The 124,108-nt window shown below is 37.6% G+C and overlaps 11 protein-coding genes and 1 long non-coding RNA gene across 20 annotated transcripts; 6 read left to right on the forward strand and 6 right to left on the reverse strand.

The window, feature by feature from the left end:
- The first annotated feature begins 2,468 nt into the window (after nucleotides 1-2,468).
- On the forward strand, nucleotides 2,469-3,074 carry LOC106087590 (uncharacterized). The gene is made up of 2 exons (XM_013252683.2): nucleotides 2,469-2,659; nucleotides 2,724-3,074. Exons 1-2 carry the CDS (start codon nucleotides 2,584-2,586, stop codon nucleotides 3,023-3,025), a joined length of 378 nt encoding a protein of 125 aa, XP_013108137.1. The 5' UTR covers nucleotides 2,469-2,583; the 3' UTR covers nucleotides 3,026-3,074.
- A 1,291-nt stretch (nucleotides 3,075-4,365) lies between these two features.
- LOC131998165 (uncharacterized) lies at nucleotides 4,366-5,149 on the forward strand. 2 transcript variants are annotated; one of them, XR_009398622.1, is made up of 3 exons: nucleotides 4,366-4,597; nucleotides 4,665-4,907; nucleotides 4,996-5,149. It is a non-coding gene; the product is annotated as an uncharacterized LOC131998165 (long non-coding RNA). The 2 variants fall into 2 exon arrangements; XR_009398623.1 differs by having other exon boundaries at nucleotides 4,366-4,593.
- Nucleotides 5,150-6,431: 1,282 nt separating this feature from the next.
- LOC106087605 (dolichyl-diphosphooligosaccharide--protein glycosyltransferase subunit 2) lies at nucleotides 6,432-9,202 on the forward strand. The gene is made up of 5 exons (XM_013252715.2): nucleotides 6,432-6,595; nucleotides 6,756-7,003; nucleotides 7,074-8,114; nucleotides 8,170-8,422; nucleotides 8,485-9,202. Exons 1-5 carry the CDS (start codon nucleotides 6,580-6,582, stop codon nucleotides 8,877-8,879), a joined length of 1,953 nt encoding a protein of 650 aa, XP_013108169.1. The 5' UTR covers nucleotides 6,432-6,579; the 3' UTR covers nucleotides 8,880-9,202.
- A 754-nt stretch (nucleotides 9,203-9,956) lies between these two features.
- On the reverse strand, nucleotides 9,957-11,223 carry LOC106087606 (prenylated Rab acceptor protein 1). The gene is made up of 3 exons (XM_013252716.2): nucleotides 10,668-11,223; nucleotides 10,406-10,599; nucleotides 9,957-10,344 (listed from the first exon to the last, which is right to left on the reverse strand). The coding sequence occupies exons 1-3, from the start codon at nucleotides 10,952-10,954 to the stop codon at nucleotides 10,247-10,249; spliced, it is 579 nt and encodes a 192-aa protein (XP_013108170.1). The 5' UTR covers nucleotides 10,955-11,223; the 3' UTR covers nucleotides 9,957-10,246.
- Nucleotides 11,224-14,670: 3,447 nt separating this feature from the next.
- Nucleotides 14,671-44,062, reverse strand: LOC106087604 (cyclin-dependent kinase 11B). Of its 4 annotated transcripts, XR_001221294.2 has the most exons (9): nucleotides 43,581-44,062; nucleotides 32,061-32,295; nucleotides 26,623-26,844; nucleotides 24,468-25,407; nucleotides 24,235-24,410; nucleotides 20,203-20,648; nucleotides 15,613-15,711; nucleotides 15,072-15,553; nucleotides 14,671-15,014 (listed from the first exon to the last, which is right to left on the reverse strand). XR_001221294.2 is itself a non-coding variant. In XM_013252713.2 (8 exons), the coding sequence occupies exons 2-8, from the start codon at nucleotides 32,263-32,265 to the stop codon at nucleotides 15,353-15,355; spliced, it is 2,289 nt and encodes a 762-aa protein (XP_013108167.2). In that variant the 5' UTR covers nucleotides 32,266-32,295; nucleotides 43,581-44,062; the 3' UTR covers nucleotides 14,671-15,352. The 4 variants fall into 4 exon arrangements, 3 of the variants coding, with proteins under 3 accessions (XP_013108167.2, XP_059226035.1, XP_013108168.2); XM_013252713.2 differs by having other exon boundaries at nucleotides 14,671-15,553; XM_059370052.1 differs by lacking the exon at nucleotides 43,581-44,062 and adding an exon at nucleotides 42,584-42,589 and having other exon boundaries at nucleotides 14,671-15,553.
- A 5,169-nt stretch (nucleotides 44,063-49,231) lies between these two features.
- LOC106087609 (protein eiger) lies at nucleotides 49,232-73,729 on the reverse strand. 2 transcript variants are annotated; one of them, XM_059370170.1, is made up of 7 exons: nucleotides 72,740-73,729; nucleotides 66,131-66,262; nucleotides 54,951-55,234; nucleotides 54,668-54,769; nucleotides 54,488-54,597; nucleotides 51,783-51,914; nucleotides 49,232-50,151 (listed from the first exon to the last, which is right to left on the reverse strand). In XM_059370170.1, the coding sequence occupies exons 1-7, from the start codon at nucleotides 72,920-72,922 to the stop codon at nucleotides 49,778-49,780; spliced, it is 1,317 nt and encodes a 438-aa protein (XP_059226153.1). In that variant the 5' UTR covers nucleotides 72,923-73,729; the 3' UTR covers nucleotides 49,232-49,777. The 2 variants fall into 2 exon arrangements, with proteins under 2 accessions (XP_059226153.1, XP_059226154.1); XM_059370171.1 differs by having other exon boundaries at nucleotides 51,783-51,896; nucleotides 72,740-73,726.
- A 23,752-nt stretch (nucleotides 73,730-97,481) lies between these two features.
- LOC106087593 (BOS complex subunit NOMO1) lies at nucleotides 97,482-101,686 on the forward strand. Its single transcript, XM_013252688.2, has 7 exons — nucleotides 97,482-97,701; nucleotides 97,857-98,403; nucleotides 98,460-98,714; nucleotides 98,777-99,416; nucleotides 99,474-99,652; nucleotides 99,713-100,656; nucleotides 100,736-101,686. The coding sequence occupies exons 1-7, from the start codon at nucleotides 97,550-97,552 to the stop codon at nucleotides 101,625-101,627; spliced, it is 3,609 nt and encodes a 1,202-aa protein (XP_013108142.2). The 5' UTR covers nucleotides 97,482-97,549; the 3' UTR covers nucleotides 101,628-101,686.
- A 176-nt stretch (nucleotides 101,687-101,862) lies between these two features.
- On the reverse strand, nucleotides 101,863-103,335 carry LOC106087598 (uncharacterized). The gene is made up of 3 exons (XM_013252695.2): nucleotides 103,074-103,335; nucleotides 102,047-102,200; nucleotides 101,863-101,977 (listed from the first exon to the last, which is right to left on the reverse strand). The coding sequence occupies exons 1-3, from the start codon at nucleotides 103,201-103,203 to the stop codon at nucleotides 101,881-101,883; spliced, it is 381 nt and encodes a 126-aa protein (XP_013108149.2). The 5' UTR covers nucleotides 103,204-103,335; the 3' UTR covers nucleotides 101,863-101,880.
- Nucleotides 103,336-103,610: 275 nt separating this feature from the next.
- Nucleotides 103,611-105,763, reverse strand: LOC106087594 (putative methyltransferase C9orf114). Its single transcript, XM_013252689.2, has 3 exons — nucleotides 105,621-105,763; nucleotides 104,623-105,554; nucleotides 103,611-104,566 (listed from the first exon to the last, which is right to left on the reverse strand). The coding sequence occupies exons 2-3, from the start codon at nucleotides 105,344-105,346 to the stop codon at nucleotides 103,755-103,757; spliced, it is 1,536 nt and encodes a 511-aa protein (XP_013108143.1). The 5' UTR covers nucleotides 105,347-105,554; nucleotides 105,621-105,763; the 3' UTR covers nucleotides 103,611-103,754.
- LOC106087595 (activating signal cointegrator 1 complex subunit 1) lies at nucleotides 105,503-107,659 on the forward strand. Of its 2 annotated transcripts, none has more exons than XM_013252692.2 (5): nucleotides 105,503-105,575; nucleotides 106,008-106,159; nucleotides 106,456-106,558; nucleotides 106,622-107,041; nucleotides 107,231-107,659. In XM_013252692.2, the coding sequence occupies exons 2-5, from the start codon at nucleotides 106,012-106,014 to the stop codon at nucleotides 107,634-107,636; spliced, it is 1,077 nt and encodes a 358-aa protein (XP_013108146.1). In that variant the 5' UTR covers nucleotides 105,503-105,575; nucleotides 106,008-106,011; the 3' UTR covers nucleotides 107,637-107,659. The 2 variants fall into 2 exon arrangements, with proteins under 2 accessions (XP_013108146.1, XP_013108145.1); XM_013252691.2 differs by lacking the exon at nucleotides 105,503-105,575 and adding an exon at nucleotides 105,874-105,950.
- A 2,532-nt stretch (nucleotides 107,660-110,191) lies between these two features.
- Nucleotides 110,192-114,003, forward strand: LOC106087597 (uncharacterized). Its single transcript, XM_013252693.2, has 3 exons — nucleotides 110,192-110,483; nucleotides 110,608-111,422; nucleotides 112,922-114,003. Exons 1-3 carry the CDS (start codon nucleotides 110,402-110,404, stop codon nucleotides 113,072-113,074), a joined length of 1,050 nt encoding a protein of 349 aa, XP_013108147.1. The 5' UTR covers nucleotides 110,192-110,401; the 3' UTR covers nucleotides 113,075-114,003.
- A 5,321-nt stretch (nucleotides 114,004-119,324) lies between these two features.
- LOC131998082 (E3 SUMO-protein ligase ZBED1-like) lies at nucleotides 119,325-121,860 on the reverse strand. Of its 3 annotated transcripts, XM_059370178.1 has the most exons (3): nucleotides 121,515-121,860; nucleotides 120,533-121,453; nucleotides 119,326-120,460 (listed from the first exon to the last, which is right to left on the reverse strand). In XM_059370178.1, the coding sequence occupies exons 2-3, from the start codon at nucleotides 121,451-121,453 to the stop codon at nucleotides 119,576-119,578; spliced, it is 1,806 nt and encodes a 601-aa protein (XP_059226161.1). In that variant the 5' UTR covers nucleotides 121,515-121,860; the 3' UTR covers nucleotides 119,326-119,575. The 3 variants fall into 3 exon arrangements, with proteins under 3 accessions (XP_059226160.1, XP_059226161.1, XP_059226159.1); XM_059370177.1 differs by having other exon boundaries at nucleotides 119,325-121,456; XM_059370176.1 differs by having other exon boundaries at nucleotides 119,326-121,453.
- Nucleotides 121,861-124,108: the final 2,248 nt, after the last annotated feature.

Below are 124,108 nucleotides of genomic sequence, written 5' to 3' on the forward strand. Positions count from 1 at the left end.
GTGCCGTGTGAAAACGGTTCGAAATATCACTTTAAAATTCGGAATGTGGTTAGAGCTGAGGTGTTAGCGAGATCGTGTGCAAAGGCCTTAGGTTTGTCCGGGCGTCTTTTGGCGGGTCCCTAAAGATGGTCACCTTGGTATTTCGAAAATTTGTTGGGGATGTCAAATCTTCGTTTGTGGTCCTATTTACATGGGTTTAAGGGAGTAAAAAAACTTGTGGAGTTTTTTTAATTTTTTAAAAGGATATGTATCCGAACCAACTATGCAGAAGGGCCGAAAGGTTCTTGTAGATGGCACACGACTGAGTTAGGGATTTCAATGTTAAACCAGAGAATATTTAAATCGGCCTGTTCACGAGGAAGACGAAGGTGGGCCACTTTGACGCACCACGTTTCCTCAATAGAACAATTTCGATATCTGACATGGTCAAATACTTAGGTGTGATCTTGGTCAAATACTTAGCGTATCGAGAAGCCCACAAACTTTGGGCACTATGTAGGCTCCAAATGGGGCCTGAATCCGAGGATAGTCCACTAGCTCTACAGGAGCGTGATTAGACGAATACTTATTTACGCCTTTGTAGTTTGGTGGACTGCGATGGAGAAAAAGTGCAACGTAAGGGTAATACAACAGGTTTAGAGAACATGTTGTCTTATCATAAGCGGAGCTATGAGAACCACGCCCACTAGGGCACCGGAGACCATTCTAGATATCCGACCCATGGATAACAGATTAAGTGTGAGGCAGCCACTGCGGCCATGAGACTTAAGACTATGCGAGAATGGATTGAGGATAGGAGCAGCTCATACCATCGCGGTATAATCGAGGTGACGATAGAAAACCTGGAAGGAATGGACGAGGTTTCCGATCGGATACCTGAGACGACACTTGAGGTCGAGTTCGAGGCAACAAGGGTAATAACAACCAGCACGTTAAGATCACGAAAAGTCCTGAAATGTAAGAAGGAGATAAGGCCTTCTGAGGATGGCACGATCCGCACCGTTTGGGTGCCGGTCCATAACGGACTAATAAGGGGAAATGAAAACGCAGACGATTTGCTGTGAAGGCCAAAGCCTTTCGGGTCTACGCGGTCGGAGTTAAGGTCGGGGGACGAATGCGCATGTAACCCGGTGAAACAGCGAAGCGGTCGGTAGAACGGCGAAAATCCTATGGGGAGATCCAAATCGTGGGGGCCACCGTAGCGCAGAGGTTAGCATGTCCGCCTATGACGCTAAACGCCTGGGTTCGAATCCTGGCGAGACCATCAGAAACATTTTCAGCGGTGGGTTTCCTCTTCTAATGCAGGCAACATTTGTGAGGTACTATGCCATGTAAAACTTCTCTCCAAAGAAGTGACGAACTGCGGCACACCGTTCGAACTCGGCCCTTATCATTGAGCTAAAAACTTGAATCGGACTGCACTCATTGATATGTGAGAAGTTTGCCCATGTTCCTTAGTGGAATGTTCATGGGCAAAATTTGTTGTTGTTTGTTTGATCCAGATTGTGAGAAAACGAGACTATTACTGAACGGAGGTAAGAAGGAGGTCAGTATAGCTTTCGGTATCATAACGGGACACATAGGACTACGTGCTCACATATGTAAAATCGGTGCGAAAAGTTATAGCATGTTTATGCGGGGAATTAGAAGACATTGGAGCATTTCCTATGTCATTGCCCGGCTTTCGCGTCTAACAGATACCGGCATTTAGGTGGGTACACAATACCATACATGAACCAACTTAGGGGCATGGCATGGAAAACAATTAAGGATTTTGTAAGTAGCACGGAATTCCTAACTTAGATTTTCTTTTTCGAAGTTACTTTTTTAGTATTTAGAGCCCACAACAAGCTGATTTCTAGCTTAGGTCCATAGTGCCACTTAGGTCCATAGTGGCATGGGGTGGATTAATATCCGCACCCTCTTTTCCACCTTACCCAACCTAACCTAAACTTACGAAACATGGAAAATACTGCAAAAAAAATCTTGGACGTTTCTAAGTCCATTCATTTGTTTTAAAGCTATAGCGGTTCGAAACTTATGAATTACGCGAAACCTACCTCTTTTAGCTTTTCCTAACGTCAATCGATAGACGCTTATCATCCAAAAAAAATCAAATGATTCTGATTTTTCAGCCACGGCTGATGGGTATGTGTACATGTGACAAATGCACCCTTATTTTCACCAATACTATATAACAATGACCACGCATAATGATGTGCCATGTAAAGTCCCCATAAATGATATGAAATTGTCCAAAAAAATAAGAGCGTTTTTAGTGCATTTTTTTTCCAGGCCACATTTTCCCTTACAATCTTCATTGATTTCGAAATCAATAGTTATACACCTATTATTCTTTTGAACCACAGATGAATAAAACAATTCTCCATCTTCAGTAGCTTTTGGACACTGAATTCCTTGTTTATCACTATGGTTATAAAATGTACAAACATCTCCAGGTGAAAATATTGACATGGTAACATTGAACAACGAAGTCAACAGTCGTTAAACTTCTATTTTGAAAATTTTGTTTAGTTTGTTTGCAACAACTTTCTGAAATCTCAAATTTGTCCGAATTCCGCAATGTGCGAACGCCGAACGGTCATGATTAGTGAGGCAAAAGACAATTATGGATTTCCAAAATTGAAAAGAGCCGCTAGTAAGTTGAAAATTGTTGAACTCAACAAGGAAATAGCAGTCCAACTGAATTTTCCTCTTTTTAGCCACCCGTAGTAAACGCTTCGAACAGTTCCTTTGGCAAGAGCTCTACGATGAATATATACGTCATAATCAACGTCAAACCAATATTGCTGACGACAAAGCCGCTTCAGAGTATTTTGATGAATTCTGCAAAAACACTCCGCCCCAAGATGTCGAAGCCAAAGAGGCATTTATGAATCGTTATCCACTCTATTGCACCACAGCCATAACTTTGTGGAATCAATATGGTGATGTAACTAAGGACTTCAAGAAACGTTATTCCATCACCAGACCGGTGGAAGAAAATACCGAACAGTTTGGTTAATTTGACTGCATTTTTTCCTTTACACAATAAAAACCCGTTTTTGAACAAATATCTCACTTGTCGAATAGGTGTTAGTTTGGTAAAAGTTATTGGGGTAAGCCTCCTGTCGTTATGCTAAGCTAAAATAAATCTTACCAATAAACAGTTCTTTGGGCTATGGAGGATATTACAAAGTTCTGGGGTTCATTGAATTGAATTAAGTTTCTATTTCTTCTTTAATATAACGTGTACATTTGTGCAAAGAGCGGAACAGTGCGTCAGAGTGATTTTTTCAAGCAGAAATTCGCAACATCGAAGATCTGTTAAATTCAAATAAATAGCAAAATAGAGTAAATCAAGCTTTTATTGCATCGAACATATGTGAAGACAAATACATGGCTATAAAAAAAGTACAATGCATATGAGAATACATGGTACAATTAAGAGGTAGTGTCATTAGCGTAATAACATAAAGAAACAACCAACCAAACTATTGGGTTGCCCAAAAAGTAATTGCGGATTTTTTATCAAATATACTTTTTTTACACTTTTTTTCTAAAGCAAGCTAAAAGTAACACCTGATAACTGACAGAAGAAAGAATGCAATTACAGAGTCACAAGCTGTGAAAAAATTTGTCAACGCAGACTATATGAAAAATCCGCAATTACTTTTTGGGCAACCCAATACCTTGATTGGCAAATACCATACCATACCATGCCATAGAAATAAACGTTTATCTTCTTCAAATGAGATTTAAATTTGTATTTTAATCATTATAACATTGATTTTTTGTATATATGTGGAATATCGAATCAAACAAAACATCAATTTGAGCGCGCTCTATTCGTTTTTGACGTACAAAAGACAAGTGTTATGAATACAGAAAGTGAGAGCTCATATGACATGTCTGATCGTGTTATAGCAGCTTTACTAATTGTATATTTTTTCGCCACAAAGAGTGAAGAAAAATGTCATTATAGCCCTTTACAAAAAATTGGTTTCTAAGTACAACGATTTCTAAAGTTTTCTTTAGTTTCTTTTTTAACAGAAAATGGTATGTGGGAACACGGAAAAAAATACAAGTATATTTATAAAGAGAAGCCAACAAAAAGGCTAAAAATGTTTTGTAAAAATAACTAAAAGTGTAAAGCCTAGTACTGACTTCGATCGTGCGAAAAATGTTGTTAAACATCAGTTAAATTTTGTGAAATCTCACAATGTTCCCAACAGTGATAATAATTTATTTAATTGTTATAAAACTTTTATTTGGCGTGTAAAGCGTTGTTTTGGTGTCAACCAAGCTAAAAACAAATTTTTCTACAAACTCGTAGTATTAAGTACATAGCCATCCATGTAGAAATCTATGCAACTTTTATTAGTTCCAATAGATTCCAGCAGGAATAGAATGGAGTACTTTTTATCAATAAGCGGCTCAGGCATTATGTCTGGAAAATCGGGCTTTCCAGACACAATAATGTATTGTTAATGGCTATATTCCAAAGTAGAGGAAACAGTACACCTCCTTAAGGTGTTCCTGACCCATGTTTATAGATCCACAGATCCCAAGCCTACCGTAATGCATCTTTTAGTAAGTAAGTTATTAATAAACGTGGTCCGCAGATTGTTAAATGCCCCCTCGATGATAATGCATACCGCCAGGGTGTACTTTTTGGCATCGAAGGATTCTTCTATTTTATCCACCGACCTTCCCTTGACATAGGCATGCAGTTTGTATTTGAGCAGTTCGCTGGATGTCCTACTCTTTATCATGGTGTCCACAATGCGTTCCATGGTTTTGAGTAGAAAGGACGTAAGCCTTATAGGCCTTTGGTGTCGCATAGCTTGCCTTGCAGGGCTTGGGTATAAATACCATCCTTGCCTCCTGCCAAGATTTCGGAGTATGTAAGTCCCTGAATCAGTGAATCCCGATTTCAATTAATACAACTTTTTTTCTATTCGCATTCTATAACTTACACTTTGCACTAGATAGACAGCTACAATGACCTTTATTGTGAAGCCGAATACATGGAAGGATCTATGACACTACATGTTCTTGTCTTATGACATGCCACTTTTTATGTATCTTTAGTTTTTTTATTATGTGCATCAAACTTGCCATTTTACATACGATTAATCATTTTTACTCTCACACTAGCAAATTTATTTTGTATGACATAACCTAAAAATGCGAGTAAAAGCCTATTTTTATGGCTACAAATTGTTAAAGTTGTAAAAAAAAACTCTTTAAATTGGTGTTGTTTTCATTCAATTTACAACAAAAACCGCAGATTTCAGAGCACCGCTCTAATCGAAAAAATAACAGTGCTTTTAAAAAGTGATTTTCAGGTGTTACTTTTATTCGTATCACACTATGTGTGCAACTTTAGCAATAGCAAAACTTGACATGTCACAAGACAACAATATGTAGTGTGATGGCACCTTAAGCATGTGGTATTTTTGGAATTGTACAAATATTCTTTACAAAGGGATAACTACAACAGATTTTTGGTCATTTTAACATGTTGTCAGTGTTTACCAATTTAAGGATAGTAAACACTACAAGAATCTCAATGATAAAATAATACTTTTATGATTTTTTTTAAAGTAATGACGAAAATATCCTCCTGAATGAGATCAGCCAGTTTTTTTGTTCCAAAATCTATTATCCCAAAAAGTGATTATGAAAAATTTCGGTAAAAGTGCCAGCCCATACATAACAATAAAACAGACCTAATAAATAGTTGTTGATGTAAAATGCTGTACGCAACGCTGTGTTTTTAATGTGAGAGCGTTACGTCACGTCGTTACGATAAATTACACCGAATGTTGTTTGCTATTAATTCATAAACAAACTGAACATATCTCCTAGAGTCACCACTACGTGTGGGGATAATACCAACAACCAAGTAGAATAAAAGTTTAGCAAAATTAATGAATTTTCTACAGTTTCCTGTAAAAATGGATATAATAATGTAGACTGTGTCTTATAAACAGTCGATTTGACAGTTTGATTTGTTCAGATAGTTTTTAAATAAAATAATTTTTTAAATAAAACATCTTAGAAAAAATCACAGCTGTATTATAAGCATTTTTGAGCATTTGACATTGAGTGCCTCCTATACTGAAGGTGTCAAATTAGGATGTTTCCAGTTATGGCTGGTACTATGTTCGTTTTTCACCGCTGAAACACATGTTTTTAATGGTTACTTTTTCGAAACACTAAAAAATCCCAATGGTAACATAACACTTTTATGAAATTTTTTCGTAAATAATGAGGGAATGTCCTACTGATTGAAATCAACAAGTTATTTTGCTTCAAAATCTATTATCTAAACACAGTTATAATGAAAAAATGTCGCTAAAAGTGAACATAGTACTACCCTTTAATCAGTGAAAGTCGACTTCGACTTTAGTCGATTAATCGAAAGTCGACTTTGGGATTGTCGGTAATTCTCGCTGACGTGTTTGCTGGCAAAGTTTGGCTGTGAAAAATCTAATTTTTCTCATATTTTATAACTTGGTGGTCGATAATTGGAGTGGAAAGCATATTTCTGAATTTTATTGTTAGCAGTTAATGATGAGTAAATTAGGTAAGCTATGAAAAGTTATTTATAGTGGGGTTGGTTGGTAGTGGTAGGTATACAGCCGGTTAATAGATTCAGACAAATGCCGGTTTTCGGCTTCTCAACGAGAGTTTGTCACGCCTCTCTAAAATGCATTGTACAAATTGGTTCTTCAATCTCGTTTTAGCATTGTCACTTGTGGTGACGACCATTGCATTATGCTTCGCATCCACATCCTGGGCAGCTCGCACTGTTGACAATCACTTGTCGGCTGCGGATTTACAGCGTTTTCAGGCAGTATTTTCCTCGGCCTTCTCATCAAATGACTTGCAATCGATCTACTATGCAACTTTGAACATAGAACCCACAAAGTCAGAGGAGAAAAAGGAGTTGTGTCAAAAACTTAGTAAATTCCATCAAGAATCAAAATTGAATGTAAGTTTGTTAATAGTGATAGTGGCAGATAAGATAAAAATGTCAAATATTGATTGACCTCTATTTGTAGGAATTTGAAAAAGACTTCTATTTGGTGGGTATATCGAAAAACCTGAAATGTACAGAAAAGTTGCCAGAACAACAGCTATCAAAGATCTATGCCGCCTTCAAAAGCCCAGCAGCCTCTGCCCAAGAGATTTTTTATCGCGTTGCTACCCACAAATATTTGGGAGTAGAAATTGATGAAGCCACAAAAACAAAGATTGTGAAAAACTTGCAGGATATTTTGAAGAAAGATGACACTTTAACCAATTTGGGTTATGCATTCAATGTTGCCTCGGAGCTTGGACCTGCGGCATCGTTCATTGCCGACAGAATAGAGGATGCAATTGTGCAAGCAGATGAAGTTGACGGCAAACTTTTGCAATTTGAAGGTGGTCTGACAATTACCTCGCTCATCATAAATGGCGCCTTTAGGACCACAAAGACCTTTGGAAGTGCCTTGCCTATTGATGGAGTGCAGGCGGTGAAGTTTGCGAATTACTTCCTCTCCCGCCGTTCTGTTCAAACCGCCAAGGGGGCACATGTTTTGATAGAAGCTTTGAAAACATTATCGTCTGCGTCTAGCAAAATCGCACCTATCTGCATTCAACTTATTGGTAACGGACAGGTGGTTTCCGAATCACCATTACTTACTGTTGCTGTTGTCGATCTCTTGGGCAAGCCGTTGACACCCACTCCCCAGAGTATTGTGGGAAAAATAGTTGTGAAGAAAGACAACACGGTTTTGGCAGAGAAGGTTTCATTTACATCCAAATCATCGGACAAGACTACCTATGTGGCTGACCTTGCCTCATACAAACCCTCTCGCGCGTTGTACGTTGTTGAAATAACAGCTGACGGCACTTACACACAGAAAATGAACTTTAAGGTATTGGGAAAAGTTAAAGTTCAGCAATTGGAAGTAGGTGTTGGTGAATTAGATGCTAGTTCAGCTATAAAGAAACAGCCGGTGGCTTACCCACAAAAGTTAAAGGGACAATTATCAGCTGACAGCACCCAGAAGGTTCTTCTAAAGACAGTGTTGGTGGATGAGAGTCAAGCTACCAAGGTGAGTTTGTAGTTTGTTTAAATAAAAATGTAAAATAACGACAATTCTCTTGTAGCCCATTTCCGTTCATCAAGCATTTGTTCGCTTCTACAACGAAGAGGAAGATAAGGAAATTATTTACATTGCCGAGCAAGACAGCTCCAAAGCCTACAAATTCGATATGGACATTGGTGCTAGGGCCGGCGATTTTAGCCATGTTTCTGGAGTTTATCACATGTATCTGATTGTCGGAGATGCCTCAATTTCCAATTCATTCCAATGGCTGGTAGCTGATATAGAATTAAAATTCCCAACAGCTCCCAAAGCAGGTAATTGGGAAAATTGACAACTGTGTTTTGTAGCATGCGCTAACGTTGTGTATATTTTTTAGAAGAAAAAAAGGAAGTCGTACGATCACCTCTGCCAGAAATCGAACATCAATTCCGTACCCCTGACAAGCGTCCATCCCGCATCGTTTCCGATATATTCACGGGCTTGTGCCTGACGCCTTTGGTGTTGCTTTTGATCTTCTGGTGGAAATTGGGAATTAACATTGACAACTTCTCATTCCATCCCAGTAACATTGGTTTCCATCTTGGCTTTGGTGGAATTTTGGTGTTATTCGTGGTATTCTGGTTGAACATGGATATGTTCCAAACACTGCGCTATCTTATACCGATCGCAATATTCACATTCCTGTGCGGTAACCGTCTCCTGCGACGTATCTATGCGCAACGTATAGCCAAGAATCCTGCATCGTCATCTACATCTTCAATGTCATCTTAAAGCATTTCACATTCTAATATCTCGTGACTAATTTTTAGTGAACTAATGAATTTTTAATTGTTTATTGTGAACTACTACTCCCCCGCCAGCCCGCTGTTGCACTGATATATTACACAGTGATATGGCGTTTCAAATCGAAATGCACATATATTTATAAAATTTTCTTGTACTATTCCCCAAGATGTTGTATGTGTTCCAGTTTTGTAAGCAAGCAAACAAACAAAATGTTTTTCACAAAATGTACATTTCAGCGATTTATTATCGCCACAGAGGAAGGAGTATTGCTATGAATAATAAAACAAAATATAAAATTTTTAAAATTACATACATGTGAAATTAATTCATAGAAAATAGCTTTAGGCAGCCTCTCAGTGAAAACCTCGATACAGCTGATTGTCCACTACTGCAATTGCAGTTAAGCAATGTTTCCGCGGAGTGTTCGACCATCCGCAAAGTTTGGACGCGCCCAGTAGCTCTCAGCTAAGCTTCTCGCGCTTACGATGAGCACCTCAAAGAATGGAGCTCAAAGTTCCAAACTGTGTTTCCTTGGTTTCTGTTTTTGTTGTACCGGTGTGTTGTACGCCGAGGCGGCAGCCCTTGCCGATAAAGGATTCCATCGGGTCAATCCGGTACATACAACGGCTGCCATGGATTGTCCTTAGATGCTGTTCAACTTTTACGCTACCCAATGTTGTTGTTGTTGTTGCTGCAACAATGTGGTGTGCCGTCATCATCTAGTCTCTAGCGAAGATCCAAAAATGTGGACAGTGTCTAGAAATTCTACAAATAGGGTGCGGTGCATCCAAGGAAACCTGATTGCAAGTGGACTAGGATTGTCTGAACGGAATAACTGATAAGTAAGACCCAATCGCACGAAGTTGTTAATTCCAGTCGAGAAGAAATTACGATGGCTGCATCTGGTTTGCCGGTATGGTGTAATCATTAAGAGCGATCTTACAATGTCAACCCAATCATATGATAATGGGGTCTTCAAGTGGCTCAAGAATTCAAATAGTAAAATCGGTAATATTTCACACTTACAACCCATTAGGACCACAGGACCCAATCAAAGTTCAATTTTGCTCAAGTAAACAGCGTTATAAAATATATTTTTAGATTATATCTGTAAAATAAGTTTTGCAACTAAAAAGTATAGTTTTGAATAAGGCCTCTTGTTTAAATACAGTTTTAAGTATACATATAAGTATAAACTAAAATACATTCCACCATTTTTGAAAACTGTTGTAATCCAAAAGCCCACTGGCACGAGCGCCCGTTTTGAATGACCAGATTCTATATAATTTAATATGCCACCTGGGAGTCTCTGTTTTGAGTTGCTACAATTTCCATAAATTGGTGTTTGGAGATTAGACCACTTCAGAGAGGAAGCCCTCCGTTTCCTCCGTTACAATGCCATCAATGTTATAGAAAATCGCATGCAAGGCGATGACAAAGCATGAGGCACCTATTGGAGGCAATGAAATCATTAATTTGAAATTTTCATCAAATCAAACTTGTATATCTACCTAAAGTCCAGAACAAAGCCGCTCCAGCTCCGACTAAAAAGAGAATGGGCACAGATGCGATATTGAGAGCCATGATTTGATGGGCCGTCGACAATTGGTGACCAAATACACTCACAGGAGCCTGGGCTTTTTTGACCTTGTGGCTAGCAAAAGCCACACCGGCTAGTACTATTAAGATCAAAGGCGAAGTGATGCTAAATTATAAAAATAAATAAAAATTTATCATATATGCTCATCTGGGGCTGAAGCTGCCTTTACTCACAGACAGTATATCATCAAGACAATGAATACAAAGATGTAATTGCTTTTGAAGTAATCCAAGTTTCGTACGAAACGACTGGTTAAACGTGGCATACTCGCTGCCGATTTGAAGTTATCGGTCTTCAAGAATTCAGACCACGGTCGTATGTATTGGCGGGTAAGTTGTATCAATTCCAAGGGAGTAGGTATCTTTTGGAATTGTGTAAAGCTGCTAAAGTCGAATTGAGATTTGGTTGGTGTTTTCGGGACATTCATGTCGCCTGACATATCAATTTTAGTTTCATCCATTGTGCGCCTATTACTTGGATGCTGATTTATGATATACTATGAAAATTGTGATTCAGATTGCTCGTTGATGATGTGTGACGTCACAGTTGGCGAAAGGAAGACACGTAAACCTTTGTGAATTTATATATCGTTTGGTTTCGATGAAACAATGCACAACGCAATTTTTCGAATCTTGAAATCTTGGTATTAGTTTTACTTCTAATACCCTAATGCCAATTTCTCGAAATATTTGTTTTTTAATCGTTTTGTTCTTTGGGATTCACTCAAAAAATTTAGCATGATGGTCATCGTTTGGCACTTAATGAAAAACATTAAATTAGTGGAAGTTTAACTGTATCACGTTACGTTTCAAATATCCTCAATGTGCTTGAAGGTTGGTACAAGGCTGTAAAGGCTGGTACTACGTTTGCTTTTCATGGGATTTTTTCTGATTTCTTTCAGCAGAATATGCCCTTTATATTAAAGCAGAGTATTCTGTTCAGTTTTAGGAATTGTTGCGAAAAACTTAAACAAAGTATCTTAATTTTTTAAACATAATTACATGAAAATATCTGCACTAAGACCAGGTTTAAACTAGAGTCCATATCCACTTGATTTGAGATAAACTTCAAAACCCGTTTACACTACGATTCAAATGATTTGCATTTGCCAACAGATATATTTTTGACAGCGTTTTTATCGTGATCTGAATTTTATTGTGTTCAGCATATAACATGACATAATTACCAGCTAGTGTAGCGTAAACAGCTAAGTTCAATTTTTTTCTCGCGATGTGCACTGTCTCTCAACGAGTTTTGGTAGTGTGTGTATTATAGTTAAAAACCATAACACCACAAACAACGAAAAAAGGCGCGAAATAGTTACATACACAAAATCGGAGTTGCATTAATCACTGATTTTGACAGATAGTGCACACAATATTTTGTTATTGGAAAACTGCTACTAAATGTAAATGAATATATATTGTAGTCAGCTATTAAATATGAATATGAGTCTCTAGCGAAATTTTCGGTTGAGCAGTGAAAACGTGCCTGAATTATTTTAAAGGTTGTCTCATTTGTACAACAACGTAAAAACCATATGGTGAAATCACCATCTCACCATCAAGCTGATCGACATTTTGCTTACGCAAACAAAGAAAGAGATGTGTGTGTACGTGTGCACAATGAACAGAAAATTCGTGAGAAAGAAGATAACAACAGAGAGAATGCAAATAAAAATCTGACATCTTAGTACCGTCCAATCTGGCCGGCTGTTCGAATAAGACCACCTTTTTAAATGCACCTTGGGTTGCAGTTAAGACTTTCAAATCCCGTTTACACTGGTCATTAAATCCGGATTTAAGGCTCCCTTCAGCTGATTTTATGAAGGGAAACCCGATGATCGATTGGACGGTACTAAGATGTCCGATTTTTATTTGCATTTTCTCTGTTGTTATGTCGCCACTGCAAAATAGTTGTATAGAATACAAGATGGCGACAAACATCGATTTATAATTTTCATTCGTAGTTGAAAGAAAAAATTCACCAATTTCTGCTGGGAAACCCCTTTAGTACAAAGTTGCAAGCTCTCAATTACCAAACTCTCAAAATTTTGCTCGCTTTTAGACACTCTCCCGCTCTTTTCTGCTGGCAAATAAAGTATGCGAACGACTTCCATTAACAATTTGTGCAAATTTGCACAAATTTTTGAGTACACGAACACATTTATTGTCTACACTATCTGTCAAAATTATTTATTATTGCAACTCAATTGCACCATATGATTTGAGGTTGTTGTATAAATGAGACCACCTTTAATTGTTTCGCCATGATTGCAACTCTAATTTTGTGTTTATTACTAGTTCGTGCCATTTTTTGTTGTTTGTTTGTGTGGTGGTTCTTAGCTATAATGCACACACGCGCAACCAAAACACTTTGACCGATAGTGCACTTGCCGAGAAAAAATTCTACTTAGCTGTTTGCTGTATTCTACCTGGTCATTCAAGGTGGATAAAGGTGATTTCACGCGAACAACTGGTCAATTTGACGGTATTAAGATGTCAGTTCTGTGTTTACATTCGCAGTAAACCACCTCATATTTGTGCACGTTCTCTTTGTTTGTGTTTCTCTTGCGTTGAATTTACCTGCACACATACAAACACAAGTGCAAGTTTCTTTGGTTGTGTTGAGAGCAATGTCATCTTGATGACGAGATAGCGGATTGCATTATATGATATCTGGTTGTTGTACAACTGATACCACCTTTAATTGCTTAACATTTTTTAACCTTTGCGCGTTGCTTTTGTGGGATTTCTTTGCAGAGCTGCAATTTTCATGTGTTTTTGATGCACGCGTATAGTATGTAACTCCACCTTATAAGTGCATCCTGTGGCTGATATTACCAACATATATATGTAACAGCCATGTGTGCCAACAAAACAGCACATCTAACATACGTAACTCAAGAAATTTGGAAATAACGGTTACTTTTTATCAGATCGTACACTGAAAGAAAAATCAATATCAAATGTGTTATTATCACTACTATACGGTAATGAATGTGTGTAAATCACGTTCTTTATAAAAAACTATACGGAATAATATAGATGACATAAAGCATTTAAGTTGATATCCCACGATATGTATTGTCATATGTGTTTTCAAGGTTAGCAATTCTGAAAAATGTTCACACTGTGTGATACATAAAATAAATTTAATATGAAAAATGGATTTTCTATGCAACTCTTTCAATTAAAGCGAGCTCTTATTGCATCGAGCAAACATGTAGACACATGTTTATTAAAAAATACAATACATATGAGAATACATGCCAATTGGAGCGCGTTCTATTCGTATTTGACGTACATAAGGACATTCTTATGAATACAGCACATATGTTAGGCACATATCGTTTGATAGCAACTTAAAACGAAAGTTTATTTCAATGACATTATTCCCCAGGCAAGTGTTAAGTATGACCTCAAATATGATAAAAATTATGCAACGCCATCTAGTACGATTTGCAAGATATCCAAAATATTTTCCCATGTCTGTGAGATTGAAGTTAATAATGAAGGCCCCTTTAGGCAGCCTCTGAACGTCTTGCCTGCTAACTGATACCTCTTTGAAAAAAGGACCATACAAGAGTCGCCAGCTTTTGTAAGCGGTCATGTTAGGTCAGGCAGTTAAAATCACTCAAATATTTAATGGCAACAGGACCATGGACAAATTTGCAATAGGTTCGTAGATCGATATTTCGTTGTGTGGTTGTGGAAAATAAAAACTAAATTTTGTTAGTAATGTATCTGCTAATGGCGAAATAATTAAAGGTGGTCCCATTTGTACAACAACCACAAATCACATGATGCAATCCGCCATCTTGTCATCAAGCTGATCGACGTTTTGCCAACACACACAAAGCAATTTGTGTGTGTTGGTGTGTATATGTGTTCATACACGATCAGAGAATATGCGAACAAGAAGATAACAACAAAGAGAATGCAAACAAAAATCTGACATCTTAAAACCGTCAAACCTGGCCGGATGTTAACAGCTGTTCGCGTGAGACCACCTTTTTAAATCCCCCTTGGTATCTGCTTTTAAAAGCGACATCTATTCCTGTTGGCAATGAATTCCATTTCCAGTATAGTCGTCAAGGAAGAGTTCATGCAAGTTTTTTTATGAGTATTTAGCTGCCGTTTATTTTTTGTAACAATATCTATGGAACAATTTGAATAAATTTTTGTATGTGTGTGATTTTTTTTTAAATTTCATTTATTATTGTATATAATACTCACATCTAATAAATACATTTAAATATAGGTATTGGATTTATTTACTCTTGCGTCTGTTGTCTGTATCTTCTCTGTGTGTATGTGTAAGTGTAGTGTGGGTGATGTGTTTTTATTCTTTGTGACTAGAATTTGGGAGTAGTTTTCTCAAAATGTTGATGATATTGATGTCTTCCTTCTCAGTTAGTATGCGGTATCGTGGGTAATATTATCTATCTGTTGTACATGATATTTCTCATTCACATTCACGCCTTTCTTTTGGGGGAAATTTGAATTGGATGTTGTAACCTAAATAACGTACATTTAAATTTAATTTAATTTGTTTTTTTTTCTGGTAAATTATACATTCTTATTCTTTTGTTGATTTGGGTCGATAGGTTATTTAGTGAAGAACTCATTGTATTGTTGCAATTTTTAAATTAAACTTTTCCTTTTTACTGTAACATTAGTTTTGATTTTCATTTGTTTCGTTTTGATCGCTAATGTCGTTGGTTGATGATTGTTGCATCCTCCAAACTTAGAAACTAAATACACTGAGATTTTTTGAAAACGCTTCCTGTAGTGGACAAATATTGGGAACGAAAATCTCAACAACCTTTCAAGGGTTCGCTCCTCAATGGGTACATTTAAAGTCCTATCTCACGCATCGCACTAAACAAACAGGAATTCTTGACACATTCACGCGGTCCCAACTGCGGTCCAGGTGTACCCCGCAAAATCATTAATACAGAGCGGGCAGTTGCCTGACAGTCGTTATTATTGCTGGTTCCACAAACAGCATCAGCCTCAGCCAAGTATTGGTAGTCACAGGCAATTTGTGAGGTTCCCTGTAAAGAGCAGGTATATTCTCAATAGCAAATCACACTGGCATAGTTGCTTTCCTTACGCATAAATAACATAGCTGATGAACGCCGCAAAGCGGTAAAAGTTCCTGGTTTATGTCACCGCTTAATAAATCCACACCTCGACATCGTTGGGCCATAGACTGAAAGCACAAGAAAAAATTATGGTTTAATAGCTCTCCACATTTACAGATAAATCTTCTTCAAGCAGCAACAGAGGTAGTTGGTTGTGACTTATTCCTCTAAAAGCCAATTTCCAAAAAATTATTTTCAAAAGACGAAATTACAATAAAATAAAAGCGATAACTATCACAAAATATGTTTAGAAATTAACCATTGGTAAGAAAGCGGTTATTTCAAAAACCCTATTAGTGTAATTTGCCCAAAAAATCGAAAAACCGGGTTTCCAAAACCGAACTTATCACCCTAGAATTATTTTTTTGCGTGTAGATGCCAGAATTTATCTGGTGTGTTCTATGATTCACCTTCACTTAACCCCTTGAAACTAGTTGTTGTTATCACGTGAATGAAGTAAAAAATTTCATAAATTTTCATCTTAAGATTAGTTAAATAAATGCAAAAAGTTTTTCACCAGAAGGAATTCTTTATTGACCTTTTTTTCTTTCGTTCTCCACCCGCCCCTGCCGACCGAGGGGGCGCCTCCCCATACGTGGAGAGCGCGTACACGCCAAATTCCGGAATGTTATGGTTTAGTCGTGGTTCTAAAATCAGCTGCTAATGTGAATAATACACACATACATTCATAATAACAAATAATATATAAACAATGACTTCCAAAGGCAACACATACAACGAAGTAAACATAATCACAACCCAGCAAACCAATCGTAACGAAATCTGTACGAACTTCGGATGATTCTTCCGCTTTCGGATCCGAAATCGTAACGAAAGTTGTATGGAGTGGTTGACATGATTTCGGAAGTAATGTCGTAATGAAATCGGATGTTCCTTCCGAAACTTCGTAATGAATTCTGAACGATTTCTGAAGTAATTTCATATTGAAACCGAATGTGCCTTTCGAAACCTCATTAAGAATTCAGAACAGTTTCGGACGCAATTTCATATTAAAATCGGATGTTTCGTCCGAAACTTCGCATAGAATTCTGACAATTTCTGAAGTAATTTCATATTGAAATCGGATATTCCTTCCGAAACTTCATAAAGAATTCTGAACGAAGTTTCGAACATAAAATAACGTTGTATGCAATTATGTTTTCCCCCTCATTTTGTACCAATTCTACGGATTTTCAATTATTCGAGAATTAAAATGAAAAAAACAAAAACATTTTGAGTTTAAAACAAAATGTAAAAGAGAGAGAGATTGGTTTGTAGGTGAGCTGTATCAGGCTATAAACCGATTCAGACCACATTTGACAAATACATTGAAGGTCTTAAGAGAAGCCATTGTACAAAATTTCAGCAAAATCGAATAATAATTGTGCCCCCTAGAGGCTCAATAAGTCAAGATCGCAGAATGGTTTATATGACAGCTATATCAGGTTCAGGACCAATTTGAACCGTATTTAAAACAGTTGAAGGAAATAACATCAAAACACATCATGCTAAATTTCAGCCAAATCGGATAAGAAATGGCATCTATATCGGTTTGGAAGTCAAATCGGTTTATATGGCAGCTATATAAAGTTATGAACCGATTTAAACCTTACTTGGCCCAGTTATTGGAAGTCATGACGAAACACGTCGGGAAAAATTTCAGACATATCGAATAGGAATTTCGCTCTCTAGGGGCTCAAGAAGTCAAGAACCCAGATCGGTTTATATGACAGCTATATCAGGTTATAGACCGATTTGAACCGTACTTAGCGCGGTTGTTTTAAGTGGTACTAAGACATCACATGCACATCAATTTCAGCTAAATCGGATAAGAATTGCGCCCTATAGAGGCTTAAGAAGTCAAGACCCAAGGACTAATATGGCCCATTTACAATCCCAACCGACCTAAACTAATAAAAAGCATTTGTGCAAAATTTCAAGCAGCTAGCTTTACTGCTTCGAATGTTAGCGTGCTTCGACGGACGGACGGACATGGCTAGATCGACTTAAAATGTTGTGGGGTGTAAGGAGTTACATACAGAATGACGAAATTTGTATACCCCCATTCTATAGTGGAGGGTATAAAAAAGTTTTTATTGGAAATATTATAACATTCTACCTATGAGGTTTATAAAAATTCCTACCGACAAACAGTGCAGATATCGTTCAGAATTCGTTCCGAACTGTCGGAAGAAAAATAAAAAAAAAACCATACGAAAAGGCTGTCAGAACCCATACGAAAAGGCTGTTCTTTCAGAACTGTCGAAACAAAAATTCCCTCAGAATGTCGAACAGAATTCGGTAAAATCTTGTCGGAAGACTACAGAATTTGTTCAGATTTGTCTGACATCAGACATTTGGTTTGCTGGGAAGATAGCCATTTATTTGCGATGTTCAAATGGTCCGCAGAGGGAGTTGTAGACTAGGTGCCAGATGAGCAATCAGCCCATATAATAGGCAAAGCTCTACTGGTCAGGTCCAGTGGCGAATGTGGAGCGTAATATCTTTAGCCCTGCTAAAACCTCCTGTTACGACTAGGCAATGTGAGGAAAATGATTCAATTCCCTAAACTTAATATCATAATGGCCGTCAAAGGTTTTCTGGGTATACGAGGATTGGAAAAAGTTGGCAAACAAATTTGCAATTTCAGAGACCTCCGATGACTTTTTGCTCCCAAGATTCATACAGCCGGCAAACTTTTGTGCCCTCCTTTTAATGTTCACAAACTTGAAAAAGCTCTTGGGATCATGTAAAAGGTTCTGTCCCATACGGACTAAATGTTGAGAATAACATCTGGAGTTCTCACTATAAATCTTACTTCTCGCCAATGAATACTTCGAAAAATTCTCCGGAGTATTCGATTTCTTAAAATGCTTGAACAATCTTCTTCTAATATTGCATAAACGCATAAGTGTAAGTTTTAACCCAGCAGGACCCTGATCAGCAATCTGGTTCACGATAGGGCAGAGTCAGTCAAAGTATAATTTAGTTGTTTGTAAAATCCTAAGACTCAGGTATCGATGTCACCACAGAAAAACCGCAGAGAACGGCACAAAAGAAATCGTATTTGAGTCAAGTCAGTTTTCGCATAGTTACTTCTACCAATTGAAGTCCTAGCGGAACAAGTTTTGGGCGAGGTATTACCCAATTCAAGATTTATCAGGAGTGCAGGATAAGGAAATATCCTCTGGGTCTATGAACGGATGGCATCCATAAAGCAAAATAACCAACGAAGATGAAAAGACTAAATCCAACAATCTGTCTTTGGCATTCAGTATATAATTTATCTGCTACAGACAAAGTTCAAAAATCTTATCCCAAGAGGCATCGAATACGACTGGATAAGTCAAGGGAACATAATCCAACCCATTGTCCCCGGAGATTCATAAAGTGCCAGGAAGGTTAACGTCACCCATGCAAATTAATGAAGAACTATCCATAGGTAGGTGAGACACTTTAGCAATAAGATCAGCATGGCATAAATAAATCCCAAATTCAGAACTAGGTGCAATATAAGAACCGTTTAGACAAATAGTGTTACAAAGGAACACCAGTTTCACACAAACAAATTAAATATTCGAGTCAGCAATCTCTGAAGGAATGAAATAATGAACTGCTGTTAAAACTCCACCCCCTTTCTTATGCAATCTATCCTTTCTAAAGACGATTATCAGGTCTTTAGAAATCATATCGGTATCCAAAACACCAGGTTTCAGCCAAGTTTCAATAAAGACAATAATTTTATAATCACTGTAAAAAGTTCTTGAGGAACACAGTCCCCAGTTTTCTGGTATACATATGTACAATTTCCTTTGACAGAAAAGTGAATCCCAGAACACACCCATATAAAGGGTGATTTTTTTGAGGTTAGGATTTTCATGCATTAGTATTTGACAGATCACGTGGGATTTCAGACATGGTGTCAAAGAGAAAGATGCTCAGTATGCTTTGACATTTCATCATGAATAGACTTACTAACGAGCAACGCTTGCAAATCATTGAATTTTATTACCAAAATCAGTGTTCGGTTCGAAATGTGTTCAAATTTTGACAAATTTTGTTCAGCGATGAGGCTCATTTCTGGTTGAATGGCTACGTAAATAAGCAAAATTGCCGCATTTGGAGTGAAGAGCAACCAGAAGCCGTTCAAGAACTGCCCATGCATCCCGAAAAATGCACTGTTTGGTGTGGTTTGTACGCTGGTGGAATCATTGGACCGTATTTTTTCAAAGATGCTGTTGGACGCAACGTTACGGTGAATGAACACATTTCGAACCGAACACTGATTTTGGTAATAAAATTCAATGATTTGCAAGCGTTGCTCGTTAGTAAGTCTATTCATGATGAAATGTCAAAGCATACTGAGCATCTTTCTCTTTGACACCATGTCTGAAATCCCACGTGATCTGTCAAATACTAATGCATGAAAATCCTAACCTCAAAAAAATCACCCTTTATAAACAATATTTAGGTGTGAAACGCCCACATTGGCTTAAGAATTGTTTCACATTTTCCCACAAATGAGTGGAATATTCTAACACATGGAGACGCAATCTTACCTCGAGAATTGGACACTGGTTAGTGCCCAATATATAGTTTTTGTTGCCCAAGTATGCATCATTTAGAGTCTCATATCGATTTGGATTTTGGAGAGTTTCCTCAAAATCACCAAATTCGTTGGGAACTTCGGGATAGCGCATGAATCCATTGCTTTTCTTCATTTTTCGTCTCATATCCTCATTAGGTTTGTCCTCGCCCATCGTTTGTTGTTGGGATTTCATGAGCTGATTATTTTTGCTACGCTTAGCTGCAGCTTCTAATGAAGTATTTTCTGACGAGTCCGATGTATCGGGTTCGATGACATTATGCATAATGTGGTTTTCGTTTTCTACCGATTGCCTTAGTTTCTCCAGGGCTCGTCGCATTTTCTCCAAACTGTAAGCAGTAGCCAAACGAGAAAGAACTCGATCCTTAAGGCGTTGAATTTCTTCTGGATCTCCGATGCCTGTAAGAAAATGAATTAAAATTGTATATGTTACAAAAATCGAAGATAGCAGTAATTTATGTTTAGTTAATTTTCATTCTTCAAGGACCTAGTTTTATCGTCTGACAAACGGACGTTCCTTAATGTCTTCCTATATTGTCCACTATTTTAAGGCCGTTGAATTTCAAGTTATCGAGAGTTTTGGGAGAGAAGGATCCTTTTATTTACCGACCTCTATGGACCTGTTATCGGTTTATTTTACGATAAGCATGTCGAAATTTACTACCACATACCTCGTAATTTCCAAATTGCATAAATGTAAGCGTCTAAAATTTCAAAGGGCCAACAGGTATAATGAGTACTTATTTTTAAGCGTCTATTAAATCCCATATTATTCGCATCAGTACTTGTATTTAGTGTAGAAGTTGTCTTTACTCCAAATTTTTGCTTAGATTTATGCTCCATTGTCAAATATCTTTTATCAGAGTCTACTATCGCTTCAACCGATTTTCAGATTCGTACCCTACTCTTAAATATTCTTCTGTTGAAACCCGATTGCCGTGTACTTCCAAATACCCTTTGTTTTAGTTTCCTATTATCTTGTTCGGTCTATATTTCTGCTGGGAGGGTTTTCGGGGATGGCACATCCCCCCGTCTGTAAGCCACGAATTCGGATGACCTATTCGTACTCTAACTCTCAAAATTTGAGTACCGATCGGTGTACAGTTTTGCGTAGGCTTTTTTTAGTTGGGCGGCTAAGTACACGTTTGCGAATCCGAACGGCACGCAGCTGAGCTACAACGCTTAGTAGAGAAGGTTTGCATTGGGTATGCAGGCTAAGTCGCCGAAATTAAAATTTGCTTAAATTTGAAATGAAGAATTTTGATCAAAATACTTACATAGTCTGGTAGACATAGATGAAATCGTGTTGCAAAATTTTGAGAGGATCGGTTGATAATTCGCTACACATATGTATGTGGAAGTTCAATTTAAATATGAATCAATTTATTATACCCTCCACCATAGGATGGGGGTATACTAATTTCGTCATTCTGTTTCTAACACATCGAAATATGCATCTGAGACCCCATAAAGTATATATTGATTGAAATTTTGCACGTGGTGTATTGATATCACTTTCAACAACTGCGCTAAGTATGGTTCAAATCGGTCAATGTTTTGATATAGCTGCCATATAAATCGATCTTGGGTCTTGACTTCTTGAGCCTCTAGAGGGCGATTGACTATACCTTTGCATGTAGTGTATCACTTCCAACAACTGTGCCAAGTATGATTCAAATCGGTTCATAATCTGGTATAGCTGTCATATAAACTGATCTTGGATCTTGACTTCTTGAGCCAATAAGGCGCGCAATTCTTATCCGATTTGGCTGAAATTTTGCATGAGGTGTTATGTTATGACTTCCAATAACTGGGCTAAGTATGGCACAAATCGGTACATAAATTGATATAGCTGTCATATAAACCGATCTGGGATCTTGACTTCTTGAGCCTCTAGAGGGCGCAAATCTCATCCGATTTGGCAGAAATTTTGTACAATGGCTTCTCTCATGACATACGTGTCTAATATGGTCTCAATCGATCAATAGCTAGATACAGCTCCCAAATCACGCTACAGTCTTTAAAAATAGTGATATTGAGCTGAAACTTTACACAGATTCGTTTCTTATCCATAAGTAGTTTAAGTTCAAAGATGGGCTATATCGGACTATATCTTGATATAGCCGCCATATAGACCGACCCGCCGATTTAATGTCGTAGGCCCATAAAAATCACATTTATTATCCGATTTTGCTGAAATTTGGGATAGTGAGTTGTGTTAGGCCAGTCGACATAATTTTTCATTTTAGCTCAGATCGGTCCAGATTTAGATATAGCTGTCATATAGACCGATCCGCCGATTTAGTGTCGTAGGCCCATAAAAGCCATATTTATTATCCGATTTTGCTGAAATTTGGGATAGTGAGTTGTGTTAGGCCAGTCGACATAATTTTTCAATTTGGCCCAGATCGGTCTAGATTTGGATAAAGCTGTAATATAGAGCTGTAATCTTAGACCAATAAAAGGCGCATTTATTTGGGACAGTGAGTTGTGTTAGGCTCTTTGACAACTGTCTGCATTTTGGCCCAGATCGGTCCGGATTTGGATATAGATGCCATATAAACCGATCCCTCGATATAAGGTTTTGGCCCCATAAAAAGCACATTTATTGTCCGATTTTGCCAAAATTTGGTAGTTGTGTTAGGCTCTTCGACAGCCCTCTTCTATTTGGCCCAGATCGTTTCAGATTTGGATATAGCTGCCATATAGACCGATCTCTCGAACTTCTCGGTCTTGGTCCCATAAATAGCACATTCATAATCCGATTTCGCTGAAATTTGACACAATGACTTATCTTAGGCTTTTCGACATCCGTGTCGTATATGATTCAGATCGGTCTATATTTGGATATGGCTACCAAAAAGACCAATATTTTGTTCTGCGAAATTGAACAATGACTTTTACATATTAGACCACTCAATATCCAAGTCGAATTTGGACCAAATCGGACCATATTTCGATAAATCTGCTATGGTAAGGTATACATTTTTCACCGGATTATGACGAAAGGTGGTTTACATATATACTCGAGGTGATGGGTATGCATCGGCCCGGCCGAACTTAACGCCTTTTTTCTTGTAAGTGTTAAAAACATAATTATGTGTGTTTTAATGTCCGCAAACTTTTTTGGTATGAATTTCCGAAATTTTTTAGGTTTTTCGCTATATTTGTACCTTCTTATTATTTAATCGTTGTGCAAACCGGCTTCATGCAAAAAGAAAATAAATATCTATATACTAATGTTGGAGGCCACCGTAGCGCAGAGGTTAGCATGTCCGCCTATAACGCTGAACGCCTGGGTTCGAATCCTGGCAAGACCATCAGAAAAAATTTTCAGCAGTGGTTTTCCCCTCATAAAGCTGACAACATTTGTGAGGTCAATTGCCATGTAAGACTTCTCTCCAAAGAGGTGTCGCACTGCGGCACGCCGTTCGGAATCGGTTAATAGGAGGCTCCTTATCATTGAGCTTAAACTTGAATCGGACTGCACTCATTGATATGTGAGAAGTTGGCCCATGTTCCTTAGTGGAATGTTCATGGGAAAAATTTTGCATTTTGCAATTTTAGGAATATAGCCATTTTATTTCCAAGACAGATGTGTACGTAAACTTTAATGAGCGACTGTATATGAGAGCTATACGCAATTTGAACGATTTTTTTTAAGTTTCAATAGGTTTCGTCTCTCGATCAAAAACGACGGGTCTTTCTTCCTTCTTTCAAAATGTTACAAACAAATGCTCTATATTATTATTTTGTGTAACAATGGTGGTGTAGTGAATAAATACAACTTCAAAACTCATGTCCTTGGTAACCATCCGATTACTGGTAGTCTGAGCACTCTAGCGACTCAGCTCTGGGACGCTTTAACAATGTTAGCCCCCAATAAGCTGTTCCTAAATTTTATGCAAACTTACTTTGGTGTTAAGTTAATTATGCACTAAGCCACTAATTCCATTAATCCATTTTGTATTACAAACGCACTAACCTTCATGGGCTCCTGTGTATTTAATAGTTTCGTTGATTATAAAATCCTCAATGGCTTGCAATTTTTTATTCATATTTTCCAATTTGGTGGGATCAATATTGCGCTTCTTCTTATCTGAATCCTCGGCTACAGAGGGTGGGACGCCTTCCTCAGCATCTCGTTTCTTCATATCGGTTCTATAATAAAAGCCGACTAGAATTAGAGAGGAGATTTCTAACATCACAAGTACATACGTTTTACTAGAATCCCCAATGCTCATTGCTTTCTTCTTGCGATCAAGACCAAAGTAATTGGACCAATCAATTGATTTCTTGCTGCGCATTGTTAAATCTTCCATGGTTCGTCTCAAAGGGACTGCGTCACGTTTGCGTTTCGTAGAAGTGGCATCTCGTTTCTTTTTGCGTTTGGCCTCTTCGTCCTCTTCTTCGTGTTCGTGTTCGTCCTCCTCTTCACTTTCGTGCTCCTCTTCAGAATCTTCTTCTTCCTCTTCTGCGGCATCCTCCTCGTGACTTTCATGGGAGCCTTGATGGTTGCTACGCTTGCCATGTTTATGCTCAGCCATTGTATGTCCGGCATGCTGATGATGATCTGTACCTATCATCGAACTCGAGGATGGCGACTTCTTCTCCTCAGCGTGAGTGGCATTTTTATTCGACTCTAAACGCATGTCTGTTAGCGAGGTTGCCGTGGCTTCGGGTACAGGCGTTGCAACACCCTGCTCATGTTTATCATCTATGGAACGTTTCTTTTTCTCGTCGCTGCCACTGCCAAACAATTCACTCAATTCCCGCTCCACATTTTCATCGGTTTTACCTAAACTACTTATGGGACCTTCATTGGCCAAGTGATTTGTGGATCGCTTGGAAACGGGGAATCGTTTCTTACGTTCCACCGGCAACCATGGCAGGACTGGATATGAACGCTTCTTCTGCATTAACATATAATAGGGAGGCATGCGCATTCGTTTCTTTTGTTCTTCGTAGACATCCCCATCGATCTCATTCTCCTGTTGTTGGTATTTCTCCCAAAGACTACGCAGAGCTTCCTTATATCTGTCCTGGTGGCCATGTTCCTGGGAACGTTCGATTTCACGCAAAAATTGATCGGTCAACTCGGAGCGGTCTAAGGTTTCGGGAACATCGCGTTCTCGGAAAATTGAGGCGGGACCATCGTCTGTGAAATAAATAACAGTTTGTTTTAAAAGGCTTTATTAGCTGGAAATTTTTGTTAGAAAATATATGTCATCATATCACCATATTTCCATAAAGCTGCTATGGGGGCATAAATTATGCATTTTTCACCGGATTATGACAAAAGGTGGTTTACATATATACCCGAGGTGGTGGGTATCCAAAGTTCGACCCGGCCGAACTTAACGCCTTTTTACTTGTTACATTTTTTTCTTTTTTCTTATTTTTATCGTTTGAATTTAGAAAGTGTCGAGAAATTTGACAGCCTAGTGGGAATAAGCGCCACCATTTCCACAGGGTTGTATAGTTGATTTCGTTGTTGTTGGGCTAATGACTTTACCTTGTATAAATTTGCCTAGCTTTGCGGTTTACTGCAAACGAAGAACAAGCAATCCGTACATCTTAGGCGTGTGGGACTTTGGACACTACCTTTAATTTAATTCTACCATGATACAACTTGAAATGCATGTATTGGAAATTATTAGGTCTGTTCGCTTAATTTCCAGCAATAGTTGCCAGTAAAAATTTGCAGGAGAATAAGAACAGCCTTTACTCTCTTTTGCTATTTATTTGAATTGAAACAGTTGGTCTTCATAAAGCAGTTCTTAGATGCTGCAAATTTCTGCAAAAAATCGCCAATAAAAATTTGCAAGCTCTCAATTACCAAACTCTTAAAATTTTGCTCCCTCTCCTTTTCCGATAAATAAGCGATGCGAACGACTTTCAGAAAAATGTGCACAAATTTTTAAGTACACGAACACACTTATTGTATTCAAATGCCGTTCAGTTTTTGTTGAAATCAATATAAGTATTTGAGTTCGAAATTGTTTTTGATGTTTGATACAGCTACTTTCATATCAGGATTCACTGAAAAAGGTTACGCCAAGCAATCAGCCGACATAATTTTTTTTTAATTTTTGACAGTACTTGTCATTGTGGATGTCAACTTGTTCTCTTTTTACATTGATCATTTGTTTACGTTTTCTCCTATTTGATGAAATTTTCAATCGTCAGATTTGACATATTTAATAATGTTCATGGGGCCTATCCACTTTATGCTTTCGCAAGTTGCCTAACATTCTATTAGTGAATCCTGCCTTCATATATAATGATATTCAAAGTATTGCCTTTTCAAAATATACCGGGACATTATTTTACTTTATTCCCTAGTGTTGTAGGTGGGTTCCTTTTCACTTACCATACACATTACTTCGTTCCCTAAAGACTGACGAACGTTTGCGTTCCTCAGAGTATGGAGGCAATGACAGCCTATTGCTATCCGCATCAAATTCATAACCACCAAAAGGTCCGAGAGACAAGCCGCCATGGTCGGCCTCATAATTTTCACGTTCCAAGTATTTTGCTAGCTGTTTGTTTATGCGATTTCGTTGTTTCTTTGTGTTGAATGTGTAAGCGGCGTCTGTAAATGGGCAAAAAGGAAAGAAGTAGGAATCATAGGATAGGGGTATTATTGTTCAGTCATTGCTTTGCACTGAGAGCCGATAGACATGCAAAAGCTGGGACATTGATAGCATTCACAATGTTTTGTTTTACAGCAGTTGGTTGTAAGTAGCAGTTTTGGGTGGAAGGAAAATAAGGTTGAAGTGGGTATCGGAAAATGTAGCATACAAAGGACATGCAAATAATGATAACAGTAAATGTTGTAATTATGTTTTTAATTTGTATGTGTTTGTGTAATTTACAGGAATGTCGTTCACCCTATGTTTCACAAACGTGCATTTTCGTTCAACAAACTTAAGCTGAATTAACAAAATGTTTACAGCTTTTTTAATATACGTACCTCTAGGGGTTATTCTTATAAAAATCAAGTCAAAATCATTTTTAATTGATGAAAGTTTTTCAAAAAAACGGCGTATCTGAAAATGGCCCAACCTATATCAAAATTTGGACCGATATAAAAATTTTACGGCTGTTACGATCATACGCACTACTTTGCACTAACTACAGGGTGTTTTAAAAGAACCAGATTGGAAAAACGAAGTGTCAAAATAGCAGTATAATCCTGGCAAAAACGGTACATATTGCACCCTAAAGCCTAGTACCCGGTTCATTCGCATGAAAATTGTTTACAATGTTATTGTGAAATATGCTGCGATATAACATAAACGACACACAACAGAAGCAACTATTGGGTTGCCAAAAAGTTATTGCGGATTTTTCTTATAGTCGGCGTTGACAAATTTTTTTACAGCTTGTGACTCTGTAATTGCATTCTTTCTTCCGTCAGTTATCAGCTGTTACTTTTAGCTTGCTTTAGAAAAAAAGTGTAAAAAAAGTATATCTGATTAAAGATCATTCTAAGTTTTATAAAAATTGCATTTACTTTCTTTTAAAAAATCCGCAATTACTTTTTGGGCAACCCAATACATTGAAACAGATTTGTTTGTGATCTAGTTCGTGAGAAAATAATTACATTTGCAATTAATTGAAGCGAAATTTATATTGACGCAGCTACAAGTCGCTGCTGTTTTGCTTATATAACTCAGCATTAGACATGTGCCCGTAAATGATATTCTACTCACACTCACGAGAAAAAAATGTTACTCACGCAAGTCTTTTTCATGTCGACTCACGTTCACGCACACTCACGAGAAAACAATTTTAATCACGTATGACTCACAAGAAAATCACGAAACACTCATGATTAATGATACAATCACAAGACACTCACGACACGAAGGTGTTTTAACTTAAATCGAGAGATCGGTCTACATTGCAGCTATATCCAAATCTGGACCGATCTGAGCCAACTTGAAGAAGAATGTTGAAGGGGCCAACACAACTCACTGTCCCAAATTTGGGCCACATCGGACAACAAATGCGCCGTTTGTGGGCACAAAGCCTTAAATCGAGGGATCGTTCTATATGGCAGATATATCCAAATCTTAACCGATATGGACCAAATTGAAAAATGATGTCGAAGGGGCGAACACAACTCATTGTCCCAAATTTTGGCAAAATCGGATAATAAATGTGGCTTTTATGGGCCTAAGACCCTAAGTCGGATCGGTCTATATGACAGCTATATCCAAATCTGGACCGATCTGAACCATATACGACACAGATGTCGAAAAGCCTAACATAAATCACTGTGTCAAATTTCACCGCAATCGGATTATAAATGCGCCTTTTATGGGGCGAAGACTTTAAATCGATAGATCGGTCTATAAGGCAGCTATATCTAAATCTGAACCGATCTGGGCCAAATTGAAGAGGGAAGTCGAAGGGCCTAACACAACTCACTGTCCCAAATCGGACAATAAATGCGCCTTTTATAGGCCCAAAACCCTAAATCGAGTGATCGGTCTGTATGGCAGGTATATCCAAATCTGTAGCGATCTGTGACAAATTGAAGAAGGATGCTGAAGGGCCTAACACAAGTCACTGTCCCAAATTTCAGCAAAATCGGATAGTAAATGTGGCTTTTATGCGCCTAAGACCCTAAATCGGTGGATCGGTCTATATGGGGGTTAAATCAAGATATAGTCCGATATAGCGCATCTTCGAACTTAACCTTCGGACGGATATGGCTAGATCGTCTTAGATTTTTACCCTGAGCAAAAAAAAATATATGTATAAGGTCGGAAATTGTTATTTCGATGTGTTGCAAACGGAATATACCCCCATCCTTCGGTGGTGGGTATACAAATAGTTTCAGATTTGAATATAGCTCCCATATATATGTTCGTCCGATTTGGACTAATATTACAATACCGTGATTATTTGTTTACCGATTGTATAGACATTTGGCAGAAAGGATTTTCTCTTTACTATCGACATTACTGGTGAATCTCATAGAAATCGCTTCAGATTTAGATATAGCTGCCATATATGTATATCGCCCGATTTTCACTTCTAGAGACACAGCAAGCGCATTTATTGACCAATCTTGCTAAAATTTTGCACAATGCTTTTCTTGACAACTAATTACCACAATAACTAAGAAGTTTGGTGATACTGATTTTTTAATAACCCATCTGAAAACCTACGGCGAAGTCCGTCAAAATTGGTTCAGAATAAGAGATAACTCCCGCTATGTACTTATAGGGTAGGCACCGCCCCACTTAAGCCTTTCCTTACTGGCTTGTTATTTTTTTAACCGTTAGTCGTGATTTTCTCGTGAGTTGTGAATGTCTTGTGAGCATTGATTTTCCTGTGAGTCGTGATTTTTCTCGTGAGTCGTGAGCAGGATTTAACTGAATTTATTTAAAGACTTCAAACACCACATCGTGATTTGTTGATACATGAATGGCGTATTTCGTAGTGGACTTGACAAACGTTTTTCCAACCAAAGAAGTCGGTTTATCTTATTTAAATAAACTTGGTACAAAAAATGTATCTTTGTCCAAGAATAGTACTGCTAGACCCATTGAAAAGTATACCGATCGGCTAAGAATCACTTCCTGATTCGATTTAGCTATGTCCGTCTGTCCGCCGGTCTTGTGATTAAGTTGGAGGTCGCATTTATTGTCCGATTGTCATGAAATTTTGCACAAGCTCGGCCCAAGGACGAGCGCATTTGACTTTGAACGAAATCGGTTCAGATTTAGATATAGCTTTCATATATATCTTTCATCCGATATGGCCTATTAAGGCTGTACCAGCCACAATTTTGGTCCGATCTTTACAAAATTTGGCATGGGGTGTTTTCGCCAAAATCGGTCCGGATTAAGATAGCTCCCATATATAACTTTCATCCGATATGGAATTTTATGGCTATAGGAGCCACAATTTTGGTCGGATATTTACAAAATTTTGCACAAAGTGTTTTCTTTAAAGTCGTATTGAAACGACTGCAAAATTTCATAAAAATCGGTTCAGATATAGATATACCTCCCATATATATCTTTCATCCAATTTGGACTTTAAAGGCTGTAGAGTACAAATTTGACCCGATTTTTCTGCAATTTTTCGCGTAGTGTTTTGGTATCACTTTCAACAGCAGTGTTAAGTATGATTCAAATTGGTTCATAATCTGGTATAGCTGTCGAATAAACTGATCTTGGATCTTGACTTCTTGAGCGCGCAATTCTCATCCGATTTGGCTGAAATTTTGCACGACGGGTTATGTTAAGACTTCCCATACATGTGCTATCTATGGCGCAAATCGGTACATAACGTGATATAGCTGACATATAAACCGATCTGGGATCTTGACTTCTTGAGCCTATAGAGGGCGCAATTCTCATCGGATTTGGCAGAAACTTTGTACAACGGCTTCTCTCATGACATTCAACATACGTGTCTAATATGGTCTGAATCAATAAATAGTTTGATACAGCTCCCATATAAACCTATCTCCCGATTTTGCTTTTTGAGCCCCTACCAGGCACAATTCTTATCCGAATGAACTGAAATATTACACAATGACTTCTACAAAGTTCAGCATTCATTTATGGTCCGAATCGGACTATAACTTGATATAGCTCCAATAGCATAACAGTTCCTATTAAATTTTTGTTTGCCTAAAAAGAGATACCGCGCATAGAACTCGACAAATGCGATCCATGGTGGATTTAGCCCGGCCGAACTTATCACGCTCTTACTTGTTTATTCTCATTTTCGTTTAAAATAAAGGTAACGGGATATAAACGGTAGTATCGATGTTTATTATTATAAATATAGAAATTATGCCAATTCTAATTGATTAGTACGCATTTCGTGAACATTTAATTATATTTGGAATTAGTTGAAGCGAATTTTATTGTCAGCACCACTTCAACGGAATGTGTTCGCAGTTTCTTCGTCACCATTTCTTTATTAAGTCTAGTACTGACTTCATTCGCAGCGAAAATGCTAAATTATTTCGAAATTCAACGGACTCTACTCTTCGCCAGATCACAAACAACAACACACATCCAATTTTCGTGAACATTTAACTGCATTGTCAATTAAATGAAACAAAATCTGCATTGGCGCAGCGACATGTCGCTACGAAAAGTCGAAGTCAGTACTATGCTTAAAGCGTTTTGAAAGTTTTCGGTCGAAAAGTCGAAGTCAGTATTCGGCTTAAACACGTTAAATTTTTGAGCCCCAAGAGGTTGCAGTTTGTTTTAATTATGTTTAAATAAATTCCATTTATCCTTTTAATTTGTCTTAACAAATTAAAACTATTGTGGAATAATTAAATTTCCTTTGGGATCATATTTTATTTTTATAACGTCCTCTCTAAATGCAAAAAATAGTTTAAAGTTTCACGTTTGTCTTTTTGTACACTTATTAGTGGCTGGGAGTTACATTGATAATGTTTTTATTTTAATAGTTGGTCTATGTCTATGTCTCTAGCTTTCCCTTTCTCTGTTGTCTTTATAAACAGTGTCCTTTGGTATATGTATTTGAATTTATTCACAATTACATTTTGTGCTTGAATCTACTGGAAGGCAAGTGAAATGAGAATAGAATAGTCAATACACACAAACACACACATACACACATACATATGAAAATATATTAAAAGCGTTAAAGGTGGACAGCTGACACGCAAAAGATAACACGCTAACTAGAAATTGCAAAAGCATATGCAAAAATTCCCACATATAACCCCATATACAGAAGCGAGAAGCCTTTAAAACTAAGAAAAGGACAATAAATTATATTCTTGTTTAAGTGTCATACCTTCATCCCAATAATCCTGATCGGCAGCGGAACCAAAGGCACCGGCCATATAACGTGGTTGCTGGCCGGGTGGGGCATTCAAAGGATATTCTTGGCGGTGTAATTCATCGACTGCTGCCTGTAAGGAAAACGGCGAACGCTGAGCCCATCCACTCGATGTGGAAGCCATCCATAAAATGAATAAAATCATGCTGTTACCCCTCATCTCAGTGGCCTTTGTGCAACAGGTTAAGATCTGAAAAGGTACAAAACAAAACATGAAGAACAACAACAAATAGAAACAATTGGCAAACAAACATTCGAATAAGATATGCATGTAGGCAACTGGTCGTCCGCTACTTGGCGTTTGAAGTGAGCCAAGGAAAACAATGTAACACAAATTTAATATTCATGAAAGACCGAGTGTTGTTTTGCAGCCATAAGCTCGATTCCTTGTCCTTGTAGGTTGAAATCAAATGAAAAATCCGGAAGGGCTTCCTTTTCATTTGCATAATAAAAATCGTGCCTTTAGTGTTTAATGAAGTTGAACAAGTGTTGAAGATGACTCTTCAACAAGGTTGCTGTATTTACCCTTTAAATGTTATCGACTTGTTTACCCATACACCAAATATCGTTGGGTAGTCATTGTGTGCTCATCTGACAGAGGTATTGGCAGCATGTAAAAAAAGGATCAAGACGTGTTGCTATTTGTGAAATATTGGATACGGGCCCTTGTTGTGGATGCTGTGCCATAGTTAATAAATTCATAGGATGTTTTAGCATTATTACACAGAAAATGAATTGCATTTTAATGTGTTTTTCCTCACATAAACCATAATATTTGTATTAGTAGTTTTAAGAAGAATTATTCGAAAGACAATGTCCTTGATGTCAAATTTGGCGCCAACTAATCTACTTTGTTTTTATACCCTCCACCATAGGGTGGGGGGTATACTAAACTAGTCATTCCGTTTGTAACACCTCGAAATATTCGTCTAAGACCCCATAAAGTATATATATATTCTTGATCGTCTTGAAGTTCTGAGTCGATCTAGCTATGCCCGTCCGTCCGCCAGTATGTCTAAATCACGGTAGTCGTCGAAGCTAGCCGCTTGAAATTTTTACAGATATTTAATATTTATGTAGATCCTTGGGGATTGCAATTGGGCAATATCGGTTCAGATCAGATCTTTTGTCGGATATGGCTGAAATTTTGCACGTAGTATTGTGTTATGACTTCCAATAACTGTGCCAAGCACGGTTCAAATCGGTCTATAACCTGCTGTAGCTCCCATATAAACCGATCTCCCGATTTGACTTGTTGAGCCCTTACAAGCCGCAATTTTTGTCCGATTTATGACAGCCAACAACTGAGCCAAATACGGTCTAAATCGGTCTATAACCCGATATAGCTCCCATGCAAACCGATCTCCCGATTTGATTTCTTGAGCCCTTACAAGCCGCAATTTTTATCCGCTTTGGATGAAATTTTGCATGTAATGTTCTGTTAAGACTTGCAATAACTGTGCTAAGTACGATCCGAATCGGTCCATAACCTGATATAGCTCCCATATTAACCGATCTCCCGATTAGACTTCTTGGGCCCTTACAAACCGCAACAACTGTGTCAAATACGGTCTAAATGGGTCGAAAACCTGATATAGCTCCCATATAAACCGATCTCCCGATTTGACTTCTTGGGCCCTTATAAGCCGCAATTTGGCTGAAATTTTGCATACGGTGTTCTATTACGACTTCCAACAACTGTGCCAAATGCGGTCCAAATTAGTTTATAATCTGATATAGCTCCCATGTAAACCGGTCTCTTGATCATCCTTGTTCGGTTCCTAGAAGTTTAATTTTTGCTTGTTTGACAAAAGTTTGGTATGGCGCTGGGTTCCCAAGATTAGGGCCAGCCGAACTTGTTGCTCATGCACTACTGTACTAGTAGGGCTGGCAAACTATCGATAATCGCAACATTCGAATTTTTCGATAGTTGTAATAATAAATATCGATAGTATCGATACTATCATTAATTTCCCATCACCTATATTTCAAACGAAAGCGAGAAGTAGAAATCACGTGATCGATTTATATAGAAGCTATATCAATGCACAGACCAAATAAAACCAAGGATAATAAGTCAGTTGGAAGTCATAACAGAAATCATTGTTCAAAATGTTGGCCCAATCGGATGAAAATTGCGCCCTCTATAGGCGCAATGTATCTTAAAAGATACATTCAGTGTCGGATTGCTTATTTTTGTTTAGTTTTGCAAAAATTTAACTTTTGCGGTAGAATCCATCAGACAAATATCATCGATATTCTGTCAAAAAATTAAATATCGTTAGTATCGATAGCGCCATCGATATTTTGCCAGCTCTTACTGGAGGCGAAGCCTTACGGCAGTATCAGAACACAAGAGAACGGTTTTATTTTCTTTTCCTCTGCGGTCTTTCCAGAGAAATATTTCTTTAACGGTGAGCACACGGCAACAAGACTTTTTTGATCAATAAATTTAGCAAATGTTTATAAAAAATTTTTGTTTAACATAATATTTTCGAAATTGAAAAATATAAAAAAAAATCTTTTGGAATAGTTAATGATGTTAATATAGCTCCCAAATAAGTATTTTATCCAAAACAAATTTCTAAACTTTGGTAGCCACCAAAAACTGTTGGTGATTAATGTATTTTCTCACATAACAATGAGTGCAGTCCGATTCAAGTTAAAGCTCAATGATAAGTGGCCTCCTTTTTATAGCCGAGTCCGAACGGCGTGCCGCAGTGCGACACCTTTTTGTAGAGAAGATTTACATGGCGTAGTACCTCACAAATGTTGCCAGCATTAGGAGGTGAAAACCACCGCTGAATATTTTTTCTAATGGTCTCGCCAGGATTCGAACTCAAGCGTTCAGCGTCGTAGGCGGACATGCTAACCTCTGCGCTAATGTGTGTCTAGACGTCAAATTCAACACACTGGTGCACATTTCTGTGCAATTTGTTAAACCGTATGCTGTTTATGACCTCATAAAGCTTAACTGGAACATCGGCCAATAGAACACCTACATCTAATCCGATTGAAACTTGAAATCCAATTGGAATCGTACAAGTATTTGTCATGGGTATCGATGGTCACACATTTTGCCAATGAATATTTCATGAAGGACCAGCTGCGATATTTCTTTTATATCAATGCTTGCTGTATTTTATTTACCAGTCTAGCGGATTCGCTAGCCTATGGATAAATAAAACGCTTTTCCCGCTAAATGCTAAATGCGAGTTCTATGCGCGGTATCTCTTTTTAGGCAAACAAAAAATATTGAATAAGAACTGTTATGCTATTGAAGCTATATCAAGTATAGATATATTGGAGAAATCATTGTATAATACTTCAGTTCATTCGGATAAGTATTGCGCCTTGTAAGGGCTCAAGAAGCAAAATCGGGAGATAGGTTTGTATGGGAGCTGTATCAAGCTATTGATCGATTCAGACCATATTAGACACGTATATTGAAGGTAATGAGAGAAGCCGTTGTACAAGATTTCTGCCAAATCGGATGATAAGTGCGCCCTCTAGAGGTTCAAGAAGTCGAGATCCCAGATCGGTATATATGTCAGCTATATCAGGTTATGTTCCGATTTGCTTAGCATAGTTATTGGAAGTATGACTTCCAATAACTCCAATAACAAACAAAACATCTCATGCAAAATTTCAGCCAAATCGGACGATAATTGTGCCCTCTAGAGGCTCAAGAAGTCAAGACCCAAGATCGGTTTATATGCCAGCTGTATCAAAATATGGACCGATTTGAATCATACTTAGAGCAGTTGTTGGAAGTGATACCAAAACACCACGTGCAAAAATTTTAGTCAAATCGGACGATATTTGCGCCCTCTAGAGGCTCAAGAAGTCAAGACCCAAGATCGGTTTATATGGCGGCTATATTAAAACACGATAATTGTGCCCTCTAGAGGCTCAAGAAGTCAAGACCCAAGATCGGTTTATATGTCAGCTGTATCAAAATATGGACCGATTTGAACCATACTTGGCACATTTGTTGGAAGTGATACCAAAACACCACGTGCAAAATTTCAGTTAAATCGGAAGATAATTGCGCCCTCTAGAGGCTCAAGAAGTCATGACCCAAGATCGGTTTATATGGCGGCTATATTAAAACATGGACCGATTTGGCCCATATACAATCCCAACCGACCTACACTTATATAATGTATTTGTGCAAAATTTCAAGCGGCTAGCTTTACTCCTTCGAAAGTCAGTTTCGACAGAAAGACGGACGGACATGTCTAAATCGACTTAAAATGACATTACGATTAGGAATATATATACTTTATGGGGTCAGACGCAAATTTCGAGGTGTTACAACAGAATAACGAAATTAGTATGCCCCCATCCTATGGTGGAGGGTATAAAAAATCAAACAATAAAACACAACAAAGGCATTGTTATTGAAGCTGAGCTAATTGTGAGCAGTTCGTGAGAACTGTAATATGATGCTGCAACATGTCGCTGCTTTTTTTCATAGGAAACTCTCTTCGTCACAATTTTCCTATAATGCGTTTGACAGTTGATAGAGCGAAAAGTCGAACTTAGTAAAAGGTTTTCAGACGGAAAATTGGGGAATCGTTGTATGATATGAGGGCTACATCATAGCCCATCTTCTAACTGAATCTGGCTATAGACAGGGAAGAGAGCTGTACCAATTTCAGCTCAATATTTAATTTTAAAAGACAATGGCATTACAAAATATGTGGTGGAAATAATTATATGAAATACAGTTAGTAACATATTATCCCCTTATCCCATGTGCAGGGTAATGATTCCCCAAATACAAGTTTCCATTAACTCATTCACATCTTCTGACTTTTAGTGTCTCACTTTACTTTTTCTGCAGCTATTGAACAGGTCCACGAAAAACCTGGTGCAGCCTTTTACAGAATTATAAATATTTTCTTACTTAATTTAGTTCAATATTGTTCATAGTAACTGCTGTCCTTATAATGTTTCCACCACACTTCATACCCTATAGAATCGGAGGTTTCGATGTATTGTAAAAATCATATAAGTAACTCCCATCCTATGTGGTGTGTATGGATTATTATTAGGGTTAAAAATTCCTTCTGGTGTTGCGTATACGTTACATTGTCTTTCGAAAGAGAATACATTACTCATACGTCATTGATACTTGTGCTAGGCGGCTTGTAATATGAATATGAAGTGGAAAAATTTTTGAAAAGCTTTTAAACTTTTAGAAATTAATTTATAAAAAATAACTTAAAAGTAAATTATAAATCAATATTTTTGAGCTAAAACGTAATTAGGCCTCTGTTTACAAAAAGCTACAACATTATAATAAACAATTTTTTTTTCTTCAATAAACAACATCCATAGTTATTTACTAATATTTATTGCGACTCACTGTTCTTGCCATCAATATTGCTTTACTTAATAAAGAAATTCCTTGGGCATTCCATCACGTACCATTAAGAAGATTATACGAACTTTACTACTACACAGGGTATTGGGTGTCTGGAATGCCATTGTGCTTGTCTCCTTGTGCTCCTTAATGACATCAAAACAGTTATGTGGATACTGACATGAGGGCAGAGCAGGGGCCAGAGCCGGAGTCGGAGCCGGACAAGAAGCAAGAGACAAAGTGTGAGTTGGATGCAATCACAAATATTTGTGGAAAACGTAGAAAAATTCCATGAGCTAGAGCTTTTCATAAAATATTCTATAAAAGATGAATGGTAGATGACTGACTATGACATCCTTCGCATAAATGAATAGGCAGGGTATAATAACTTATACCTTGAAAGACATGAAACACCGCACACACACACACACATAGCCAATAATACGTTACAGCATTGAGTGGGTAGCAAGCGCATTGTTGGTGGTATTTTTTTACGAAAAATATGCGCTAACTAAATCATAATACTCTCAAATAAATGTGATAAATTGTTCTTGAAACTTGTGCATTACATTAAAAGAAATTTTTAATACGTAGATTACTTTAATCATTATGAAAAGTTGATTCCATAGCAAAAAATTCAATACACAACACGTTTCTGTGCATTTTGGTTGGCTTAAATACTCGCAAATGTCATTAGTAGAGATGGGCGATGAGTAAATACCCAAAAGGTATTTACCCGGTTAATTGTATAAATTGGGTAAGTACCCGGATATTTACCAAATTATACCCAAAAGTTGTGTAATGAGCCTATAAAAGGAGTTTTTTCATACTATTTCGATGAAATTTGACCCAACGAGTTCTGGTACCCCTTTAAAACTTTTTGTTGATTATCGTCCAGATCGGACCATATTTGGATATAGCTGCCACATAGACCGATCTCCCAAAATAGAGTATTGAAACGAACATTTTTCATCCGATTTTGATGAAATTGAAGCAGTGCGTTTTGGCACCCCTCTAAATCTATTTTTTGAATATCGTCCAGGTCGGACCATATAGGGAATGTGGACCAGATACTCTACACAATATTCTATACAATACTCTATATTGGGAGATCGGTCTAAATATGGTCTGATGTGGACGATAAAACAAGAGTAGAGGTCTAACAAATCGCACTGTTTTAAATTTCATCCAAATCGGATGAAAAATGCTCCTTTTAAGGGCTCATTACACTATATCGGGAGATCGGTCTATATGGCAGCTATATCCAAATATGTTTCGATCTGGACGATATTCCACAAATAGGCGTAGAGATCTCTCAAATCGCACTGTTTAAAATTTCATCCAAATCGGATGAAAAATGCTCCTTTTATAGGTTCAATACTCTATATCGGGAAATCGGTATATATGGCAGCTATATCCAAATATGGTTCGATCTGTACCAAATTTTAAATATCCCTGTTATCTGTGGGGAATATGGATCAGATCGATCTATACCTAAATATAGCTTCCATATAGACCGATCTTCCCATTTAAGGTCTTAGATCCATAAAAGCCGCATTTACTGTCCAATTTATCTGTTATTTGGCTTTTTTTCTGTCAGCCAACACGCAGGGGATGTCCCCTATGAATGCAGTGGATTGCGTTGGCGAGAGGAAATTAGGAATTGGAAGAAGGGAAAAGGATGCAGTGCTTATTGACATTTGTCTTAAAGCTTTGGATGTCAAAGTGGGTGGGTAAAAAGTCGGTCTTATGAAAGGTCTTAGGTCCATAAAAGCCGCATATATTGCCCGATTTATATGTTATTTGGCACAATGAGTTTTATCAGGCCCCTCGATATTATTAATCAGTATGGTCAAGATCCATCTATATTTGGATATAGCCTTAGCCCCATAAAAGGAACATGAGATTCCTCGGAAATTTACTCATTGCCTTGCGTTAGGCGCCAGTGGTCGTCATTGCCAAGTATGGCTCAAATCGGACTATTTTTTGGGTATATCCTCCATATACCAATAAATGGCGTATTTATTTCGTTTTTGCTTAAATTTGATACAGTAAATTATGTTAAGCAACAAAGAACTAAGCAAGACCATTCATTTCTGCTTTCAAGACACACTAACAATCATAGAGTAGTTCAAGAACTGAACTTTTCGTTTAAAGATACAACATTGTACGAGACAATTGAAAACTGAGTAAAACGGATAACAAGACACCAAGACAACGATATGAGTGAATGTAAAAAGAAATATTGATTCAGTGAGTGCACGTTGTACAATGCATGCATTCGGGTACATTTTGCTTCAGTAAAGTATTTTTCTTGTCGTTTACTTACGTAGTACGAAGACAATGTGGTTGGTTTGACAGAATAATGGGTAAACACACTCACACACACACGCGTAGTATTTTATATGAGAAAATAAATAGGTTGTAAACGATTTGTGCGATCAGATCATATTTTGAAAATGTCAGCGAGACGCTTTCATACGACTCAGTGTACAGCGAGTAATTTCTCATACCTCACTTTAGCGGCGGTAAATTCGAGATAAAAATACTCCCAACCACTGAATGGTGGTTGGGAGTACAACAGCAACTTGTTCGTTTTACTCTATCTTCAATGTCTCGCTCTTAGGTTGTCTTGAAATACAACATCATGTGGATTCAGAGTTCAGGAGTTCAGCAAAAACAGTTACCAATGAATAGTTTTGTGCAGTCCTTTGTTGGGAACAGAGGAACTTCTGACATATATTACTGCTATATATATCGAGCTTCAGATTTATGGTCTTAAACCCATATAAACCCCTTTTATTTTCCATTTTCGCTGAAATTCGTAACAGTGAATTGTGTTAGACCCACATCAGACCATATTGGGTTATAACTGCCATGGGTTTACAAATTGAGAATATTTCACCGTGTTTTGACGAAATGTCGTTAAAATATATACCCGAGTATACCCGAAGGGAGTATACCCGAGGGGAGTATACCCGATGGGAGTATACCCGAGGAGAGTATACCGGAGGGAAGTATATTTGAGCGGAGTATACTCGAGGGGAGTCTAACTGAGGGGAGCATACCCGAGGGGAGTATACCCGTGGGGAGTATACCCGAGGGGAGTATACCCGAGGGAAGTATACTCGTGGGGAGTATACTCGAGGGGAGTATAACTTAAAGCCTTTTTACTTGTTTTGTTAAAGTTTTAATACTCGTACATATTTTTAAAAAAATTTAAATCGGTTTCAATCACGATATTATAAGAACCAATTAATACACCTTTTAGGGACTCAAAACCCTAAGCGAACCCCGGCTTAGGGTTTTGAGTCCTATATCACAGGTATTTCCAAACATGGTCTCATATGGACTTTAATTCGTATGGGCATCGGAGGGACAAACACGACCCAATGTTCCAAAGTTTACATACATCGAGGTGGTTATCCCCTCCTAATGCTGGTGACATTAGTGAGGTACTTTGCCATGTAAAAACTTCTCTATATAGAGATGTCGCACTACAGCACGCCGTTCGTACTCGGGTATATAAAGGAGGGCCCTTATCATTGTTGTAACCTAATACAACAAATGCAAATTTGCCAATGGACATTCCATTAAAGAACAGGGGCAAACTTCTCACATATCACTGTATGCTGTGCGATTCCGAGTACGAACGGCGTTCCGCAGTGCGACATCTCTTTATGGAGATGTCGTGAGGTACATGGCAAAGTACCTCACAAATGTCACCATCATTAGGAAGGGGTAACCACTGCTGAGTTTTTGTTTTTCTAATGTCTCCGCCAGCATTCGAACCCAATCGTGTATCGTGTGGGATTGTAAATGGGCCAAATCGGTCCATGTTTTGATATAGCTGCCATATAAACCGATCTTGGATCTTGACTTCTTGAGCCTCTAGAGGGCGCAATTATCGTCCGATAATTGCCGTAATTTTGCACGTATCACTTCTATCATTTGTACGAAGTATGGTTCAAATCGGTCCATAACCTGATATAGCTGCCACATAAACCGATCTGGGATCTTGACTTCTTGAGCTTTTAGAAGGCACAATTCTCATCCAATTTGGCTTTAATTTTGTACGTGGTATTTTGGCATCACTTCCAACATTTATGCGAAGTACGGTTCAAATCGGTCCATAACCTTGTATAGGTGCCATATAAACCGATCTTGGATCTTGCCTTCTTGAGCCTCTAGAGGGCGCAATTCTCTACCGATTTGGCTACAATTTTGCATGCGGTGTTTTGATATGACTTCTAAAAACTATGATGAGTATGGCGCAAATCGGTGCAAATCGGTGCAAATCGGCGCAAATCGGTATACTGCACAAAGAACTCAACAAATGCGCTCCATGGTGGAGGGTATATAAGAATCGACCTGACCGAACTTAGCACCCTCTTACTTGTTTTTGGTTTACCTTACGGGTTGGTATTCTGTTCTTCTTCTCATTATTCCAATTCATAGAAAGTTGTTGTGTCCATTTAGCCAAGTTAACGAATTCATTGTTCTTGCCATACCGCAAATTGCAAATTCGCCCTTGACCATTCCATTAAAAAACAGCGAGGATACTTTTATCATATCAATGAGTGCTGTGCGATATAAATTTAATGTATCTCTTTTTAATACCAAATCCGAACGGCGTGCAGCAGAATGACATCAATCTATTTAGTAGAGAAGTTTACACGGCTGATTACCCAAGGAAAACACCTCACAAGTGTCGCCAGCACTAGAAAGGGGATAACCACCTCTGAAAAATTTTCTGATGTTCTCAACGGGGTTGAGCCCCGTTGACTGTCCACATAAATCATAAGTAGGGCCGCAAAGCCGTTCCATGTTAAAGCCATGCGTGAAGATTGAGATCTCATCATAGCTATACACCACCCAATCTACACTGTTTGCACAAATTTTCCCTCTATCTCATTCTCACCACACTTGATATGAAGTTGAATTCTAGACCAAATTTTGTATTAATTTTAGGTAAAATTATAAAATTGTTGAAAAATTAAATTTTTTTGTTCAACCCTATTTCAAATCAAAACTAAACAACCGAAAATTTAAAACCATTTTCTATCCAAATTCATTGTCAAGGAAAAACAATTCTGTGGAAAACGACATTTGTCCAATATTCGTATTTTCCTATAAAATAAAATTATGTTTATCAAATCACAACATTCCAGAAGTATTTCTAGTTGGCATTGTGTTGAGCACGACTAGGGTCCTCATGAAAAAAAAAACGGTTCTCTTCAAAAATTTACTCACACATACACAATGCATAGATACAAATAATGTATATGTGAAAAATGTATCTATCAACAGGTATCACATTACCAAAGTTATGCTCGAATAAAAGACAGACCGCAGCTAAGCAAAATTTGTCCGTGTCCATGAAATATTCATGGCATGTAAGATGAGGATGACGAAGGTGACGTCGAGAGTGCCTAACAAATTTAACTCCTCTGTGTTGGGATAGACCAAAAACAAATTGAAAATTAATTTAATATTGCGACACCGCTGGGTGCTAAGAAAATATTCATACAATTCCACACATACACACACACACATATATACAGATGAACATATGTGTGGCTGGCTATATGAGTAATGACAGAGTAAAGAAACATTTTTTTTTATTATAATTCCATGGCAGTCCCCACAAATTGTGCATCCAAAATAATCCCTATTGGTATTCTTAAAATTATGGCCCCACCATAATGATGGTGGGGCCATTGTTGGGGATTAAATAAAAGAAGATAATGACATAGTAGCCCATAATATATTTACGAAATATAATGCGAGCAGATTTAAGTGATACAATAAATTTAAGCATATTTTCTACAAAACATTAAAAATCCTCGGGCAGATAGATACAAAGTAACCCCCCGCCCTACCCTACCCTCCTTCCTTTCCACGAACCGAAAACCATACACACGCACTTTACATATGAGTGCAGATGGACTACAAAGTCATTCATATCTGCAGATGCTTGGTGACTTTTAACCTTTCCCTGAGCCTTGCCAAGGAAGGCCCAATTTATATAATCAGCATGTGTTAATGTTTAAAAAAAAAAAAGGAAATTAGTGCTTCTAGAAATATGTACCTTCTCTACTTACATTTGTCCAATAAAATGTTGGCTTGTTTCTTCTTTCTAATTTGTAAGCTTTCGCAATGGTGTTTGGCACTTAGCCTCACTGAAGGGTTTCTCACTCACTCACTACACTTGTGTAAATTTTTCTTGCAAAATTTTCTTTTCTTTTTTGTTCTTTAAAGGACTTTTTTTTTCTTGCTATCCTCCTTGTTGGCTCTCTGCTTGTTGTTTGTGTGTGCGTGCGTGTGGGAGCCGACACTGGGTCCGCTAGTCGGTGTTGTTATCCTTTCGGGTACTTATTGTCGAATGAGCACGGCCGCCGAGATGCTTACGTATTTTATACAAATATATCCATTCATTGACTTGAGGATAAGGGCACACACTTGTCGCCTCACCATGCCGCCATTATAGCGCCATGAATGAAGAGGCGAGATGGAATTTATCCATGTTTTATGTTTGTTATTGTTTTTTGTTCACTACACCGTTGTTTAGTTTGCTTTCTTTGCCTTTGCCTGCGTGCCTTTGGGCAAGTTACTGTTGATGTTTGCTCTTTGCGGCTCTTATCCTAAATCGATATGCGTGCGCACTCGTACACGCAAAATGGAGTTGCCAATGTGTGGGACCACAATACACTAACTCTAGTGAGTTCGAGTTTAAAAGCATTCGAAATTCAAAAAGGCCAAAAACCGTTATTTTTTCTTTTTGTGGTTTAAGTTGAGTACGCACCTCTAGCGAAATTTTCGGTTGCAGCCAAGGCATTTATGTCGCCACTCAAAAATAGCTGTGTAGAATACAAAATGGTGAGAAAAATCGATTTATAATTTGGGCCGAATTTTAATCATTTTTGTCTAATAAAGTACAAATGAGCTGTAATTAATCGTTTTTATTTGGAAATAACTTTATTTCATGTTTCATGGAGGTATTAAAATGCAAGAAAAAATTCATCATTGCCTATTATGTCACCCTGTTATGCAAGGAAAAGTTCATTTGAGCTGCGTACCTGTAAGCGAAATTTTCGGAACCGCTAACGAAAATTTTGTTTAGGTTATGTCAATGCATACTACACTTTATTTCGAAAATCTTTTAGAACGCCTAGGTATTCTGCTTCAAATCTCCAATCAAGAGTGGTCAACTAGGACACCCTTTTCTTACTCCGCATTAGAAATATGAGCCACAACATCAAATGTATAGAATATTTTTACTGCTAGCACATGTAGTTAACCCTCCGGCGGGTCCCTTTTACATTTTAAAACCGAAGTTAGCCTTTGATGGTCCATGGGAAGTATACCCGACCCCCAAATGTACTCCAAGGAAACTTTATTTCAAAATGTGTTTAGTACGGTAACATGTAAAAAAGGTATGCTGTACTGAAATTTTGTAGAAATCTTTAATAAATGCACTTTCTTTTGGCTTGTTTTCCGGGACCAGTAGGAACCACATATGATCCTTTACCATATTCCGCTCGCTAATCACCGTATCACATCATAATACGCGAATCAAATTGGAAAGACAAGAAAGTGAACGCTGCATGGAATTTGGCAAATCCAACTAACACAAACGAATGGAAACCAACCTCTTTGAAAGAGTTCAATGCTTTTTATACCCACCACCATAGGATAGGGAGTTTATTCATTTAGTCATTCCGTTTGCAACACATCCAAATATCCATTTCCGACCCTACAAAGTATATATATTTCGGATCGTCGTAAAATTCTAAGACGATTTAACGATGCCTTCAAACATTGAGATATTTAGCTGAAATTTGGCAAAAATTTGCTGTACGCAGGTTGAGTTCTGGAATGGGACAAATCGAACCATATTTGAATATACTGCTATATAGACCGATCTGCCAATAAAGGGTCTGAAACCCATTAAAAGCAGTATTTTTTTTTTTGATTTCGCTGAAATTTTAAAGCCTCCCGACATCCGACCCAAATATGGTTTAGATCGGACTATATTTCGACATAGCTGCCATATAGACCGATATCCCGAAAAAGGGTCTGAAACCCATAAAAGCTGCATTTATTACCCGATATCGATGACATTTTATAGATTGAGTTGTTCTATGCCTTCCGACGTCCGACCCAAATATAGTTCAGATCGGACTATATCTAGATATAGCTGTCACATAGACCGATATCCCGATAAAGGGTCTGAAACCCATAAAAGCTGTATTTATTTCCCGACATCGCTGAAATTTGAAATAGTGAGTTGTCTAAACCTCCCGATATCAGAGCCAAATATGGTTCAGATCGGACTATATTTAGATATAGCTGCCATATAGACGATCTGCCGGTTAAGGGTCTGAATCCATAAAAGCTGCATTTATTACCCGATTTCGCTGAATTTTGAAACGGTGAGTAGCTTTAAGCCTCCCAACATCCGGCCCAAATGGAGTTTAGATCGTACCATATTTAGATATAGCTATCATATAGACCGATATGGTCTGCAACACATAAAAGCCGTATTTTTTACCCGATTTCGCTGAAATTTGAATCAGTGAGTTGTTTTGAGCTCCCCGACATCCGACCCAAATATGAATCAGATCAGACTATATAGATATAGCTGTCACATAGACTTATCTTCCAATTTAGGTTCTTAATCCTATAAAAAGCGGATTTATGGCCAGATTTCGCTGGAACTATTATTTGTATATGAATTCTTAAGACCTGAATAAAATATGATCGAGACAGCTATTTAGATACAACTATGGATATAGTAGTGGAGTTATAATAAAAAAAGGATGACTACTTGAAAGCCTTGGTGGTGGGTATCCAAAGTTGGACACGGCCGAACTTAACACGTTTTTACTTGTTTGGCTATTATTTTGTATGCAGGACTCATTAAATCGAATAGTGCAGCTCTTGAAGAGTTATGGGGCCCAACGTGCTGTTCAATATTTAATACTTAAAGCTGCGTTATAATTAGATCTTATGAAGTGCATAAAACATTGCCTTAGATTCGACAATGGAAATACGCGACAGCAGCGACTAATCAACAGGAAAACTGCGGCTCTTTATGACATTTGGCAAATGTTGCAATCTAACTTGGCAGCAACTTACACTCCGCATGATGCAGTGACAGTTAATGAGCAGTTATTCCCTCACCCGCTATGCACAATATATTCCATCGAAGCCTGCCAAGCACGGTACCTAGATATGGTGGTTGTGCGACTCAAAATCATTTTATCCTGTCAAAGGAATGATTTACTTTGGGAAATTGCCTGACCTGGCACGAGAGGTTCATCAAGGGCAGAATGTTGTACTTCAAATTTCGGAGAGATATTTAAATACAGGCCGCAACTTTGGATTTGGTGCGTACTTTGATCAGGAAGAAACTGCATATGTTGGAACAGTACGCTCGAATAAAACATGTGTGCCTCGGGAATTCCAAAAAATTTTTACGCATCCTGTCAACAGCACATTGTTCGGTTTCAACGAAGGCGATATAGCACTATGTTCATATCCGCATATCCGAGGATACGAAACGCAAGGGAAGCATTTGATGTAAAGGTAATGCTCAAAAGCAGAATAACTATTTACATCATTTTGTTCTTTTTAGATATTATCAAGACCGGCAGTAGGAGCTGCACCGTCGTTTGCGTCTAGCACGAACAGACCATCATATCGCCTATGCCGTTCTGAGTACGGACGGCAGCGGAAACAAGGGTCTATTGCCATTCCAGTAACAATCCAGTTTGTTCAGAGCATTCAACACTTATGCATCGATGCTACACCTGCACAGATAATATGTTGAACGAGGCACAATCTACATAATAATAGTTTTTTTTTACTTTTTTCATATAGATCCCATAAAAAATTAATATCTTATAAATAAAATTGAATTTTGTTTGTTCCGTATAGACTCAAAAACGGCTGAACCGATTACCTTGAAATAGGCTTTATAATTTGTTGGACCCTCTACCTAAAATCAAAAGTGGACCGATAAGGACAATATTGGTATCAAATGAAAAGTATGCGAGAGTAGATAACGAATCCGCCATACCAATTCATGTCGAAGTATAGGGAGGCACCCCACCCCCACAAAAACGGCCAAAATGGGCACAGTAGCCAATCTCGGATATATGGGACTCGGTTGTTTGTTCCGTAAAGACTGAAAAACGGCAGAACCGATTTTCTCGAAATGTTCGCATATTGTGTAGGTTGGTCTGGAAGGAAACATAGGCTTTATAATTTTTCGATATCGAACGGGGGACGGGCCCTCCCCCACAATCCAAAATCAAAAGTGGACCGATCGGGACAATATAAGTATCAAATGAAAGGTATTGGAGAGTAGAATACGAATATGGTATTAAAATTTGAGTCTAAATACCCATTGGGTCGCCCCAACCCCAAAACTCCCCCAAACAGACATATTGGACGTTCATTTCAATATGGGGCTCAAATGAAAGGTATTCGCGATTAGATTTCGAATCTGGCATACAAAATCAGATCCAAGTATAAGGGGTCACGCCACCCATCAAAAACGCCATTAGACCCATTATGACTATATGATACTTGGCTGAACCGACTTTCTTAAAATTTTGCATAGATTGTGTACGTTTGTCTGGAAGGACATATAATTGAAGGCTATAATGGAAGGCTATATAATTTTTTTTTAGATATCGGGTGGAGGCGGACCCTCTCCCTTACCCCAAAAACGCCACCCATATCCGAAGGTGATCCGATTGGCACAACAAGGGTATCAGATGAAAGGTATTGGAGACCAGAAAACAAATATGTTATTAAAATTTGGGTTCAAGTACCCAGCGGGCCTCCCCAACCCCAAAACTCTTCTAAACAGATATATTCGAAATTCAAGTCAATATGAGACTCAAATGAAAAGTATTAGGCAGTAGATTACAAATATGGTATAAAATATTAGGTCCAAGTAATGGCAGGTCGCCCAACCCCAAACACCCACAAATGGGCATATTAGGGCATGTCATATTCGTACATTACGAATATGACATTAAAATGTGCATTCAAGTCTGGGTGGCGCTTTTTCTCCTAAAGATACGTCGAATGGGTTATTTGACCCATTATGACAATATGGGAGTCAAGCGAAAGGTATTTGAGAGTAGAAAACGAATTTGATATCCAATTTTGGAGCCAAGTGTTTTGGGGTACCCCCTAAAGCACCCCCTAAACTTAGCTTCATTATCGATGAGAGTAAAGAACGAATTTAATATCTATTTTCAGTGCAAGGTGCCGTTGGCCACCCGAGCCACAAAACATCCTCGAAACGGTTCATGTTTACCGGCCATGGCAATATGAGGCTCAAATTAAAGGGATTTGGAAGTGCAGCACGAATTTGATATCCATATTTGACTCGAAATGTGTGAAGTGCCATCCCTCCCCCAAAGAGCACTTCTCATTTTCTTAAGATTTTATGAAACACACTAAAATTTTGAAAAAAATTTTTGTTTGATTTTTTTTTTGGATATAAAAAATTGTCGACTTTTAACATCCTATTTTCGCCCAAAACATGATCTTATATGATAAAAAAAAACAAGTTTCATTCGTCAAATTTCATTAGGATAATTTCAATACAAATTTCATTAGGATACCTTTTTCCTAACTCGAGCTGGAATTTTTCGAAGACAGCTCTATTCTTGGATATTTTCTACCCATTCGTCGTTAATGGGGGTTGAAAAAGTTGAGAACGTGATATCTGTCTTTTTGTGACTCTTTAATATTTATTGATATTTTTTTTACAACATATACATATTTAAATACAAAAATAGTTGTTCGTGTTTTTGTATAATAATTTATTAGTAAACTAACTACTACTAAATTTCCCATGAACATTCCATTAAGGAATAGGGGATACTTCCCTCATATCAATAATGACAATGCTGTAGCCCGATTAAAGTTTAAGCTCAATGATAAGGGGCCTCCTTTTTATGCTAAGTCCGAACGGCGTGCCGCATAGCGACATCACTTGGTAGAGTAGTTTTAAAATTAATCTTTTTTTGATGTTCACGCCGGGATTTGAACCTCTGCGCCACGGTGGCCTCCTAACTAAACTATGTAGGACTGTGGCATAAATTATTGTGTCTACTGAGGCAAGCAGTCGCGGCTGATAAGAAGAGGAGTATTTAAATTTTTTTTGTGGTTAGAAAATTATATTTAAATAGATACTAACAATAACTTAAGATTTAAATATAAAATTTTTATATATATATATATTTATATAAGTGATCGTTCGATTCGCTTCGCATTAAATTTTAATCAAACCGAAATAACTACGATTGTTACCATCCTCCAGATATGCCTTACGATCGCTGTGGAAATCTCGAATGTGTATGTGCTCATCACGTTTCAGATATATTAGACCGCTGGTGTGGCATGTATTGATGACACTGTTGTTGTTGGTGAAAATATTGCTCAAGCACTGCAGGAATGGCTTATGGCCATGGAATATGATGAAACCATTTTGGGGATAGGGATTGTGATAGCATATTTGCGCATAGACATAATAAAGACCCGATTCGTGAACTGTTAAAACTCCATTTTCCACATGGAAAAAGGAGTCCAGAGAATCGCGTTCATTTGTCCAACTTGGTCTGCCGATATACATATCGCCATTGTAAGCTTAAAAAATAATAATAATAAGAAGAAAAGAACCAATTGTATAAAGAATATTGAATGATTGATATGATTCTAATATTTAATATATCGGGTTTTCCAATAAGGGCTTGACAACTTTTTTTTTTAAATAAAACGCAAAGCATGCGAGATTTTTCAAAAACTTTATTATAGACTTGAAGTACGCGGGCACGTTTGCATTTGTTAATGCGTTGGACCCAGTTTTCAATGACTCGATCAAACATTTTAGCCGAAACGGTCGCTATTTCTCAATTCAAAGCTCTGAGCACTTCTAACGTCATCGGCTTGTTAGCATAGATCAATGACTTGACGTACTCCTAAAAAAATAGTCTAGAAGCGTCAAATCTCACCAACGCGGCGGCAAATTCGACTGTGTCATTAACTTATTTACTCTTCAGTAAATCAATTGGAACTTGTGCAGGAAGGCCACATGTCGTTCAGGTCCATATATTCCAATCCAGGCCAAAAATAATCAGTGAGCATGTTGCTTTAGTGATGCCAATCGTCACGTTACCATGAATGGACGGTAACGTAAAGATTGGCATTGTCGACAAAGAAGTATGCCCCAATCACTGATAGAAAAATGACGGTACTTTGCCAATACCTCCAGTTATTATTTTGTTCGCGTCATTGGCAAAGATTTTTAATACTATTTGGTATCAATTCAATACCACAAAAAGGAGGCTATTAAAAATTAACGGCGTCACATTTGTATTCTTGTCATCGCGCCTGAAGTGTTGTTAAGCTATGTACTTAAAATATTGACGCCATTACAAAATATTTGTTAAACAAATATTGTGATTAAAAGGTTTTAATAAAATTTGAGCAAGTAACAACCTGTGAATGGAAATTGTACAAATTCTAAGGACATTCTACATCAAAACCGTGATTGTCTTTTCTGTGGAAAACGATGTCATTTTGGAGTATTAATATGAAAACCACTTCTGGGAATCAATGGATATGGAATCAATTGCTGAATACAAAGAATTGAGGTTGATCACGGTTTAACATTATTTCTGTAATTATTAACATAAATAATCGATATAAAATTAGATTAAAATTATTCTCAGTGTTTTTTTTTTTGGGTTCATTAGGGGGTGGTATAATCAATAACGGTTTGGTACTAAAACCAATAATAGTCTGGTGCAAAAACTAATAATAAATTGGTATTAAAATCAATACTAGTTCGGTATTAAGGCTAGTACCAAACGGTACTACTCATTTTATGTTTCATCCTTACCATCCGGTATTGTTTTTGTACCATACGGCGTCGCTTTACTATCAATACCGTTTGGTACTAAAATGAGCACGTTTAGTATCAATGTTTCTCTGTGTGATGTGGATGTGGATGAAGTGAAGATTACTGAAGCACATGTACGATTAATATGTAACGGTCACCGACTCCGAATTTCGGTAGTAAACGTTTATGATTTGCAGAAGTTGTTCATTCGTGTACTTTACCCTGATGAAAATGTTGAGTATACTGAATAAATCGACATGAGAGTTCGATTATTAGTGTAAGAATGCGTTCACAAATTAAATTCAAAGTTGTCAAGTCCTTATGGGAAAACTATTTATAGCTGAAATATTAAAAAACAAGAGCTAATTTTACTCACAATTAACTCGTACAGTTGCATGATGATTGGGAATTTTGTGAGTTAAATGGAAATGAGCTGCTGGCTTCGTTGTCTCAACTTCATTGAAGCCGATTTCTTGGGCCACGGTTTTTGCTGCAACGGAAGAATTACCTAAAATTTATTACAATTACGTAGCATTCAAAAATTAAGTTCTTAAGACTATAGAAAAAACAAAAAAAAAGGCGTAAAGTTCAGCCGGGCCGAACTTTGGATACCCACCACCTCGGGTATATATGAAAACCACATTTCGTAAAAATCTGGTGAAAAATGCATGCCTTATGCCCCATAGCAGCTATATCAAATTATGTTCCGATTTGGACCAAATATAAATAAGTACAAGTCATTGTTCAATTGCGTCTAAAAAATAACCGATCTAAAAATAAACCGATCTGAACCATATACGACACGGATGTCGAAAAGCCTAACATAAGTCACATTGGCAAATTTTAGTGAAAACGGATTATAAATGCGTCTTTTATGGCCCCAAAGCCTTAAATCGAGAGATCGGTCTATATGGCAGCTACTTCCTAATCTGGACCGATCTGGGCCAAATTGCAGAAAAATTGCGGCGGGCTTAACACAACCCATTGCCCCAAATTTCGGCGACATCGGACAATAAATGCGCCTTTTAACGGTCCAAAACCTTAAATCGAGAGATCGGTCTATATGGCAGCTATATCGAAATCTGGACCGATCTGGGCCATATTTAGAAGTATATCGAGGGGCTTAACACAACCCATTGCCCCAAATTTCGGCGACGTCAGACAATAAATGCGCCTTTTAACGGTCCAAAACCTTAAATCGAGAGATCGGTCTATATGGCAGCTATATCCAAATCTGAACCGATTTGGGCCAAACTGAAAAAGGATGTCGAGGAGTCTAACACAACTCACTGTCCCAATTTTCGGCGTAATCGGACAATAAATGTGCCCAAATTCATGAGCCAAAAACCTTATATCGAGAGATCGGCCTATATGGCAGCTATATCCAAATCTGGAATGATCTGGGCCAAATTGAAGAAAGATGTGGAAGGACATAACACAACTCACTGTCCCAAATTTCAGCAAAATCGAATAACAAATGTGACTTTTATGGGCGTAAGACCCTAAGTCGGCGGATCGGTCTATATGGGGCTATATCCAAATCTGGACCGATCTGAGCCAAATGGAAGTAGAATGTCGAATGGCCTAACACAACTCACTGTCCCAAATTTCAGCAAAATCGAATAATAAATGTGACTTTTATGGGCGTAAGACCCTAAATCGGCGGATCGGTCTATATGAGGCTATATCAAGATATAGTCCGATTTAGCCCATTTTCGAACTTAACCTGCTTATGGACAAAAAAAAGAATCTGTGTAAAGTTTCAGCTCAATATCTCTATTTTTAAGGACTGTAGCGTGATTTCAACAGACAGACGGACGGACATGGCTAAATCGTCTTAAATTTTTAAGCTGATCAAGAATTAAAAAACAGAAGAAAAAAAACAAATAAGAGCGTGCTAAGTTTGACCGGGCCGCATCTTATATACCCTCCAAAGTGGATCGCATTTGTCGAGTATACAATAGAACTCGACAAATGCTGTATAGCGCTGTATTTCTTTATAGGCTAACAAAGAATATTGAACAAGAACTGTTATGCTATTGGACCTACATCAAGTTATAGTCCGATTCGGACCATAAATGTTATATTTCAGTCCATTCGGATAAAAATTGCGCCTAGTACTGGCTAAAAAAGCAAAATCGGGAGATCGGCTTATATGGAAGCTGTACCATATTGGACACGAATGTTGAAGGTCATGAGAGAAGCCGCTGTACAAATATTCTGCCAAATCGGATGAGAATTGCGCCCTCTAGCGACTCAAGATGTCAAGATCCCAGATCGGATTATATGGCAGCTATATCAGATTATGTACCGATTTGAACCATACTTACCACAATTGTTGGGAGTAATACCAAAATACCACGTGCAAGATTTCAGTCAAATTGGACAAGAATTGAGCCCTCTAGAGGCTCAAGAAGTCAAGACCCAAGATTGATTTATATGGCAGCTATATAAAAACATGGACCGATTTGGCCCATTTACAATCCCAACTGACCTACACTAATAAAAAGTATTTGTGCAAAATTTCTAGCGCCTAGCTTTACTCCTTCGAAAGTTAGCGTGCTTTCGATAGACGGACGGACGGACAGCCAGACGGACATGGCTAGTTCGACTTAAAATGACATAACGATCAAGAATATTTTATGGGGTCTCAGACACATATTTCGAGGTGTTACAAACCGAATGACGAAATTAGTACACCCCCATCCTATGGTGGAGGTTATAAAAAACAACAAGCAGCAACGTTTTCACAGTTAACATAGTGAGAAACCTAAAAAAAGAAGTGTGAATTTCTCAACCTTGGGAAATTTTTATTTATATTCGTCCTAAGATTACTCGTAATCCTTGCTTTTAAGGGATATGTTTCTAAGATAGTTCTTTTAATGGATTTTTCTGTTTGAAATAAAAACATTTTTTTATGAAACATTTCCCTCTCAATTAAATACAATATACATACATACATGACATGTATAAGACTCATAAATGTATGAGGTTCAAGTGATTTACATGCCTCCTGTTTTCTTAGACAATAGTCAAAAAATCTGTAGAAAGCTGATTGAGTTAAAAGTTTTTAAATCTTACCACTCTTGACCGCTGGAAACTTTCGTCTTCGTGAGTAGGAAGGGCGCAATGGGCTGCGACGTCTATCGGCATTATCTGCCGCTACTAAAGTTGGTTTGGACAACGATTTGCTAAATGCGGGACAAAACAAAACATTAATAAATATAACTAAACCAATGCTGCATGTTATACTATGCCTACCGAAGACTGGGAGTGCGATTAACTTGCTGTTCTAGTGACTCCTTATCATTTAAAGTGTCATCTTCCTTGATAGGGGTTTGGATTGATCGAGTTTTTCTCTCTCTATGATAAAGAAAATTTGCATTAATAAACAAAAGTCTCTATTTGAATCATGATTGACATTTGACAATTTCAGTTGCTGCAATGTTTAGTCTCTAGAAGATAAGGGAAATGATTTTCCTTTACCTTTCTAACATATTGCAAATAAAATTGCTGGGTGTATATCAGAACTTAAAAAGCTTACCCTGGCTGTGTCTTTTTCGTTGAGCCCTGATATTTCTCATAATCCTCATATAAATTATCATATTCTTCGCTGTCATCATCATCGGCATCTGCATCGTCATCTTCCTTTTCAAAATCGATGAATTTCTTCATAATTTCATCGTAGTCAAAATCATCGGTATCATCATCACCCTCGTCGTCTTCTTCATCATCGTCGTCATCCTCATCGCCATCTTCATCGTTTTCCTCTCCACTGTTACTTTCTTCTTCATCGAGTAGCATATCATCAATTAATGCATTGTTATTCTATTAATAAAAAAAAGCACAAGAGAAAAACACATAAATAAATATTTCAAATAAAAAAACCGAAAATTCCGAAACAAGATAATCACATCAATTAAGATTTATACACTCTGCACAACTATTCTAAATGGATTTCAATTCATTAATTCCAAATGCCACACGAACGAATGAACGAAATCATTTCATTTTCATCTTCATCGATATTTCAAATTTCATTTCATTAAAAAGAAATGCGCATTTCCTTATACAAGTTAATGGATACATTGTATTGGACATACATCAGCATGGCGATTTCAAATCTTCTACAGCATATAAAACAATAATCTAGTGTAGATTTGTATAACAAATTATCTATTAGCTTTGAGCTTCGGGCTAACAACACAAAGGAGAGCCATGTCTGTGTTATGTGGACTCATATCTATGAACGAAGGAAGATAAGAAGAGCTTCCATCACCACAATGTCTAAAGTCCCCAATAGGTCATGTTTTGGCTTACCAACGGCTGCTCAGTATGAAAGATTCGAAGTGCGAAATTATTAGATGCATGGAGCGAATGAAATCAGCATAATTGCACGCAGTTTTGCTACATGATGAAAAGAACAAAGTGGTGATGATGGTAAAACATTTTTTGTGTTACAACTATATGTCGCAATTGTCTACTAATCTCATGACTTCCAATATAAATTTTGAGAGAAAAAACCAATAACAAGAAAAATCCTGTATCTTCAGACGAAAATAGTGGGCAATATTGTTTTAGGCACCAAAACATACCAGGCCTGGCATAACTATGAACTCCACACCGGTTGGAATTTTGATCTCCGGAGTTTGTCACTATTATGGGAAGCTCAGCTGGGAGCTTCCAGGCGGGTCCACAGGTCGCGGATAGTAGAAAACTATGAGGAGAAGCTACAACTGCAGTCGCATACAATCAACGATTTCAAGTGAAGAGTCTCAATGAGAGGACGGACTGCACCGGTTCTTACCTAAATACTGAGTGCCTGGTATACTCGAAAAGAGGCAGCGAGTTATTGGCACGTTTAAATAACTGAAGGGCATCACATTCCACGTCACTTAATCCTAAGAATCGGAACGACCTTACTTATATGAGGTTACAACTGCAACACTTTCCAGAAATTTTACTCCCAAACATTGCCCGAACGATTTATGTTAAAAGTTGGGGGTCTTTGCAAAATTTTTTCTCAGTTTCCCCCTAAACATGGCCCTAAATATGTAAAGGGTTTTTCAATAGGGACTTGACAATTTTGAATTCTTCATTAATCTACCAAAGGGGAGGAACATGGGCTGTTAACCATGAGAATGAATATCATTAGAATGAAAGGTTGTCATTGATTACAGGAAACAAATCGCCAGACAGACAAGCGGAATGGACACAGACAACACACCACTGGCTGACGTTTCATGTGCCTCATCAGGGTCCCAGCATCAGCGTCAACGTGTTCACTGAGCCTCCCGTCTGTCGGCTCACAGTTCTTGGCACACTTGTCTCTGGTAATTAAGCGTAGAAAAATGTAAATTTTGCCCATGAACATTCCACTAAGCAACAGGGGCAAACTTCTCACATATCAATGAGTGCAGTCCGATTCAAGTTTAAGCTCAATGATAAGGGGCCTTCTTTTCATAGTCGAGTCCGAACGGCTTGCCGCAGTGCGACACCTCTTTGGAGAGAAGTTTTACATGACATAGTACCTCACAAAAGTTGCCAGCATTAGGAAGGGAAAACCACCGCTGAAAATATTTGTCTGATAGTCTCGCCAGGATTTGAACCCAGGCAATCAGCGTCATAGGCGGACATGCTAACCTCTGCGCTACGGTGGCTTAGAATGCAAAGGGGATTTCCTATGAAATCTAAGTACACCACAGCAAAACCAACAACTGCTGCCTGCTGTACAACATCTTTTCGTGTGTCATTCCTTCATCTAGAGATTAATGAAGAATATATGAAATCAATGACCTAGCCGCAATCGGCAACCATAACGAACTTTTAATTTGATTTGTGAACGCACCAATCATCGAACTGTCACTATCAATTTATTCAGTTAACTCAAAATATTTATCATGATAGCGTACACAAATGAACAACGTCTGAAAATCATAAAAATCATTTACTACTAAAATTCGGAGTCGGTGAGCACTACTTTAAGAGCAAAATCATCTTCAATAACGATGCTCATGTTTGGCTTAATGGGTCAAAATGCAATATATGAGTTATTGGTTAGGTGAAATCCACATATGCTTCAGTAATCTACAATTCATCCACAAAAAATAATTGTTTGGTGAGGTTTGCATGCTAGCTGCGTCATTGGGCCATACTTTTTCGTCGAGGATGCCAATAGTTACGCTACCGCAAATGAACAAGGCTACCGCACCATGTTCACTATTTAATGTTTCTTTAATTGGAAGATGTTGATTTGGACGGTGCCACAACCACACGTTACAATCGATTTATAAAAGTGTAAGGTGTTATCTAGGAGGCCACAACAGGCTTGCATGTCCGACTATGACGCTAAATTCGAATTATGGCAAGAACATCAGGTCCCTGTGGATCCTTGGATTACTTCGGTAACGGATGACTCAACCAGCGGAGGGTTAAGTTATCTAAAACGCTTTTTTAGACACTCACGAACTTTTTCAAGTTGCCTCACGCACTCTCACGAGACAAGTTTAATGAAGAAACAACGACAAGATCTTGACTCGGGAGGAAATCACGACTCACGTTTTAAAATATGTTCTACCGATTGAGATTCTATTGCAGGATATTGTCCGGCTTTGGACCTGTGTTTAATTCTTTCTATTCAAAGAATAGTATAGAAAAGAAATAAGAGCGTGCTAAGTTCGGCCGGGCCGAATCTTATATACCCTCCACCATGAATAGCACTTGTCGAGTTCTTTGGCGGAACCTCTTTTTAGGCAAACAAAGAATAATGAATAAGAACTGTTATGCTATTGGAGCTATATTAAGTTACAGTCCGGACCATAAATGAAGGGAATGCTGGACATTGTAGAAGTCATTGTGAACGGTTGATATAGCAGCTGTATAAGGTTATGAACGGATTTAGACCATACACAGCACAGTTGTTGGAAGTAACACCAAAACACGACGTGAAAAATTTCAGTCAAATCAAGAATATATATACTTTATGGGATCTTAGACGAATATTTCGAGGTGTTACAACAGAGTGGCGACATTGGTGTAGCCCCATCCTATGGTGGAGGGTATAAAAAACATTTAAAAGTCAGCAAAAGTGTGTTGTTGCTAGAAGCATTTGACTGGTTTCCCGTATCGCGATTCCATTTTTGACCAAGAAAAATCGTCATCATCAATTATCCTAAATAGTCTTTTTATTTGCCCTAGATTCGAATGAAAGCAGCATATGTTTCCCTTTGGTGGGGAACCTTTAAAGCTTGAACAGATTCGAAGTCAGAATATTGGGTAGTCATCAAAGAATCAATTCTTGAATAAGGGTTGGAACTCTTTCGGCTTTTCAAGTGAACAACTGTCAAACTCCATTTAAAAAAAAAAATTGTAAATGAAAAATTTGTGAAAATTTAAAATGCTTTTTTTTGCCTAATTACTTAAAAGGCACAACCAATCCTAGTGTAATATCATGGAGGGATTGTGGATGAAGTGCAGAAAATTTGCCATAAATAGGTTTAAGTAAATTAAGATATTTCGTTGAAGTTTTTCACGACTAAAAACGGAGTACCCTGCTTAAGAGATATTTCGACGTTTGGGAAATGAAAAACATCCTAAAAACTTCAAATAGTGCTAAGTTTTGGTAATATATATTTTTGACCTCGGTATGTTTTTCTTTTTTTTTCAAAATTGCTATATAGTGTGCATTTTCTGCATATCTTATTTTATTTTGTTATATTTTTCATTTTCAATTCGTTGCTTGGAATTTTGAAATTTGTCATACTCTCTGTATATACTATGAGTGTGTGTCTTCCATCGAAGAGTAATAGAAAATAAAACGGAAAGCTGTCACCGCACCATCTTGATTACGAGACTGTCCATAGCAAAGCAAGACAAACACATAATCCATGCGCGATAAAAATAGACGGCATTTTAAAATTATCGCAGAATTTTAGTTTTGCGTATATTTGATGGATTACACGCCAAATTGAACAAATGTTCGGACTTCTCAACCAAAAACATAGCTACTACAATATATTGTATGTACATACATATGTATGTATTGTATGTTCGTAGGTACATAAAAATACTTTCGGCAGTCATACATTTTGTTGAAACATCCACTCTTTGTGTGACATTAGTCTTTGGACGGATTGTGCAATGTTTGGAGGAGCACTAAATCTAAATGTTCTTCCCTGTGCTTTGTAGTAGAAAAGTACTGCAACATGGACCTTTGGTCTATTAACGTTTTGAAATTTAGTGTAAAAAAATATGGATATGCACTTTTGTGGCAAACCGCAAAAAGAATGATTGTAAAGAAAAATAGATTTAACAAGAGATTTCACTCACGTGCGTATCTGATATTGCGCATTGACTTATTGAGCGGATTTCTTATGTGATTTGGCACGAAAATCATTACTCACGAGAAAATCACGTAAGCGTTGTTTTTTCTCGTAAGCGTACCAATAGAGTACCAATCTTAAATCGATTCCTTGTTGGCTTGAGAAGCCACACATACATTTCTTATTGATGTTTGTAGATCGTATGATACTGCGCATTCACTATAACTGTTCAAATTTGAGCAGAAGGTTGCTATGGATGCCCAAAAAGTAATTGGGGATTTTTTAAAAGCAAGTAAATGCATTTTTAATAAAACTTAGAATGAACTTTAATCAAATATACTTTTTTTACACTTTTTTTCTAAAGCAAGCTAAAAGTAACAGCTGATAACTGACAGAAGAATGAATGCAATTACAGAGTCACAAGCTGTGAAAAAATTTGTAAACGCCGACTATATGAAAAATCCGCAATTACTTTTTGGGCAACCCCATATATATGTATAATATTTGGCGTTTAATGTACTCACAACCGAAGGATGGGAGTATATTCATTTTGTAATTCCGTTTGCAACACATCGAAATATCCATTTCCGACCCTATAAAGTAAATACGAATGCAAATTTTGCCCATGAATATTCCACTAAGGAACAGGGGCAAACTTCTCACATATCAATGAGTGCAGTCCCATTCAAGTTTATGCTCAATGATAAGGGACCTTCTTTTCATAGCCGAGTCCGCACGGCGCGCCGCAATGCGACACCTCTTTGGAGAGAAGCTTTACATGACATAGTACCTCACGAATGTTGTTAGCATTAGGAGGGGAAAACCACCGTTGAAAATTTTTTCTGATGGTCTCGCCAGGATTTGAACCCAGTCGTTCAGCGTCATAGGCGGACATGCTAACCTCTACGCTACGGTGGCCTCCTAAAGTAAATATATAAATATAAATATCGAGATCGTGGTAAAAATCTAAAACGATCGAGCCATGTTCGTCGTCTGTCCGTCGGTCTGTTGAAATCACGCAGTCTTCAAAATAGAGATATTGAGCGGAAATTTCGCACAGATTCTTTTTTTAGGTTAACTTCGCAGATGGGCTATATCGGATTATGTCTTAATATAACCCCCATATAGACCGATCGGCCGATTTAGGGTCTTAGGCCCATAAAATCCACATTTATTATCCGATTTTGCTGAAATTCGGGACAGTGAGTTGTGTTAGGCACTTCGACATCCTTTTTCAATTTGGCCTAGATCGGTTAAGATTTGGATATTGATGCCATATAGACCGATCCACTGATTTAGGGTCTTGCGCCCATAAAAGCCACATTTATTATCTGATTTAGCTGAAATTTTGGAAAGTGATATGTGTTAGGCCATTCGACATATTTCTTTAATTTGGCCCAAATCGGTTCAGACTTGGATATAGCTGCCATATAGACTGATCTCCAGATTTAAGGTCTTGCGCCCATAAAAGGCGCATTTATTGTCCGATTTTGCCAAAATTTGAGACACGGAGTTGTGTTAGGCCCTTCAATATTCTTCTTCAATTTGGCCCAGATCGGTCAAGATTTGGATATAGCTGCCATATAGACCGATCTCTCTATTTAAGGTTTTGGGCCCATAAAAGGCGCATTTATAGTCCGGTTTTGCCGAAATTTGGATACAGGTGTCATATAGACCGATCTAAGGTTTTGGGGCCATAAAGGTCGTATTTATTGTCCGATTTCTCCGAAATTTGGGGATGTGTATCGTGTTAGGCTCTTCGACAACCTTCTGCAACTTGGCTCAAATCGGTTCAGATTTGGATATATCAGCCATATAGACCGATATCTCGATTTAAAGTCTTGACCCCATAAAAGGCGCATTTATAGTTTGATTTCACTGAAATTTTACACAGCGACTTATGTTAGGCTTTTCGACATCCATGTCGTATATGGTTCAAATCGGTTTATTTTTTTTATTTAGCTACTTAAAAGACCAATATATTGTTTTATACAATTGAACAATGACTTGCACTTATAAGTATCCTATTGTAAACATTATAAACTCGACTACTATATCAATGCAAATTTCCCATCCATGAACATTCCACTAAGGAACAGGGGCAAACTTCTCACATATCAATGAGTGCGGTCCGATTCAAGTTTCTAACTCAATGATAAGGGGCCTCCTTTTTATACCCGAGTCCGAACGGCGTGCCGCATAGCTACACCTCTTTGAAGAGACGTTGAAAAGGCATTGTACCTCACAAATGTTGTCAGCATTAGGAGGGGAAAACCACCGTTGAAAATTTTTTCTGATGGTCTCGCCAGGATTCGAACCCAGGCGTTCAGCGTCATAGGCGGACATGCTAACCTCTGAACCACGGTGGTTTCCAATATATCAATAGTTATATCCAAGTATGGGCTGATATGGGCCATATATGATTGAGGTGCCGAGAATTTTTAAACAAATCACAGATTCAGCGTGATCGGTCAAAAGTTCCGCTTTTCATGGTAATAACCCCCTTAATCAGAAGATCGGTGTATAGTTGACAGTAGTCAGTATCTAGTTGACAGTAGTTTACTATAACTATACTTTTTCTTCTGTTTTTGAACCGTTACCAAACTAAATGTAAGAACCACCACCAAACCACAAGTAAGAACCAAAGTAAAATTAATTTATATTTTTATACCCTTCACCATTGGGTGGGGTATACTAATATCGTCATTCTCATAAAGTATATATATTCTTGATCGTCATGGCATTTAAAGTCGATATAGCCATGTCCGTCGTTCATCTATCTGTCGCTAAAAGCGCTAACTTAAGAAGGAGTAAAGCTACGCGCTTGAAATTTTGCACAAATACTTTTTGTTAGTGTTGGTCGGTTGGGATCGTAAATGGGCCAAATTGGTCCATGTTTTGATATAGCTGCCATATAAACCGATCTTGGGTCTTGACTTCTTGAGTCTCTAGAGGGAGCAATTCTCATGAGATTTGGCTGAAATTTGCATGATGTGTTATGTTATAGCTTCCAACAACTGTGCTAAGTATGGCGCAAATCGGTACATAGCCTGATATAGCTGCCATATAAACCGATCTGGGGTCTTGACTTCTTCAGCTTTTAGAGGGCGCAATTCTTAATCGAATTGGCTGTAATTTCACTTGCAACAACTGTGCTAAGTATGATTCAAATCGATTCATAACCTGGTATAGCTGCCTTACAAACCAATCTGGGATCTTGACTTCTTTAGCCTCTAGAGGACGCAATTCTCATCCGATTTGGCACAAATTTTGTCCCATTGATACAGCTCTCATATAAACCGATCTGCCGATTTTGTTTCTTGAGCCCCTACCAGACGCAATTCTTGTCCGATTTGACTGAAATTTTGCATGTCATGTTTTGGTATCACTTTCAACAACTGCGCTAAGTATGGTTCAAATCGGTCCATGTTTTGATATAGCTGCGACATAAACCGAACTTGGATCTTGACTTCTCTAGAAAGCGCAATTATTGTCCGATTTGACTGAAATTTTGCACGTAGTGTTTTGGTGTCATTTCCAACAACTGTGCTAAGTATGATTCAAATCGGTTCATAATCTGGTATAGCTGTCATATAAACCGCTATTGGATCTTGACTTCTTGAGCCAATAGAGCGTGCAATTCTCATCCGATTTGGCTGAAATTTTGTACAACGGCTTCTCTCATGACCTTCAACATACGTGTCTAATATGGTCTGAATTGATCAATAGCTTGATACAGCTCCCATATAAACCGTTCTCCCGATTTTGCTTCTGGAGCCCCTACAAGGCGCAATTCTTATCCGTATAAACTGAAATATTACACATTACAATATTCTTATTTATTATTCCTTGTTTGCCTAAAAAGAGAAGTTTTAAAGTTTAAAGTTTTCCTCATGTTTAGTTACATTTAAAAAAAAAATGATTTTGGTAAATCATTTATTCGAAATATTATTTTCCATGACTAAGTATCTTATTCACACTATTCTATGATTGTCAAGTGAGTCGAACATCTACATATTTGGTAATTTGACATGCACATGGTTGAGTACGAGTTTTTTTGTCGTGAAATTTGTCATGTCTTCAGCGTGTAAAAGTATGCTAAACTGTATTTAGAGAATCGTGTAACTGGCTCAGTGACAATACAATTTTGTTTGTTCCAAATAAAATGTTAAGCGACAACTCCTGACAAGTGGGCTGACTGCGTGAACGACCCCACACACACACACACACCCCACTGCGGTGCAATGAATCAGGCGTCAATGGCATTGTCAGTGTTCTACTGTTGCTCTCTTCTGCCCGCCCAGATGCCGGAAATATAAAAGTTGAATATTTTCACAAATGCGCTTTTTGGTGGAACCCTCCCAGCCAACACGCTGCCACTGTCGATCTGCCTGCCTATGGTGAATTGCCATGTGCCAATGACCAAAGCTGCTGGTATGACACATGCATGCGAATGCGTCTTCACTTCATCAGCGTGTACGCACTTTTGTAAAGTGCATAAATCATTTTGATTTTAGAACTTTGTTTACACATTTCCCTCGACGGAACTCACATTGGATTAGAGGATACATTAGACATGATCACCAGATAAATCTCTGATGGTGTGGTGGCACGTGTGGAAAAGAGCCCGCATGGTGGTACGCTTATCCAGTCGAGTCGATCATACATAAGCATCAAGCCAGCACACTAATTCCTCCCAAGTAATTTGTGGGGAGGATCATAAATAACATCAGCTATGTACGAGTGTGTGGAGAATTTTATTGATGGTCGATGATTCTGTAGCAAGGGGCGACAAGTTAGCAACCTGACCTATTGCAACTCAAATTGATATGGGAGGGTATGCCCTCGACAAAAATGCAACGATAACAATTAGAAAATATGCTATTTTCGGCTGATTTTGGGGGTTTTTTTTATAGCCAACACACTGAAACTTTTGGCAGGCTTATTTTTGTGTAAGCTCATTGTTCATACTATTTTGTTTTAAAAGATTGAAAGAATACGCTAATAACTCAGGTTAGGCTGGGTAAAAGTTGGACGCTTCTTCAGGCAGCTTTAGCCTTGTAAAAGTGTAAATTTTTCGTGAAAATAGTGATAAACTACGATTTTCCCATTTCAGTTGCTCAGTTGTTCATAGTAATTTATCAATATTTTTACAAAACATGTTCGCTTTCACAAGGTCAAAACTGCTGGAAAGAGCGTTCTAATGCTTTTGCTACAATTTTGTCTAGATCGAAAAACTCAATGGTTTGGCTGTTATAGGCCAAAATATCAAAAAAAGAAAAACAAAGAGAAAAAACTACAAGCCAAAATCTGGAGGCTCTATTTTCACCGTAGCTGTAGGATCTAGAGCACATTTTTGCTCAGCACATTCCCAAGAATCATAAACGCGAAGGACCCCTTAAGATGTTCAAATCGGCCCACCCTAATGTACATTTCTCTGTTCGTTTGAAAATTCCAGCATTATTATTTTGCTTTTTTTTCTAATTGCAACCACTGTGCGTCGTCCTGTGTATTTGGATACTTGTTAAATGCTGTAGGATTTTGTATCGCCAATGCCAACGAAATCAATTTTAATCACGTATTAAAGAAAACAAGAAAGAAAAATTAATTTAAATTTACCAAACAATTGAGGCTAATATTGAAATATTGATTAGCCCTAATAGAGGCGTATATTGAAACTATTTGAATAAAATGCATGTTGCATTCCTTCAGCTCTTGTATTCTGTGTGTGTAGAACAAAAAACAAAAACATTCACTTCACCAACCAACTGCAACAATAGTATAGACCATATAAATGTCTATTAAAACTAATTGTTGATGTGTCATATTTTACAAATTCGACACAGTCTAATAATGTGGGTAGTTGTGGACTAAAAATATTTGGCAATCTGTCGCCCGATTGTGCTCTTGCGCCCCGTACAGAATATGCAAATGGGGAAATGTTTCTTTCTATGACATTCATACAAATTCAACATGCTGCTGCTGTACGACTGCAAAGTAATGGCGCCCAAAACATTTTTAAGCTAATTAAACGGCCAGCAGCTTTAGTACCCCAAATGGTTCATCTTCTGCGTTGCTCTATAATCCAAAAGTTTGCCAGTCTGGTTTCCGTTGTATTGCCAATCGAGTGTAGAGCATTATTATTTTTTTTTTATTTGTTTTCTTTTTCTGCTTTCATGATTCCATATTTAAAAATATGAAAAGATAAAAAATGATGATCACAGATATCTTTCAAGCCCATCATAGCCATGTGATTTTACGACCACATTGAGTGTTGTCTGCTTCATAACAACCCTACGATAATTCAAATTCGCGCTTTAAGTGGCTTTGTGGCGTGGTGTGTTGTGCGTGGTGTGCCTCTAATGTTTATTGTCGCACTTAATTTAGAACTATCGATTCTTACCTCATCCTCTTTCTCGATATCAATTAAGCCATCCAGATATTCGAGTCCCAAACGCTTTTGCATGCTTTCAATGATATTGTTCAGTGATTCCACTTCTGTATTTAAATGTGATATGCGCACAGTGTTCCATATCTATAAAAAGAAAGGAAATTTAAAAGTTTTTGCAAAACAAAAAAAAAACTGAGAAAAGAGTGTCATGAAATGAAACATGATCTACTTATACATAATAAGTAAAAGACGCCTTCAGTTCTGCCGGGCACAATTTTAGGTACCCACCACTATAGATATATGCTTAATGCTAAACTCAAAGAAATTTGTTGTTCAAAATAGCAAAAACATTTGCTAAAAAATTTAATTTTTGCCTGCTAAAAATGGCAAACCGGTGATGTATAATTAAGTTTGCTGAGGTTATGGAAAGAACATTTTACCAAGTTGCTAGTGTAGGACGATGGCGGCGAAGAGGATATCGCAGAATCAATCCCTGGTGATGGTATAGAATGTTTGCCTCCTAGTCAGAATGAGGTCCAAGTAGCAGTGACCCGACTAAAGAACAACAAGGCAGCAGGAGCCAACGGGTTACCCGCTGAACTATTTAAGACCGGAGGTGACACGCTGATAAAGCGCATGCATCAGCTTGTATGCGCGATCTGGCTAGAAGAACGCATACCCGATGATTGGAACCTCAGCATACTATGTCCTGTACACTAGAAAGGAAACAAGACGGAATGTGCCAACTACAGAGGAATAAGTTTCCTCCCCATCGCATACAAGGTACTTTCGAGCGTACTGTGTGAAAGATTAAAACCTAAAGTCAATTAGATAATTGGGCCCTATCAATGCGGCTTTCGACCTGGTAAATCCACCCTGGACCAGATATTCACAATGCGCCAAATCGTGAAAAATACCCCAGAAGGGCAAATCAACCCCTACCATTTCTTTGCTTACTACAAAGCCGCTTTCGGTAGCCCTATACACGCAAATGTATTTGAAACCATATCTGAGCTTGGTATCCCTGCAAAATTAATAAGACTCTGCAGGAAGACACTTGCTGATACGCGTTTCTCAATAAGATAGGGAAAAAATCTCTTCGAACCATTCAATACCAAACTAGGTTTCAGACAAGGAGACAGCTTATAGTGTGATCTCGTTAATATGCTGCTGGAGAAGTTTTTATGAGATGCAGATGTGAAGAGAACACATGCTACTCGCCTACGCCGGCGACATCGACACCATAGGTCGGTCACCGGAAGTAGCAACTGCCAGCCTTTGGAAGAATCGAAAAAGAGTCAGTGAAAATGGGTCTAGCAGTAAATGGAGATAAAACGAAATGGATGGTATCAACTCCTCAAATAAAGATTAAATAAAGAAAATGGAGAAAATTAGGAATCACAACTTTGAGATAGTCAGTAACTTTATTTATCTCGGCACAGCTGTAACCGAAACGAATGACACCAGTTTTGAAATAAAGCGGAGAAAAATACTGGGAAACAGATGTAGCATCCGTTCAGATTAAATAGGCAATTTAGAAACAAGGCCGCCTCCAGACAGACGAAGATTACACTTTACAAGACACTGATACTACCCGTTTTGTTATATGGTTGTGAGGCATGTGTACTTGTAAAAGCAGACGAGGCAGTGATTGGAGTGTTTGAGAGAAATATTCTTCGTAAAATATATGGACCAGTTTGCGTTAAGGGGAATACAGGCGTCGTATGAACCACGAGCTGTATGACGACGATAGCACAGTTACACGCATCAAAATACAACGGTTGCGTTGGCTAGCTCATGTTGTCAGAATAGATGAAGAAGCTCCAGCAAAGAAGTCTTTTGAAGGCAACCAGGGTGGTACACGCAAATGGAAGACCAAAGGTCCGATGAAAAGATCAAGTGGTTGGAGACACCACGAAACTTGGTATCAGAGATTATAATAAAAAGAGCGCAGAAAATCGATGGAACTCTATTCTACGTTCGGCTAGTGGAGCAAATGCTCTGTCATAGCCAATTAAAGTAAAGCAAGGTATGGTAGTTGTTTTATTAATTAATTGATATTTTTCACATTAATAAAAAACTTTTTATTGCATTAAATTAAATTGGATGGGTTATAAAACAATCCGTATCACCTTGCGAGCAAATACATTCAAACTATAATAACTACGGTTCACAAATGACAACATTATTGCAAATTACCCAAAATTTGACAAACATATATATGAGAGCAATATCTAATTCTGAATCAATTTCGAGCAAACTTCTCAGATAATGTGGTAGTCGACAAGAAAAGCGTTGTCCAAAGATTTGGCAAGATAAGTCAAATATTGCGCTTGTAGTGGCTCTTGGCGTGAAAATCAGGCGATACACATATATGACAGGTATATCTAAATCCGGGTCAATTTCTATGAAATTCACCAGTAATGTCCACAGTCACAAGAAAATCCTTTCTGCCAAATTTCGAATCGGTTAACAAATGACCATTTTATTGCATTATTACTGAAAATCGGATGAACATATATATGGGAGTTATATCCAAATCTGAACCGATTTTTTCCAATTTCAATAGGCTTCGTCTATAGGCCTGTATCAAATTTTAATACGATCGGATGAAAATTGCGACCTGTACTTTGTACACAAATTAACATGGACAGGCGGACAGACAGTCGGAGAGTCGAACGGACAGACGGACATTGCTAAATCGAATCAGAAAGTGATTCTAAGTCGATTGGTATACTTATCAATGGGTCTATCTATCTTCCTTCTGGGTGTTACAAACAAATGCACTAAGTTATAATACCCAGTACCACAATAGTGGTGTATGGTATAATGATGCCGGCAATAGTTTTAAGTGTTGCCACTATAGTAGTTTTTTGCCATTTTCCTCGCTATAAGCAGAGTACTACTTTTCGGCCTATTTTTAGCCAACGTTTTTTTATATGGAGTTTGACAGCATTCCGCCTTGGTCGACTGACCAATCAATACAAACGGGTGTTAGTTCCTGGCAAGTGTTGAATTCCGGTTGAACATCCTAACGTCAGGGATAAGAAGACGAATATCCCTGGAATACACGCCATGAAAATAACGATAGAGCAATACAAAGCTACCAACATTCCGACGATGTTCAAGAGAAGCAATTGAGTTGGATACCCTACTGTCCCCAATCAACACCATCGCTCTCCGTTGAATCCGGTCAAGTAGCTCCAAGGATGATTTTGGAGCTCCTGCCCATATATAAGAGTTATATTCCATCCTCGGCCTGATGTAGGTAGTATAGATATTGGGAAGACCAGAAAGAGAGAAATAATTCTTAAACCGCTTAAGAAAGCCCAAACACTTGAATGCTTCTTTCGACACTTGGAATACGTGTTTTGACCAACGGACATCACATTGTATCTTCATGCCCAGAAATCAAGAGCATCTGAGTGTTCAATGTCGCTATCGTCGATATATATCGACTATTGCAGTGGGTGAGAGAATCGCTAAATGGGCGTAAGGATCGCAAACATTTTTTTGCATGTATTTAGCAACTACCTGCGATTAGAAAAATATATCTTCTAATTGGGGAGTTTGAACTTTACGTTGTGAGAACTCGAAGGTTTTTCCAATTTTTTGCGTGAAAAATTTCATTTAAAACGGATCTACATTAAGACCTTTTTAGAATAAAATAAGCTAAATTGAGAGTTTAAGGTCAAATTTTCTTTCTAGAGTAGAAAGAATGGAATTACATTTTTCGACCAAAAAATGCCAAAATTGTCTTTTTGTTTATAATTTTTGATTTAGAACTCGCATAACTTTTGACTGAGGAACGGATCTTGGGATATATGGTGGCAAAAATATACCAAACTTTGTTGGCTACTCAAATCTGATTAATGTTGGAAATCATGAAAGAATAACATAACAGAAAAATAAATAACAGCACGTGTCGTTAAGCGTACCAAGCTACACAACTTGCAAAATGAGGTTTAATAAAGGTATCAAAGATGCTATTAGACTATATACTCGTACGTATATATGTCATATGACAATTCAGCAAAGCAATTCTCAATTGTTTGTCCTGACACCGCAGAATCAAGCCATCCCTTGGCTTGAATAGTGTTTTCTCCCAAAATAGCAATGATAAATCCAGACGCGAAATTGTTTTGAATCCATAGCTTAAAAAATCACAATACTAGCCTTACTAAAACGACTTAAACTTCTGAACTACCTAGTATACCAGTTCATTAATTCCAAACCCGCTTATTAACTATTGTAGTTCCAAAGTAATCAGGACTAGTTCCACTCTTGTTTCAGTGTAAACAACTGGTGAATTTAACATGGGTTTGTCCCTGGAACTAGTACTTCTGCTAATTCCAAGAAACTCCTTCCATAATTGATTTTTTTTATTTAAGTCTATAGATATTAAATACCCTTACACACTAATAAGAATATATTTACAAATGTATTAACTTAAGAATTTAAAAGTAATATGATGTTCCTTTTTAAATTTTCTCGATTATCAGATAGATCTATTATATCTTTCAGTTGATTAAATTGATAACATAGGTGCCGAAAAGGATCATTATTGTCATAGTTCTATAATAAGAAATTTTCAAAATATCTTATAGGTCTGATAGGAACGTTAAAGAAAATTGGACTCAAAAGAAAGCAATAATCTATTTGACCATGAATTGAGTTAGTCAAAAAGGTAATGTTTATCATGGTTCTACGACTTTTTAATGTAGGAAGCTTTATAAGATTTAATCGGTACTTATACGAAGGTAATGAACTTCTGTCCCACCCATTTCGACGGAGACAAAATATTAAAAATTGTTTTTGAACCGATTCTATCAAATCAGAATGAATATTGTAGTACTGATCCCATAGCACTGAACCGTACTTGAGATTACTTCTGACTAGCGACATATTTAAGTTTTTCGTCACAGAGAAATCATTAATTTCCTTACTCTAGCGTTTCATGAAGCCCACCACGTGCTTTATGTACAACCATTGAGATGTGTTGACAGAAGTTTAAGCGTTGGTCTAGAAGAAATCCAAGATCTTTAAAGCTATAGACTACTTCAAGTTGATTGGAACCCAAAAAGTAGCTAGTTTTAAGATAGGTTATTCTTTAAAATGATATGTGTTTGCATTTGGAAATATTAAGTTCCATAAAATTCTGGTTGCACCATTTGTAAAGAGTATCAAGGTCATACTGAAGATAACATTGATCATCAGAGTCTCTCGTCGATCTGAAGATCTTTACATCATCTGCATACATCAAAATATTCGAGTGCTTTAAAGTAAAAGGACAGCACAGGGCCAAGATAATTTCCCTTAGGAACACCTGAAGAGACAACCATTGATTTGGAAACTGCAGTACCAAATTTAACTCTTTGACTACGTCCAGTCAGAAATGATCTGATCCACTTTAGTAAAGAGGGACTGAAACCAATAAGGTTTATTTTTCTTAACCGAAGGTTGTGGTTGACTTTATCAAATGCTTTACTAAAATCGGTATAGATAGTATCCGTTTAGTAGCGTTCCCTAAAGCTTGTAACATTTGTCAATGTCTGAAAAAAATAATTTTCATTTCTCTGCTTGCTCTCGGTTTTTTTCTCTGTCACTCTCCCCAGTTAAACAATTTTGTAAGTTTTGTCAGTGGTCATCTAAAGTTTGGTAATCTTCAATGCATCCTCTAGCCTACCGACATCGCTTTGTTAATGATGGAATAACTTAATAAGCATTACAGCACAGCAATAAGTTATAAATTAAATTAAAAAAATAGACATCACTTAAAAAAATGTAATTTGAAATAAACTAAATAATTAGGCCAAATTTTCTAAAATTAGTTAAAAGAAAAAAATTGCCTGTCAAGGGACTCGAACCTCGGTTTATCAGTGGCAATCATATTTTTGGTAGAGCAAATTCTTTATCGCACGCAAGAAACACGTTCATATTTTTTGAAACCGACCCCTATCAGTTCGGTATATAGTATTTGAGAACCAAATGCATAAATAAATACATTTATTAGAATTTTGCGCAAAATGGAACTGCAGCTACTGATGGTACCAACTGGATGCTGACCGGACAACTGGGTAGTTTATCTACCAATCCATGCCCATAGACATTTCATTAAGGAACAGGGACAAACTTCTCACATAACAATTAGTGATGTCCGAATCAAGTTTAAGGGACCTTCCTTTTATAGGCGAGTCCGAACGTCGCGGCGTGCCGCAGTGCCACACTTCATGCATGGCATAGTACCTCGTAATTGTCGCCAGTATTAGAATGGGATAACCAACAGCTTAAAATTTGTTCCAATGTTCTCGCCAGGATTTGAACCCTTGTATTTAGCGCCTTAGGCGGACATGCTAATCTCTGTGTTACGGTGGCCTCATCCTCCTCAGATTAAAATAAAATGTTGCAGGTATATTTTTGCCAGTTAATTATTTAAGGTACATGGAGTTTGTGGTGCAATTTAGTAAAATCCTATAGACTTTTCAAGTTGTTAACAAAAGTGTTTTTTGAAATTTAGCATTGCAATATTTTAAAATGTCTATAAGAATGCTGGCAGTTATATTAACTGCGGATGGTCAGTCAGTGGAGGTGGTTTCTAATGTATCCTGTGCTTAAACTTACCGCATGGCCCAATAATGATGAGACCAAAAGCACTAGAAATGCACTTGCCACAATTACAATTAAGTAACGGCTGCCGCGATGATGAACGGAAGAAGCACTTGAATGAGAGGTTGTCACATAGTCCACGCTACCGGGAGGTGTAATGAACGGTTTGAGTGTCTCGGCGGTCATGATCACTGGCATGCACTGGCTGACAACCAAACAAAATTATTAATTTAATTAAAACTTTGCTCCCCAGATGACTAGAAGGGCCTCCTCTTCAGCTTTGTTTTACTTCTGAGATGTGGATTTTCGTTCGGTTGATACACTGTGTGTGTGTGTTAATTCTTAATGTTCACCGTACAAGAAGGGATACATCAGTGTGCATGGTATTCATCGAATGAGCGAACGAGCGAATGCAATGAAGGTAAGCCAAACACTATTCGCAGTGAGCAAAAAAACAAAAACAAGTTTCTTTGAGGGCACTCTCTTTGATTTTTGCAGCACTGATCTCGTACGAGTACGTGTATAGATAGATAGATTGGTTGCCGACGGCCCTTATGCGTCGTGGATTCAAGTCACGAGAGTATCTTTTTTGGGTTTCTTCTTTTTCTGTTTGAGATTATTTTCTTTTTCTCATAAATGCAAATGAGCCTTTTGGCAATTTTCTCTTCGATCAGCAATCTCTTTCTGTTATGTATTCTGTTGTTATTTTTGTTTTTTTTTTTTCGATATTATTACTGATTTTTTCTTATATTGTGTAGCATTTAATACATTTTTTTTATATTGTTATCACCATCACTTAATTTTCAACAAAGATTTTAGGATTTTTGTTTGGCGTATTATACCGAGCATAGGCATACAAATCTTTGCCATGGGAAAAAAAGAAGAAAAAAGAACATACGTTCGTATGAGGTCCGTTCGTTCTTATGACCCGCACGCGACTGAATTGTATTTCCTTGCGTCTATTTTGTTTTAAATGATCAACGAGTAATCAGACTGCGGAGACTCGGTAATTCTCATTGTTGTTGACACAGCCAGCCACCAGTCAGCCAACTGCTAATGATGTCCACTGTCGTCCAAAAGTAGCGGAGAGGCATTGATGTGTTTGTTGTTGATGTTGGAAAAAGAACACTTTTCCACAACACCCATTGTTGTTGTTGTGGGAAAGGAATCTCGACATTCTTTTGCAAGACATACAAACGTACCCAGCGTAGCCTAGTATATGGCCAGTAAAAATTCGCCTCGGATGGATGCCTGTGTGCATTTAAATACAAACAGGGATGTAAAAGACAGGCCTATTCAGTAGGCGCCACTGAAAATGAGAAAACAATCCAAAATTGGGGAGTAATTTCAAAATGAATAATTTGCCCCAAAATTCAAATGAAATAACTCCCAAATAAATAAAATACAATAAGTGCCCAAATGGCATCTGCTTGCAAACGAAGCTGGCATATGTTGTAAATTTTCTGGTGTTGGCAAAAGGTAAAAGGGCAATGTTTTGCATTTTGTCTGGGCAAGCAACACATTCAAATCTAGCGGACCTATTCCTCGTTGGTAAGTTCATCCTCAGATGAATCATTCTCGGAATCTTCTTTAAAGATATTTGGACTCATGTTAACACATATGTGAATTTGGTTAAAGAAGTCATTGCAATAAAAGAGTAAAAATGCAAATTTTGCCCATGAACAGTCCACTTAGGGGCAAACTTCTCCCATATCAATTAAAGCAGTCCGAGTTTTAAGCTCAATGATAAGGAGCCTCCTTTTTATAGCCGAACGGCGTGCCGCAGTGCGAAACCTCTTTGGAGAAAAGTTTTACATGCCATACTACCTCACAAATGTTGCCAGCATTAGGAGGGGCAAATATATCAAAGAGTATTTTCTTTAATTTAGCTTGGCAAAAATGGAAGCTATTTTGGAGAGTTGTTTCAATTTTGGGGTGTTATTTCATACGGACCTTTTCACTGTTTTACGTTAGCGTTAATGCAAATTTCCATAAAATTTTACTCAAAATGAGTCTCGTTGAAATTTTATCAGTTCGATAAGAAACTTTAATTTTTAAACAATCGAAATGTCTTGGAATGAAATACACGATTGTTTAAAGAGCTGCCTAAATCGATAAAAATGTAAATTTTTTATTTTTTCAGCTTTTCTTCCCCATAGGTAGATGAGTCGCAGTCAGAAACCACAGACAGTACTTTATCAATACCGACTGATATTATTTTGACAAATATTTATTATAACATGCCTTAAATTGGTTTCCCAAATTCCGTTCTGGAGATTTTTCACTTAAAGATGAGCCACGTTCAGGTCGGCCAAATGAAGTTGATGATGACCAAACCAAAGCATTAATCGAATTGGATCGTCATGTAACTGAGCGTGAGATAGGAGAAAAGTTAAATATACCAAAATCAACCGTTCATTATCACATAAAAAGACTTGGACTGGTGAAAAAGCTTGATATTTGGGTACCACATGTATTGAAAGAAATTCATTTAACAAACCGAATCAAAGCTTGTGATATGCACCTTAAACGCAATGAATTCGACCCTTTTTTAAAACGAATCATAACTGGAGATGAAAAATGGATTGTTTTTAACAACGTTAGTCGAAAACGATCATGGTCCAAGCATGGTGAACCAGCTCAAACCACTTCAAGGGCTGATATCTACCAAAAGAAGGTTATGCTGTCTGTTTGGTGGGATTGGAAGGGTGTGGTATATTTTGATGAATTCGGAAGTTTACTGTCAACAATTGGACAAATTGAATACAGCCATCAAGGAGAAGCGACCAGAACTGGTCAATCGTAAAGGTGTCATATTCCGCCAGGACAACGCTAGGCCGCATAAATCTTTGGTCACTCGCCAAAAACTGAGTGAGCTTGGCTGGGAACTTTTGATGCATCCACCATATAGCCCTGACCTTGCACCATCAGTCTACCATTTATTTCGATCTTTGCAGAACTCCTTAAATGGTAAAACTTTCGGCAATGATGAGGCTATAAAATCGCACTTGGTTCAGTTGTTTGCAAATAAAGGCCAGAAGTTCAATGAGCGTGGAATACTAAATTTGCCAGGAAGATGGCAAAAGGTTATCTAACAAAATGGCAATTATATATTTGATTAAAGTTCATTCAAAGTTTTATTAAAAATGCATTTACTTTCTTTTAAAAAATACGCAATCACCTTTTGGGTAACCCTATATATATATATATATATATATATATATATATATATATATATATATATATATATATATATATATATATATATATATATATATATATATATATATATATATATATATATATATATATATATATATATATATATATATATATGTATATATATATATATATATATATACACATATATATAAAGAATGTTAAGACTACATTTTGTACTTTGTAATTTGTGTACATTAAAATGGACAAAAGAACATAGCTAAATCGAATCAGAAAGTGATCTGAGTCGATCCGAATAATTATCAATAAGTCTATCTCTCTTCTTTCTCGATGTTTCAAATGCACTAATTTATAATACCATGTGCAAAAGAAGTGATGTATGGTATAAAAAAGCAGGTCCACCACTATGGACTTTCTTCAAAAAATTTAAACATATTAAAACAGTTTATACCTGGATTAGTTTCAAGCATACCTTATTCCCCATAACAGCTATATCAAAATATGTTCCGATTTTCACCAAAAACTAATAAGTACAAGATATTGTTCAATTTTTAATAGCTTTATCTAAAAATAAGTCGATCAGAACCATATACGACACGGATGTCGAAAAGCCTAATATAATTCACTGTGTCAAATTACAGTGAAATCGGATTATAAATGCGCCTTTTATGGGGCCAAGACCTTAAATCGAGATATCGGTCTATATGGCAGCCATATTCAGAAAAATATCGAAGAGCTTAACACAACCACTGTCCCAAATTACGGCGAAATCGAACAATAAATGCGCCTATTATGGCCCAAAACCATAAATCGGGAGATCGGTTTATATGCCAGCTATATCAAAATTTGAACCAATTTGGGCCACATTGAAGAAAAATGTTGAAGCGCCTAACACAACTAACTTTCCCAAAATTCGGCGACATCGGATAATAAATGCGCCTTTTATGGGCCCAAATCTAAAATCGGGAGATCGGTCTATATGGCAGCTATATCCAAATCTGGACCGATTTTGGCCACATTAAAGAAGAATGTTGAAGGATGTAACACAACTCACTTGCCCAAATTTCAGCGACTTTGGACAATAAATGCGTCTTTTATGGGCCCAAATCTTAAATCGGGAGATCGGTCTATATGGCAGAAATATCCAAATCTGGACCGATTTAGACCAAATTGAAGAAGGATGTCGAAAGGCCAAACACAACTTACAGTCACAAATTTTGGCAAAATCGGACAATAAATGCGCCTTTTATGGGCCCAAAACCTTAAATCGAGAGATCGGTTCATATGGCAGCTATATCCAAATCAGGGCCGATCTATGGCATATTGAATAAGTATATCGAGGGGCTTAACTTAACTCACTGTCCCAAATTTTGGCAAAATCGGACAATAAATGCGCCCTTTATGGGCCCAAGACCGTAAATTTTAGAAAGGTATCGAAGGGCCTTACACAACTCAGAGTACCAAATTTCAGCAAAATCGCATAATAAATCTGGCTTTTATGGGCCTAAGACCCTAAATCAGCGGATCGGTCTATATGGCAGCTATATCCAAATCGGGACCGATCTAGACCAAATTGAAGAAGAATGTCGAAGGGTCTAACACAACATACTGTCCCAAATTTCAGAAAAATCGAACAATAAATGTGGCTTTTATGAGCCTAAGACCCTAAATCGGCGGATTGGAGCTATATCAAGATATATTCCGATATAGCCCATCTCCGAACTTAACCTGCTTATAAACAAAAACTAAATCTGTGCAAAGTTTCAGCTCAATATCTCTATTTTAAAGACTGTAGCGTGATTTCAATAGACAGTCGGACGGGCATGGCTAGATCGTCTTAGATTTTTACCCTGATCAAGAGTATATATATATACTTTATAGGGTCGGAAATGGATATTTAGATGTATTGCAAACGGAATGACAAAATAAATATACCCCCATCCTTGGATGGTAAGTATAAAAATTCAGGCTCATCGGATTAAGGCTTCCTGGGGCTCAAGAAATCAAATCGAATGACCATTTTATATGGGAGCTATAACAAGTATCTGTTCAACATTTCAAGTGTATATTCTTACTCGTTCGATCGTTTTTGTGATCGCGCGAAAAATGGAAGAACATGGCAAAATCGACTTAGAATGTCTACGAAAGACGATCCAGAAAGAACATACATATATACTTTTTGGGGATAAAAATGGGGCATTTCACTTGTGAAACCCGATCATAGTACGAACCCTACATTGATCTCCCGATTGGACTGCTTAAAGCAATTCTTAAACAAATATTTTGAAAATTCTATGCAGACTTCTTGTTAAAACCTCAAATAATTTTTCTTTGGTTTCTGCTTTTAAGGAAAATTCCTTTCAAACTTGGCAAAATGGAATCCATGGTGGAATATGTGGTCTGTAATAAATTTGATATTCCATTAAGCTGCGTAATGAAAAAATCGCTTGTTTAAATATTTATGCAAAGGCCCCATACAAGGCAACACATTCTTTTATAAAGTACTGTGTCATTTGTTGTTTTTGAGAATGTATGAGTGCACATGCACAGTATCTCTGTTTCTTTAGTTTGCCAGAGATTATAAGAGAACTATCGTGCAGAATTCATCGAAGAGACAATCTTAATTTTGGATGACGATGATCACGATCATAATTCATTTATGGTTGTCGTCTTTCTTGGGATGGGAAGAAAATTAATATTCCTCAAAAATGTTTCATATCTCCTTCGTAAATACTACACACGTACACACATATTTATGTACATACAAGTGCGAAAATACATTTGTGGACTGGGTGCTGTTGAGGGGCATAAATTGGACAAGATTTTTTTTTTCTTTCTTTTTGCAAGAAGACGCCCCTATTCAGTATTTCGTCAATGTTGGTTTTATTATTGCCATTTTTATGGGTGAAAAGCAAAATATAAACAAACAAAAATGAAAATTTACCTAATGACAACCATTTTGAGCACAAACTGAACTATTGGCAGAGCTTATCCATCCAAAAAAGAAGACTTCTGCAAAACACTTATCTGGAATAAAATAAATTGTGGCGCGCAAATATGTGCCAATCGTTTGGATATGAATTGTTGTTTTTTTTTATATTTTTGTCGTTTATTATGGACACCAAAATACCAATACATATTTATATGGGCAAGATAACAAATTGCCTTGGTGATTGAAACACATGTCTATTATGGAAGAATTAGGGTACTCTCGGATGATGTAGGATTTTAAGTGATAGTTCAATTTAATATGAGAAAAAAAAAATAGAAATTAACAAATAAATTTTATTTCAAACATCTATTTTATATCCTTAATGGGAAATGCGTAGAGATGCTTGAAATAAATGATAACAAAATTATGAAAAAAAAAATAATCTTCTGATGTATAAAAGTCACAATGTTTTTGTTTGCCCTTTTGTTTATTATACCCACCACCGAAGGAGGGGGGTATATTCATTTTGTCATTCCGTTTGCAACACATCGAAATATCCATTTCCGACCCTATAAAGTATATATATTCTTGATCAGCGTAAAAATCTAAGACGATCTATACAGGTCCGTCCGTCTGTCCGCCTGTCTGTTGAAATCACGCTACAGTCTTTAAAAATAGAGATATTGAGCTGCAATTTTGCACAGATTCTTTTTTTGTCCATAAGCAGGTTAAGTTCGAAGATGGGCTATATCGGACTATATCTTGATATAGCCCCCATATAGACCGATCGACCGATTTAGGGTCTAAGGCCCATAAAAGCCACATTTATTATCCGATTTTGATGAAATTTGAGACAGTGAGTTGTGTTAGGCCCTTCGACATCCTTCGACAATTTGGCTCAGATCGGTCCAGATTTGGATATAGCTGCAATTTAGACCGATCCTCCGATTTAGGGTCTAAAGCCCATAAAAGCCACATTTATTATCCGATTTTGCTGAAATTTGGGACAGTAGGTTGTGTTAGGCCCCTCGACATCCTTCGTCAATTTGGTCCAGATCGGTTCAGATTTAGATATAGCTGCCATATAGACCGATTTCTTGATTTATGGTTTTGAGCCCATAAAATGCTTATTTATTGTCTGATGTCGGCGAAATTTGTTACAGTGAGTTAAGTTAAACCCCTTGACATACTTTTGCAATATCGCACAGATCGGTCCAAAATTGGATATAGCTGCCATATAGACCGATATCTAGGTTTTAGGTTTTGGGGCCATAAAAGACGCATTTATTGTCCGATGTCGCTGAAATTTGAGACAGTGAGTTTGGGTAGGCTCTTCGACGTCCTTCTTCAATTTTGCCCAGATCGGTCCAGATTTGAATATAGCTGCCATATAGACCGATATCGCGATTTAAGGTCTTGGCCCCATAAAAGGCGCATTTATAATCCGATTTCACTGAAATTTGACACAGTGACTTATGTTAGGCTTTTCGACATCCGTGTCGTATATGGTTCAGATCGGTTTATTTTTAGATATAGCTAATGTACTTTGGTCCAAATCGGAACAAATTTTGATATAACTGATATGAGACATAAGGTATGAAATTTTCACCGAATTTTGATGAAATGTGGTTTAAATATATACCCGAGGTGGTGGGTATCCAAAGTTCGGCCCGGCTGAACTTAACGCCTTTTTACTTGTTTTTTTCCTATGAACTCGAAAACGGCTTTTTGATAACAAAAGAGTAAAAGCACCACCCGAACTGAATCTATCAAGACAATATCGTACTCATTTGAAAGATATTTAAGAGTAATATACGAATATGGAATCAAAATTGGCCACCAAGTCTTAGACATGTTGATCCAAATGATCCAACAGTCGTATCAAGTGCCAGATAAATGGGAGGAAAAATACCAATCGGAAGATATGTTTTTATCTATAGACGGTAGGTATCACAATGGACGAACACGTCTAAGTGAGTCTGATGGCGGACTGCCACTTAAGCCTATCCTAACTGTAGGCGGTACCTGGATTGTGTATTTAGTTCATAGACGTATGTGAGAAATGCCAGTTGTATTGGATAAGATGGAGGCTTCTATTTTTATACCCTCCACCATAGGATAGGGGTATACTAATTTCGTCATTCTGTTTGTAACTACTCGAAATATTCATCTGAGACCCCATACAGTATATATATTCTTGGTCGTCGTGACATTTTATTTCGATCTAGCCATGTCCGTCCGTCTGTCTGTTGAAAGCACGCTAACTTTCGAAGGAGTAAAGCCAGCCGCTTGAAACTTTGCACAAATACTTCTTATTAGTGTAGGTCAGTTGGGATTGTAAATGGGCCAAATCGGTCCATGTTTTGATATAGCTGCTATGTAAACCGATCTTGGGTCTGGACTTCTTGAGTCTCTAGAGGGCGCAATTCTTATCCGATTGGAATAAAATTTTGCACGACGTATTTTGTTATGATATCCAACAACTTTGCCAAGTATGGTTCAAATTCGTCCATAACCTGATATAGCTGCCATATAAACCGATCTTGGGTCTTGACTTCTTGAGCCTCTAGATCTCGCAATTCTTATCCGATTGGAATGAAATTTTACACGACGTGTTTTGGTATGATATCCAACAATTGTGCTGAGTATGGTTGAAATCGGTCCATAACCTGATAAAGCTTCCATATAAACCGATCTTGGGTCTTGACTTCTTGAGCCACTAGAGGGCGCAATTATTATCCGATTTGGCTGAAATTTTGTACAATGGCTTCTTTTATGACCTTTAATATAAGTGTCGAAAATGGCATGAATCGGTTTATAACCTAATGCATCTCCCTATAAGCCGATATCCCTATTTTACTTCTTCAGCCCCTAAAGTGCGCAATTCTTACTAGATTTAGCTTAAATTTTACACAATGACTTCTACTATGGTCTCCAATATTCAGTTCAATTATGGTCCGAAATGAACCATAACTTGATATTATTCCAATAACATAGCAATTCTTCTCTTGTATCATTTGTTTGTCTAAAAAGAGATACCGTGGCAAGAGCTCGACAAATGCTATCCATGATGGAGGGTATATAAGATTCGGCGCGGCCGAACTTAGCACGCTTTTACTTGTTTTTTTTTTTTTTTTTAATTGGCTATGACAGAATATTTGTTCCACTAGCCGAACGTAGAAAAGAGATCCAATTCTAAAATCTCTGACACCAACTTTCGAGGTGTCTCCCACCACTTGATCTTTCCATCGGGCTTTTGGTCTTCCCGATTTAAGTGTACCATCGGTTTGCCTTCAAAAGACTTCTTTGCTGGAGCTTCTTCATTCATTCTGACAACATGACCTAGGCAACGCAGCCGTTGTATTTTGATGCGTGTAACTATGCTATCGTCGTCATACAGCTCGTGGTTCATAAGTCGCCTATATTCTCCATTAACGCAAACGGGTCCATATATTTTACGAAGAATCTTTCTCTCAAATACTCCAAGCATTACCTCATCTGCTTTCATAAGTACCCATGCTTCAGAACCATACAACAATACGGGTAGTATCAGTGTCTTGTACTTAGTCCAAAGTAGCATCTGTTTGCCAGTATTATTCTTCGCTTAATCTCAAAACTGGTGTCATTCGTTGCGGTTACGGCGGTGCCGAGGTATATAAAGTTACTGACTATCTCAAAGTTGTGGTTCTCAACTTTTTCCATTTTCTTTATCTGCTCGGTTGTACAAGGCTTTTTGGGAGTTAAAACCATCCATTTCGTCTCATCTCCATTTACTGCCAGACCCCTTTTTTACTGACTTCCTTTCGATTCTTTCAAAGGTAGCAGTTACTACTTCCGGTGACCTACCTTTGATGTCGGTGTCGTCGACATAGGAGAGTAGCATGTGTTCTCTTGTGAGTAGTGTGCCATATCTATTCACATCTGCATCTCGTATAAGGCTTCTATAGAGGACCTACATCCACTACTGAAACGATAAAGCCTATTTGCAGTCTCTAGCGATCTAATTGAATATGATGTACATGTGTCAAAATTTTAAGCGCATCGTTTGAACGCTTTAGTTATTTAATATATGGGGGGGTAATGAAAATTTTCAAATTATAATACATAATAACAGCATTAAATTAATAATAACCTTTAACATTTACCATTTAATATTGAAATTTACCAATTACAATTAAATTTATTTGGATCTATCAAAACTAGCTGCCGGTCAATGGACAAAATAGAAAATGAAAATAATATTAAAAACCTCAATAAAAATGACGTAAAAAACTCATACACCAAAGTCGCACATAAAATTGGATTTGGTCATTAAAAACAAAATACGATTGCAGTTGATTCAAATATTTTTCCACCCTCCACCATAGAATAGGGGGGTTATCAAATCTTGTCATTCAAATCTTGTCATCTGCAAATATTGATCTCGAATAAAGTCCAATGCTATAAAGTACATATATTGAGATTATGAGTCGATGTCCGTCCGTCTGTGCATTCGTTTGTGGAAATCACAATAGCGGTTGAACTAGTAAAGATAAATTTTGCACACATTATTCTTATTGATGTAGGTCGTGGATTGTAAATTGGCCATATCGTTTTTTACCGATCCATCAATATGACTGCTTGAACCACTGGGTGCCGCAATTCTTATCTAATTTGGCTGAATTTTGCACAAAGACTACTATCGTGATCTCCAACATCCAAGCCAAGCATGTTCTGAACGGGTCATAACCTGATATAGCTTCCAAACAAACTTATTTCTTGATTTGACTTCTTGAGCACCTACACTCAGAAAAATGGTAAGCATTAAAAAAACTAAAACACTTATTCCAAAAAAGTTAAAAAATTTTAATCTGATTTGGCTAAATTTTGATGAAAACAGGGAAAAAATGCAAATTTGTATTAAGCGTTACTCATCTGTAATTTGTGGCAAATAGTTCTATAACTTTGGTTTGGGAAGTCAATTTAAGTAAACAAATTTCTTCTCCACAGGTTAAATAATCCTATAGTAAACAACGTTTTTATGTTGAGTTGAACTCTTCCTATAAACCTATATTCCTCAATTTGAATAAATACTAGTTTACCAATTTCTCAAATTTGAGTATTATAGAATACTTTTAAGTCAATTACAAGTTTTTACAGATTTTATAACAGAGATGATTAAATCCATTCTTCTCAGTAATACCAAACTATAATACTATACTATAATCACATGATTAAAAACTTAGAATATCATAATACAAGAACGTTTGAATTACGCCATCTAGAGGCTCAAGAAGTAAAATCTGGAGATTCGTTTATATGGGAGCTATTTCTAAATATGGACCGATATAGCCCATTAACAATCCCAACCTACCTACAATAAGAATAAGAAGTATTTATGCAAAAATTTCAAGCGCCTAGCTTTACTCCTTCGAAAGTTAATGTGCTTTCCACAGACAGACAGGCGGACGGACATGGTTAGATCGACTAAATGTCAAGGCGATGAAGATTATAAACTTTATGGGGTCTTATCATAACGGAACACATAGGACATGTGCAAATCGGTGCGGCAAGTGATGCCATGTGGGAAAGATGATGAGACGTTGGAGCATTTCCTATGTCATTGCCCGGCTTTCTTGGCTAACTGATACCGGCACTAAGTGGGCCGTAGAAAACTTTGTAATGGGGCCACCTGTCTTGGGATAAACAAGTTTATATCTGAAGAATAACTTACAGAAAAAGAGTTCAAATTTAACTGAATATTTCTGCAAAAATGAAAAGAAACGCATTATTACAAAAAATTAAAGTGAAAATAAGAGATGAAAAATCATGTCGCATACAACTAAGCGGTCAAAGAAATATGTAAATTTAAATTTAAGGACCCGCAATCCCTAACTGACTATGACTGTAATAAGAGACAGTGTTTGACCATCTATAGGCGTGGAAATTGTTAGCAGAGAAATATGAGATAGTAACTTGTATGCCTCAAGTCCAGGAAAATTAATTCTTTTGAGAAAAATACACATCATGGAGGCAATGACATTACAGTTTGTAAAATCTGGAGATAGGTCTGTCCTCGAGACCTATTACGGTGGGGTATACTCAGAAGTCAGAGAATGTATTGACAATTTCTAGTTAGGAAATACAATACTAGTTCTATTGGGTTGCCCAAAAAGTAATTGCGGATTTTTCATATAGTCGGCGTTGACAAATTTTTTCACAGCTTGTGACTCTGTAATTGCATTCTTTCTTCGGTCAGTTATCAGCTGTTACTTTTAGCTTGCTTTAGAAAAAAAGTGTAAACAAGTAAAAAGGCGTTAAGTTCGGCCGGGCCGAACTTTGGATACCAACCACCTCGGGTATATATGTAAACCACCTTTCATCAAAATTCGGTGAAAATTTCATACATTATACTCATATACCTCATACCGATCTGAAATATATACGACACGGATGTCGAAAAGCCGAACATAAGTCACTGTGTCAAATTTCAGTGAAATCGGATTATAAATGCGCCTTTTATGGGGCATGGCAGCTAAATCCAAATCTGGACCGTTTTGGGCTAAGTTGCATAAACATGTCGAAGAGCATAACACAAAGCACTGTCTCAAATTTCGGCGAAATCGGACAATAAATGCCTCTTTTATGGGCCCTAAACCTTAAATCCAGAGATCGGTCTATATGGCAGCTATATTCAAATCTGGACCGATTGAAGAGGGACGTCGAAGAACATAACCAAACTCACTGTCTCAAATTTCAGCGACATCGGACAATAAATGCGTCTTTTATGGCCCCAAAACCTAAAACCTAGATATCGGTCTATATGGCAGCTATATAAAAATCTGGACCGATCTGTGCGATATTGCAGAAGTATGTCAAGGGGCTTAACTTAACTCACGGTTCCAAATTTCGGCGACATCGGACAATAAATGAGCATTTTATGGGCCCAAAACCATAAATCAAGAAATCGGTCTTTATGGCAGCTGTATCGAAATCTGAACCGATCTGGACCAAATTGAAGAAATATGTCAAAGGGCCTAACACAACTCACTGTCCCAAATTTCAGCAAAATCGGATAATGAATGTGGCTTATATGGGCCTTACACCATAAATCGGAGGATCGATCTATATGGCAGCTATATCCAAATCTGGACCGATCTGAGCCAAATTAACGAAGGATGTCAATTCACTGTCCCGAATTTCATCAAAATCGGATAATAAATGTGGCTTTTATGGGCCTAAGACCCTAAATTGGCGGATCGGTCTATATGGGGGCTATATCAAGACATAGTCCGATATAGCCCATCTTCGAACTTAACCTGCTTATGGACAAAAAAAGAATTTGTGCAAAATTTTAGCTCAATATCTCTATTTTTAAAGACTGTAGCGTGATTTCAACAGACAGACGGACGGACATGTCTAGATCGTCTTAGATTTTTACGCTGATCAAGAATATATATAAAGGGTGATTTTTTTGAGGTTAGGATTTTCATGCATTAGTATTTGACAGATCACGTGGGATTTCAGACATGGTGTCAAAGAGAAAGATGCTCAGTATGCTTTGACATTTCATCATGAATAGACTTACTAACGAGCAACGCTTGCAAATCATTGAATTTTATTACCAAAATCAGTGTTCGGTTCGAAATGTGTTCAAATTTTGACAAATTTTGTTCAGCGATGAGGCTCATTTCTGGTTGAATGGCTACGTAAATAAGCAAAATTGCCGCATTTGGAGTGAAGAGCAACCAGAAGCCGTTTAAGAACTGCCCATGCATCCCGAAAAATGCACTGTTTGGTGTGGTTTGTACGCTGGTGGAATCATTGGACCGTATTTTTTCAAAGATGCTGTTGGACGCAACGTTACGGTGAATGAACACATTTCGAACCGAACACTGATTTTGGTAATAAAATTCAATGATTTGCAAGCGTTGCTCGTTAGTAAGTCTATTCATGATGAAATGTCAAAGCATACTGAGCATCTTTCTCTTTGACACCATGTCTGAAATCCCACGTGATCTGTCAAATACTAATGCATGGAAATCCTAACCTCAAAAAAATCACCCTTTACTTTATAGGGTCGGAAATGGATATTTCGATGTGTTACAAACGGAATGACAAAATGAATATACCCCCATCCTTCGGTGGTGGGTATAAAAAAGTATATTTGATTAAAGTTCATTCTAAGTTTTATTAAAAATGCATTTACTTTCTTTTCAAAAATCCGCAATTACTTTTTGGGCAACCCAATAGAACTACCAGTTGATACACATTTCCATGGAAATTCTCCTACGGACAACGTGTCGCCAGAAGAGGTTGTCACTGATATGCATTCGTCGGAGGCCATTAGGGAAATTGTGTCTGAACCGAAAACCCTTTGGGCGATAAGAAGTTTCGACTCCTTTAAGTCGCCAGGCCCCGATGATATATCACCGGTTGAATTACAAGCTGTGTCTGATAGACAGGTTTCCTGGCTTAGGGAGATATACTCTGCTTGTATCAGAATGTCATATATACCTGTGGGATGGATGGATTTTCATTCCGAAAGCAGGAAAACCCTACCACATGAGCGAAAGATTTTCATCCTATTAGTCAGTCATCCTTTTGAGAGGTTGATAGAAACATATCTTAGGGCAAAGACCCCTGGAGATCGCCTGGGAAAAGTTTCCCAAAACCCTAAGAGATATAATTCAGGGAGCTCTATGTGGAACAGCATAGTAGGCTACCGAAAGTGGTCTGGTCTGGTGGTCCGTGCAAGACAGAAGTAGTTCTTTTCAGCAGGGGATACAAGTTGCCTACAGTGGAACCTGTCTCCTTGGGTGTTCCATTTACAGAAAGCGCAAAATACCTTGCTGGACAAGAAATTTAACTTCAAATCCAACATTTTAAAAAGGTCAAGAAAGGCCACTCTTGCCCTATAAACCTGTAAGAGAGCCATTGGCACAAGTTGAGGGGTTTAGACCGCGTTTCATGCATTGGGTGTGTACTGCAGTAGTCAGACCTAAAATGATATATGGTGTTGTGGTCTGGTGGACAGCGCCTCAAACATCCACCTACTGCTCAATACTTAACCGGATCCAAAGGATGGCTTGTTTGTGCATCCCATCCGCACTGAGGACGACACCATCTGATGCACTGAATTTAATGCTACATCTTATGCCTCTGGACATTGCGGCTGCACAAATTGCAGCGAACACTGCCGTAAGGTTAAGGGAGCTTTCTCATTGGTCATTTGGCGGCTACGGACACTGTGTTATCCTTGATACAATATCCGATATTCCAGGAAGTGTGGATAACACCCTACCTGAGTCGCTTTTCGATAAAAACTACTGCACAACTATTCCTGATGGAACCGATTGGAACTACGATATCCCTGCTAACAGAAATTACATAGACTTCTATACGGATGGCTCCAAACTAAACGACCAGGTGGGCTTTGGGGTGTTCTCCAAAGATCTAGAACTGGTCATATCGAAAAGGTTACCTGACAACTGCAGTGTGTATGAAGCAGAGATCCTTGCATTTAAGGAAGTGGTGCAATGGCTAAGATATAATGTCATTACGACGATTGGCATAAATATCTTCTCAGACAGCCAGGCAGCGATTAAATCCCAAGAGAACGTAATTCTAAACACAAAAACCGCCCTCTGTCACAGATCTCTTAACGAGATGGCTGAACAGTTCAAAATTCACCTGTTCTGACGCCGGACCACAGAGATATCCCAGGGAATTGTAAAGCGAATGAGCTTGCGAGACTAGGAACTACCCTACACATTCCAGGGATACTGGAATCTGTGGGTATGCCTCCAGCGACATGTAAGCTAAGTTTTCAGGACCAGGCCCGAAGGATAAGGAATTATGGATGGTCACAAAGAGGGGGCTGTGAGCATTCCAAAACTATGTGGCCTAATGTAGACTTGAATGGGTTTCCTGCTTTGCTGTCATTGGCTAGAACAGACGTCTCATGATTTGATTGTGTCCGTCTTTGTGATAAAAGTATTTCGTTTGTCGTCAAAATGTCCTCTGTTTTTTTTTTGCGTCTAGTTGAAACTCCGTATAACACTTTTACTTTAATTGTTAACAAAGTCTTAAGTTTTCTTACAAAAGAAGTTTACTTGTCGAAAATTTCCTTTATGTGAAACGAATAATTTTTTTGCGTGTATATAACAATTTGCCACTTTGATTTCTGGAGCTCGCCAAGGACTCATTTAGTTTGATTTCGATGAAATTTGAGTTACATAAGTCCCCGTATCCATGCAAAACACGGTTCACAACCAAACCAATAATTTAGCGTAAATCTACAATATGAAGGTGGTTAGACAAAAACTTTAACTTTTTCATGGCGAAACAATTAAAGGTGGTCTCATTTGTACAACAACCACAAATCATATGGTGCAATCCGCCATCTTGCCATCAACTGATCGTCGTTTTGTCAACTCACGCAAACAAAATTGTGTGCGTGTGTGTATACGTGTGCGTGCATGAGCGAAAAATATGAGGGAAAGAAGATAACCACAAAGGGAATGCAAACAAAAATCTGACATCTTATACCGTCAAACCCGGCCGGCGGTTACCAGCTGTCAGCGTGAGACCACCTTTTTAAATCCGCCTTGAAACTTTTTATTATTTTTTATATCCATAAGTCGCAAATGAACATTTCGATGTGGTAATTCTTGAAAAATATATTTTTTTATTTGTGGAAAGTTGAGTTATTGGCCCGTGGTTATGCCAGAAAAAAATTTTTCCTTCAAAATCGGAAAAAAAACTTAAAATTTTCTTCGCAGACTTTGCAGACACGTCACACAGATTGTGTGCAGAATAAGCATTTAAATGTCCAAAGGAATTTTAAACAATTCCGTTGGCTGGGGATGAATACAGACGTCACACATGTCGGAAACAATTATTATTCACTTGAAATAAACTTGAACATCAATTTGCGAGTACTTTTGACAAAGATATGCCTGCATTTGTGTGTATTTAGATCAAACACACACACACACTCATGAACTAACACTTTTTGGTATGCTCAGTTACCATGAAAGAAGTGCTGCTCATCATCATCAATGCCAGAAGAAGAAAAAATAAAGTAACAAGCAGTGTATTCTAGACATGACCAGTGAAAAGACCGCCACTTTAAAAAAAAAACTTTAATTAATTAAATTAGGATTTAATCTAATATTTAATATGCCACTTTAATGAAATATGTACATTTTTAAGGGGCGACTTTTGCGAATTTTGGCGATCTCTGGGCATTTCCGATTTCAAAATATATTTTCATACTTCTAGTGAAACAATAATCGATTTATATGTACACATGCACACGTATACTATGCACGAGTATAGGCGTGTGTGTGTATGTGTATATTTGTTCATTGAGGAGCATTAATTTCTATGCCGAAATTGTCCAGAAATCTGTATTGTTTTGTTATTGCCTCCAAAAAACACTCATTTTTAATGTCTTATCTGACCCAAACGACGACCATTCAGTCAGTGTTCTTTGCTACTCACAGGGACGTATGGGACTCACACATATACACATGTATGTAGACAGATAGATGCCAGTTGTTGGCGTTTTATTACAAAACACAAATTTGTGGCACAATTAACAAAACGAAATACAAAAAAATACATTTGCTCATGTCATGACAAGGAGATAACAACGGTCATTCCCAATATTATCGCTCAAAGAAGAAAAAAAATACAAAGTACCGAAAAATCAATGTTTACGAGTACGTACGTCTAGTGTGAAACGCATGCATCCTCAGCCATACGCCGGCCGTTCTGCTTGAAAATATCCCCGCCCATGAATTGCGTCCAGTACTCAAAGCCCACAATTCTACAATTAAGAAACAACAACAGCCAGTCGATTTGTGAAGAAAGTCTGAACTCTCCGAATTTTAATTGAGAGATAAACTGAGAAGCATGACAATTATTAAAATACACTTTAATGACCTTTAAACTTCTTTCCAAACAAAATAATTCTGCCCATTAAATGTATGTGTATGTGTGTATGTGTGTGATGGTTTCAAATTAGTGGAAATACTTTTTTTGTTTTGTACCCGCAAATGAACAAGTATCTCAAAGGTTTTTAATCCCTGATTGGTAGATAAAACAAAACACCACCAACAACTATAATGCCGCTTTAAATGAAAACTCTTCTTTGGCAGAATTTATGACATTTCAGCGGATATTTGTTTGTTGTATTTTTGCACACAAATCGCTTGGGTGCACATCAGGTGCATCAAGAGCTGTTTTTCTAACAGCCCAAGTTTAAATATCTGTTCTTTTAGTCTTCAGATTAAGAAAGTCTGATGATGAGTTAAAAATGTGATAACAATTTCGTTACATACATACACAATTTAGGGGCAATATTTAAAATGGGCAAACCTACTAATCATTCCAATACGGCTATCAACGATAAGTTTTGGGAATTGAGTACGATCATATCTTAAAATTGGATGGTCAAGGGGGAAGGGGCCGCCCCCTTTTGTAATCAAAATCCATCACTCTGACATTCAAAATGGGGCAAAAATATCTGGAGGCGCCTCATCTCCAAAACTCCCTCGGGATGACATAGAGGCCGATAAAGGTAGAATTGCACCCGAATGAAGGGTAATGGGGAGTAGAATATACTATCAACAAATAAAAGCGTGCTAAGTTCGCCCAGGCCGAATCATAAATACCCTCCACCATGAATCGCATTTGTCGAGTTCTTTGCGCAGTATCTCTTTTTAGGCAAACAAAGAATAATGAATAAGGACAGAGGAGGAGGAGCTAAATCAAGCTCAAGAAGCAAAATCGGGAGATCGGTTTATATGGGAGCTGTATCAAACTATAGATCGATTCAGACCATATTGCTATAAACTATAAAGTAACCTCTAAAAAGAAAATGAATTCCGTGCTACTTACAAAATCTTTAATTGTTTTCAATTTCACTTCCCTAAGTTGGTTCATGTCTGGTATTGTGTCTTCCCCTAAGTACCGGCGTCTGTTAACCGCGAAAGCCGGGCAATGACAAAGAAAATGCTCCAACGTCTCATCATCTTCCCCGCATGCTCTACACATGCTATCACTTGCCGCACCGATTTTACATAAGTGAGCTCGTAGTCCTATGTGTCCCCTTATGATACCAATAGTTATACTGACCTCCTTCTTGCTTCCTTTCAGTAATAGCCTCGTCTTCTCACGATCTGGATGCCCCTATACGATTTTTGCTGTCCTAACGATCGTTTCTCTGTTTCGCAATGTTGCATACGCATTCGTCGCACACTCCCTTTACTCGGACTGCGTCGAACCGAAAGGCTTCGGGTTACCAAGTTTATTGACAACAGTACTCTGGCCTTCACCGCCAAATCGTCTGCCTTTTCATTTCCCCTTACTCCGTTATGGCTCAGAGTGTCAAATTGGAAGATTGGTTTATATGGCAGCTATATTAGGTCATCAACCGATTTAGACCATACTGGCCACAGTTGTTGAAAGTCATACCAAAACGACCTACCCAAAATTTCAACCAAATTGGATACCGATTGGACCGATTTGGCCCAATTACAATCCCAACCAACCTACACTAATAAGAAGTATTGGTGCAAAATTTCAAGCGCCTAGCATTTCTCCTTCGAAAGTAGCGTGACGGATAGACATGGCTAGATCGGGGTCTTTATGGGATGAAAAGGTTTGAAAATTTGAGGGAATGAGGAATGGGCCGCTCCCATTCACAATACGCCACAAACTGAAAAAGAAAATAGACCCCAAATGTGGGGTACTTTATTCCTCAAATGTAAATGCTCCAACCAAATATTAATTATGATCAAATTTTATTTCAGAAGTTTGGATGTAAATATTTTCATAATACAATTTAAAAATCCCAATAAACCCCAAATATTTTGTTGTTGCCAACAGGGTGTAAAAGGATGAAACAATTTGGAGTGCAATTTCATAGGTAATTTAACGTAGTTGGAACAAATTGAATTATAACAAGTAAAAGCGTGCTAAGTTCGGCCGGGCCAAATCTTATATACCCTCTACACATGGTCGAGGTTCTTTTCCCGATATCTCTTTTAAGGCAAACAAAGGATAAAATAGAACAAGTTTTAGTCCGATTCGGACCATAAATGAATTAAATGCTGAACATTGTAGAAGAACATATGAGACACGAATGTTGAAGGTCATGCGAGAAGACGTTGTACAAAATTTCTGCCAAATCGGGTGAGAATTGCGCCCTCTAGAGGTTTAAGATATCAAAAACTCCCAGATCGATTTATATGGCAGCCAAGTTATGTACCAATTTGCGCCATACTAAGCGCAGTTGTTGGAAGTCACAACAAACAACAAAACAGATCGTTTTATATGGCAGCTATATCAGGTTATGAACCGATTTAAAACATACTTGTTGGAAGTGATCCCAAAACACCGCGTGCAAAATTTTAGTCAAATCGGACGAGAATTGCGCCCTCTAGAGGCTAAAGAAGTCAAGACCCAAGATCGGTTTATATGGCAGCTATACCAGATTATGTACCGATTTGCGCCATTCTAAGCACAAGTCATTACAAAATACCTCATGCAAAATTAAGTAATGATCCAAGACCGGTTTATATAGCAGCTATATCAGTTATGAACCGATTTAGATGCTTAGCACAAGTTATGTACCAATTTGCGCCATACCAAGCGCAGTTGTTGGAAGTCACAACAAACAACAAAACAGATCGTTTTATATGGCAGCTATATCAGGTTATGAACCGATTTAAAACATACTTGTTGGAAGTGATCCCAAAACACCGCGTGCAAAATTTCAGTCAAATCGGACGAGAATTGCGCCTTCTAGAGGCTCAAGAAGTCAAGACCCAAGATCGGTTTATATGGCAGCTATGCCGGATTATGTACCGATTTGCGCCATACTAAGCACAGTTGTTGGAAGTCATTACAAAACACCGCATGCAAAATTATAGCCAAATCGAATAAGAATTGCGCCCTCTAAAAGCTGAAGAGGTCAAGAGCCAAGATCAGTTTATATGGCAGCTATATCAGGTTATGAACCACAGTTGCTGGAAGTGATACGAGACGAGATTTGCGCCCTCTAGAGACTAAAGAAGTCAAGACCCCAGATCGGTTTATATAGCAGCTGTATCAAAACATGGACCGATTTGGCCCATTTACAATCCCAACCGACCTACACTAATAAAAAGTATTTATGCAACATTTCAAGCTCCTAGCTTTACTCCTTCGAAAGTTAGCGTGCTTTCGACAGACAGACGGACATGGCTAGATAGAGTTAAAATGTCATGACGATTAAGAATATATTTACTTTATGAGGACTTAGACGCATATTTCGAGGTGTTACAAATAGAATGACGAAATTAGTATACTCCCATCCTATGGTGGAGGGTATAAAAAGAAAAAGACAACTGTCCTCGTTTCAATTGGAAACAAAAACTGTTTTCCAAATCGCTCGACTTTTTGAAAATATATTCTTTTTTTTAATCCGATTTTCTGTCATTTCTAAAACAAATACAAAGATTTTATGAAATCGCGGAATTGTTTGAAATTAATCTACTATTTTGAATAATAAAAATATGTGGTCAACATTTTGACCCCCAGACAGTTGACGTTAAATTGTGACACTTGACCCAAATCCGTACTCTAATCTTAAATAGCCGATTGTTATATATGACTTCGAGAATTTTCTTTTATCCTGGTTTTTTGTAGTGTCATACTGCACTAGGACTAAATATCTTTAATTTGACACTCATATTGTCCCAATAGGTCCAAATGCCCATTTGAGGATACAATTTTGCCAGATGAGTGTTACCAAAATGGTGGAAACAAAATTTTAATGGAATCGATGCCCTCATCTCCGAGATTCAATGCATTTGGATATTGGTATGAAGTAGAGAGTCCGCATCTTTTTTTCTAAAGTATGTTTTCAGAAAAGCCCGTCCAACCGTCAGTATGAACACGCAGAGGCGAAGGACCAATGGGTGCTTGGAATTTCAACAGTAGAACGAATTCCAAATGTCACACGTTCATAAAGGCTCAAAAATTCAGCTTAGTTTATACTGCATCTATAAGTTAACTCATTTGGGTCTTGACTGGAGGTATGCACGTGAGTCGTTAGTTGTGGTGTCACGAGTGAGTCTCGTAATTCGTGAGTAAGATTTCAAATCCAATCATGTGATCGTGTGTGACCGTGTTTGAATTAAAATTCTTCATGCGTGAGCGTGATTGAATGAGATTCTGCTCAGGACACGACTCACAAGAAATTCAAGAGACACGTACAACTCACGGTTGAAATAAAAACAACGAAAACACAATTTTGTTTTAATGAGTCTAAAATTGTACGAGTTCCGGCACATTGTCACTATTGGAAAAGTATGGAAGAATTACAAACAGTTTTTTTTTCTACAGATACATAAGAATTAAAAGAGCAAATAAGCGATTAAGCAGTGTGATACAATGATACATTAAATACAATATTATTTGTGCGCTAAAATACCGTACGATTTGAGACGCCTGGAAAAAAATTATAATTATTTCTTCAACCGTGAGTCGTTATTTTCTCGTGAGTTTTGGTTTTCTCGTAAGCCGTGATTAATGTCGTGAGTCGTGCGTTAGTACAATTTCTGTCTCGTTAGCGTGTGTGAGACTACATAAAAAGTCATGCGTTAGTGTGCGTGGGTATTTTTTTCTCGTGAGCCTAAAGCAGAGTATTCTGTTCAACTTTCGGAATTTTTGCGAAAAACTTTAACAAAATTGCATAATTGTTTAAAACATAATGACCTGAAATTGTTTGTACTAACTCAATCTTACATTCATATTGCACTAGGATAAATTGTTTTTAAGTACTCCTTTTAAGGCGTTAGCGTAAAAATGGCATTTATTTATTTCACTTGTTGTTACGTTATACGTTTTTTAAAGCTAGTTTGACAGTTGTTCACGTGAAAAGTCGAATATAGTACCAACCCTAAGTGAAAAATCACTCATGTGCACCGCAAAAAACCGCCGCGGCTGGACTCAGAGTCTAGCGTCATGACGCTGAAATAGAATCTATGGTTGCCCAAAAAGTAATTGCGGATTTTTCATATAGTCAGCGTTGGCAAATTTTTTCACAGCTTGTGACTCTGTAATTGCATTCTTTCTTCTGTCAGTTATCAGCTGTTACTTTTAGCTTGCTTTAGAAAAAAAGTGTAAAAAAAGTATATTTGATTAAAGTTCATTCTAAGTTTTATTAAAAATGCATTTACTTTCTTTTAAAAAATCCGCAATCACTTTTTGGGCAACCCAATACTTTGGCAGGTTCGCCAAAGTTTAATAACTGTAATATTAAATATATACCACCCGTATCGCTGTGTCTCTTTCATCCCTCAAATTTGACTAGAGACTTCGCTTCTCTTATTTGGTTTCGCCGCAGTACACGAAAAATCATTTGAACTGTATTGAAAATTTATCACATAAAGAAAATTTTTATTTTTTTGTAACATGTAAGTTTTTTATGTAAGGTTACTATATTTTTAGTAAACTTCTCTGAAAATTGTTGGCAACGTGACGACTTTTCATGAAAATGTAGCAACAGTTTCAGTGAGAAATGTGCTGAGAGAGGGGAACATTGAGGGCGACGCTGTCAAAATAGAATAGATTCTACTTCAACGTCATGGCGCTAGACTCTGACTCTAGCAGCGACGGTTTTTTGATACCCAATTTAAAATGCATGTACCAAGACAAATTTACCCAGGTAGTGTACTCCAAACATTTAAGTAAAATTTTTTCTCGAGGACTACACTATCTGTCAATGAGATTTCATAACGTTCGGTTGTGTGTGTGCCTTATACTTAAGAAACACAGCACACACAAGCAAAGAAAAATGGTGCCAACTAGTAACACACTCAAAATCAGAGTTGCACTAATCACGGATTTTGACAGATAGTGCACTCAATATTTTGTTGTTGGGCAACTGCCACTACCTGTAAATGAATAAAAAAATGAATAAAACGCAGAGTCTGGAGTCAAATTTGAGGGATGAAAGGGAAACAGCGAAACTGGTGGTAAAGATGTTATTTTATTATTAAGGTTTTACACTTTTTAATAACTCCCAAATACACGTAAATTCATTTGAACTGTAATGCAATTTATCACATGTTGAAAATTTTTATATTTTTGTAACATTTTCAGTGAGAAATGTGCTGAGAGAAGGTAACATTGGGAGCGACGCTATCAAAATAGAATAGAATCCATGACATAATTAACAGGTAGTGTACTGTAAACAGCTGAGTACAATTTTTTTCGCAAAGTGCTCTATCTTTCAACGAGTTTTTGGTTGTGTGCGCGTATTATAGTTAAGAACCACAACGCACAAACAACGATAAATGGCGCGAACTAGTTATATACACAAAAAGAGTTGCATTTATCATTGATTTTGACAGATAGTGCACTCAATATTTTGTTGTTGGGCAACTGCCACTACCTGTAAATGAATATACCTTGGATAGATTCTACTTAAATGTCATGACGCTAGACTCTGACTCTAGCTGCAGCGGTTTTTTGATACCTCATTTGAAATGCATGTACACCAACTTGACACTGACTCTTGACTCTTTGATTGGGCTTAGACTTTTAGTCGGCAGCGGCGCGTCGCCGGCTAACATCGGCTCGACTTTGTTCTCTGTTCATGAATGGTCGCTGCTTCCCACTTCTATCGTTAGAGGCAGGTAAAAGTGCTCTTTTTATGACAAATTCCCCGTGACATGTCGAAAAACGTTGGCATCTATATCCATCTAATTTTATTAATTAAATTAATAATTTTGGTGGACATTGCACTACCAAATGAAGTAATTGGATGCGGTGGTTTTATCAAAAGCCAAAAAGACATAGACTTTTCCAAAGTCGAAGTTAAATTGTGAGTATTGAACAGAAATGGATTTAGCAATTGCTTAATGTGGTCACGGCGGTCTCGATCTGAAACTAATCATGTACATACACATATGCGATAACATTCAGATATATTAGGCTATTGAATGTGTGACACTAACCTAATTCGCCATCTCATTGTAGATTAACTAAAACTGGGGCTTTAAAGGATAAAACCGATTGTTCGCCATCCAACGGCTACTACTTTTTGCCCATCTATGACAAAGGAGAATATCTTTTAAAGATTTCGCCTCCGCCGGGATGGAGTTTTGAGCCGGAGGAGGTGAAACTAAATTTCGATGGCCAGACAGACGTGTGCAGCTTGGGCAAAGATGTTAATTTCGTTTTCAAAGGCTTCGGAATTACTGGCAAAGTAGCTTTGGCCTCCGCTGGGGCAAAGGGCGTTACGGTGGAACTAAAGTCGGAAGATGGAAAAGATACGCGCCACACAATTACCGATGCAAACGGTATATTTTCATTCACACCCATCATACCGGGGAAATATGTCGTGAAAGCCTCGCATTCAAAATGGCACTTTGAGAAGAGTGAACACACGGTGGTAGTGGAAAGCGGAAACACAGTCTTGGCGGATAACTCGTTGGTGGTGTCCGGCTTCGATGTAAACGGTCGGTTCGATACCCTAGGACAATTGGGAAAAGGCGTTGGTGTGGCATTGTTTAGAAATAAACAGGTACTTAAAGGAATTATCTACTTTTAGGTCATCTAATAATAAAATCTGATTTACAGATGGTTACTTCCCCAAGATGTGGCAAGCAAGGACTAGGCTCGACTTCAGTTTCCCATAACAATCCAAAATATGAATACTTGACCTCCTGTTACACAGAGGTTGATGCCGCAGGCTCATACACATTCAAAGACGTTCGACCAGGACAATACCTCCTATTGCCAGTAATCAAGGAGAACCTGAAGTTGAACATCAAACCCCAGTTTATTGAAATTGAAGTTGCCAAAGACACTTTGGAAGTGAAACAAGAATTTAAGGTAAATTGGCTTCTATTGAACCAAAAAAAATGTTGTTTATTAATATATGTCATTCACACCAGATAAGTGGCTTTAGTGTCACTGGAAAGGTTTTGCATTCGCCTGGAGGTTCGCCCATAAATGGGGCCACAATCAAAATGAACGGTCAAAAAGTATCAACCACCAATGCAAATGGTGAGTTTATTTTGGAAAATATAGCCTCCTCCGGACTTTACACCATACAAGTAGAGTCTGAAAAATTGCAATTCGTGGAACAGCAAATTCAATTGCAATTGACGACTGCAACTATAGCTCCGATTGTCCCATCGGCCTACGAAGTTTGTGGCAATGTAATGGCCAAAAAGTCGTTTAAGGTAGGCATCACCAAACAGGAATCAACTTTCCATACAACGGTCGCAACCAATGCGGATTCTGGGTTATGGTGCACCTTTTTGCCAAGTGGAAAATTCACAGTCGAAGTTTTAACATCGGACATTGATCGATCGAATGGTGTTCAATTCTTCCCAGTGCAGAAAACGGTTGAAGTAAAAAACCAGCCATTGAATGACGTCGTATTTTCGCAACTAAGAGCTACTTTAGAAGGTTCATTGAAATGCCTCGCAGATGCCCCACAGCCAGCCTGCTCTGCAACACAGGTAACTTTACACTCACTGGACGCCAACGGACAACCCACTGGGCAAAAACAGGCAACTCAAGCTCAAGGTAGGTTTCGGGATTATTCACATAGATTATTTTTAACATTGTGCCGTATACTTGTAGGTGGTAAATATACCTTCAAGAATGTCCTCCCTGGTCCATATGAGATTACTATACCCCAATCGAATTTGTGCTTCGATTCGACAAGGGTATTGATTAATGTAGCTTCTGCATCTGAAACAGCTCCTCAGTTCATTCAGCATGGCTATGAAGTCAACATTATCTCTAGTCATCGCGCAATAGTAAGATTTTTCTTTAGGTTAATAAACTGAATAATCAAATTTATTTCAAAATATTTCCAGATGAAATACGCACATAGTTCAGCGACATCAACAGATAATCTTAAACTGTTGGCTGGCGTAAATACATTCTGCGTCCCTATCTCGGGCTCATATTCCATCAAACTAGAAGGTTGTCACCTGTACGATGAGCAAACACTACCATCCACATTTAGCACAACTAATACAAATCCCATTATAATAAATGCTGTTGCCCATAAAGTGGGAGTTCGTGTATTGTCGCCTGAATCGTCTGTTCAAAATCTAAATTTGCTTATCGAGTCTGCGACTTTGGGGAAAATTCAAATAAAACCCACTGCGGAGGCCCATAAAGTCGATGGGAAATATGCGTTCCGCTATGAAACGCATTTGAAACCTGATGAAATTCTTCGCATTACTCCGACCAGTGATATATTATTATTTGAACCACAATCCAAAGAAATCATTGGCTCTAATGATTGCGTTGATGTCGCCTTTAACTTCATTGCCTCAAAGGGACTAATAATAAACGGAAAAGTCATACCTGCAATCAAAGATGCCAAAATAACACTTAGCTTCCCAAATAACCCAGAATTGGAGACACAGACCGCAATGACTACTCCGAATGGCGATTTCAAGTTTGGACCCATCAGTGAGAATCTAAAATACAAATTGCATGGTGAAAAGGAGTCCTATGTGTTTTCCGACTTCAACCCATCAACAAATTCGTTTAGCATCCACAAACTTTGTGAAATCATTGTCAAGGTTAAGGATGAAACAGGTAAGGGATTGGGCGGTGTACTGGTATCGCTAAGTGGTTCTGAAAGTTATCGCAAAAACTTGATAACTGCTGAAGATGGCTCTATAAACTTCCATTCATTATCTCCATCACAATACTTTTTGCGGCCAATGTTAAAGGAATTTAAATTTGATCCCAACTCCAAGATGATCGATCTAAAGAATGGTGAAACTGTAGAGGTTGAAATGATGTATGTATAGAACTACTACACTTTATGTAGCTTTCATATATAAATTAACATTGTATTTTCTTTTTGTTTAAACAAATAGTGGCAAACGTGTGGCCTTTTCCTTATTCGGTGCTGTTACTTCGCTTAATGGTGAGCCGTTCGCGGATGTCAATATCGAGGCAACGGCCGACGAATGTTCTCATCATCAAGAAGAAGCCACTACAGAAAAGAATGGCAAATATCGCATACGTGGTTTAAATCCTGGTTGTGAATACACTATTCGCGTAAAAGATGCTGGTACATCTGGAAACAACGTGGATCGCTCTATACCAACAACACGTTCTGTAAAAATTGCCTCTGCTGATGTACAAGGTGTCAACTTCTTGGCTATATCACCCATTACCTTTGTCGATGTTACTCTACGTGTTACAGCATCGTCCAATGATTTTTACAAAACGCTGCGTGTTATTATGTACCGCAAGGGAGCATACGACTCACCGGTCTACTCTCAACGACTGGATACACCATTGAATCCGAAATCACGCTATAACCCCGGAATTATGGTGTTCTTTCCGCGCATACCACTTGACGGCAAAACTTATGTGGTGGAATTGAAATCAACTTTGTCAGATAAAACCTACACATACTCGGTACGCAGTGAGCAATTTGTTGCCGATACCCCATCGGTTTATGTTGAACTTGATTTCCGGCCTGAAGTCAAGTCATACGAAGGTGACCTCAATCAAAACTCCATATCCGCTTTAGTGCTGGTGGCCCTAGTTGCTATTGCCTTCTTCAAACAAGACATCGCAATGGCTTTTCTGGACTTTGTCTGGTCTAAGGTCAATGGTATTGCCCAGGATATAGCCCAAAAGCAGAAAACAAATGCCAAAAATAACCAAAGAAAAGTGGAGCCTATCAACCAAAAGGAAATCGAGCAAATGGCTGAGCAAATAAACAACATAAAAAAGAAAAAGACCAAGAAAATCTAAAGATTGACAATAGAAAACGACGATCGATCTCTTGATATTTGAGAGATCCACAAACTAAATAGATGATTTTCGATTTTTTAGCTTTATTTATAACGAGTCAATGGGTTTAATTAGTATTTCTTTTCAATATAAAACGAAGATTATTAGAAAATTCTTAAGAGGGTTATATAATGTAATAAAAAATAAAAAAAAAAAACGATCACATATACACATGTGGCATATGTTTTGTTAGGTAAAACAAATAAAATGCCATTTATTGTCCTTTATTCGTCAAGTGTCTTCTTTTACGTGACCTGTTAATACGTTCCGCTATTTGGTAATGTTGGCGATCTTCCAAAGATCTATAATTGCTTGGAGTGGATGAAAAAAATTATTGATTGCAACTGCGTAGTAAGTGTTGACCACTCATTCAACCATACCCATAATAAACGTGACCAGGTTCGGAACATCTGTTATATGATCCAATATAGCGTAGACCCCAAATGAAGGCGGTGTATACAAAGAATGCAACAACCAGTAATTTAACTTTTATCCAATAAATCCACGACAATGCATGCCAGCCATAAAAGGAATCTGAAAATATTGTTGAAAATTGTGAAAAATGCTTGTACGACATTAAAAAGCATGCCGCAAAGGGGCCTACTATTAAACCCAGGCTACATAGTATGTGGCTTTTCTCTCTCGCTATAGAAGCCACTTTTGTTAACTCAATCCCATGGCAGTCGGTTGTACGTACCGGATTGACCCGATGGAGTCCTTCGTCGGCAAGGGTTGCCGCCTCAGTGTACAAGACACTGCCACAACAACAAGAACAAACTTTGTAAACTGTATGGTCTGGGGAAAATTCTTGAAAAGAGTTGTGGCTTTGCGAAAGCCATAGGCACTTGGCTATAAAACGGGTGGCTATAAACTTGGAACCACATCACTGAAATACGGCACAAACGTCTTTTGTGGCATTGATGCGAGCTGATTCTTCATTTTCAAAAAACAAACATCTTCGAGTCATTCAAAACCAAATTAGGTTTCAGACAAGAAGACAAACTATCGCTTCTCATGTAATGCGCGTTAAGAATAGAATCTAGGGATATCGCAAATGGGTTTCCCTCAGCGAGGGTTCCCTCTTGTCAGCCACTTCAGACCTCTTAAAAATCATAGGTAAAATTTTACACAATTTCACTTAGCAATTACATCCCATGCGGTGTTGGGTATCAATAGATCGACCTGTTCAAACTTCTGTACCGAACTTTTTTCCGCAGCATTCTTTAAGGAATTTGGGTAGCCTTAATGATGTTGTTTTAGCAATGTGTTGCGTCTTTATCCATTCTATAGGCCGAATTGGTCCAATTGAAATCGTCATTGATTTTTGTGCCCTTTGAATCTTTTTCATTCACTATCAGTTGCAACTCCCGACATTTTCCATGGAATTAAAGATCGAGGCCTACTTACACAGAAAATAGTGATGCTTCTTTTTCCGACTTGTCTCGATATTTTGTAAATCGTTTGTGGATTCGCACATGCCAATACAATATGAGCTTAATACAAGAACTAAAACTAGTCCAACGAAAATAGATTTCATTTTTCTGCAATTATGAGCAATTGCGATACGACTTCAATAAAGATTTAAATCTGATTGAGCATTACATTGGTCGCAGCAAAGTTGTTTTATAAACTTAAGTATGTTCAACTGTGGTAGATATGGCCAGAAGTGTTAATTTAATTATCATAGATTGGTACAATAATTGGAAAGCCAAAGCAATGACATTTGTTTAGGATGTTGAACTTGCTCAATTTCACTTTCATTGCTTGTAAGTGAAGACTTGCAGCTAACACAAAAGCCATATATCATTTACATGACATCGCAACATTGGCAACGGTACTTTAGTGATATTTCAAGGTCCAAATGGTCCACGATACGTATATAATAGAATGTAAAATAAAAAACGAACGATGAGTGCAATTAAAGTAAGAAGGAAAAAAGCTAAATTCTTCTTCTAAAAATATTCTTTCATATAATTTATTGATAAACACATGAAGAAATATTCTCTATACGTTAAAAAAAAGAAACGACTCCAAATAAAGTATTTGGATGATTTTTCATTTAGCGATCAACGGGCTTATTAGAAAAGTCTAATCAAATCTACTCAGATCATCCTTCGAAATGGATTGTTTCGACTTATTGTCATCCTCTTTGCTTGCGGAGACAATTTCAAAATCGTCATCGTTGAAATCTATGGTGGGGACAGGCGATTTAATTTCATCTGTGACTGGTTTGAAGGGATTCTTTTTGACTTTCTTTTCTTGAGGTTTAACTAGTTTTTTCTCTGTATGCAACTGAAAACTTTCTTCGCTTGCCATTCTATTCTCATTAATCAATTTTTTGATTTCTGGTTGTTGTTGTTGCTGTTGGTTTTCCTCGAAACGTTTTCTTTTTTTCTCCAATTTCGTTTGTCCTGGTTTGGGTATTATTCCTCCGGTATCTTCACTACGTGCCAATGCTTCTTTTATTAACTCCTCTTCAATGTCTGCGACTTTGGGATTCGTTTTTTCTTGTAATGACGCCATTGCTATTAAAATTGCCTCCTCGGTACGTATGGTGCGGGATCCTTGTTTTGGAAGCACGTTTATATAATGATCGAATAATAGTTGCGGATCATCAACTTGTAACTTATCCTCATTTGTTATAGCCGATTCAAGACCCTGGAGGCCACCAAATACTATAAGTAAATGGTTATAATTTAACGATTTGGCAGGCACTTCGTGAATACTTGATCCTCGGTCTGAGGTGCCTACGGTTAGGTCATATCCCCCCGCATAGATTGATTTCGTAAATATCTCCGGTATTGAATGAGCAATTCTCACTGTGTATCCCCAATATACTCCAGACTCTCGTCTTGGTTCATCCGGACTAACAATAATACCCCGTTGCTTTCGCACATTCTCTAGAAAATAGCATTGTAATTAATTTGCTTTCGACAAATAGAGTCTGACTACATACCTTGAGCATTGTCCAGCTTTACAGTAACGCGCAATCCTGGAGTCAACGCTTTATTGACCAGAACATCATTAAGGAGACCAACATTAACATAACAATGACCCTCTTTAGCTTGTTTCTCTGTCACAATACCTTCTCGATATCGGAAAACATTTTGCTGTCTCAAATGGTGAGGAGCATCAAGTGGATTCAAAAGCCCGGAGTACTTCAAATCTTTGTGTAATGGAAAAAAGAATTTTCGCAAATATTGTGGGCACTCCAAATATTGTAAAATTCGAGCAAGCTGAAGGCAGCTGCTGCGCACCGTCCTTGATGTGTCATCAGCATTGCCATCCTCGCTGTCGTCGGCATCAAAATTTCTTTTGGTTTCCTTGGCAGTGGCCAAACCAATGTCGTCGAAAACAATAACTTCATTGACACGAAATATGCACGCTGCCCTGGCTATTTGTCCCGCAACATAGCTTCTTAATTCGGCAGATTGGGCATTTTCCAAAATAGAACCCGGAACTGCTATGGACACCGTAGATGGGTTCTCTCTTCTTTCCATTTGCTGCTCGGACTTTACGCCGCCATTACTATCTTTAGTTTCCGCTGATGTTTGATTTTTTGCCATTTGCTTCAGTAACTTCTCCTGTTTTCTTTGTTTCTTCAAAGCCTTTCGCTCTTCATTTATTTTCTTCCATGATTTGGGGGCACCTTCATTCTTTCCTCCAGCTATTGGACCCATTTTTCCGTCTATTTATGTCTAATGTTTACAATCTATCTTCACGTGGATCTCAAAACAACACTGTACTCATGCATGTACATGTTTACACTTAGGTTTGCTACTCTGTTCGTCTTTTCACATAGCTAACTGTCAAACTTCATATAAATTATATGTTATGAAAAATGTTTGAAACAAATGAAGGCAAGATTGTGTTGGCACAAATAATGATCTGGAATTTAGTATAAAAAAGGTAAATATATATTTTTGCTAAAGTTTCGAAAGCAGAACACAGTACCCCGCTTTACTGAAAAGGAATTGCCAGAACGATTGCGAACGATAACCAGAAAAATATTTGCTGGTTTCAATCAGTTGGACATTCCTTCATTATTTATGAAGATATTTTAATAAAAATTTGCTATGTTTTATTTTAATTCTATGCAGCACAGTCAGGTACAATTCCAGTTCAATAAGTACGAGATAGTATCGATATCATGCGAAAGTAAGAGATTTGAATGCTTTGCAAATTATCGATACTGTTATTACATCGTTAGCGCTATCGATAGTATATCAGCTTTTCCGATAAAAGTCTGTTTTTTTTTTTTGAGTAACCACTTGTTTTCTGCAGGTGAAATAAGTAAATATAATTAAAATATAAACTTGTTTAATATCGCTTTTACACCAGCGAAATGAGCCGTGAAGTTTTGGCACCTCCACTACTGCGAATGGACAACAATCGTTGTTACCGGGTTAATCTCGTTCATGATGATTTTAGCAGCCAACAGGCCATTGCCGTTCAGAAAAAGGGTCAAACAAAGAAGGTCTATATGGAAGAAGGTATTTAATGGGAAATGCCAACTGGAGTTGGATACTATGCTCTCTTTTCGCTACAATTTTTTCTGTTTTAAAGTTGAGATGTAAAATATCTCAATTTGTATCAATGTATCATTTTTTACAGGAGGAACAAAAATTCTTAGGAAATATTACCATTTTCATTAATGATTCCCTAGGATTTAGCCATCGAAAATCGAGCATAGTATGTACCAATCAAAGTAAAAAATCCAAGTTACCTTAAAATCGTGTACTGATTTAAGCTTTTCGTATCTCTTCCATACATATTTGTTTTTTCTTAGATTTATATGGAGAAGACTACAATGATGAGTTGGATGTGGAAGGTGATTGTGATATTGAAGAAACTTCCAATGGCAATTTTAAGCTTGCAATGCACGTCGCCAGGTAGGAAGGTTTGTAAGTTTCTATTTTAAGTCTATCTAATTATTTCTCGATTATTGCCTGCAGTTCCTTTTATGGTGGAATTATAGGATTCAAAGGATCAACTAAACGTCGTATTGAGGCCGAAACACATTGCGATATATCTATACCACAAAAGGTCCCAGCTAATAAAACATCCGAATCGCATATTATAATTAAAGGTCGCACTCACAATAGTGTAGCCACAGCTAGACGCAAAATACAGCTTTTGGTATCGTCTCTTCGCAAGCGCATGAAAGCTACACATTTTTATGGCGTTCCTACAAACTCTGGTGATATACGTTCCAGTTTTAATAATCTTAAATCACAAATAATGGAAGCTGAATTGCCCGGCATTAATGAGGAACTATTTCAAAGCGATCACGCTCTACATCTTACGTTTGGAACTGTGGTTTTATTAGATGATGTTGAGAGAAAGAAAGCTGTTGAAGTTTTGCAAAGTTGTCGGTAAGGGTTCAAAAATATTATCCATTAATGTGCCAATCACAGCAATATTTCAAAGAAAGTAAAATTAGTTCTACCTTCAAAACATTTATTGCGAAAATAAGCTGTAAGGCATGCTTAGTGCATGGTCTTTTTTATTTTCTCTAAAGTAGAAAGATGTACTAAATTAGAATTGCATGCTTTAACTTACAGCGAATATCTGGCAGACTTAAAGACACCCTTCACTGTTAAAGTTTCTGGACTAGAAATTATGAATGACGATCCAAGTTCGGTTCGCGTTTTATATGCTGGTGTTACTGCGGAAGAACTAGAGACTTTCGCCAATCGTTGCTTGCAAAGATTTGTGCAGAGTGGTTTGGGATTTAATGATTTTGGTAGGGATTCTGTAAAGCTGCATATGACTGTTATGAATAATCGGTACCGGGAACGTGAAATACCTGATTCAACATGTAAAACATTCGATGCGAGAGAAATCTTAAAGAGGTGGGGTAATTTTAACTTTGGTTCAGTTCAATGTAATGAACTTGTTTTGTGTGCTATTGGATCATCAAGAGATGTCAAGGAGTTTTACACTATTACCGGTTCTCTAAAATTTTAATAAAGACCAATTTTAGAAATTTTTTTAACACAAGTGTACGTATGTAAATGAAAATGGTAAGTCTTATGATGGCAATCAATTTATAATGGAACTATTTAATGGAGGCCTTCCCATCGGGCTGAACAAATTAATGACCTGTTCGTCAATATTCGAAAAAGAAATCCAGGCGATTGAAACGCAGTAATACTGATCCAGATTTGTCTATCCAGACGTATGTTGGTATTTGCTTCCTTTATATATGCAAAGTATTTCCATTTTCCTCGAAATTAAGCAAACTCTTGATTATGGGCAAACAGGCTAAAACACAACGCAAAATAATTCTATATGCATATTTCGGATGTAGTATTTGTAAGTTTTTGCATATAGTTTACCGCCTTTTAGTTAATATGGCGTAAAGAAAGTGCCAAACAAATTTTGTTTATGTTTACATTTCAGATTCGAATTTTCTACTATTTAAGTGAAAAAATTAATTAAGCATAAAAAGGCCACCGTGGCGCAGAGGTTACCATGCCGGCCTATGACGCTGAACGCCTGGCTTCGAATCCTGGCAAGAACATCTGAAAAATGTTCCTAGATAGGGTGGAGCTATCGCTCTCACGGCTGACAGGGGACCTGACAAGCAATCACAATGTCGGGACTTTGACGTCGCGCTGGACACATGGCGGACTTACGCATTATTGACCCGTTCGGAATAGCCTTGAGCACTACATAGGCTGGAACATTGAGGACCGATCTGCTGCGAGCTATCAGGCGAACCTGGCTCCATACGAAATAGCTTCAACGGCAGTCGCGGACAATCAGCGGTATCGAGCGTAGAATCTCAGTGAGAGGTCGGGCGGTACCGGCCCTTGCACAAATACTGAGTGCCTATGATGCTTGATATGACAGGGCGAGTTATTGGCGCCTTTAAATAACCAATGGCCATCTTGTTCCCGCGGCGATCGGTCCTTTGGAAAGGAATGAGCTTGCTCACACAGAAGCTTAACGAGGATCGCCACCTCCAAATGAAAATGTGGCTACAACAACTAAAACGCATTATTGACGCTTGAGCATCTATTGTACATTTTTTCCTGTCTAAATGATTATCAAGCACATAGTCCTTCCGCCATTCTTGACTTCAATGGCGGATTGGAAGTTCTTCAGCCCGCCTGGCCCCATTATTGTCATGCATATTGGCTTCTTATCTTCTTCATTCTAATGTCTAGCAATGTACTGCCTTACATTTTGTACACAATGAACCTAAGTTCCTGAGCGCAGCTGATTGCGATTGAGGTGCTTGGACGCGTTCCATTAGATTATCTAAGTCTAATAACCATAACAGCAGAAAACACAAAAATAAATTTAACAACAAAACACAAAATCCAATTTCTGACACCAAGTTTCGAGATGTCGCTCTCCACTTGGTTATTTTATTGGAGTTTTGATCTTCCCCTTTTGCGTTTTCTTTTATGATCGTCTTTGCTCGAGCTTTTTCATCCATTCTGATGGCATGACCAAGCCAACGCAATCGTTGTATTTTAATGCGTTTAACTTGCTATCGTCGTCATACAGCTCGTGATTCATACAACGCCTATACTCGCCATTAACGCAAACTGGTGCCGCGGTCAACATTAGGCGCTTAAATCGAGTCATCTTATACAAGTCCCAATACAACATTCAGGCAAAATCGGGTAACAACAGCGCCTTTTTGGGGCTTAAGACCCAAAATCGGAATATCGGTTTATATGCCAGCTTTTTCTTATTATGATCCGATCATGTTAGAATTTTACGACGATCTATGTACTTTATAAAGCCAGAAATGCTTATTTCGACGCGTTTCAAACAAAGCAGGAATGCTGACGGTGCAGTCTGGTTCAAGTTTTAAGCTCAATGATAAGGGGCCTCCTTTTTATAGCCAAGTCCGAACGGCGTGCCGCAGTGCAACATTTCTTTGGGGAGAAGTTTTACATGGCATAGTGCCTCACAAATGTTGCCAGCATTAGGAGGCAACCAGGATTCCAACCCAGGCATTCAGCGTCATAGGCGGACATGCTAACCTCTGCGCTACGGTGGTCTCCTGACCTACATAACTACAATTGCAGTCGCGTGCAATCAATGGTGTCCGGTTGAGAGTCTCAGTGAGCACCGGCTGTTGCTTAAGTATTGAGTGCCTGCTATACTCGATATGACAAGATGAGTTACGGGCGCATTTAAGTAACCAATGGCCATAACGTTCCGGGGGCAAATCTTTAAAACTAAACATTCAAGGACTGTGTTATTTACAAATTTTTCTTTGTCCAAGAATGTTTTTCAAAAACTATGAATTGTTTTTTAGGTATGGCCTAAGATCATATTCTTAATTTTAATTTTAGATAAGTTTATAAATATGTTTGTATTATTTATTTCTTTATTTGAAAAGGACTTAAATTTCTATAAAAATTTATATTTGAAAATGATTTCAAAGTAAAAATAATTCAATTAGAATATTATTGAATCATTTAACCTTGTATTTGTATACATTTTTATTTTCAATAAAATTTTTAATTCAATTTTGTTTTGCTTTGTGAACTGACTGATACTCGTGTATTTTGAACATCTCTGGTTTCGAACACACAAATATATCCTCCCCCATATTTATGAAATTTATCGATAACACTTCTACTAGCGTTGTGTGTCGTCTCTAATATCCCCTGTTTTTGCTTCAACATTTCATTTGTGATTTTCGTACTCTTAAATCTGAAACTTATTTATATTCCAACAACTCTAGTAAATGGCGTCTGTGTAGAATGAATATCGCAAATTGTATAACCTGCCTATTGTGGGTTTTGAGTACATGTTGTTTGGTCGTATCTAATGCATACAGGAACAGTAAGTGCAATTTCACTTGTGAATGGGCGACAATGCAATGCAATGCAAATGCGTCTTAGGCCTTGATCAAGCTATTGTTCGCTTTTGGGTCTTTATTTAGAGCTTTCATTGTTTTCGGTTTCAGTTCGCCTGGAGGATAACTTATGTGCAAATCGTTTACTTGTCAAAATTAAGAATCAATTTTATGGCTCTTCAATGACTTTGCTGGAAGACCGAGACTCGGCCGCCATCATAACACAACGTTGGAACACTAGTCTTCCTGGGCTTCATTCGTCAAGCAAAATTCGCTATGACTGTGAATTCAAAGTGCAAAGCAGTGAGGAACCATTTCGCCTTCCCCGTGGTATATACACTGTGATAACACGTCTCAAGTTTCGAAGAGATCCCGAAACAGAGGAATGCCTAGATTGGATACAGTTTAAGGGTGGCAATCGCTCACCAAGTCAACGCATTTGCAATGAGGTATCCATTGATGGGCCAGCAGGCCGTTTGATATTCGATGAACGTGATCGCGATGTAACTGTACTTATTCACATCGAGAAGAACAGAATGATTACCGAGCCACTAGAGTTACGGATGGTGTTAACTGCTCACTCCGAATGCAAGTATACGGGGGATTTCTTGTGTGACCCCCAGAATCTATATTCATGCATATCACGCTATTTTGTTCGTGACAATGTCACCAATTGCATGTATCCGTGTCGTGATGAGGTATCATGTTTCCATGATGTTGTCCCTGCTCCAGAAGTTGACACAACAAGTGTGGCCTTGTCTGCAATAACTTCTTTAATATTTACAATGTTGGGTGTGGGCTTTTGCATATGGATATGTTGGAAGTATTGGAACTGTATAACAGTGCAGCAGCGAGCACACGAAGATTCTGCACGAACTGGACGACGGCAGCATCGTCCTCAACATGAACAACGCGGTGCTTCTAGGGTATGTACTTTAACCTGTTTATTTAATATAACAAGGGCTATTTAAGGATAATTTGCATCTAGTTATGTACATTTTATATAAAAATAGGATTTGAAAAGTTTGCTAGGTAATTTCAGCTTGCCCCAGCAACGTTGAGGCAGAGTATATTATTTAATACCTCATATTCATATTTGTTTAATATGGTAAATACCACAGGAATTTTTTCTTGATCATACAGCGAAAATTTTCAATATGTCATATTAGAAATTATTACTATATTGAAATGATAAATATGGCTACGTCTACTCCTCCAAGCACAGCTGAATCAACATCACTTCAAACAACAGATCATTGCTTTGTCTAACTTAAAAAATAAACAATTTTTAACCAAATTTAACTTTTATATAAGATTGAAACGCTGTACGTGAGAATGTGTTATTCACTCACTGGCAGAGAAAGTTTTTTTTTTTATTTTTCAGTAACGTTTTCCTTGCTTAATGTTTGCAGCTTACTTATGTTCTTAAATGTTAACTTAATGGAAGTTATGTTTGGGTTTTGCGCTTAATAGGCATCATGACTTTTCCGCTCGAATACAAACTGAATGTTGTGGGACAAAAAACTTTTTATTAATATATATAATTAAAAATATGTTAGTAAAAGTAAAAAAAAATCATAAATTGGCAAACAATTCCCCTTTTTTGCTGAAAATGCTTGAGTATTTGAGAGTCTGGATGATATGTTGCAATGCCTAGATTGTACAAGTTCTGTAAACCGGTTATATAAGCACTCCAAATTATTGTTATATAACAATGCAAAGCAATTAACAATCAGCCCCACTGCCCTAATTAAGGCATTGAAAATTTGCCCATGAACATTCCTTTAAGGAACAGAGGACAAACTTCTCACACATGAATGAGTGCAGTCCGATTCAATGATAAGGGGCCTCTTTTCTAAAATCGAGTCGGCACGGTGTGTTGCAGTGCGACACCTCTATGGTGAGAAGTTTTAATATGGCATAGAACCTCACAAATGTCGCCAGCATTAGGAGGGAAAAAACCACTGCTGAAAATTGTTTTGATGGTCTCGTGAGGATTGCATGCTTAAAAAAGAGGGTTGATCTGATTCTACATTATTCTGCGTATAAAGTTCGGCGCGCCACCGTAGCGCAGAGGTTAGCATGTCCGCCTATGACGCTGAACGCCTGGGTTCAAATCCTGGCGAGACCATCAGAAAAAATTTTCAGCGGTGGTTTTCCCCTCCTAATGCTGGCAAAATTTGTGATGTACTATGCCATGTAAAACTTCTCTCCAAAGAGGTGTCGCACTGCGGCACGTCCGCCTATGACGCTGAACGCCTGGGTTCGAATCCTGGCGAGATCATCAGAAAAAAATTTTAAGCGTTGGTTTTCCCCTCATTGATATGTGAGAAGTTTGCCTTTGCCTGTTCCTTAGTGGAATGTTCATGGGCAAAATTTGCATTTGCATACAAATAAAATACTAAACAAGTATCTTTTGTTATAGGACGCACCTGTAATCGAACTGCCTACAGCTCCAACATTTAACATCCATGCTACAACTGCAAATCACAACAATAGTGTGACAAGGCCGGCCCATCAAGAAGACGCTGCAAAAGATTTGCCACCTAGTTATGAAGAACTATTTCCAGATAGATAGATAAACATCACAGTTGATCAGTTTGAAGTACTTTGTTACCCAACGCCAATGATAAACCGCTAGGCTTCATTACCAATACTTCTTGCACAATTCGGGAAAATGGAGCAATCAGTTTCATACGTACATTGAACATTGGATTGATTGTCATAGCAAATATATATATATATATACATACATAAACATTTATCTATTTGTGTTCAAGGCAATAATTACGAACTCACATTTATTTTGAAACAAACCAATCTTCCATTCGGTGCCAGGCGCAACAATTGTCAAACTTATAAATGATAAAAATTCGAATTCTAACTCAATTTATTTATAAATTTATTGTAAATATTATACTATATCCTAAAGTAGACTAATGTTGCACATGAATCTCATTCAAATATCTACTGGTTGAGAATTGTCAAAAATTGATTCATACCTATTTTATACCATTAACTAATATATATTCGTATTTTATTTTTTGTCCAAAATTCTTGTGTAAACAAAAAAAAATTAGTTGTTAAATATTTCAACGTAGTGTCAAATTTTAATGGACGCTCAAAAGTTGTTATGTAATTAGTTACTGTTGTCCAAGTCAAATCATCTTTATTGAAAAATATAAATTGAACCGAGTGTGACTATTAACTAATGTGTTCATCCAAATGTTTGTTTATATATCTAATCGTAAGAATAATAAAAAATCTAAGTAGTGAATTGCGCGTACTCAACCTCTCCATATCACTCTGCTTTTGTTTGCATCTTGGTCCAAGTACTTTTTATTGCTTATATATAGTTTTTTTTTTTTTTGCATAGAAACATAAATGTACCTGTTAAGTTTATATCCTAAGTAAAATGCTTTAATTAACGGTTGTTTGCTCGGATTCACTTTTCGCTTTTCCCTTACCTATTTGTTAATATCACTTAAACAAAATGCCAAAAATGTAGTCCTTTTGTTGCAAATTTTTTAAGATAATGGCTGGTCCTATGTTCGTTTTTCGCGATATTTTTTCGTGATAACTTTTTTAGATTTATAGATTTTGAAGGAAAAAACTTGCTGATTTCATCCCATAGAACATTCTCTCATAACATATGAAAAAATCTTCATAAAAGTATTATGTTTTCATTGAGATTTTTGTAGTGTTTCAAAAAGTAACCGTGAAAAATGTGTGTTTTCATCTGTGGAAAACGAATATTGTACCAGGCTTATCTTGTGAATCTTTGACACTTACTCATGTGTGATAACAAGTTGTTTCAAAAAGTGGAAGTGTAACCTAAATACAACCGTACATTAAAAAAACAATCTCACAAAATGGCATTTAGAAAAAAAGGCATTCCAGATTATTTTAACAACGTTTCATTAAATATATTTGTATATACTTATCTATTTATTGCATATTAAACAAATACATACTATACAGTTAACAATAATTAATAAATGCGTATTTTTTCATAACATATGTATAATTCCCTGCATAAGCAAGATAAAAGGAAAATCGGAAAAAGAGAAAAATCCATTCAGAACCAAACTATAGTTATTGTTGCCGATAATAGACTCAGATTTAACTTAACAACAATCTATCCTTATTGAATATAAAATTGTGAAACAATTATTTCGATTAACTTTTACGAAAGTCTACAGCTGAAGGCTGAACAACTCACGAGCTACTAGCAATTGCTTTCGTCTTCGCCTGGCAACTGAAGGGTTGCCATCTCGTTTACTCTCAGAAGTCGGCAAGTTTGAAGTTGCCACAAAACTATTTACTTTAGCAGAGGGAGAATAACGGTTTCTTTGACCAATAGACGTATAAGGCGACGCCGTCCTCGAATGCTTAGCTTTGACCGCCCGATTTGACCGATTTGGTAAACTAATTAGAATGCCAGGATTTAAACCCCAGCCCGAACATCAAAAATTTGTTTTCCATGGTGGCTGATAGATGAATATATCTAAAAATTCAATGCGAAATGGTCCCTGATCATTGAGCAAAAACTTTATTCGGACTGTACTAATTTATATTAGAAAAATATCTCATATTCCTTGATGGAATGTTGGAAGGAAAATTTATAAAATGTATGTTCATTAAAATAATAGTATAATGCTCTCCATGACAAAAACGAAAGAAAAATTGTGATTTGTAAAAAAAAATTAAATTTGCGAACGGATAAAAATCACTTTTTAGAAATGCAAAGAGTCCACTTAATACATTTTTTCGTTTGGCACCAAGTGGTATCTTTTTGGGTTTTTCGTGACCTAAAAAGCACCAAATCACCTACGAGAAGCAAGAAGTTGGCATTCCTGAGCACGACTGAATACCTTACTTTTCCTACGACTTTTGGTTTTAGCCATATCCTTTAAGTTTCAACCAATAGGGTCCTCACTAGCAGTCAGACCGATGGCATTAGATTAATATTTAATCGCATAATTAAGAAATAGCATGAGGAATCATTTTTTTGATAAAGTTTTGTTAAACCTACCACTGTTTTATACAATTAATTAAAAAAATATGGAGCTTACCGTTTCAAGTGTTCGTATATTCGTAATATATTCACTAATGCCTTTACTCTCAAAACGTTTCGACACTATATATATATTTCTATGATTCATTTACACACTATAGACAATTTAATTATATTAAATAAAAAGTGTAGATATGGTTTTATGTATTAATTTAGAACACTTTCACACTTTCTTTAAATGGAAATTATTCCACAAGTACTACAATATTTGCATTGCACGAAACATAAAAATTAACGGGTCTTCCCTACAAGCCATATGTACACACACATACATATATTTTTTTCTTAACTCTTCACCCACTCAGCTTGGCGCAAGTAACTGTTTTTGTCGCTATTAGGGCTGGTATTCTATTCTGCCGCGGAAATTTGTAATTGTTTTACAGCAATCAAACCAAAACTCGTTTTTTTATCTGCACTTATTGTTTCTCTACTTAATATATTTTTCTCAAATAAATAAAGAAAAACGAACCATTGAAACCAGTAAAACAAACAAAATGATGCTGGTAATAGTTTCAAGTGTTGCCACTACAATAGTTTTTTGCCATTTTCCTCACTAAAAACAGGTTACCAAGGCATATTAAATTCCAGGTAGTGGCAGTTGCCCAACAACAAAATATTGAGTGCACTATCTGTCAAAATCAGTGATTAGTGCAACTCTGGTTTTGTGTATGTTACTAGTTCGCGTCATTTTTCGTTGTTTGTGTGTGGCTCTTTTCTATAAAACACATACACTATGCTAGTTGTGACAGTTGCCCAACAACAAAATATTGAGTGCACTATCATTATCAAATCAGTGATTAGTTCAACTCTGATTTTGTGTATGTTGCTAGTTAGCACCATTTTTTGTTCTTTGTGTGTGTGTTATGATTCTTAATAATACACCTCTATAATACACCAACGAACCAAGACTCGTTGACAGATAGTGCACTTCGCGAGAAGTGTTTACGGTACACTACCTGGTAATTATGTTATGGTTTATATGATAAATAATTTTGTGCGTGAATGGCCTTAGAGAACTCATATAAAGCGAAGAAAAACAGCATATTTGGGATATAACATGAGAAACCCAAAATATAAATTACTGCAAATCACAACTCGTGCAAACATCAAAGAAAGGCCAGCTCGAGGAAGAAAACAAACCACATGGAATGATAATATCCACGAATAGGCCGGTGACAACTCTTCTTAGTAAAACAAGAAACAGGGATGCTTTTGCAGATGTGATGTATTAAATATTTGTAATTTTATTTTAATGAAATGTTAATAATTTTTGTGGTCACTTACTTTCGGAAAACGAATTTGCAAATAAAGAAGGAGACGATTGAGCCATTCAAGCAGGTTTAGATTTATCGGATTTAAAAAGGTGGTCTCAAGCGAACAGCTGTTAACAGCCGGCCACGTTTGACGGTATTAAGATGTCAGATTTTTGTTTGCATTCTCTTTGTTGTCATCTTCTTTCTCGCATATTCTCTGCTTATGTACTAGTCTTGGGCAAAATCGTTCATCAAAGTGATCGATCCTTTTCGGTCCGTTCCGATAAAGGAACTAGTACCAATTTATCGTTCCATCGTTCCATTTAGTTCCTATGCCAAAGAAGCCAGGCATGCAAAAAAAGTCCACACAACACAATTGACAACAAGAACATTTAGTTATTTAGTTGTCTCAGCATTGTGGGCAACTTGTCAAGCTTTGTGGCCTACCGTGAGGACTGGAGAACATGAGAAAGATTTGAAGTCCAAGTTGCGCCCATTGAAAAAGGAAATCAAGGCGGTTACTAAAGTAGCAGGTAAGATTTACTTAGATGTTTGATAAAAAGTTTTTAATGTGTTTTTTTTTAACTTTTAGGAGGGCGACTAGTTGGTGGCTGTAGTTATCAAATATCTACGAGTAGAAGCCCAGGAAAGCGGTGTTTTCCCCGGAAATGCTTTGCGCGAACGCTTCTTGAATGTGGAACGTGTGGCACGCACTTAGTACTTTTTGTGCTATTTACAATCCTTCTTTATCCTTACCGCTGACGATACTATTTCACAGGATGAAATACAAAATAAGATATTTGACTTTAGGAAATTATATTAGATTTAATGAAGGCGTTGAAATAGATAAACCTTCAGCAAGGCGATCCTCGGAAAATAGCTAGCGATTGGTTAAAGGAAACTCGTTTACTGCTTGAAACACAAAAAGCTGCCAGTAATTTTGTTAACTTAAATTGTACTGTATGATTATATTTTAATTTAAAAACAAAAAAATCAATAATTAGAATCAAAGCAAATCATAATCACAAACCCAATCTAGAAAAACATTTAAATTTATCAAATTGTTTTCGGCAAAAAAGGAGATTATGATTTATTTTGAAAATGTCAATAATAATTTGTTTTAAGTTATGCTTTACAGACTGCCTTTTAAATACAAGGCTTTTAATTTAGCTGTGTGCATATTAACATATCTTGCAATGATCACTAATTTAGTTGAATTTGAAATGGAAATAATAAAAATAAAAACTAATAGCCTGTGAAATCAGTTTATGATTTCATCATTTTCGATATCGTTTTGCTCCACAAAAAACTATTAGCTATATGTGCCACTTGTCATTGATTGTCTGTATTTTTTGGGTCTAAAGGTTCAAAGTTTTGGGCCGACTTAACAGACTCTTTCTCAACCTTTAGTTCGGTCGGCCAATCGCTTTAGAATAATATGGGTGGCGAATAATATGGGCAATATGGGTATCAAAAGTACGAATATGATATCCCATGGCAGCCGGTTATACGTACCGATGTTGTACGTCTGCAACATCGGTCGGTGAGGTGTAACCGGCGCATGGAGTGGCTACATTTCCGATCTTGCTCTGGCCTTACTTCACTACGGGAGTATAGTCACACCGAATATGTTGCAAGGTGCTGTACGAACATAGGCAGCAGTGGGTCACAGGCGTCGTCGTCGTCGGACTATGTGACCCTTCCGACATCCCTTGTGCGGCAGTATACGCAACAGCAGCATCCCAGTCCCTATATTGCCATGAAGTGTATCTTTTTTGCAACTGAATTGCAATCGTCTCCGTATTAAAATAGACGATATAGTAGAATGGAATAGAATTGGGGGATTGGCCTTGGTGATACACCATTCCGTACAGTATAGACCCATCTCCCCTGCGCCTGGCGGTAGTGATCTCTACATGGAAAGCATTGGGATGTCAGACATGTCCGGTACTGCCGAGATATGGCTATACAACGTTTGCATACCGCAGATTGGTGGTTGTGACCCCGTCAATGGCCAAATTTGCAGGCCCGACATTAGGCCACAATCGCCTGGTTCTAGGGGCGTTTAATGCATATCACTCCATCGCAATCTCTGCTAGGTAATGACCAGCCGGGCATAACTTTGGCAGAGCATATTGAAGACTCCACGAACTGCAGGGAGGATGCCCCCACTAGGTTTGGAAGGAGGTCCAGCTGCTCGTCAGACATTTACATTGCATTCCCTGATCTCCTGAGTGGCGTACACTGTCAAGCCGTAATTTCTTTGGGATTAGACCACCTCCCATAAATACTCACCATCGATCAACCGACCGACCTCATAACCTTTGAGCGCCGGAGATTTATCAGTGAACCATCTGGATATTAACTATGATCTAACATTAATAAGAATTGTCTTATGGTTTAAATGGTTTTATTTGTTAAACATAGCATTTTGTACATTTCTTTGTATATATAATATACGTATATATTATACACTTATACATAAAACATTTTAAGACTTAAATTTTAGAAATTAAATTGCATATTCATATCTTTTATGTATTTTTAAGTTTAATATTTCATTTTTAATGCCAGTAAACATTTTTCAAAAGCTATACAGTCTTGTGTCCAATTTTTAATCAGCACTTTAGCCTCTTAGACAATTTTTAGTAAAAATAATTGAGATCTTGTAAATACTTTGCAAAGTATAAAATATGTCTTTACACATGTAGACTAAATGAAAAAAAAAAAACAATTTTCGATAATTTTTTTACATATTGTTATGTAGAAATACAACTTTTTCTACCTTCGATGGTTTTAGATGGGTTCTTCTTTCACTAATTATCTGTCCCGTTGCGGAAAAGATTCGCTCACATGGTACCGATGTTGCAGTAATGCATAATCTTTTCAAGACATGGATATATAGTCGTGGATACACATTTTTCATCAAGTTCCACCATTTTAAAGGATCCAATTTTCGTCCTATATAGTCCTCCTTTAAGTATTTATCCAATTCTTTTATGGCCGCTGCCGTGTTGTTTTCAGTCTTAGTATTGTTTTTATATTGTTCGTCAAAGAATTTCCAGTAATCCGGCTCATCAAGGTCATCGTTTTGAGGTGAAAGCTTTGCGCTTTCAGAATTGTTATTTATATCAACGTCTGGCAATCTTATGCGGATTATCCTTTCCCTCAATTGTTGTACAGCAAAATCGTAAGAACCTTCGCTTTTAAATGCTCTGCGCTTGAAGCGGGGATCAAGTAGCGCGCTCTCAGCATAGAGGTAGTTTCTCTCATAGCTTCCAAATCTTGTGTTTAAGTCATTCCTCAGTATTGTCAACATGTTAGAAATAATAGAATTAGTAGAAGTAATTTTTGAAATGGTCTGCTCCAAAATGTTACATAATACCAAAACTTTTGACAAAGTAACACTTTTTTCTGCTGAAATGTCCATTGTCATTTGATAGAAAGGTTTCAGTATGGGCAAAATTTCCTCTATTAAGTCCCATTCTTCCAGTGGAAACAAGAGATCAGGTCTAATCAATGATAGCGTTGTAATTACTGCATCTTTTAGATTAAAAATCCTTTGCAGCATTTCGTATGTGGAGTTCCACCTGGTTTCAACATCATGTTTTAACTTGAGTGGTGTTTGTGTGCCCTGTCGTTGATTTTCATATAACTTTTTTAGTGCATTGGAACTTTTATGAAAAAAAGTAACAATTTTTCTTACTTTTTTCAATATGCTGTCTATTGGATGTAATGAGTTTTGAACTACCAAATTAAGTGAATGTGCAAAACACCCAACCCAACGCCAATTTCCTGCTCGGATTGCAGCCACTATATTTGATGCATTGTCAGTCACAACTGCAGACACTTTATTCAAAATACCGAACTCTATACAAAGTTCCTTTATGCAAGCAGCCAGATTCTCAGCAGTATGCCTTTCATTGAATTCTACACACGATAGCAAATGTGCTCTCATTTCGGTATTGTTGTTAATATAATGTGCTGTTACAGCCAAGTAGCTACAATGGGATCTGGATGTCCATCCATCAGTAGTGAGGCATACAGCAGACGCAGATTGAATTTGAATTTTAACATCATCTAAGACATCATTGTAGGTGCTTAACAACAACACATTCGAAACTTTTTTTCTAGACGGCAATGTATAATTTGGACAACGGGAAACCAATTCCAAAAGGATTTTGAATTCAGGCTCTTCAACAAGTCTGAATGCGTGGTGCCCTTTAACTATCATTTTTAGAAGTTGTAGGTCTATCTTCTCCACTTTGCGAGCTGGCGGTGGCTTTTGGAGGAATTGAGTTATGTTTGATTGAGTTCTTGCATTTGAAGCTATGCTGCCAGAATTGTTAGTAATATCAACGATATCAACACTTGACGCAGTTTTGGCAATATTAGTTGATTGTTGCTGGTCTATAATGTTACTCTCCAAATCGTGGATAATAGATTGGGTTTGCCTTTCCACTTTTATTGGTATTAGAGGATGTTTCCTTTTCATATGCCGACTAAGGTTCCCAATTGAACCCGAGGCAATGCTGAGAATGTTTTTGCAATATTTGCATTTTGCCTTTTCCGTGGCAATTTCTTCAAAATGAGCCCAAATAGCACTGGATTTTCTTTTTTCAGCCATCTGCTAGGAACAAAAACAAAAATTAATTTAAAAAATACTTAAAATCACTTCTTGAACTCACTTTTTGGAATTCTTTCACGAATTTTGAATTTTCACTTTATTTTCTTTGAAGAAAGCCGTTTTTTCGTTTTTTTTTCTTCTTTCATTACCAAGACCAACACGACTTACGAAGACAAGTTTAACCGAATGACTGACAAGAAAATAAAAATCATCGCTATCGAACAGCTGTCGATATACTAATGTTGAAATGAAAGAGTTGAGTAGAACCGATGGAACCAAATTGGAAATGAAATGAAAATAGAAATGGAACTATGGAACTATGAGAGCGAAAGAGATGGAACTAGTACCGGTCGTTCCATGTTGTGAGTCGTTCATTGGTACTAGTTCGGACCGGAACGACACAAGACTATTATGTACGCATACGCATAAACGCACGTGCACAAATTTCTTTGTGAGTGTTGGCTAAACGTCGATCAGCTTAATGGCAAGATGGATTATTTTTGGTTGTTGTACAAATGAGACCACCTTTAATTGTTTCGCCATGAGTACGTATAAACGACAACTGCTGTGTTTTGTTATTTTGATCGTGTCCAGTCCAAGATCGAAGTTCTGCATAACATTTTAATGCAAAAGTTCTACTGAATAAATACCTATATCACGCGATAACAGACAATACAACGGATTAATCCTGACTTGCATCTTAAAGTGATAGAATAAGGCACAGCAAATGTGTAGATAGATTTTTCATGGAATTCGAATATTATATTCATACAAATCACGAAATAACAATAAAGGTGATTTTTTTATAGCTCAAATGTTTACTACAAAATATCTTGAACGGAAATAATGTGTTGTTTACTTTGCTTCAGAAATTCCCGAACGGCTTAAATCAGTGATGGGCCCACTACCCCTATAGATAAAACAAAATTGTGTTTTTGTGAGTATCATCAAAAAGCTTTGAAATAGAGTCAGCCGAATGAAACAACATTAAGTTGTTTACACTGTACGCATAGTAGAATCAACCATGATTATACAGGTGTCGAAGCCTGTTCGCGAATAAATTATAGAAGAGTGAGTGAAACAGTTTTCAAAAGAAAGAAAATGATAAATTGGGTAAGTATTCTATTATGTATGTTTTGTTATTTTCTTTTTACATTGGTATTATCATTGTAATAAGGTTAGCTTAGATTGAAAATAGAGTGCGGATATTAATTCGCCCCATTCCACTATAGACATACACCTAACCAATACTAAAAGGTAACCTTCAAAAAGAAAATCTATGTCAGGAATTCCGTGCTATTACAAAATTCTTATTAGTTTTTTATTCCACGCCCCAAGCTAGCTAAGTTGGATAATGTCTGGTATTGTGTCCCCATCAAAGTACCGGCGTCTGTTAACTGCGAAAGCCGGGCAATGACATAGGAAATGCTCCAACATTTCATTATCTTCCCCACATGCCCTACACATGCTAGCACTTGCCGCACCGATTTTGCATAAGTGAGCTCGTAGTCCTATGTGCCTCCTTCTTACTTCTTTTCAGAAATAGCCGCGTCTTCTCACGAATCGAAGTGTTGTATGTGCGTTCGTCGAGCAAACACTTAACTCGGATTGCGTCGACCCGAAAGTCCTTGAGGTTAGCCAAGTTTATTGACGGTAGTCCTCTGAGATTGTGCCATCCTCAGAGAAGGCGTTAATCCCCTTACACTGCAAGATTGTTCGTGACCTTACCGTCCTGGTTGTTATTGTCCTGATATTTACTGTCCGTAAAGATGTTAGCACTCGACGTTCTTGCGTGAACACCACACTTAATGTCGTCTTTCTTGTGAACGGGCAGAATTCAGTTTTCTCTGGGTTAACATTAAAACCCTCGGTCTATTCCAGTCGTATGCAATCTGCAAAACATTTCGGCCCTTCCGCATAGCTGATTTGTTCCTTACCTCTTAGAAAAGATATAACATCGTCTGCTTGTCAGACGGATTCAAATCCCTTCTCACTCAGCGCGCGTAATAGGTTATTTATGGGGTCAACTATAGGAGTGGCGACAAAATGCCCCTCTGTGGCGTGCCTTGTGCCACTTTCTACCTTACATTTATTTCATGGTACCCACAATGTATCCACCTGCTCCCAAGTATATTTTTTATTCAGTCTCTGAGGACCCGGTCCATCCGGTAATGGCCTAAGGATTTGATTAAAATCTCGGTCGGCACATTGTTGAAAGCGCTCTCGATGTCAATGCATACCACCAATGTTTATGTCTGGCATCGAAGGATTCTTCTACCTCCGACCTCTCCGACTTCTCTTCACCGATCTTCCCTTGACATAGTCGTGCTGTTTGTACTTGGGCAGTTTGCTGGATCTCCTACTCTTTATCATGGTATCCACAATACGTTCCATGATTTTGGGTAGAAAAGGCGTAAGGCTTAAAGGTCTGTATGCCTTTGGCGTCGCGGGCTTGGGTATAAATACCAACCTTGCCTCCTACCAGGCTTTCGGAGCATATGCAAGTCCTAGGCACGCTGTGAAAATAGTGGCCAGATGAGTCGCCAGATAGTCGGCCTCCTTTTGTAGTAACGTCGGAAATATTCCATCAGGTCCGGGTGACTTTTAATGGTTTGAATCTCATCAAGACTTCCTTTACCATTAATATTGTAATGA

This window comes from Stomoxys calcitrans, chromosome 5, assembly GCF_963082655.1.
Source record: "Stomoxys calcitrans chromosome 5, idStoCalc2.1, whole genome shotgun sequence".
NCBI classification, from domain to species: Eukaryota; Metazoa; Arthropoda; class Insecta; order Diptera; family Muscidae; genus Stomoxys; species Stomoxys calcitrans.

Coding starts and splice junctions, on each gene's coding strand:
- LOC106087590 (XM_013252683.2), top strand. CDS start 2,584: ATGTGCGAACGCCGAACGGTCATGATTAGTGAGGCAAAAGACAATTAT. Junction 2,660..2,723: donor AAAATTGAAAAGAGCCGCTA/GTAAGTTGAAAA, acceptor TCCTCTTTTTAG/CCACCCGTAGTAAACGCTTC.
- LOC106087605 (XM_013252715.2), top strand. Junction 7,004..7,073: donor ATCAAGAATCAAAATTGAAT/GTAAGTTTGTTA, acceptor CTCTATTTGTAG/GAATTTGAAAAAGACTTCTA. Junction 8,115..8,169: donor ATGAGAGTCAAGCTACCAAG/GTGAGTTTGTAG, acceptor ATTCTCTTGTAG/CCCATTTCCGTTCATCAAGC.
- LOC106087606 (XM_013252716.2), bottom strand. CDS start 10,954: ATGGATGAAACTAAAATTGATATGTCAGGCGACATGAATGTCCCGAAA. Junction 10,600..10,667: donor GTCTTGATGATATACTGTCT/GTGAGTAAAGGC, acceptor TTTATAATTTAG/CATCACTTCGCCTTTGATCT. Junction 10,345..10,405: donor GGCTTTGTTCTGGACTTTAG/GTAGATATACAA, acceptor TGCCTCCAATAG/GTGCCTCATGCTTTGTCATC.
- LOC106087604 (XM_013252713.2), bottom strand. CDS start 32,265: ATGAGGGGTAACAGCATGATTTTATTCATTTTATGGATGGCTTCCACA. Junction 25,408..26,622: donor GGAACGAAGTAATGTGTATG/GTAAGTGAAAAG, acceptor TTTATTTCACAG/ACGATGGTCCCGCCTCAATT. Junction 15,712..20,202: donor ACCAGTGTCCAATTCTCGAG/GTAAGATTGCGT, acceptor TTGTGCTTTCAG/TCTATGGCCCAACGATGTCG.
- LOC106087609 (XM_059370170.1), bottom strand. CDS start 72,922: ATGCCAGTGATCATGACCGCCGAGACACTCAAACCGTTCATTACACCT. Junction 55,235..66,130: donor ATATCGAGAAAGAGGATGAG/GTAAGAATCGAT, acceptor TTTTATTAATAG/AATAACAATGCATTAATTGA. Junction 54,598..54,667: donor AATCGCACTCCCAGTCTTCG/GTAGGCATAGTA, acceptor TCCCGCATTTAG/CAAATCGTTGTCCAAACCAA.
- LOC106087593 (XM_013252688.2), top strand. CDS start 97,550: ATGTCGAAAAACGTTGGCATCTATATCCATCTAATTTTATTAATTAAA. Junction 98,404..98,459: donor CATTGTTTAGAAATAAACAG/GTACTTAAAGGA, acceptor TCTGATTTACAG/ATGGTTACTTCCCCAAGATG. Junction 98,715..98,776: donor AAGTGAAACAAGAATTTAAG/GTAAATTGGCTT, acceptor CATTCACACCAG/ATAAGTGGCTTTAGTGTCAC.
- LOC106087598 (XM_013252695.2), bottom strand. CDS start 103,203: ATGAAATCTATTTTCGTTGGACTAGTTTTAGTTCTTGTATTAAGCTCA. Junction 102,201..103,073: donor GAAGCATCACTATTTTCTGT/GTAAGTAGGCCT, acceptor CAATATTTTCAG/ATTCCTTTTATGGCTGGCAT. Junction 101,978..102,046: donor CCTGGTCACGTTTATTATGG/GTATGGTTGAAT, acceptor ATCCACTCCAAG/CAATTATAGATCTTTGGAAG.
- LOC106087594 (XM_013252689.2), bottom strand. CDS start 105,346: ATGGGTCCAATAGCTGGAGGAAAGAATGAAGGTGCCCCCAAATCATGG. Junction 104,567..104,622: donor AAAGCTGGACAATGCTCAAG/GTATGTAGTCAG, acceptor GCTATTTTCTAG/AGAATGTGCGAAAGCAACGG.
- LOC106087595 (XM_013252692.2), top strand. CDS start 106,012: ATGAGCCGTGAAGTTTTGGCACCTCCACTACTGCGAATGGACAACAAT. Junction 106,160..106,455: donor GAAGGTCTATATGGAAGAAG/GTATTTAATGGG, acceptor GTTTTTTCTTAG/ATTTATATGGAGAAGACTAC. Junction 106,559..106,621: donor CTTGCAATGCACGTCGCCAG/GTAGGAAGGTTT, acceptor TATTGCCTGCAG/TTCCTTTTATGGTGGAATTA.
- LOC106087597 (XM_013252693.2), top strand. CDS start 110,402: ATGAATATCGCAAATTGTATAACCTGCCTATTGTGGGTTTTGAGTACA. Junction 110,484..110,607: donor ATCTAATGCATACAGGAACA/GTAAGTGCAATT, acceptor TTTCGGTTTCAG/TTCGCCTGGAGGATAACTTA. Junction 111,423..112,921: donor AACAACGCGGTGCTTCTAGG/GTATGTACTTTA, acceptor CTTTTGTTATAG/GACGCACCTGTAATCGAACT.
- LOC131998082 (XM_059370177.1), bottom strand. CDS start 121,453: ATGGCTGAAAAAAGAAAATCCAGTGCTATTTGGGCTCATTTTGAAGAA.